Below are 126,764 nucleotides of genomic sequence, written 5' to 3'. Positions count from 1 at the left end.
TTTTTAGAATGCAATTAAATATCAAAGAAAGAAAGGATTCAACATGCACAGATGGAGAAATAAAGAAGTTGATGTAATAATACCAATACAAACAAAACATTAAAACACTATTTTTAAATATTAGACTACAAGGTCATCCATATATATTTTAGTAGATTTCCCTCCCTCTTAGTTCTGGCACATTGCAGGGGTTACACTTTTTGGTTTTATCTACAATACATGTTTCTAAAGAGAGCAGAACATTATTTTTGCCCCTTCTTACTCCAAGGAACTAGAATCTGCTGAATTATTTTTTGGCACATCAAGATTTTTGGCAGTTAAAAATACAGTCCACTGCAGTTTTATTTTTTTTTCTCACCAGACTCCACAGAAGTAACTATTGCAATTCATCCAGCTGAACTCTTCCATTAGCTAATGAACCCACACTTTTTGTAATAGCTTTGGAATCTTTGCTTAGCTAATAAGTAAAATTACCACTGCATACACAGCAAAAGCTTATTGACCCATGTACGCATTTCATTATTAACAGTTGTAATAAAAGAGCATGCTCTTTGTTGCTATGGTGCCTTTTGGCATATTTTTTTGCATGTTTCATTCTGACATTTAATGGAAGTCTAAACTGTGTTTTGGCACATGAGCAAACACCACAATAAGCTCTAAACTGCCGATCAACTGTAAAAGAAATGTCATGCAGTACTGTGATGAGTAAATATTAAAATCATTCTTGCAGATTCTTAATAAAATATACCGACCCTGCAATGGTTGATTCATTAATTCATTTCATCAATATCAAAGTTAAAATGTATTTTAGAATACATGTTTAACTTAAACCGGAATAGAGCTTCTCTTTGCAAAATAGTAAGAGTCGATTCACCATAGATATGGACTGGTTAAGCCTTGCAAAGATTTTCCATAACTAACTTGTATTTAATTTGTTGAAATGCATTACAATACTCAGTAACAACATCACAGTGAACAGAAATGTTAGTAAGAGTTTACATTTTTAGATCAATTCTGTGCACTTAACAGCAAAAATACACAAACCCTAACAACATATTATCTCTTGGCTGTACTTGGTCTGAATGCACATAGTGAATGCACACTTGCTATCACTTTACGTTCAAAGATTTACCTAACACAAAACCTTATTCTAGTATTTGTTCAGACTTCACTTCTGTGATACATAAGATTTAAAACTCCCAAATCATATTCTTAGTGGAATGCAACATTACAGTACTGTTCGCTTCCCTGAAACAAAGTGTAAATTATCACAGTCATCCCTACATGTGCTGGAAGTCCAGCAAATGTTGTATTGCTTGTATGTCAGTCTTAATCTGAGTTAAGCCATACTCACTTCTCTGAAACAATTATTTGCCATGCTAAGGAATCCTGGTCATTTTGCAGTCCATCACAACTAAAGTACATTGCTATACAGAATCACAGGAGAGGTTTTTGCAAAGTGAAATAACTATATTAGAATGTGTCCTAAACTTTACTTCGAACATTTCTGTATAGGACCTTAATCTACACTGACCTGTCAGCTATGTTTAATCAATTTGCTAAACATGGTAATTTGGTATCATTTTCTGGAATGTGATATTGTTATGTATTATTATTATTATTATATATTATTATTATTATTATTATTATTATTATTATTAGTAGTAGTAGTAGTAGTAGTAGTAGTATATTGTGTTATGTACTATATTGTTACGTAATGTAATATTATTTTGTCCATTTTGTTAAATACACTGTAGGTTAAAATTTCCCCTACTCACAAAATCTGTTACAGAACGTTTACAGTTAAAAATCCTCAAATTATTCTGCTCATTAAGAAATCTCTGAAAAAGTTGTCTCACATAATCCTTTTACATTGTAGTCAGGAGTTAAACTGGAATAGAACAGAGATAATTTTAATACATACACAGAATACCTAACTGTACCTGTATTCCCTCAACGATAACGAAGGAATTTTCTCATTTAGGAAAATATTGCTTTCCTTTTGGGTTGAGAGTTACGAAGAAACTGTTAAGGTTTCGTTTTTTGTCTAAAAACCTAAATATATATGACTGGATATTCAATTTACTGTGGGTCAGCTAAATGTCTTTTCCTGCCAGTCATCTTAATTCAAGACAAAACTAAACAAATAAACAAAAACAAAAATCTCTTTCCTTCTCCCCTATGTCAGGGCTTCTCTTGCTTTAAAATAAGTAAAGGGTGCATACGAATAATAAATATCTGGTAGACAAAACCAACTAAAAAGATTATTTGACAGAAATGTGTCTTTAATCCTATTACAAAGGGTGTCTGAGACAGATGACAATACATTTGGTCTAATTGTGCAGAATGAGTTCATCCTTTATAGGTGAAGACAAAAAAATGTTTGAAACGATTCACATAAAAAAGTCTTGGTAAGCTCTTAGACAAAGAGATAAAAATGAAAAATAGCTGAGGACAACAGAAACAATATTGTCACCATCAATAATTCCACAAACCGTGATCATCTCAGCATTTAAATGCAACAGTAAATGTTTAAACTCCTAAGCACATGTATTTCTAAATAGCAGTGTTGAATGCTGTTAGGGAATGAAGCAGCATTTTTTTGTTTGATGTATTTATTGAAAGGAAACAATTTATTTCTTGTTTTTATTTTATGTTGTTTTGTATTGCTATAGAATAATAGTTGTATCTATTAATAGGAAGAATGCACAGTCTTCAAGGAGAGAAGGTCATTTAACATTAGACGAGGCGTTGATCCTTAATTGAACATTGATTTGTAATTGTCAAAGTCATCATTACTGGTCACAACACGGACTTGTCAAATTCACAAAGGAGAGCGACTGCTTGAAGATAAAATTTTGAAACACATTTCAGCACAATCGACTCAACACACAATTATTCAACTAGTTTCTAAATATTGTTCATTCAGACAAGATTCCAATAGGCTGACACTCACTTAAGACAGGAGATGCATTCACCATTGACTGCCATTCTGCAGCAATCAAGGGTGGTAGCAGTAAAAAGTTTGTACACCCCCCTCTCTTTAAACAGTTCAATTAACCAGAATAATTTACAGTTTGCTCTAGGCTGTGTCAGTGTCCAAGAAACTCTGAAAAGTTTGAATTGATAAATAAATAGGGCTTCATGAACAGTATTTAGTAAACTGAATACCCAGATAACAATGCTTCAAATGAAAGATGTGCACCCTTTAATTAAAAACCTGGGTTAGGACTGGAGTACTTACATAAACAAGCAACGAGAACAACACAGCACAAAAACAACAACCGTATAAACACTGACTAGTGCATGCCTACCTGTTAAATAGAAAATAGTGACAGCAAAGTATAAAACCACCTGACCTCAGTTTTACCAGTGTAATATCAAACTACATTTCAAATACTATTTCCAAAACGACAAGAAAAAGTTTGTTTTTTAAATTAGTTTACTAACTTTAATTTGGTACTCATCAAGTTATCATGTTTACTACACTGTACCATTAATAAATCCATGGTATACCATAGTAAACATGCCTTAAATAGTTATAATAATATATCATGGTATTCCCATGGTCCAGCCTAGTAGTAAAGCTCATAGTAGTTAAATCAGCAGCAACCACTGCAACAATTTAGTACAACCATAGTAAAACCATGTTAAAAGTGCAAACATCCAATGAAAAGAATACCAGGGTAAAATACCATAAGGTACATGCAGGCAATTCTTTCAACAGCAGTGGTTTAATTTAATCCATGAAATGATATAGCTCCTGGAGTGATATTCAGCTTTGTTTTTCTTTTCAGGACTAGGCTATTTTATGTCCCCTCCCTTTATTTCATATTTTAATTTCTGGAAACCTTTGCCCCATTGTGAACAATTCTATTTAATTTACACTTACTATTGAAATGAAGGCCACCTAGCCTGGCAAACAATTATTTTAACTAATAGCTCATTGGAGAAAAACACTGCAAGACTTCAGGCCTCTGGAGGTCTATTGGAAGCAACTAAAACCATGAGCCCACTTGTTGCATAATTGCCTTATCCACCAATTCTCCATTTGGTCAAGCCATCTCCATAGCAATATCACTGTCTCGGGGAAAGAATGTTGCAACATGCGCCTCAAGAGTTATTTGAATCAGTGCTTACATAAGAAAACATCTAAAGGATGGATTATGTGAGTCTTCAACAACACTGAATGTATATGGCATGCATAATTTTGTACAGTTTACTAATGTGAAATCAGCTTGGCAGCAACAGTATTTTTAAATGCTGGTTTACAAGGGAAGATTCCTGTGCCCCCTACTGGCAAAAGAACAGTACAAAAGGTAACAGAACTGCGCAGGTGCTTAATTTTGTATTAGAAAAGATAGAAAAACATTGATCTGACTATATAAATTGTAGCAGCTTACAAACAGATTTGTTGTACTCTCATACTTAAATACTGCACAGTTTTCATTGGTTCTGGGTCCTGGTGTCCTTCATTTTTTACTTAGAGATACTTTTTTGGGAGATAAAAGTATTCCTCGTTTGACACAAGTTTAGGAATGTCTGTTGTAAGAGATTTTTCTAAGAAACTTCAGAAGAGTCCACGCAATATATGACATACCATGGTTACAGTGTGATTAATTGATTGATTGATAAATTAATTATTCATACAACAAATACCACTTTACGTGGCCTATTGCAACTGATGTGGCAGAGTTGTTGTTTTGTTAGAGGAAGACTGTTCTGTATGCAGACAGCATGAAATAGCAATAATTGATTATTCAAAACATTTCAAAACATTTGAAACCCTTTGAGTAACCTCTGGATAACATAATAATATGATATTTACGGCACAAAATAACGCTGCTTCAGCCCAAATAAAGTATAATCTGTAATCTAATTCATAATCAATGACAGAAATTTTTGCAGGTGCAGGTCTTTGGTTACACAGAATTACCATAACACAACTCTCAAAATCAGGAGCAGCTCTGTCTTCTGAAAAGTTTATGGGTTCACATACTGTTTTGAAATCTTGTACTGTTGAGAAGAAAATATGTAAATGCGCCAGAAAGCGTAGGTTGTCAGCAGTACTCTGCTGTCTGCATTAGGAACAAAAACTTTTCTTTAACAGTCTGTTTACATTTCATTTTGAGAAATCGTAGAACCACTGAGCATATTTACATACATAATGTATCATAATTATTTTTTCAAATCAATTCTTTATAAATAAAAGGCACATATTAAACATTACCAATAATTTCAGAATAAAACCTAAATTCCCATGCAATATTCATTTAAATAAGAAGCTTGATAATGTGTGGGTTGGGGCGGGGGGAATGCTAACATGTTGACAGAACTCTGCCTTTAGCTCTTAAAAAATTGTAACATAATTACTAATTGTTCACAGGTCAGGTAATAATGACATCCTGAAACTAATGCTTCATGATCAGCTCATTATGTCCTATACCACTAATGCATGGATGATTTGTTATTCCAGACAGGCCCACATGTTCCCTGCGGTACTCCAAATATCATCAATTATCACTAATACGGAACACATCTCCTTTCAAACAAAATGCTTTTACAGCCATCACAATGTATGTTAAAGAACATTGTGCAGTCTTTATTAATCACATATAATTCCAGTCTTTATTTTTTCCACATCAAAATGTCTCAGTTAATAGATTTCAATACACAATAGACTTGATTGTGAAGTACTCCATGGTAGAATAATCTGCAGCAATGGATATATTTTGTTGTTGGAAGTGCAATCTCAGCACTTACTTAAGAGTCTGACATAAAGAATTACTAGCTTTCAAATGTCATTCAATTATTTTACTTTTTTCCTTCCTCTTCTGAAGGCTCATTGGTGGGCTTAGTGTCTAACTACTTTTGTCATAAGAGTGACCACAAAGCATGACTTCCTATTCCCAGTCATGTGACACTGTCACTTCTGCCAGCTTTACAGTACACTGTTGAAAATCAAGCTAAGATGAGAAGTCATAACTTAAGATGAATATCCTATAGAACAATTCAAAACAAAACCAAGCGATGATTTTTATTTTTCAATAGCAATATTTGTAATATTTCTAAAATAATTATAATATTTTAAATATATATTATGTTTTCACTTAGTTTTTAATAATAATATTGAATAATTAAATTAAGCAACCCACACAATACACACTGAAAGATGATGGTAATAATATATAATTATAGCTGGAAATGTATGCATTGTATACATTTTCAAATATGTATTAGTTTATTATTGTTATATATATATATATATATATATATATATATATATATATATATATATATATATATATATATATATATATATATATATCACACAATACCAACCGTTAAATTAAGAGTTAAGTGGGAGTGCTTAATGATCAAGAGGCTCCCCCTAGTGGATAAACACTGAAGGAAGGCCAGTTGTAATTTTGATGGTGTAAGTTTAGTCACTCAGTCAGAATTTGAATGCAATTCTGAACAACAGACAGCCATCTGACTTTTCAGATCTGTTACTGTTTTGTTCCACTACAATTTTAAATGTATCCCAAATGCATCTAAAAGTATGTATATAGTTTGTGATTTAAGTAATAAGAGTTGGTTGAAATAAACACCTGAGGACAATATTGATAAACATATTTTCAGCAATTGATTTGGTATATGTGCAAGCTTTACAGCAGAAGTGCAAGTCACTAAAATATACAATTTTGCTGTGTATCAAAAAATATATAGTTTATACAATTTTCAGGGACGTTTTCACTTTTTCCCACTTATATATATATTTCAAAGCTCAAATTTTCAGCAAATAAATATCTTAACAGTGCCATGCTGATCATTGTTGGTATTTTTTTTTCTTTGTTTTGTTTCTGGGGGATTGTACTGAAGCCTGCATGATTCTAGTTTTCATTTAAGAAAGTATTTTATTTCATTCATTCAGTTGTTTAAGAATTCTCTTTTGCTTTGCTTCCCCAGTGCTTGGCTTCTCAGATTGCAATAAAATTGCAAGCAGAGTAATGACTACAGTAATTTAAGAAATAGGAAGAAAAATGATACAAATTCCACACCTGTAAGTGTAAGTCTTTTTCACAGTAATGTGAAAGTGGTCAATTTTAAATCATTAATCTGAACTCACAGTAGGAGCAAGTATTTTTTCTGGTTGAAAACCCTGTGTGGTGCAATGAATGTAATCAACTCCAGAAGAAGACCTTTTGTTTATTTTTTGTTATGAAGAATCTTAGAGATTTTGATACTCGTCTGAAAATGTAAGGATTGTAATTAGTTATAATGCACTTATTGTAAAATCGATTTTAACGGCTGTGGCAGGCGCTGACACACTCATCCAGGGTGAGCACGTGGCAGAACACGACCGCTCCCCAAAGTCCCCATAGCAAAGACCTCCTATGAGCCCCTGCGCACCAGGAACAGGGAGATGCAGCTGCTGGCACTTCATTCAGCCAGCGGGCAGCTTTACAATGTGATCGTATTTGTTTAACCTTTATTATGCATGTTTTCCATTTATCACATTTTTTATTGTATTTATTTACACAGGGCTTGGGAACCTAGTGGGGTTTTCAATGGGCAACTGTAGTTTTTCGGTTTTAGTTCCTGTGCATTGACTTGTCTTGCAAGCACTTGTCTTGCTTGCCTCCCGCTTGATCGTTCATGTTTTTAAGGTGGTAGCAGCAGTTTATGGAAGACTATCCATGCATAAAGATAAATACGCAGATAAAATAATCAATCAATCAATAAAAGATTAAATAAATAAATGGACATTTATTTATCTATTTATTTATTCATATATTTATTTCAACATGTATTATTTTTTCCCTGCTTTGCTCTTTACATTTCTTTGTGCGCTTTTACATTTCACTGTGACAAAACCACCTCTGTCAATCACAGCTAGTGGGCGGGATCAAGTACTCTATTGGCTAATCCAATACATTGGCTGTATTCGAAACCACATACTACACGTACTACATACCAACATTTCAGTAGTAGTTATATTGGATATATTAATTATGGTAAAAGATGGCTTGCTACATTCACCAAATTATACAGTATACAACCAGAGCTCACTACAGTGAATAATGCATCCCATCATGCTTCACTTACGTTCGGCCGACATTCCATTCACTTTGGAAAATAAATTGCGGACAAATCTACCGACGAGGGAATCTCTCTGGAATTCAAATGTAAGTACATGGTTAATTTTATTGATAATTTGTTAACTGTACTGATGTTTACTAATAAAAAAAAAGTTTTCAACAACATATAGTTGTTTTAATTCTATGAAACAACATGTCTGTCATGTGGGGTCATATTACATACACCATTTAGCCATAACATTATGACCTCCTGCCTAATATTGTGTAGGTCCCCCTTTTGCCGCCAAAACAGCCCTGACCCGTCGAGGCATGGACTCCACTAGACCTCTGAAGCTGTGCTGTGGTATCTGGCACCAAGACGTTAGCAGCAGATCCTTTAAGTCCTGTAAGTTGCGAGGTGGGGCCTCCATGGATCGGACTTGTTTGTCCAGCACATCCCACAGATGCTCGATTGGATTGAGATCTGGGGAATTTGGAGGCCAAGTCAACACCTTGAACTCGTGATTCATCAGACCAGGCCACCTTCTTCCACTGCTCCGTGGTCCAGTTCTGATGCTCACGTGCCCATTGTAGGTGCTTTCGGGAGTGGACAGGGGTCAGCATGGGCACCCTGACTGGTCTGCGGCTACGCAGCCCCATACGCAACAAACTGCGATGCACTGTGTGTTCTGACACCTTTCTATCAGAACCAGCATTCACTTTTTCAGCAATTTGAGCTACAATAGCTTGTCTGTTGGATCGGACCACACGGGCCAGCCTTCACTCCCCACGTGCATCAATGAGCCTTGGCCGCCCATGACCCTGTCACTGGTTCACCGCTTTCCCTTCCTTTCAACCACTTTTGATAGGTACTGACCACTGCAGACCGGGAACACCCCACAAGAGCTGCAGTTTTGGAGATGCTCTGACCCAGTCGTCTAGCCATCACAATGTGGCCCTTGTCAAAGTCGCTCAGATCCTTACACTTGCCCATTTTTCCGGCTTCTAACACATCAACTTTGAGGACAGAATGCTGCCTAATATATCCCACCCAATGACTAACGAGATTATCAGTGTTATTCACTTCACCTGTCAGTGGTCATAATGTTATGGCTGATCGGTGTATATACTACTGCATACTGCATAAGTACATACTGCATGCTATATACTGATTTCCTGACTTGTAAGTAGTTCAGTACACAGTATGAAGATGAAAGATTCAGTGTACTATTATGTCATGTGAACTCACGTCATGGAACGTCAGTCAAACGTGAAGCATGATGGGATGCAGTATTCATTGTAGTGAGCTCTGGTTGTATACTGCATATTTTAGCGAATGCAGCAAGCCATCCGGATACTTTTACCATACTACAAATTAAAATACTACGTCCAATATGCATACTGCATACTAGTGAAATGTTGGAATGTAGTGTAGTATGGTAGTTGGCCTATGCGGTCACAATCATTCATCTTCTACTGTGTACTGTACTACTTGTCAGAAAATCAATATGTAGCATGCGGTATGTAGTAGGGTAGTATGCGATTATGTAGTCGGGGTCAATTGAGTTTGACTAGAAATTTTGAGTTTGAAGAAAAAAAAAGCCAAAACACATGTTGTTTATTCCAATAGACATGCTTCAGTTATTTAATTATTTAATCGTCTAATAAAATTTCTGAATTTAACAGTATTATTTGAAGAGGCCTATTGACACTTTTTTTATTTTATCAATTCGAGTTTCAGACTTTCATTCAATGCTGGATGACTGTTCCCAAAACTGGTTACAAAATGATGCTGGGTCACCTAAAAATTGCGAATAGCAATATTTTTTGATTTTCAAGGAGATAATACCATTACTAATGTATTTAAGGACTGCATAAACTGAGAGGAACCAGAAATAACAAACAAACAAAAAACATAAACAGACATTCAAATTTGACAACTGCTTTTTATTAGTGTTTGGGACAGCTGTATTACAAATAAATGAAAATAATACAATTACCTAACAAAATTGACAGTCGCTAATTTAAATTTCTTTCACTAAATATTTAGATAGCAGAACATTAACCTGAATGTTTTCTTTTTTCTTTTTACTTTGTCATGTTTATATTTCTAGTTGTCAATTCAATCTTGTTTATATTGCCCCTTAAGGAGTTCAAACAGGTTTCTCAAAGCATAATCCTAAATTAGACAAGTCCGAAGCTGGTGTCCACAGTACGTAAACAGGAAAGATGATCCTCCATAAATGACTAGTCAAAATAGTGTCTGGGTAGTTTAATGGTGTTGAAGCATGTGGATGCACCTTCGAGGGGACCTCCCTGTCAAGTAACGTCAGGTCAGCTTTATGAAAAATAACAAACATTTGTACTTTTGCCATTCTTCTGCTTGTTATAATGTGCTATGTATTGTAACATCCTTGAAGTACCGGTCACGGCGAGACTTCAACCCTTGTCTCCCGCGCCACAGTAGGAAACTTTCCACATGACTAAAAAGCTGTATTTCTACTTATATGTAGAACAGTGGTGACATCAAAGATTATTCTTATTCATTAGCCTACATTCACTTTCAATTTGAACCTTAGCTCATGTATCTCTGTACTGGAATATTTTATGAAGTGGTTGCAAATTATGTTTTGAGTAAAGTTGTCCCTTCTCTTAAAAGTTACCAATGAGTTGGATGGTTATAATAAAATTATACATGGTATTACCCATATACTTAATGAAGCCTGTGATATGCCACTGGTGCAAGAAATACAATGCCCATCAGCGTTGCCAGATAACAAATATTATAATATCATACCAAGAGCTCAAAATTATTGTTTTTTTAAGGACAATTATCGTACATCGCCAAACAGGAAGAAACATAAATAGCTAAGTGCTTGGCTGGCAAAAAAAGTATTTTTCTTTCAGCATGCATTTGGCAGTCCCTACTACTAGCCCAGTGAAAGAGCATGCACAGCTTGGTGAGAGTAGCCTACAATGGCCTAATGAAAACAAGTCTATGGAAAATCTGGGATGTCAGCGGCAATAAAGAAATGCAACAAAACAAAACATAAATTTATCACACTTTTTCTGAATTATTCAACATCGATGATGCCACACATTGCAAGTGAGCAGCGAATAATTTAACACTTTACCTCAATTTGTGAATTCAACCTCTGAGTCACTGTCTGCATCAGGTGCTGTTAAGGTTGAAGGGTTATTCCTACACTGATATAGGTTGCTTGAGGTCATGGAGCGCAGCATGGTTTTTATTGGTGTAAATCAGGGGTGCCCAACCCTGTCCCTGGAGAGCCGCAATCCTGCAGGTTTTCCAGGTCTCTCCATATCACCAATCATTGGATACCTTGAACACAGGGACATTTAGCCTAATTAAGACCCACAATTGGTTCAGCAGTTAACGATCTGGATAGAACAAAAACATCTCGGCCCTGTGGCTCTGAAGGATCAAGGTTAGCCACCTAAATAAAACCTGAAAAACTCTCATAGGGGGAATGCCGGTTGCCTAACAAATTCTTCAATCCCTCCAAAGGAGCAACATGTGTATTGGCGCCAAGAGGGTGATTGGTTGATAAAATACACAAAATGTACTTTGACTGGATGTAACAGATCACTTGGGAGGATACCATAGGCTAACTTCAATTCATGTACTCAAGAACATCCATTTCAGCCTAAACAGGTTTCAAATGGCGAAATGATCATACATTTGGGCCTTATTAAAATTAGTGATCGTACATTGTACAGAGAGTGAAATTATCGTAGTAATACAATACGATAAGTGATCTAACGATCCTACATTGGCATCGATTGTGTTCCCTGCAGCAAGGTGGGACAATTTGTTAACAGCCAGTAACATACTTGATACTGCCCACTACCTGTGATAGACAGAGGGGCTTTTGCCAAAGTGAAATATAAAAAGAAATAGAGAACACTCTTCAAAATGTAAAAGCGTACTGAGAAATTTACATAGCAAAGCGGCAAATGGGAAATAAACACATTAATAAATAAATTCTGAAATAGATGTATGTATAAATACATGTATTTATTTCAACATTAATTTTGGTATGGATAGTCCACCATAGCAGTTACACCAATAAACCAGACTGTGTTAAGGTTGATTACAATAACATGCTTCTTAGATTTATGCAAGATTTCCCATTTCATCAATAGTAGGCTAATTGTAAAATTTACCAAAATAAAAAATGGAGGTGTCAATTTCTTGTAACACAATTAAGTATTCTATCGGTAGGTGTTATATTTTAGATTATGTATCACTCAGCTCTGAAGCTTTTCAACATTTCAGTATCCTTTACATAGGCTTTCTCAGGAGAGCATGATTGCAGCCTATATTTATTAGTTGTGCTTTTATTTTTGTTGTTTTATTGTTTTTTAAGCTAAATTTGTTTCAGTAAAATTGTGTTATATGAATTGTGAGAGACATATTTGTTGTTTATATCATTATGGTGTTATTAATTATAATTAAATCTATTCTAATGTATTCATTATTTTCTTGTATTAATATTCTTGCTTTGAGGATTGGGCATTCCCCCTGCTTCCCCAACGCATCAGCATATAGATTGTGATTTTTTTATATACATTCTTACCGATAACTATTTATTACACTTATATGTTTTGTAGCCATCATTCATGCCCCACCAACACACCAACCCACGAGCCACCACTGAGGTCACTTAAGACGTTAAGCAAAAATGTTAACTGCAGTTCTACATTGCAATGTATCATGAACCACATGACTATTGAGGATAACATCTGCTCCTCACTATTGTCAAACACTTGCCCTTCTGACCTATTCTGAAAGTTTTAGGACATGAACAGTACTACTGAACTTCATTTGTTCTATACTTTGAATAATTTGTTTTTTTCAAGAGACTACAGCTAATTAATATTTGCCAGAGCTGAATCACTTTTAAATGCTTTACATTGCTATTTCTAAACTCTCCACAGAATTCCCTGAAGAATCACTGACCACATCAGTTTGCTGCAGGCTTTACAGTGATGAGGGAAAAAATGAAATTAGTTGTCAGTAGCACACTGTTAACACACATCTCCACTGTAGAGTTTTTACTGAAAACTAAACTACTACATACTTTACCTTCAGACTGATGTTAAGTGATAGCTCACTTCAGTGAGTGCGACCAGTCAGGAATTATGACACGATGCAGCAATGAAGAGAATCTTGATAGATTTACGCTTTTAATTTAATGATCTAATGCAGGATATAAAGAATAAAAGATGTCTCTATGCATTAACATTAACTAATTCCTTCAAAATATTCTGCAAGTAATACTTACAAAATGTTTTTGTATTTTATTTCCACCAAGTGGATTTTTTACAGCTTGTCAGAATAGCAATTTAGTCACCCTGGATAAGGGTGTCTGCTAAGAAATCGAGTAATAGTAATAATAACAATAGAAATCCATCCTTTAACCCATTTAAGACAATTTTCTGGTCTTTATGATTATTTTCCTATAATATTAAGAGTAATTGATTAAAAACATGATGGTACTTCCTGTTGTATGCAATTTAATGTGAAGTCATTGTTTGGCTGGAAATACACAAGCAATTTCTAATTATTTTTTCTTGCCATCATGAATTAACAATACAAAAGTGATTGTGTGCCAATAATTATCAGCTTGCATTGTCAACAATTTGTTGATTATCAAGTTAATAGACTAGGCCTACTTTTCTATTTTCAGCAGTTTAGATGATGACAACCAACAGTATGTGGCTGCATGAGTTCAGGCTGATGTTTCAATAGCTGGAGGCATACCGATAGGAAGGAAGTACGGTAGTTGGCAAAAGTAAAAAGCAAATTATACATAGTTTCCAAATCAATCTAGAATGGATACAGTGAGATGTGAGCAATGATTAATACAAATTCCATTTCATGATGTAAGTTGTACTGTACTAGAGCAAGTGATCAAAGTTTTGAAGAGTTCCTTCCTCCAGGTCTCCTCCAGGGTAATTGATAAGGTGAAGAAGTGAAATCAACATGACCATGGAAATCTAAATGATTCAAATTTCAAATAGCTCCACATGGACAGCATAGATAATTTTAGATGGCAGTAAAAATTTACAAAAATATGAGCTACATATGCTTTTTTGTTATTTTTCTTTTATGAAAAATGTATCATATATAATAATGGCTGTAATCAGGATTACATTGCTCTGCATAATTCACTGTTGTTGAACTGTAACAAAAATAAATAATTGAATACATTTTCATATTAACTGATTTAATTAACTCTTATTTCAACTTTAATGTATTTAAAAATGTATGAATTTATTCATTTAACTATTTTTATATTGTCACTTTGCTTTTTACATTTCAATGTGTCTACTTACATTTCTGCTTCTACACTTCTTTTTTGACTTTGCTTTTTACATTTCAAAGTGCATTCAGCATTTCTATAAAATGTCAACGAGTGTTTGCTATTTCTTTCTACATTTCACTCTGATAAAATCCCCCTGTCAATCAAGGCCCACAGGCAATATCGAGCACATCATTGGCTAATAAAAAAGCAGTTGATATTGGTGTTTGGAGATTGGAGTGCTGTAGGTGTTGTTTCTCAATAAACATGTTTTTTATTACTTAATTATTACTTACTTAACACTCTGTAGTCTGTACTGCTCAAAGGCTTTGATTGACACCTAGATTTTTTCACAATGAAATGCACAATGTATAAAGCAATATAAAAATTGTATAATGTGGTTTAGTTTTAGTGAGGCAAGCATCAGCTGCCCAAGGTCCTCCTATATACACCCCTGTGTTAGAGAGTGGTACGTTCAGTTAGCCTGTGAGTTGTACTGGCAGTATAGTCATGACTATAAAATCTGTTAACCTTCACCACCAGACAAATTTGTAGCTACTAAGGAGACTCTCAGACCCACCAATCAGACACAATTTAGGGCATACAAAGGCATGTGTAACGGGGCTCATCGTTACATGAGCACGTTACAGGTGACATAACCTCTCTGTAAAATCTGTACAGCGATAACTCTCCCGCGTCAGAAGGTCTGGTCTTTCGATGTAGCAGGATTAGCACCCTACTGGGTGTAGCTGTTCAGTGTGGATCGCTCGGAAGAGCATCTGTGCGGTGCGGTTCGAATCCCAAGCAGGTAGCTCCAACCTGCACTGGCTACACATGCTAAACTATTATAAATGTTTACCAAATGTGGCTACCATCCTAGAACTACTCTATAACTGACTATGTAAGGCAACTGTGTGAAACTGGAAATAGGAAGAGTACCAAGCCTTTCAGAAGTCTAAAGCATGCCTCCATTCAGAGGAGTTCCTGGTTCATTTTGATGCAGCCAAAGCACTCTATTCTGTGATGCATCTCCTTATGGACTGGGGGACGTTCTGTCCCACAGCTGTGTGAGGTCTCAGAACGACATATAGGCTCTCATATGTAGGATCTATATGTCATGTACCCTGACAACAGTAGAAAGGGGATATTCTCCACTAGAAAAAGAAGGCCTTGCTATTATCCTTTATCTTAAAAAGTTCCACCAGTACCTCTAAGGGCAAACACTTTACTATACTTACAGACCACAAGCCATTACTAGACCTATTTAGTGAAAGTAAAGGCATCCCACACTTGGAGCTTCCCAAATTGGGTTAAAGAAAAAAAAAACGATGCCCTAAGCCATCTCCCCTTGCTAGAAATGTTGGGAACAACAATGCAAAATGGATGTGGATGTGATATTGTTGATGGAACATCTAGATAGAACCCCTATCCAAGTGCAGCACATCACAACTTGGACTCGCTAGGACCCAGTGCTATAAAAAATAATTGTACTCTGGATGGCCCAAAGCTTGTGTAGACACAGACCTGAAACCCTTTGTGGTCAGCAAAAATTAACTGAGAATGGAGGATGGGTGTGTGTTGTGGACCTTGTGATTATATCCCCACAAGGATGAGAGCGGATGGTGGAAGAGCTGCATGGAGCTCATCCAAGAATCTCTTGCATGAAAGTCCTGGCCCACAGTTATGTTTGGTGGCCTAATATGGATAGGGTCCTGGAAGCAGCCGTAAACAAATGCCAATTGTGCCAAGTTTATTTTAATTTTAATTGATGCACATTCAAGTGGATTGAAGCCCACACTATGACCATCAAGAAACTGCGACACATTGCTGATGCGTAGATTGATGGCGGTCCCAGACAATGGCCCCAGTTTTGTAAGGCCAGAGTTAGAAAAATTCTTGAAGAAAAATGGGACCAAGCATGTTAAGACCTCTCCCTATCATCCAGCAGAAATCAAACATTCCAGGAAGGAATTAAGAAAATGACATGGGGTGGAATCTGCAAAACAAATCACATAATTCCTTCTGACATACAGAATAACCCCCAGACTACCACAGGGTCAACTTCAGCTCTGTTATTAATGGGATGACAACATGCACTGCACAGTTCCAGTGGAGATTACTGCTACCAACCCAAGACCAGACCTGATACTATCCAACTCTCTGCACTAACACTGCCTTAGGAGGATGCCGTGGGCAGGCCTATGAAAGGAAGAGGCTGCGGTATGCTGAGCTTGCAGCGGATGCAGAGTAATGAGGCTGGAATCCCAGTGTAGGTAGAGTGTCGTGGATTTGGCAACATCTACCACCGAGTCGCTGTAGGACCTTGGAATCTCCAGCAAAGCCTTACGCCAATCAATTTCAGGGAGAGAAGACTGGGCAGGTGTAGAGAGGGGTGGGTCTGGGATTTCAGAATCCACTTCTGGAGATGTTGTGGGCTCATCAACAAAACATCTGCGAGGGAAGGAGCCCACTTGAAAACCTCATATCTGCTCTTAAACATCCCCATCTCAAGGACATATTTGAGGTTAGTGCTCAAACTATTGGCACAAAAGATTACATCATATGCTATGTGTAGAACTTTCTATCTATATTATATTGATTCCAAATACTCATTGCATAATCAATGTTGCCTGTCCAAAACCAGAATACCAGCACCTACTGCCGTGCAAAGTCCTTCAGTGGTAAAAAATAAAAATGAATAATTAATAATTAATAATGATCATGATTATTGCTTGCCCTGGGTATGACACTTCATATGCAGTTGTACATGAAATATGAGTGTGTTGAAATACCTAAGGGTGATGGTTATTATATTTGTATTGCAGGGTGCAAGATATAACTACTCTTGAAATACATCGGTGGTATCCGTGGCAACGGAGACAGCGTGCTGGGATAGCAAATTTGATGTTTAAACCCAAACACATTTATTAAACACGGCACCAAAAACTGTTCAAACGGAAATAAAATCTAACATAAAAATTGGAAAGGAATCGGAATCAAATGGTAAATAGGCTACTGTATACTGTATAGTATGTATCTTTGATGGCTCGTGTAAATCGGATATTGTTTATTTTCTAAAAGAACACCATTTGTCTCACAAAGGAACAATTGTACAGTAATTATGTTATATGTGTATGCACATACATTTCTTAAATAAAACATACAATACGTCATTAAAAACATGTGTGCATACACTGTTTCGGTATCCAGGATATGTCTTGCGGCCTACATTGTAATGAAAACAGTGGAAGGGCGCAGGCACAAACAGCAGAAGGCCCAATTCGTGACACATTTTCCAAACTACAAAAAGGCAGGGTATTCTGTTAAGATTTTTAAACAGCCAAGATTTTGTAAGTTATTTTATTGACACACTCCTGGGTGCATGCAGTATTTAGGAGAATTCATATTTTAATTTAATCTTAATTATAATATTCAAATAGTCAAAGCTGCTCGCATAACAAATATATATATATATATATATATATATCCTAACATAAAGTGGAATATCTCCTCAAAGAGCTTTCTCAGAAAATAGAGCATGAATCACCAGAGCTTCTATCTCCTCCAGCTCCCCTCTTTCATAAAGCCAGAGAAAGTTTGTACAGTTGAAGAACATGTTTCAAGGTTTGGTTTATAAAATAACATCAGACAGGCAATGCTGACCACTGTTTGAAACAATCTCAGCATTCAAAATGAGAATAACAAGGGTTGTTATTGTGAGCCATGAATGTTACAGCTGTGTGAGGTCAAGTTTCAGATTCTTCACATGGCCTTAATACATGATTTAAGAGACGTTCAGAATCCCTGTTACATATTAAGATATGTGTGAGTTATTTTTGTTAGTTTAAAACCATGTTAAACCATGTTAAATTACTTATTATAGACAATTGTCTACTTCCCCATCAATAAATGGCATTGCCTTAATACTAGTGCTATTCAGAATATTTTTCTCCATCTAAATATTTATAGTAGACTTTACAGGTTGTGGTTATTATGTTTCCAATGTTCTTGTACAAACTGTACAAACTCTACTGCAGCCATCTACTGCGCTTTTTGGGAGACGTTTTCTTTGTACAGGGGGAGAATTCCGGACTCGCACATTTCCTGCTGTAGCATCCAGTTTGTTATGAGTCGGAGGGGGAAAAAATATTACGAAGTCATTAATGAGTAAATTCTCTTATTTGGTTCAGCACATAAACAAAAGTATAACACGGACCTCTGGGTATATTTTTTATGTGATTTGAAATTACAGTAAAATTTGACCTTTAAAGTAGGTTGGGTCTTTTACAATATATATTTTTTTTAGATATGAACATACCATAATAAAATATCAGCCTTTTATTCTAAATGTTCATATTAAATTATTAATTTACATTTTTTAACTGTCCGACACATTAGACTGCTCTACAAACAGAGAAAAACAAACACATATATCACTGCCAAAATGACTATCTAATATGATGCAAAAGTCTGTTTTAGGACTCATGCAATTTAATTTTGAAGAAAAAAACAAATACTTGGTTAACTGATCAAAATGACTTTAGAATATAAACTGCACACAACCGGTGTGGGTACAGAGGCATAACATTAAACAGAGGGAGCAAACACTTTACAGGGTAAAATATAAAATTAAAACCTAATTATAACTCAATGGCCTGAATATATCTTAATCTAATGCTGGTCAGATGCTGGACTGTTAAGATCAAGCTTTCTATAAATTACTTGCAGCAGTTACTTAATTACATTTTCTAAATGGGGAAATAAGACTGAATTTGAGTTAACAGCCCTTATCTTATGCAAGAGTTTCTAGAGCTTGAAATCACACTTCAGACAAACAGGAACATGGTCAGGATGTTTGTTCACTACTGTAAGTATGTAGTAAGTAATAGTGATGGGTTATTAGAAGATGATGAGGATTCAGATTAATAAAGTAAACAAAGTTTTCAATTTACAACAGCCATCTTACAATAATTATAAAATTCTGGAAAAAAGCAATTTTATTGCAATTAGTTAATGAGCTTACAGTCAATTTAACATCAAGAACCCTAGGGTGATACAGCACTAACATCACTTAAATAAACACAATGTCATTTGTCTAATCTAGACTGTAACAGATTCTTGATGGTTTTGCATGTGGAATAATCCAGATGACAGTATTGAAGGCCTAAACATTACATTTCTACATCCAATTATACAAAAAAAAAAATCTTTGTATTTATGTTAATAATCTGATTGAAAACACTGCTTTTTATTAACATATGAAATTACAATTATGCACACCTATTTGTATAATTCATGGGAATTACATATTCACTGTATATTTGGATGTCACATGTAATAACTCCAAAAGTGTAAACTGACTGCTTATCCAAGGACACTGGTGCATCAGCCTGTTTACAAATACCCAACATTAGATGCTACTAATACTATACTCAACATGTATGGAAATAATGCTGCAGTGTGACAGACTTGCACTCATCAGAGTTGCCACAAAGATGCAATAAAATGTTTCTTGCAAAAGGCATGACCCCACATTTACATTGTAGGTGTGCATAGATACGACATCACATCATACATTCATATTTGTACAGAAAGAGCTTAAGACACTCGTCAATATACCATTTTATTTATCTGGTGCACACACAGAAACTAAGGGGATCATACAAAAATGTATTGGATTGGAGAAAGATGATTTGGCATATGACACAGTGTTGATACAACCAGAATGTATCATGTTCCCACAGTGGCGGACAGTTATAAGACTCCAGTGACAAAGGCCACATTCTGTGCACCTAATTTAGGGACTGTCTGGAAAGTACAAAAATGCTAATGATTTAAATTATCCATGGTACCCAGCTAGTATTGGAAGAACATATTCCTTAGACTGCAACCTGACAAGCTGTCTCAAGGATACCACTCTTACCTTTACTGTTACCATTATGCAGCAAAGCATTTTACTTCAGCAACGGCCACACGACGGGATCTCCTGGAAAGGAAGATTTACAGTGTAATATGAATCAATCTCTAAGACTGTTAAAGGCTGAAGAAGGAAACCCAGAAAAGAGTGGGATACTGGAACCGAGACACTATGCCTTGTGGAGGTATTCATTAATACCAATGGTGTGCTGCATATTACAACAACACAAACATATTGGGAGGTGTATTTTCCAGGTACTATCAGGTTGAATCAGGCTGTATGTTTTACTTTTGTAATCAAATGACTTACTAATGTAAAAATCATCAAAACACGCTAACCTCCCCGCAGGCTCAGGAGCAAATATACTCAAAACAGCCATTACATCAATCTTTGAATGCAAGTTTTCAATTAAAAAAACACAATTAGCTCTCAAAACCGAGAAGAAACTGTTCCAGATTTCAGAAGAAAACGGTTACAGGATGGGGAGAAGATGACTGGATACAGTGATCTAGAGAAAAAGTGCATGCAGCGTTTTTCTACACCATGAAATAACAAAGGAAGAAGTAAAGCAAAAGGAATAAAACAAATAAACATGGGTCTGGCAACACCAGGATGACTAAACAGGAGAGGAAACCTGTCAGCACAGCTAGGACTTTGTTTTAATGACAAAATAATCAAAGGTGTGTGTTTCCCTGCACATGCAATGCCTAAGGCTACCCATAGCCAGTTCGCTCTCCTCTCCAGCACTAGTGGCCGGTGGAAGCGCTGCGCCTCGCACGCCAGCCTGCTCAAGTGAACCCGCTTGCCAGTACAAGCCTGCCTGGACCCTGGAGGACCACTGCGGCCCGTCCTGCTCCTCCTGATCATTACCTGCGGATGCCGTCCCCGCACCGTCACCGTCCATCTCTAACCCGCGGCTCCATCGCACCGGCCGCCGGTCCCTCCTCTCGCCGTGCACACACATCTCCATGGCAACCGGGCCGAAACGCACCTGCGCTGCCCGCCGCCCGCCCGACACTGCGCCGACACTGCGCCGACGCGCCGCCGCCGTCCGGAGCGACCTGCGGGGCCAGGCATGCGCACTGCCCCGGATCCCTAAATGGGACAATTCTTTCTCTGACGTCGCCGCTCAGCCGTCTCCACAGAAACTTTTGTCCCGGCAGCCAATCAGATGGCCGGGAACTCGGGGAGAGAGGTTCTGTGCGGAGCGCTCCGTCAGCCCGTGCTGTCAGTCCCGGCTGGAGCCACAGCCAGACCTCATCCAGGATCTGAAGACGGAGGTTAGGAGGGAAGGGACGATCCTGCCGCCGCCGCTGCTGCCGGGCGAGGGGCTGTGAGACCCTGTAGAGGACTGAGCAAATACTGCACGATCACTTCCCTTCAATTGCACAATTGCAGTTCTGCACGGGATTGCTGAAGACTCCGAAAGGCATGGGTATGTCAAGAGAGATCCTGCTACCCCATCATTGAGTAGACGTGCCCAACTGCGAGAGAGAGAGAGAGAGAGAGAGAGAGAGAGAGAGAGAGAGATACTCAGAATAATACTAATAATAAAAAAATGAATGTGTGCCAAAAAAAGCTGACCACTGTATTTTCACTTCTGTAAGACGAACAGAACAGATTGAAGCAGCGGAAAACCGGAGCGGTGGCAGCAGTGACCGCTTTGGGAAGCAGCCAGGTATCATTTCTCACAAAAGGAGGGGGTGCTGCTGTTGGGATCAAATGCATGGACAGAGGAGGCTCGACTGATATAGAAAAGATGCTTCTGCCTTTCTTTCATTTTGGGACACAATCGTTGCTGCACGTCAGATAGAGGGGATGCGTTGACAGAAGTGCTCCATCCAGAACACGGGGCGATACTTTTAAATGTAAAGAGAAATACAGCCCATCGATCTGCTACAGGAGACATGCATTTTGGGGGGGGGGGATTCCATGTACGAAGGCTTAATGGAATACTATACTAAAAATAAATTACATAGCCTTTTCATTTAATTTGGGTTGTGCCATTTTTTTGCTACTTAATACACGAACAGACGCAAGCATACATTGGGAAATTGAGGAAGTGTTTTTGTGTTTTTTTTGGGGGGGTGAGCCATTCATCATCTGAATCGAAAATCTGTTCCTGGGCACAGACCAGAAAGGGCCCGAGTGACTTTTATTATAATTGTTTTAATCCATGATTTCGCTCAGTTCCAGGCCAAAAACAGTACAAACCACCCCATTTTTAAAACGAAGAGCATTGACCTGGCTCCTAATGCATTTTGCACGGAGACTATAGTGGGGAGAGGCACAGTCCTGGACAAAACAGCGCTTGGGAAAAAAGAAAGAAAGAAAAAAAACTAATTCCTCTCGTCTGTTGAATCCGGTCGATGGCAGGTAGAGTCCTGTGTCTGTGTGAAATACAATAGCAACCGCGAAGGAGGCATATAGGGATTTCCTTGGGCACAGGCTGCAGAAAGTGGCATGGTCCTGCGTGTGCAATATTGAAACTGGTCACGTATGTAAGAGGGACTGTAAAAGCAACCGAGAACCGATTGTCTCCCTGGGTGAGATCTAGATGAATTGAACATTAACCAGGGGGTTAGATGCGGGATCACGACATTAACTACCAAGGCAATTAAAAAGCTAAAAAACAATTGGCACCCCTATCCCCCTTTCAGACGGATTGTTTTGTATGATCAATAAGAGGCGAACAGGTCCAAAGTACAATCCAAAAAACCGTGCAAAGGGGAAAACGACGAGTGCCCTGTTTAGGATCATGGAGGGAGATCGGGACATGTACCGCCAGTTTCAGGACTGGTGTCTCAGGACGTATGGGGATTCCGGCAAGACGAAGACGGTGACCCGTAAAAAATACGACCGGATCGTGCAGCTCCTGAACGGGTCCGAGTCCAGCTCCACCGACAATGCAAAGTTTAAATTTTGGGTCAAATCCAAAGGGTTTCAGCTTGGGGTGCCAGATGACATCAGCGGAGCAGAGAAACAAGTGCTCTACGTGCCAGTTAAAACTACGGTCAGTGGGTGAATTATGTTTAATTGTTAATGGCTAATCATAAATACACACATGAATAAATAAAGAATGAATTGCGAAATTAATAGGAAGTGATCCTGGCCCTGGTGCACCCGAAACTAATATGCTGTGTGTGTGTGTAGCCTGGCACATCCTCATTGTTAAAGTCATAGGGATCCCTTTAAAAGCTGCAGTGCCCATTTTATTCCGTGCCACCTTTTTTTTTCGTCACTAAATGCCACAGCACTTAAAACGCATACATGCACACGGTTCATCTCTGTTCCAGTTTTCAGGTAACATCACCGGATCACCAGGTGCCAATGCAATGATTGGTAAATTCAGATGCATCATATTCTCTCTCTCTTTTATTTTTTTATTTTAGGTAATTCAAGTCTGAAGGAAAGGAAGAGCCTACGTTTTGTTGTTTTTGTTTACACGTGTTATATCACGCCTGATAGAGAGAGAGAGAGATGTGATCATTTTATATGTGACCCTTTAGCATTTTTTAGTTCAAATGGAAAAAATAATTGACTATATATTGTGAATGCACAACACTATACAACACTCATCCTTTGTTTGTTTTTCTGCAACTGATACCTAAATATATCACATTGCTGATTATTATTGAAACGATTTCTTCCAAATACTGTGATTAATCGTGCATTGGAGGGGAAAGCCTCATGATGTTTCCCATTTGGCTGTATTGTTCCCAAGCCATTAGCCTTTGTATTCCGATGTCATCATGGCAAATGTGCCATTTTTCGATAATGACAACTTTATTGGAGAGTAAACTACAGTGGTGAATGGAAACCCCTCAAGAAGCAGTAGTGTATCATTTCGTGCACCTTCATAAAGTCATGTCACTGAGATGGGTCACATTGTATGTTACCTCTAGCATTGTCTCAGCACTGATTTTGAGATTATCATTAGTGTACTCTAATAGACAATTATCTATTTTATATTGTAGTAAGTAATTTTACTCAAATTGGGCTATATAGATTTACTTCAGTGGCGTACCAAATGAACTGATGTGTATAATCTGCTTATTTGTGCATTTAGAACCTTTTAAAGTAAACTTGTACAACCATGTGTTGCAAGAACCAATGATTATTAAGGAACCATGCATAAAACTGGTAAAATAGGAGTGTGGCTAATAATGTGTGGTTAAGACCCTTAGCATTATATGTGGCATCTACTTACTAACACATTGCATGGATGAAATTGTTGATTCGCAATTTGGGTCTGAACGGTCATTCTAGCAAACAATCTGTATAAAGACATCATAGAAAGTGCATTTGTTTGGACTCTTATGTGGGAATTGGTCAAGGATAGCACATCTATGCTCAAATGGGACTCACATCTGGTGATGGGCAGGCCGTAGCAGAGTTGTGAGACCCATCTTCCTGTTTCAATGAATGCCACATTCCAACACCATGGACTCTTTGCTCAAATAGCCAGTTGTCTTGACAGATAGAAGCCATTCTGCAGAATCCTGATGTAACATGATGAAATGACAGTTGCTTCACAGCACTGCTAGGTGTGATAACCCAGAAGTCCAAAATTGAAGCATAAACCATTTTGTGTCACAGCTTGCTGATGATTCAGTTTACATTTCCTGTAACTGATGGCACTGCAGCTCTGGTCAACCGTTCTTAGAAAAACAGCTTGTAAGTTGTAAAGTTGGTAGCATAGTTGTCGGACATTACTTTTGATGATTCAATAGCAGAATATCAGTGCCTTGGAGTGTGTGCCAGCTCTAGCTGTGTACCCTGTTTCAAATTCTGCCAGTGCTGTGTGAGGCAGAGCTGTCTGTACTTAGCCTTCTTGTGGCCTTACCTGTTGTTTTGACTAGCAGTTGTGAGACTGGAATCTTGTATTTGTACCATACAGATCTCTGTAATCATAAGCATGCTAAACATTTGATATACATACATATCATCATCATCAGCAGTAGCCTTTTTTGATTCACTGCTGGATGAAGGCCTCCAAGATGTTTCCATATGTCTCAATTAGCCAGTGTCTCTTTTGCAGGTAATGCCAGCTAAGTTTCTTCTTTTATGTTCCAAAGTTTTATGTGGTCTTCTTCTCGGTTTTTAATCTCTTGGGATCCATTATTATTTTATCCATCTTTGATCTTTGATCTGTTCTTGCAATTGTCTTGTTCTTGGTCAAGATACATTTTCTTGATCTGTTCTTGCAAAGTGTCCAGCCCTTTGTCATTTTAGCTTTCACACTCTTTCAATGTCACACACTTTTGTTTGGTCTTGGATCCACTCATTTATTTTGCTGTCTCTTGTTATTCACACACTTCTTTCCATGCTTCTTTGTGTTGTTTCCAGTTTCTGTACCATTTTTACATTTAGTGACCAGCTTTCAGAGCCATTAGTGAGCACTGGTAAGATGCATTGATCAAATACTTTTCTCTTCAAGCAAATGGGTCGATTTCCTTTCAATAGTGTTTATATATGATATTTTTATATATATTGTATGTATAAAGCGAAACAACAATAGACCCATATCCAAGCCTATTAAAACAACATTGGTTGTCCCAGTCTGAACATTATATTATTTTTTTAATTGGTAACTCGTTACTCCGGCTCTAGATGTGTTTTCCTGTTGTCTTAGACAATCAAATGTACAGGCATGTTGATTTTAATAATTTAATCATCTTCCTCCCCTCAGGGAACAACTGTAAGTTAAATGATTGCCCTTGTCATCTCACATCGTAATTGTAATATCTTTAGGCTTATTAAAATAAATAGAGTGCATATATAAATACATTGATAAATCAGATGTTTAATGGAGGAATTTGATATGGAATGAAACATCTACCATTTGGATGGAAAATAATTCAACATGATTTGAGGGGTATTTCTGAAGGGGATCTCTGGGATTAAAAAAGGGTATATTTAGACAGATGTATACACCTTTCCACAGTACAGAGTTCATTTATTTAGAAACACCATTTCAATAAATAAATCAGCTGTCTCCCAACAACGTGTATTAACTATTAACCATAGATAAGTTACCTTCCCTTTAGGTTGAGTGTAGAGCATGTCACGTCAGGCAAAGTTAACATACATATATGCATACAAATACACATCATTTCAAGCAAAGCTAATGTATGACCTCTACAGTGTGGGTAAAGAAGAACTTCATTTTGTCTTGCCCAAACCATCCATGTCTGAGACAAGATCTTCTTTTGATGGGGCTGTAATCCGTGTCTGCTGGTAATTAGCTCTCACTGTTGCACTGAAAGACCAGGAAGGGGGGCAAACTCATACTGAGGCTAATTAGATACCTGATTCTGAACGAGGACGGGACAGACAAAATACAAGTTGCTTACATATTCGCAAATATTGATCGTTATGGAAAGAACGGTGCAACCATACATAAAATATTGAAAACTATTATTTTGTCAGAAAAACACACAAAGCCCGTGGACTACAATATTTTGAATAGGACAGTAACTACTGCCTTCACTCATTTAGATGCTTTTATTACTCAATTAAAGTTAACAATTAAAATGTCAATTTTGTAACTACAGTAGTAACCTATCAATCTGAGTAGAATGCTTTAAGGTTCTAGAATTCTTTGTTAGCCGTCGAACACCGTCTTCATAAGATTTGAAGTCTGATGTGATAAGCTGTAGGCAGATAACAGTAAATTCATTCATTTCACCTCTACCAAACACGTGTATTTAAATTCCAATAGGTTCATTCTTATGGAAGCAGATGCCAGAGACAGGGAGGCAGCATATATTGTCCATTCGGAATTTCCAGGTCATTTGACATCCGCCAAATCAAACGAGCTCTCCGGAAACAGTAGCCTAATCACTTTAATGACTGAAATGATTAATCACTTTAATGAGAAGTCTAAGGATGTAAAACCATAATAATAATAATAATAATAATAATAATAATAATAATAATAATAATAATAATAAGTATTATACATCTGCGTTGCAACATTATTCCATATACAATTACATATTTTGGTTAAAAATTTGTATTTTTAATGGATATATGGTGTCACAGTGCATCACCCATGCAAATACTCAAGTGAGTATAAATGTAGCCTCAGAATAATTTTAACTAATGACTTAGTACAAACTTACTTCTGCATTCCAGCTGGAACCGGATACAATATAGAACTCACACGTGTGTAAGTTGACCGAAAATATGTTTCCTCTTTCAGATAGTATTGATTAACTTAATATAAGATCAAGTGTTTTGTGTGTAATTAATTCAATAATTAATTAATAAGTCTGCATTTGCTTCTTAGGGAACAACAACAACAAAAGCTTTATATAAGTAAATAATTTAAACTTACTAGTGCTGTCATGCTACTACTACTCTATTCATAGTTATTATGTAATAACATTATTTCGAGTAAAATATACATTTTTAAAAACAATTAACTTAATGCTTGATATAACATTTCCTTATTGCTATGATTCAAAGGAGCTATCCCATTATAGGGCTAGATATGGTAAACAATTATTTAATTAATGCGATTAATTCTTTTTAAGCAGAGGTTGGATGCATTTTTGTTTTTGTAATAATCATTTGAGTGGTGAAGACTTGTTTTTTTATTTAGATATAGATCTTTAATTGTTTTTGTTATTCAAAATATAATACAAAACATACCATTGAAATAGGTAATTGGGAATTGGGGAAAAGTAATATATATATATATATATATTACTTTTCCCCAATAGATGAGGTATAGATGAGATATTTACTATCAGCTAATTGTACTTAAAACTTGTTTTGAATATAGGATATTAAACAGTTAAACATTCAAATTTCATTTTTTTGTTTTAATCAAAGTTTATATTTTATAAAAAAATATTTTCATATATTGTATAAAAAATATTTTTTTTAGTTTTGAGTTTCATAACATAAAGGTCAAGGCCACCTATAAAACCTTCTCTGGTTTAGGCATTGCAGTTTGTCTGTTTAATGATATGAGGTTAACTAGAAGATTTGTTTGCTAGTCTTTGGAGATCACCAGGGTTCTCAAAATAGCCTATGAACGTTCCTCTTCCTCTCCTTGCCCTTACCCATGAGGAAGGTGCTTTGCCATCGTTTCCTTGGCTATGGCAGACCTTTGTGCATTATTCTAGTGCAGATTTTCCAGTTTGTCTTGGAGTCTGGCCTGACAGTTCAGCTGCTCTCCTAAGCACTGCTGATCTAACTCGGTGGCACCTTGGGGGACAGGACTACGTCACATGCTCTGCTGAGTCCCTCTCCCCTGAGGCTAGGAGGGTGCATTTGCCTTTCTTTTTTGTAGGCTTTTTGTTTCCTTCTTTCCAGTCTCATAAAATCTGTGTTGCTTCATCAAATATTTTTTATTTTTTTCTCTTCCACATTCTGTTTCTATGGTTCTATAAATATGTTTCTGTTTTAACCACCTGTGAATCTCTGATACTTTCTGGAGCACATTGTGTAAGTCTGAGACAGCAGAATTGGCCTCTTATTTGGTTTTTATTTTCAGAGATGTAAGATTCAGATTGCAATATACGGTTGGCAACATGTGTATTTCTTTGTTGTAATTAATTGTCTTAAAGAATAACGAATAGACTGGAAGAATAAGGGGACAAATGTCCTGGAACAAAATCTGTTACCTGGTATCTCCAGAGTCCAGTAAATTAAGTCTAAAGATACAGCGCTGGGAAGTGTAAGTGACAGACCAGGCCATGCCGTAGGCTTGTGCTCTCATTCTGGATGGGACCGGCGCTTGCTCCGGAGCAGGGGCTGGGAATTCTTTCCGGGTTGCCATGGAGACAGTCTATTATACCTGCCTGCAGTCTGCTGTTCCAAACCAGCAGCTTCACAAGGGAAGGGAAACACCAAAGAGGATTAGCTGTTAACATAGTCATTACAGCCTGTGTGGTAACGCAGCATACTGTATATTTGAAATACTGTAATTATTCTACAGCTATTACACTTTGCTTTCACGAAACTAGGCTGATAAAGATTACCAGAGTATCAAGGCATATCAAGTCACAAAACCAATCAAGCTCCATTTATTGTATATTTTTTAAATCCAGTGAATTGCCCTTTCTGATAAATATTGAACCAATATTTCAATACTGTACCCAAGATACGCTTCCATCATTACATATGGACAAAATACCTATTTTGAAACTATTTCAATAGAGATTTATAGGACGTTTTCAAGATGAAATTAGGTAATATGGAAAATGCCTTTCCCTTGTGGGTTTTTGAACTAATTATGAAAGAACAACAGGTTGTGGGACGTGTACGTGAATTAAGAAGGCAATACTGGCTGTCCTTCTTGATTTTATTAAATTTTTCTTAACCCCTTGGTTAGCTATTGTAATTCCTGTGAAAATGGAAGAGGGAAAAGCTTAACTCCAGCTTGAGCTATGTTGCACACACCAAAACATAATATAAACCATAAATAGAGGAATCAAAGATCTTCTTATCAGCTTGCCACACACCCACTGCCAGGGCTTCCCCACCAGTCCTACCCCAAAACACTCTCCCCTCGGGCAGCACCCTACATGTTTACCACTCAGGTCATTCATGAAACAGTGACACCATAAACCATGCATGCTAAACTAGGAACTTAAAATATACCCTTTTTTTTGGGCTGTCCAAACACAATCACCAGTCAGTCTCAGAACAGGATTTCAGTCAAGGCTCTAAGCTAAGGCAGTCTGAGTACAAGTCCACAGAGCTAATGCGCTTCAATATAATGTATACACAGAGTATTGCTACTATTGCTTGTACTGTTAAGTCATTTATTATTAGTTTGAATTTTGAGCATTGGGAACACATAATTGCACCTTAAACTTGGCTGTACTAAGCCCTTTGTTATTTTTTCTTTTTGTTATTTGCATTTTTAGAAAGGTTGTGTTCTTATTGTACTTATGGTACTGCAGACAGAAACAGATGATCAGTAAAACAAATCTAGAGAGGTCTTGTGAAGGCTGAGGTATGAGGTACAGTATATGGGAAGGCTGAAAAAACAAAATGTGCTTATTTTGTAACAACTAACAGATTAATATAAAGGCTTCTCTTGAACATAACATCTGATGGTAATACTAGTGTATTTCATAGTCAAGTATAGGAAATATTTTTAATTGTTAGAGATATAAATATAGACTTGTGACTATATAATCATTGGAAAGGACCAAACAGTTTCATATGATTAAAACAGGCTCAAGAAACATATAACATGCACATGTAATATTCACCCCCCCCACACATGCAGCTCCTTATACTTAAAGTAAGTTTTAAAGATCTGTTTTTTCCTTTTTGCAAATTATTGTCTTTGTACAATTTTAAATTGGTTTTCTCATTTGTCTCTGCATAATGGCATCTCATAATGATCAGATTTTCACTTGAGAGCAATCTGAGTTTCCTTTTTTGAGTTTGGAAAAAAAAAAGGGAAACTATATAGATTGTTTCCTGTTTTAACTTCTTCAGAGCACATAGGCTTTCTTAAGACATTTTTGTATTTATATATTGTGGAAGCTAATTGGTCAGACAGTTAATGTTAAGTGCTTTTTAGGAGGAGATTCCTGGTTCAAGTCCCAGCTCTGCTCCTAAATACATGTTACCCTGTTACTGAATCTCCTTTTGTGTAGTCCTAGAAAGATTTGCATCAACAGATGTTGTTGCACAGTTTATACTACCTCTGGATAAAAGCTTTTGCAGAAAGACTAATTAAATAATTACAACTGGAGTGAAGAAATTAATTTGCTATAAATATAACAACATTAAGGATATAATTCTTATTTATGTATTGTCTGTTGTCAATAACACACTGGAAACGTGATGACATATCAATAGGAATTCATAGAAATCCTTTAGAATGTTCTATAGCATCTGTTTCATACTCTTTGGTTGCTTTGGCCTTACACTTTATCAAAATATGAAGTTCACATTGTCTCATCTTAATATCTACCCTTGAACAGTGAAAAACAAGTATCTATGTTTTACTTGCCAAATGACCTTGCTGGACTATATTATGATCTTTCGAAGGCCGAAATGGTTTTGAAATTCATGAGGTGGCCATGAGACTGTTTGACTTAAGAACTATACGTTTGTCCTGGAATTAATTCTTCAAATGTGTTTAATTGTGGAACGCTTTTTACATCCTGCTAGTTTTGTTCTCTCAATTTCTTAATTGAAATAATAATTGGCCCAATCAGATCTTATTAATAATTTGATACAATTGGAGACATCAGTTTAAATACAAAAATATACAAGGCACCCACATTTTCCTTTGTTTGAAAGTTAAATAAAACAAACTATTAGTTCATTTAAGGTTTCCGTTAATAATTGAGGACGTTGGGTTCCCACTCCCAGGACCAGGATTGGGAACCACTGCTCTGCACTGCTTCCTCCCCAGATACCTAACTGTGAATGAGTGCATTTTGCGCTCTGCTATGCGCAGCTCGGATAGAGAGACTGAACACATGGTGACTCTTTGCTGGTTGTTCCTAGATGCTCTCCAGCGATCTTAATTTCCCCGCGTTATACATTTCGGACATGACAATAAGACACACATTGTTTCAATGTTCATTAATTTAAAAACAATGTAATTGATTTAATTTCTTGGTCTTGCGTTTTGTGTTTGGATTTTGCATTGTGACTTCTTGCTGCCCTATTTTTCTCTCTCTTTCTATGTTGTGTAATTATATTAGTCATAATTTTAGTCAAAATGTTTTAGGCCTATTAAAATGTATTTAATTAACTTAACTATTTTAATTAATTGTTCAAATTAATATGTTGATCCATTACTGATCCATTGATTTAGTCACATTTTAGAAAACTGAATCTTGGAAATATTACTTCCATAAATGCATTGTAATTAACTTTCAAGAGGTGTTTTTTGTCAAATTTTCCATGTGACACCAGAACAATGTACAGCAAGTGACACCATACTTGTTTTCTTACGTTACTTCATTATACTTTTTCTCAGTGGCAATATTTGACTGCTTTTGTTTGACCATCCAGTGGTGTCTGCAACTTTGTCTTACAGGCAGATCATGAGACCTGGCATTCCCGCTTTCATTTTTGTTTGCCCTGTGGATAATTGTTCTGCATTAACTGTCCTTTTAAATAAATGCCGACTTCGAGATGCTGTCATGGATATTCAGCTGCCTGTCTCTATTTCCAGTCAAATTCTTACCTTGAAATTAGAACACTATAATAAGCTAATAAGAAACCAGTATGGTTTTTTATAGATTACTTATTCTGTAAAGCATAGGTGTTGATAACAGTGTGCAAAATCAGATCAGAATACACTGTAGAGTTCAATTGTGTTACTTAATTCAACAATAAGTAGCAACACTTTTTCATGAAGAGTTACATATATATATGATTCAATGCTGACTCAACAATCTCTACAGCTTCAGATGCTGTGGAGCTTCTCAACAGAAGAGATGGCAGTGTCCACAAGTATAATCAAAGTGTGCTACAAAAATGATGAATGAGAATTTAAAGTAGACAGTCAGACTCTAGCAGGAAAACATTAAAGATTAAAACACAGGCAAAATAACAGCAATGCGTTTATCAAACAGAGCAAACTATAACAAATTAGCTAGCATATATTAAATCCTGCAAGTTAATAGAGGTCTGTAAAATATTGTACACATAAACTAGAAGGTTAATACACCATGTATAATTTAAGAGTGTATTATTAATTTGTAATATTGTGTAGACTGCATATGCATCCATCTTCAGTTCAGCGAAGTGTAGCTAAATACCTAGAACAGTTTATTATTATTATTATTATTATTATTATTATTATTATTATTATTATTATTATATCTTTTTACTCAATACTGTAAAATACTATTGAGTTTAGATATGCATTCCTAGAGTCAGTGTTGAATGAATGTTATCTTGCTGCTACTCCTCATTGAATTAAGGTACACAATCGCAATGTGTGTCTCATATTCAACACAGAACTGTGAGATAGAGCTATTATTATTTATATATTTATAATAATAGTAATATGCTATTCATATAACTATTAATATACATATAATACTATTTTATTGGTATAAGTATTTTACATTTCAAAAATAAAAACATTCATACAAATTTTAATACTCATGATTATTTTTTTTTTATCAATTCTTAAAATCACTTACATTTTTTAAAATCTTAGTGATTAATATAAACATATAAACTCAAATGAACATGTGCTTAAACAAAACAATAAAACAAACGTGATTAAAGCAAAAAATGCTTCCAACAAAAGAGTGAAATACATTGAAAATAACTGAAAATGCACCAGACAAATCAAAAAACAATTAAAATGATAAAAATAAAAAACAAACTAAAACGGTCCAATGCATTTAAAATTAAATTCAAACGGTCAATGTATTTGACAAAAAAATAGAACAAAACTAACCAAAAAAACCCAAACAACTAGTGCTTTAAAAACAACTAAATCTTTAAAAACAGTTAAAATTCATTTTTAAAAGTCATTGTTTTAAAAAACAATAATTCATAAAATAGTTAAAAGATCTTGGACTCGGGCTCCAGCAGGGGGAGATATCCGTCCCCGGAGGTGGGTCCCATCATGGGATCCTGAGCTCCCCCAGATCTTGTATCTGCCAGTTCTTAAAGGCTTCCTCCTTGCCCCTCTGATGGACCTCCAGATTGACATAGTCCCTTATAAGTACCATGCCCCTCCGCGTGATGACAATTGGGTCCAGCTCCTGCTTATTGAATAGACAGATGTTCCGTCCCTCCCACAGGGCCTGTTTCACTGCGCAGACGATACGCCACCAGCACCTCAGGGTGGAAGATGTCAATCCCCTGGCTGGACCATATAAGATCTGCCCTGCGGTCGCCCGCACAGGAACGGCAAACCTGTGGAGGAACGGAGAAAACAGGAGCCAGACCCTGTAGGCGGAGGGGCAATCCCTAAAGATATGAGCCTCCGTCTCCTTCCCCAGGCAACCCTTGTAGGGGCAGATGTCATAAGGGGCTAGGCCCCTTCTGTGCATGAACACTCGGGTGGGGAGACACCAACTCACAGCCATCCAGGAGACATCTTTCTGCGTATTTGTGAGGCAAACGTGCGTAGCATTAGCCCAAATAAACCGGCAGGTTTCGGGAGGGAAATCTATCCGGCTGGTCTCCTGGGTAGATCTCATCTGGCTACAGATGGTCTTATAATCCCAGGAGGCCAGAACGACTTTATGGAGGCCTACTTCGAGCGCAAAGGCTCGGAGCGCCCTGTAGAACGGCGGGGGATCCCACGAGTTCGGCCTGGTGTTATCCATGGCGCAGAGGCCGAATGGATGTTCTTGACCACGTAGGCTAGCCCCTGCACCTTTATCAGCCGCACAACGTCCGGGACCCCCCTGCCTCCATCCAGGGTACCCTTCAGCATTTGCACTCTTTTCAGCCTCTCCATTTTGCTCCCCCAGACAAACCGAAATATAATTCTGGTCACTAGTTTTGCGACGACCTTGTCTGGGGGGAAGATCATTCCTACGTAGAGAAGTATCGGGAAGAGGATGGCCTTTACGACCAGCACCTTACCGGCCATCGTCAAGGTCCTTGTGCTCCAGCCGTGGATCTTTCTTTGGACTTTAGATAAAGCTTCCTCCCAGCTCCGGGTGCCCGTGTTGGTCCCGTCGATCGTGATCCCCAGAACCTTGATGAACGGCTTCACAGGGAACACGGTCGGCGGGCCCCTCTGTAGAGGTAGACCTCGCTCTTGGCCCTATTGACAGCGGCCCCCGTCGCCCTGCAGAAGCCGTCCAGCAGTTCCTCAACCCTGGCCACAGACGGCGCGTCCGTGCAGACCACGGCCACGTCGTCCACATAGGCCAGGGCTTTCAGTTGCTCTCCGCCGGAATATACATATAAGTCCACAGTCCGAGTTCAGGGTCAAATTCAATAACAAAAGTTCTTTACCAGTTATTCCACACACTCCACACACACCTGCTTTTATGGAGGAGCCGGCCAGTCAGGGGTGTCATGCAAATCAGATGCCAAATCAGACCCTGCATGAGTCATTCTCACAGGGCATCTGGGAGATGTCTTTTGCCCAGCCCAGCACTGTGCCACAATATATAAAGAAGAGCAAACAAATCAGCTTTGAAGAAAGTTAATGTCTATGAATCACTTGAAACATCAATGCATCACTTTTCTCAATGACAAAATTCAGAAAATTCCTTTGCAATTGATAGTATTGTAATATGTAAAACAGCGCATCATAAACAAGTGTGAACCATTAGACGTGTATCAATGTCTGACATCATTCCATTTCACAAGGATCATGGTGTAATAAGCAAACCATGTTCCAGAGACGAACCACCTTCTGACTTCATTTCAACTCCCCCTCCTAAAGCCCTGCACAGGCCTCAAATCTAGGCCCCATTACACAGCCTATCCTACTGTTGCAGCCATTAAAATAGCTCAGTTTTATTTTTAATGGTAAAGTATTTATATTTATTTTTGTTTCTTTATTAAGTTAATTTAGAAAAATGTTTGGAGCATTTTATGTTTCTTGTTTTTTAAAGTGACGACCAAGCGGCCAGCGGCCGACAGTGAGTTGATCACGTTTGATCAATTTAGCCTCTCAAATCAACACTTGACTTGCCTACAATACAATCCATAGATATAAAACACTTCAAGCATATCACACAATGTTAGTTTAAATGTTTATTATCACCACCACAGTAAAAAGGCATTTTTGACGAGCTGACCAGGCTGCTCTGCTGCTCGCAATGGCGTGAGGAAAAACGAACGAACACATCAAATAAAACATGCAGGTTATCTTACCTGACCTCAAAAATCAAGGCGTCACCACAGAACATGGCCATTCTTATGTCCAATAGTTTCCAACAGTTAGACTAATGACAATAAAGTCCAATCAAACGAAAAACAAGACAGCCTCCTAGTCTTAACATGGCTACAGCCAGAATAACAGTCTCTTACAGAGCATTGTGGAGAACAAGCACAGCGTCCACAGTGGAGGTTTCAGTCAGTCGTGTTTCTTCTGTCCTCGTCCAGCTGCGCTGAAAACACACTGCTGCTGCTGCCGCTGGCGGGGACACTAACACCGTGCGAGCTGGTCTGCGCAGGCGCGGTAGCATGCTCTCCTTGGGAAACCTGTGTGCGTGTGTGTGCGTGAGCAGACTGTCATGCATGTCAGTGTTATAAAACGTCTTTATATATTTGTTTTACCATCATCAACTTCTCATAGTTTCTTTTAATTAATTAATGTCTAAAATATAAAAAGGAGGTGGAGCTTAAAACAGGCCCGATGTCCGCGTGTGAACTATGACGTGAAAATTGGCCCGAAGCCCCCCGGCCCGAGGGGTGTCAATAAGCCGGGCCCGTCGGGCTTGGTCTGAAATGCAGGGCTCAACTCCCCCCTCCCCACTGCTTCCTTTCTTTCTTTTTTTTTTACTCTTTTCAGCTTTGTACTACTGTTTGCACAACCCTAATCAGTGTTAACCCTAATCTTACTCTTCGCTGTGTCTGTCCCACTATCACTTTCACTATTATCTCTCTTTAACCTTTTCTCAGCAATCAGCTTCACTTATAATTATCACTGCCCACAACATGGCCCCTGATCCCTGCAGCAGGCACCCCATCCCTGTTTGTGCTGGCATTCCTCATGGTACAGTGCCCGCACATGCTCAGGTCCTGGCATACTTAGTGGCCTCAGCCGAACCTCTGCAGGACACCTGCCACCGCTTGTGGCCCCAGCATTGGGCATCCTGCCCCCAGGCCAGCTGTCATGCAACCTGACAAGCCTCTGATCTCCAAGCTCATTCTAACCTGTTTCCTTCCACCCCCTATCCACTGCAAAGACTTGTCTCCCTTCTCCAGATCTAAGGACAGTTCCATGGTGGGTTTTTTTCATCTGTTCCACAGGGGCTAAACAAGTCTGCAATAATTTTAACTTCTTTGACTGCTTTCAATCCTCTTTATCCACATCTTTCTCGCCTCACTTAATAATCATATTTTCAGAGAAATTTACCTTGATCACAGGAAAAAAAAAAAGGGAAAGCAGGCCCAACAGGGTATCCAGGAAAACCAAAAACAACTCAAGTTTTACTAGGCATTGCTTCACACATGGAAATGCCATTCAAGATGCGCCTTTATAGAAAATAGTGATCACACATTTATACATCAAAGAGACCCAAATTCACAGGTTGTTGTAATTGTTCCAACCCTGAAAGTTTAGCTCCTGTAGGTATGAAAGAGTGAGCATCTGTGACAAGTATGATGGTAAAGGTCAACCTAAATCACCACTATTCAATTAACTGAGTAGACATGAAAACACTTTTCCTGCTGAGTCATCAATGATATGTTTTCATGAAAAAGTGAGAATGAAAAGCTCTTGACATCATACTACACTTCTAATGCAGCTAAACAACACTGCCTAGTAAACAAGCACTGTATACAGTTCAACAGCACCCCAGGCATTGCATTGTAGAGCCCACTATAAAACTACTTGGTATAGTGACTCAATACTTTAATCAATGAACATTAAATAGAGAGTTCAAATAAATTAATTACATTTAAAATATGCAAAACTGAGATTTTGAGAGTGACAATTTGCATTTTCCTTTGCTTCAAATAATAAAGGTTCCTGTTATTTCACTTGTTTCCCTGCCTGCACATTTAGTTGTGTCACACAAACTATGTAGTTAATTAAGAAACATTCAATTAACTGAAATCAGTCAAGACATACCAACTGAAAACATATATACTTTTCCCCAAAAATATTATTTTGAAATATAATTTGTACAAATAACAGTTTTATATACCTGGCATTATAAAAGTGATTTTAAACATGGTTAATATGCAGATTCCTCTGAAAATCCCTCTTGTGACTGTGTTGACATAAAATGAAGTGGCATCTCTAACCTCCATTTGAAAAGTATGGATTAATATTGTTTGCTTAATTCACTACAGTTTTTGTTTGTTTGTTTTTGATGGGGGGGCATACATTAATACATCTGTATTTCTTAAATTCACAGGATGGTGTCGGAATAGATGAGAAAGTATCCTTAAGACAAGTTGCTGTGGTTGAGGATTTCTTTGATATTATTTACTCCATGCACGTAGAAAATGGAACGAATGGGGAAAAGACACGGAAGCACGCCGGACAAAAGAGAACCTATAAGGCGGTAAGTTAAAACCTTCAAACCTTTACAAGACAACCCTTTGTCTTTACTTACCAAACATAACTTTACAGGCCGCATGCTTAATTAGTAAGACATTCCCCTAGCAGGAAAACCATTTATATTTCTTGCTATGTCTGTAAGAAGGTAATGATTTTTACATCCTCCAGGAAACATCCTCATGAAAATCTTTAAAGTACAGAACAAACATATACCTCACTCCTGTGACAATTACATTGGGGGGGGGGGTCATGTAAGAGCCAGATATTATTCATTCACACATGTATAGTTTGTAATTCAAACTGTGTTGACTTTTGCGGCATTACATTAGTCAGAAGGCTTTTAAACTAAGCATCATTAATGCCATATGGTTATTTTGTATTATTAATTCACTGGAAAAAGTCAAGTTTTCTATGTATCCTCACCTTCATTGGGACATTACGACTGCTTCTGGCATAATTTATAAGTCATGTTTTGTGAACATTTTAGTTTGTAGTATATAGAATATATGTTAGTTTGTTCAATCTCTATTTGAAATCACAATACTATGGAGCTGCATCTCCACCTCTGGATAGGGAAACTGTATCAGAAATGGCACAACCCTGAAAGCTGTTCATTGTGAAACCAACTGTAAGACACCATGCTGTGGCTTCAGGAGGAATAATCAGAGTAACATCGGCATAATAGAGGAGGGTAGATGAATACTGAGACACTGGGCCTGGAGGTAAAAGGAATTGACAGATCTGTGTTATCAATAGAATGGCCTCCTCAGACTCTCAAACTCATCATCACTAATGTATGGGATCAACATCACAGAGAGATACAGAACCTTTAGAAAATATCTCAGGTGACCCTTGGTGTGTTCCCCGGAATATATATATTTAAAAAAAAACTTGATATCTTACTTGGATGTTGTGTATCAGACTCAGTACCAACTCCCACAATGGAAATATTAATATCCTTGTTTTTCAATTTAAAATGACAACAACAACAATAACAATAATATATATATTATACATTATACATACATTATCCTGAGAACAACTAAATTAAACTGTTATTATATCAATTGTCTGTTTTGATGTTATAGATTGACTGTTTATGTAATTTACTTATATAGCATTGAGTTCAACACACCTTCTCTGCAAAACAATACAAACAAGCAAAAAAAAATATATATATACACTCCCTCTTGTCACTCAGGTCATGGCATTTCCCAAATATTCTGAGCATAAGTGTAAGATGATTAATACATATAGACATGCTTATTTTCATTCATATCCTACATTTTCTGTGATATAATTTCATTTAAAGTTTGTTGGAAAAGTGGTCTTAATACCTTTCAGTACAGCTGGCATGTTACACAATGGAAGGATGAAAGTAATAACCAAATACACATATGGCACCTACATCACGCCAAATCTGTTGATGAGGTCACTTGTGATGCATAATTTTTTCAGAGTATGACTGGTATGGACTGGAGGCTCTCTGGAGGGATGAATACTATCCAGGGGATAACTGAGAATCTTACTGGACCAAGTGAACCTAGGAATGCTCCATTTACAACCCAGTGCTAATGCTTTCCACCAGAATGACAAAACTACCATCTCACTTGGCCACCAGTCACCAGACTTCACTATACTTGTGCATGTGTGGGCTGTTTTGAAATTTGCTGTGCAGAACTGTAGCTCTCTACCACCAACCTCCTACAGTACTTAAAGAAATTAGGGAAATCCTACAGTACTTAAAGAAATGAGGGAAATTATTTATAGGCTGCTAACTCAAATATTCCAAATGACACTTAAAACAGGGGATGTGCCAACTGACTGGAAGACAGCAAATGTAATACCAATCCACAAGAAAGAGGACAAAACTGAGCCAGGAAATTACAGACCGATCAGTCTCACCTGCATCACTGATTAGACAGAAAATAGAGGAGCATTTTAATGAAAACCATATTCTTGGAGACAGTCAACATGGGTTTAGATGAGGCAGATCAAGTCTTACTAATTTATTAGAGTTCTTTGAACATGCAACTGCAGCTGAAGATCATGTGAAAGCATATGATATGATATACTTAGATTTTCAGAAAGCTTTTGATAAGGTTCCACACCAAAGACAGATCCTCAAATTGGAAGCTGTAGGCATTCAGGGTAATGTAAGTAAATGGATTATGAACTGGTTGATGTATAGGAAACAGAGGGTGTCGATTAGAGGAGTCACTTCTAACTGGAGTGAGGTTGTTAGTGGAGTTCCACAGGGATCAGTATTAGGGCCTTTGCTTTTTCTAATCTATATTAATGATCTGGACTCTGGGATAGTTAGCAAACTTGTCAAATTTGCAGATGATACTAAAATAGGTGGCTCAGCAGTTACAATCTCGGCATATTCAAAAGGACTTAGATAACATTCAGTTGTGGGCCGACACCTGGCAGATGAAATTCAATGTGGACAAGTACAAGGTAATACATGCAGGTAACAGAAATGTCCACTATAATTACACTGTGGGAGGAATAGAACTAGATGAAGTAACGCATGAGAAAGACCTAGGAGTCTATGTGGACTCCTCACTTTCTCCATCCAAACAATGTGGGGAAGCAATAAAAATGGCAAACCGAATGTTAGGGTATATTGTCAAAAGTGTAGAATTGAGAACAGGGGCAGTAATGTTAAGACTGTACAATGCACTAGTTAGAGCTCATCTGGATACTGTGGACAGTTCTGGGCTCCACACTTCAAGAAAGATATCGCTGCTCTAGAGGCAGTTCAGAGGAGAGCAACCAGACTTATTCCAGGTCTGAAGGGAATGTCCTACTGAGAGACTGAGGGACTGAACCTTTTCACCCTGGAACAGAGGAGACTACGTGGGGACTTGACTCAAGTCTTCAAAATCATGAAAAGCATCAACCACATCAAACCAGAGGAGCTTTTCCAGACCAGCAGGGACACACGCACCTTGGGACACAAATGGAAATTGGGCTTCAAGGCATTCAAGACAGAAAACAGGAGACACTTCTTCACACAGAGAGTCGTCACAATCTGGAACAAACTCCCCAGCGATGTGGTTGAAGCTGAACATTTGGGAAGATTTAAAAACAGACTGGATAGGATCCTTGGATCACTTCGTTATTAATGGACACTAAACGAGCACAATGGATCAAATGGCCTCCTCTCGTTTGTAAACTTTCTTATGTTCTAACCCTCAGACTGATGGAGGGTGAACTGCTGGAAGATTGTGATGCAATGGACTTGTCTACTTGTCTATGGAATTTGTTCTAATTGTTTAAATTGTCATTACTGAGTAGTCACCCGACAGGAGGATAATGAGTTTGAGCTTCTTGTTCCAAAAATGTGAGCAAACAGTCTTAACATCCCAACCTGTCCCAGCTGTGTCTTTTGGTAACTTCCGGACTTGTTATTTAATTAATTTGACTTTGATTTGAAGTGGTATACATTGTCTTTTGAAAGGCACCTTGTGTCATTTTTTTCTTTTCGTTGTAAATGTGTGCCTTATACACAATATTACATTGGGTTTATGTTTATTTTGTCCAAGTGGACCCACAACTTTTCTGAATGAATTTGCAATAGAAATATTTCTGAAAAGTAAAAAAAGCCTTTGAAATAGCATGTTTGTTTATTTTTTTTTCTCTAAAGTTTATTATTACACTGTTTGGCAATTGAAAGGGCTATCCTGTCAGGCTTTAATTAGATTACACTCTCAGGACAGGCTATGATCTTTGCCAGCTTTCATACAGAATAGAGTTTGTGGTATTGAAAAACAAAACAAAAAAAAACTACTTGGTTTATGTGTTACTCTAGAGTGAGAATCTATTTACTATCCTAAATGTTTGGCATGATGTTTTTGTGCACTCTTTCCTGGGGACAGAAGCACCCAGATTTGTCATTTAATTTAGATTTCAGAGACCTATGCCTTCTTGCCACGAGAAGCAGTGACGCGATTTCTAATGAGCTGCTCTGAATGCCAGAAGAGAATGCATTTAAATCCAGATGGGGGAGATCATAAAGGTAAATAAAGATTCTATTAGCATTCCTTTTTTTTTTTTTACTCAACACATACTTTTTTCTTTACTTCATTGTTTTGCTTACACCAATATAACTGATTAATTTAGGAATTGATTTCAGTCAGTTTAGAAAGTATTTCATATCAATTACAAATTGACTTATAATTTTGTTTTGGTGTTTTTAATGCCTGTTAATATAGGTTAAATTAAATTACATTAATGAAGAAAAATATCCTAACACTATACATGTACTTATACATTCAATAATGGAATGGCACTAGATGTTTTGTAAAGTAAATGATATGGTATACATATGTTAAGCACATTATTTTAAATAAACATACATTTTAGATTTTTCTATAGGGAAACAATGCTTTGATCATTAAATATATAACTTTTTAATATTTCCTTTAAATTATGGTTTTAGTTGTATTAATTATATATTCAACTTATTTACAGAAAAGGTTTGAGTACATATACCTAACTGTACCAATGCCTGAACTATGCCTATACCTAGCTAATGTCAAAAGCAAATTACAGCCTAGACATAATCTAGGCAACCTAGGCAGATAAGAACACGCAAATAAATAAGAGATACAACAAAAAACAAATAATGTCATACACGACCTATTTGAAACCATTAGATTCACAGACTTGGCTTTAAAATATGATTATGAAATTTGAAAAAATATATCTGAAGATTGTATAAATTGCGAAGCATTACAGTTAATTTTGTGTCCTCTTTGCTGTTTCAGAAAATGGAAAACCACCTACTTTGGTGACCAGTATCATTGATTACAACATGCCAATTACGATGGCCTACATGAAACATATGAAGCTCCAGCTATTGAACTCCCATAACGATGAGGTAAAATAGCTCAACTGTTCTTAACAGGGATGTACACTGTACTGCTGTATGTGTTTTTGCATTTTGGATTCTTTAAAGAGCACCCCTTGAATGTATTGTTTTACAAAACCTGTAAAATTTGGTGTCTGTATTCAAGAGTTTGTATAAATTAGTAATTTGCATGCACAAGGAAGTATATTTTAATCTGAAAAGACTCACAAACTGTTTTACTGTAATCTTTCACGTATTTATTTATCTCCCATGTATACAGTAAGACAGTATTTAATTAACTAGTAGAATATATTTATCAGATTCATTTGTGCACAATCTTTTAGTTTTAATGGTTAACATTGCCAGATATGTGAACAGTGCTAATGTAGATATCTATTTTCCCAATAGAAATTTTATTCAGCACAAGGGAAAGGAAAGTATTAGAGTTGTGCTCCACATCAGCTGTTGGCTGGTCATGGCTGTGAACCTCACATTATACATATTGTGTGTTATAGGAAGACAGCTCTTTGGACAGTGACGAATTCGACATGAGTGACTCTACAAGGATGTCAGCGGTGAATTCTGACCTGAGCTCTAATCTTGAAGAGAGGATGAACAGTCCGCAGAATATCCACGGTCAGCAAGATGGTGAGTTTACCTTCTCCAACATAATTGACAGGCCTCTGATCTTTCTGTGTTTTACAGATATAAACACAACAGATTCAGCATTATGTTATTATGAAACAGCTAGCTTAATGAGAGCTATATTCTGTTAATATGAAATAATGTTCCTCAGGAATATACAATGGGCTGTTAGCTAAATTTGTGATTTCCAAATTCATAAGTTCAGCTGATCAGACTGTATTCAGTGCAAGGAATGGGTTACCAGGCAACCCATTTAAGTCTTACATTAGGAAGGTTGTTTTCAAAATGGTCATTCTTACCTCAGCACCATTATTTTGGTAACTAACTTTGGCAATGATTATGAAACCATACCCACAGGTGTAGCCCAATGTTTTGTAGTAAACAGTTGTGTTTTACTCATACGTACAGGTAACAGGTTCTTTATGATGAGTCTTAATAATCTACAGTATAAGTACAACACAAGACAGAGACAAATTTGAGTGTTACAGTTAGTTAAGAACAAATATCATAATACTTATAAGAAAGGTTCAAAGTAAGAAAAAGCCAGATATCATGAAGTCACAAATACAGGGCAAAGGCCTTTCCGAAGAGTTCCAAAGGAAGATTTATGAGAATTAAGTGAGAATATGAGACATATGTGGAGGAGTATCCCCCAAGTGTAATTCTCTTGGCAACAGAAGTAATCAGGATGCTATAATTAGTAGAAAATGGAGTCCAGCAGAACCAAGAAGCAACCTTCACCAGAATTATGGGTGGATAGGTTGGGAGATGGGTGTTAACTATGGATTGAAACCTGTATGGAGGGAAGTGTTTCCGAGGTGAGGACATTTCTTTTTGTTCTATCTGGGAACTGGTTAAGCCGTACAAAGGGGATCTAGTAAGAAGACCATTTGCAATCAGTCCAGACCAGAAATTAAATATTCACAATGGGACTGCATTTAGAGAAGTATATGGCTCTGTAGGTATTTACTGTAGAGACTAACATTGGTTGTCAGTTTCAGAACTTTTCAGTAAATTGTCCCGTCGTGATGTTTGGTTTGGAACCCAGCCTTAAGCAATCAGTTGAAGAGAGGTCATGTATATCTGTGCTTTGATATCTTCTGATCATTTAAATATACTATTGGTAACAGATGGACATCCAGGAATAATTATCCATGAACAAACAATTAGGGTTGTCAGCCAATGCAGAAACAATGTTGCTAGAGCACAGAGAGGGTCTACACAGAGGAGGACAAATTGCATGATGAAGTAGAACAGATGAGACAGGTTGTCTTTTAGCAAGATATGATGCAAGGGAAGAGGCATAAAGAGGTTAATATTCAGGTAAAAGAACAGAAGGTCAGTAGGACACATGATTCACACTCTGTAAATGACTGCTTGATGGGAGCTTTACCGAAGCATAGGCTGGTATGGGGATCTTCTTTTCGAAGATTTCTTGTATATGATAACAAAATTATAAGATAGTTCTCCTGAGGAAAGGCTGCCTACAAATGGATACAATATATACATTAAAAAAGGGGAGATGTACTCACATCTAGAAATACAAAAACATCTGAGAATGCAGCAGGTTTTTGACAGTTAACACCAACCTAGAATTAAGTAAATTAGTGATGTCTAAAAAGCTATGAAGCACTGGCAAAAAATACAATTAGGGAGTATATGCTGCCTGAACCTACATAAATGGCATTTCCTCAGTGATATTAATGTAAGAGATTGCCTAATTTTAATTAATGATAGTGGTAGAATAAAACATGACTGGCTGAGTTGTGAGAATATTGCCAGATATGTCCTTTTTTCTGTTTGCTTGTCTGTCTGTCTGAAGAGGAGCTGATGCCGATTAGGTCTTGTACTGACATCCATTCTTGAGGAAGGCGGAATACGACATGGCTGATATTCAGTTTTTCTTCACTCTTTCATGCATCATTTGTGTAGTTGTTTACAGTCACATTTTATTAAGCTCTATAGTCGGTTGCAGCTGTTCCATACGACAGCAAATGAGCCATGTGCTCAAGCTTTCCTAATTCACCTTATGACGACATCTGAGAAATGGGTCTTCTTGTAAACACCAAGCACAGTGGGCCAGCCCTTAGATAATGAGCTAGATTACTGCTCTTAAAGTGTTCTTACTGTTATCATTACAAAATGAGTTGAATTGCACTGTAATCGTCCCCTGGGATACCCAGACAAAGGAAGCAGTTAATTTACAAAAATGGTATGTATGTATGTACATATGTACTTATGTATGTATGTATGTATGTATGTATGTATGTATGCAAAATTTGCAAAAGGGAATAAAAAAGGATTTTAGGAAACTACCATTATTCTAGAGCTGTACTTCCTTCTGTTTGTATTTATTCTATTTATTTTTAAAAACATGCAAGTTTAAAGTTTACTTCAGATACTGTCAGAAACAGACCAATCCAGGCCTGGGGAGTCCTCATTATAGTTTTCTAAGCATTTACTCTTATTCATAATTTCTCTGTTGAATGCTTTTGGTCAATAAGAGCTATGTGAAAATAGTTAAAGAAAAAGTGCAGTGATTATTTTATCAAGACCAGAACCATATATTTATATTCTTATTATACCCTGTTAATTGCCTTATGAAGGAAGCGTATGTAAGTGAAAGACTGTTAATTATTCAAAACTAATTAAATCTGCCAGTAATTTCATAAAGTGAATAAATGAAGTTGGATCTCCAAGTATTTAGTCTCCTATTTGGTATTTTTTTTTTATTATTATATTTTATCACCAGTAAGTGATATTTTAAACGGTGGCAGTATGATTTTGAACACCTTGTTTCAGACCTTCAGTAGGGTACAGGTCTTATTTTTCTAAATACACTACCGAATTATATTATATACAACAATGTGTACATGTTTTTAAACTAGGTGTAAGAACTCACCATGATGTAAGTTATTTTCCCAAAAACGCTTAATAACCTGTGGGGCAATGGCAATGTAATAAATTCGCTATTTTGATCTGAAGGCATATGTGCATATGTGGCTGTGTGGATACATGACTGTAACAGTAAAATTAAAAGATGAGAATTAAGATTAAATAAAAAGATGAGATTCAGCTCTGTAGATGTATATTTAATGACTTATACATATTTCAACGAAAATAATGGTCTTGAAACCCCAAATAGACATAAATAGTAGAAGGTAAGCAGAGTTGGTTTTGGTCAAGAATTGCCCCCTCCTCAGCTAAGTTGAGTGAGTCAAGGAGCATCTGAAACGGTTATGATTTTAGGTTTAGAAAGTGTGAGATTAGGGTTGTCCTCCTCCCACACTTAAAATGTGATGAAAGGATGCTTCATATATTATTGACCATAGACCACCTTGCCCTGGACACCTTTGAACATCTCCAGTCTCTTGGAAAAACTCACAAAGTCTCTGCATCAGCTGTCTGACACCCGTTTCACCTGGCACAGATTTTTTTTAAATTACCTCCTTTTCATACCAATTGCTCTCTACTTTGTAGCATTTTGTAGCCTTCTTAATTCTGACATACAACATCACAACATGTTGTCATTGCCATGGATCATTATAATTAAGGCATAATTTCCTCAATGTCACATTTGCTTGCATATATATATATATATATATATATATATATATATATATATATAATGCTGTATAGTATGTAGCAAGTTTAAATGTGTTTAAGCAAGTTAAAACATTTATTCAAAATCTCATCTGTTTTTCTTCCCACATTCCCAACTTTGTGTCTGCTCTCCATTGCCAGACGTCTCATTTGTTAGGTGTCCATTATAAGGTTTTGTAATGGTTTCCTTATTAAAACTGTTTCGTCTGACATGGTGAGATTTTACATGGAATTGAAAACAGCAGCAGGTTGATTGTGGGTTGGGCACTGATCAGTCTGGGCCATTCAAGCAATCTGTCTTTAGTCGCTTTTTTGTTGTTTTCCTTTCCATTTGTCTTGTCACCTCATCAAATCTGATGAGTTTAGTGTTTACTCCATTATGTGAAGAATGTATAGATCTTGCCATTTCCTTTCCTTTGAAGGATAATTATGTATACATGAGTCTTAGGTAACTTATGCCTCGTTTACACTAGCGTACCCATACTGTGAGGGTTCCAGGCAACACCACTAACCACTAAACAGCACTAACAAATGCCAGAGCCAAGCCGGAACCAAACCGTGAAACTCTGGCCTTGTAACATATCTGAATCTGGCTCCGCGCTGAAGGGGGCTGTGGGCAGGGTTTCGGGGACTCAATTCATGTTTACTAAGGCTTGGCTCTCAAGTTTTAAATGCATTTATTTTGTACTATGGTATTATGATATTTGTTTTAATTTCGCAGTTCCTATATAAACAGTTTGAAAAGAGTGAGCATGATACCAAAAATATATATATATTGATACCATGATTTTCAACTGTGTTAGGTTAAAAAAGGATGCAAATAAACACAACCAGAACATCATGATCTGCCACTGGAATTGCCATTTTCACTGTCTTTTGCTGTCACATACATAATGCATCATTGACTTGCTACTCAGCACGTTCATTATCTGTGACGTCATTCGCTCGGCTCACCTTTGTATAGTGTAAATGCGAGCCCAATGTGCCGAACCATACCAGGTAGGCACAGTGCCGCCCCAGCACAGCTTGCCATACCATAGACCCTAACCACCAGGCAACTAGTGGCTGCTATGCTTCAGATTTGAATGTAGTTCTATTGTCTCAGTTCAGCTTCTGATATCTGTCTGCAGACTGTTGACCAAGTATCAAGAGTAACTGAGGAAAAAATATATTACAATTTTCTTTTACATTTTAATGAGGAAGCACATCAGTTACTTTTCATGAAAAAAAATCTGGATGCAAACTATGTACCTAAAATCATTTTCAATCAGTAAGGTGGTCACATTTTTAAATAATACTTGATTATAATACATCTTTGGAAGCTATAATTTAAAAAATAACAAAGATATCAAATGAAACACACAATAGTGAATTGTCATTTGTTTATCATAACACATTAAAAAAGGAAATTGATGTTCTTACAATGGCTATGACATTTAAAAACAATATTTGAGTGAATGGTCTCAATTATATTCTTTCATTATTCCCTGTCCATATTTCATTTAGCTTAAGAACACTAACCATTTTATATGTTAATAGAAGAGAAATAAGCGACTGCCCGTGATGAGTGTTTATGGCAGTGTATTTTTGCTCGTGTGGCCCTACTGCATCAACTCACATGGGTTGCAAAGGATGACACCTGTTCTAGAGCATCCATTTATTTCGGAAGGTGCCCTAGGATTTCATGATGCCTTGCAGGGGTACTGTCTTCTTGTTCCCTTTTAGACTAATCAAAATGCAATATACACATAATAAAAACGTACAGTACACTTATTCTATTTAGATGTCCCTGTGCCTTTTGAGCCTAAGGCTGTTCTAATGTCCCAGCTGTTTGTACCATCATGTTTAAAAAAAAAAAAAAAAGCATTGGGAAGGAGCTCTAATTCACTAATTCACACTGCATGAGTTTCTGTCTGTTTGTTTATTGTGCACTTGCCTTTTCTCAGAAATCTGTAAATAGCTGTTTAGCTGTATTAGTATAGTGTGGTTGTTCTTGTATTTTCACAGTAGTCACGGCTCACTACTGCCTATCCCATAATCCTTTGCAATCTCTCTTTTCCTTACAATGGAGTAAAAGGGTCAATGTAACATTCACTGCAGTGACAACGTGTCAGTTTCTTCTAATGACAGACTGAAGGTTTGTTGTAGTGATGCGCGCATAGCCACGGATGTGATTGGAAATAAAAGCAGTACCTCTGTTCAGCTGCCAATTGATTTTAGTGATTACCTTTAATGAGCAACACACAATATTCAATGGTTTACCCTTTGCACTTTGTGTGGAACAATCAATATACAATCCATGGGTTTTAAAACAGCACTCTTAATGTGGAGCCCATTGGTAACTCTTTCTTAATATCATAAAATCACATTCAATGAACCATAGGTCTTTCCCTGTTTTTATTTTAGTTTTGAATATGACTGAAAATCTCAGTGATTGATCAACTATATCAAATCAAATCAAATAAAAAAAGCTTTATTGTCCATTTAGTAGAACATCAATGGACATGTGTCTAAAGCTTACATAACTCAGTACACCTGACAATGTACATACATACAACAGTATATACACAAGCACTATAGATAAATAATAAATATATAACTAAACCCAATTATCTGTAATATCATAACAGCAGCAACTCACACACAATCATACACACACTTATCAGAACCATCAAAATAAATTAATATTACATCTTACTATGTGCCTTATCCTTGATATCTTAAGTATCCAATTTAAATGGCTTATTAATGGCGTAACTATAAAAAGGTTCCACATGCTTAGGAAAAACAGTTTCTTTACTAATACGTGTTTGTCAGTTAGAAACTATAGGAAAGTTCAAAAGGTACATGACCTGCTTAGTAGTCACAAAAGTAGACACAACTTGGAATTTGAATACTAAAAATGCATCACAAAAATGATAAGAATAAGATCTATCTTTTAAAGATTTGTAGGCAGTATTTACATTATTTTCTAACTGTATGTAAGTATACATTTACTTTAATAGTGACGTTTAAAATTTTAATGTCTGGGCCAATTTGATATTTTCAATATACTTTTGAAATATCAATGAAATGCTGTTTTTCCATCAGTTTTCTACAAATCCATTTTGAAAATGAATTTATTGAAAGACATGTACATTTTCTCAAACGTGCAGCCAGAGAAATTTAATAAGAGGTAATTGCAATAAAACAGCAGCTAGAGTGACTTGATTGTCTGTGTCTAATTTATTTTCCATAACAGCCTACAGCTCCCTCGGCAGCCTCTTGGACTGGGGGCTGTGGATTTGATTCCTGGGTGAGGTTGACGCTGGCTGCCTGCCTGTCAAGAGAGTATTAATCCCAATTGGATAGAGAAAGAAATCGCCATGGAGACTAGAGCTAGGCACTTGGTCCCATAGATCCCGCTGCCGGGCAGAACAGCATCATAAGCCCATGGCAAATCACTATTCAAAATTCAGCTAAGCCCCATGGCAGGGATTGAGAACTGGTCCAGTACAAAACTCATTCTGAGCATTAACAGCATCCGATGAATTAAGGTAATATAATGCCTGTGATCGAACTTGTAGGGTCCTCTCCAATTCCCTCAGATAAGCAAGCCCCAAAGATAAACATCATTACACCCAAAGGATTGTGAGAGGGGTCTTTAATTCTTTGCCAAGGAACCACACAGTTAATCCAAAGTTGTCCTGGAATATAGCTATCAAGGGTTTCACTCCTAGGTCATATCTGAACGAGCTTTGTACAGAACTGGAGGCTTATTCTGTCGGGAAGTTGTTCGTGTGTAAATTGTCATTTACAGCCGAAGAAAAAAAAAATCTGAAGTGCTGAAGCAAAGTGTAAGAATGTTTAGGGACTAAAGGCTTTGCAATTGCTCTTTATGGAGAGATGGAGAGAGAAAGAGAGAAAGCGAGAGAGGCGGGGGGATGGGGGTGGAGGGGTGGGCAGTAGAAATGTTGCCGTTTCACTAAATCAGAATACAAGCAGCCTCATTAGCCATTACTGTGATCTTGAACCTCATTCTTTACCAGCAACATCCCTCTGGCAAAATACAACACTCTTGCCCATCTGTAAACTTGTCGGAGAATTTAATCATAGAGGAAGGAGCCCATCACCCTGGAGGAAGGCCGAGTACATGCTTCACTGTCGTTTCCGCGGCTCATCTCTGTAGTGCCTCTGCCAGAATGTTCTCTGTTTCCATAGCAACCCCATCCCTGCTTCATATAGGGAAGATTAGCTCTTACTGTGCAAGGGGGAGAATTTAAGGGAAGTCAGGCTAATCCCTGGGTGCTCTGCGAGAGAAAGGTTGGACCTCGCCTGAGGGATGCTGTAGCAGCAGTGATAGAATTGGCCTGCCACAGACATTGGTATTTAAGTTGAAGAGCGGAATTCACAATAAGTGTCAGCTCCTCCAGACTGGAATATGGAATGAGATCTTCTTCTTCATCTTCATCTTCATCTTCTTCTTCATCCTCCTCTTCAGAGAGTCACATAATTCTGTCTAATCTGAGCTCTTACAGGACACTTCTAGTGGCTGACAGTATTAAATCTGTAGAATGTTTTTTCTATACGTTTTACAAGTATCTTATAATTATATATCTTCACTGCATCCTCTTTGTGAACTTCTGTAATACCTGTAGCGTGAATCATAAGCAGAAACACGGTGCATTTATCTAAAAATGGTTCAAAAAGTATGCGGATCTTGCTGCTAGGATATCAACATTTTTGGATTTAGTTTATTGTTTTAAGTTCACTAAAATGTTACATCATTCTTTTCAGGATACTAATTTAGGAGTCATTGGTTTAAGCAGAGCAAACCTAATATTGGAGAACGCTTTATGATTGTGGGCACACAGTGCTTTTCTAATTAAGCCTGAGGTTCCCCCAAATACTAACATCTCCTCTACTGTGCGAATACCGAGGGTTCAGTCACTTCATGATTTTCACAGAAAACAGCAGGGTTCTTGCAAGGTAGCTGATATCAAGGCCTCCCTCAGATCTGAGATATGTGCTTATCATATTTCACGACAATTTTAATAATTTATATTTAAAAAAAAAAAAAAAAATCTTTGTTCTTAATCAAGCCATTAGAGAGTTACTGTCATTGTCGGTAATTGCTATTATTGGATGGTGATGGTGATGGTGTTTTCATAATCTAATAACTATTAAACAGAAATAATAATTTAATTTATAAAGTAATTGGATCAAATGTCAAAAAACACATAAGGTTTGCAAATTGTATCAGTACTGCAGGATGGTTCATTCCCTCAAGGTGGTGATTTCAGTTTTGTTCACTTTTTTTACATTCAGATTGATAATGTGCATAACGTTTATTTAGGTCTGTATTTCTTTTCTTGAATTCCCATGTTTATGTCGACTATTTCCATTTAATTAAAAAGAGACAGACTTTCGTGGCAAGCTAGGGATTAAGGAGCCTGAATGTCGGTGTAAAATATATTTACACTGACCTGTGATATGACCCCTGTTTTCCTTCAAAATACAAAATAAATCACTACAATTTCAAGCAGTAAACTATAAGTTTAAGTATTAAATCAGTTCTTTATGTCGCTTTATTCCATAATGATTTGTCCTTTCTGAATGAAGCAGAGTGAATGGTTTCCCCATAGTTATGTAGCACCTTTTTCATTGACCCAGTTGTCAATCCCTGGCTCAGCTTGTTTTCTCACATTATGCAATAATTCTTGCCCTGCAGTATGCATCTTTTACTTTCCCCAGTTGGAGATTCAGAGCAAAGTAATAAACAAAGATTTGTCAAGGACTTTTGTGCCAAATAGTAATTTACACAGTTTCTTAGTGAAACAGAATCTGATCTTGCAATCATTTAGTTTTGTTTCACTTTATGTTTTGTTGTGAAAGAAGATGCCCTTGCCCTGGGGAAGTGAGTGGTCTCTCTGGAGGATGGAGTGTGCTTGATTGATCGTGTCAGATTCTACAAGCTCAAACCACTCAGTGTAGTAAATACTGCTGTATTAGCTGTACGTTCTGACACTCTCAGTGATGTTCCTCTGGATATCTAGGTTCAGTATTAATATAGCGAGACTAAAGGACACCCCTGCAACTCGAAAGTCATGGCTCTTTAACTTTAATGGTGAATCTGTAAGCGAACATTTTTGTAGCAGTAGCTAAATAACATTTCCCCTTTGTATAGAATCCATTTATAGTGCCTTGTTTATTCGTAATTAGTAACACAGCACTGAAAGAAAAAGATGTTTTAGACTAAATGAAAGTGCTGTACATTTTAATTTCTGTGGTTGACTCACTTGAAGTAATCTGATGTTAAATTAAAACTGTTCACTTCTAAAGTATTTAACTTTTTTTTATCAAGTCTCCCACTGAGACGTTCACTTTGGCTTATTGTAAGGCAAGTTCAGTGATGTTTCTTTAAGTAGCAATATTGCGGTGTATTTTTAGCCCGAATATTATGGAACAGCATGTTATACACTTCTCTAAAAACTACCCAGCATACCGGGGGAAAGATATTATGGATGAAAACTCACACTAAAGTTTCAGATTAATCCAAAGCCTTGAAAAAAGGCTTGTTTGTCTATTTACACAAATTTGTCTCACAGTGCCATCACCAATATGTGTAACCGTCATATTATAGTTTTATCATAGGAGGCTACTACACTGGGATTGCAAGCTTCTATAGAAACACTTTGTCTAGGAAAATGTATAGGCTTGAATGGCCTGTTGTTGACATATTCTGTTCCTTTTGTTATTCCTATATTGGTACGGACTAAAAAATGATTAGTAAACATAATGGTGAAGGTTAAAAAAAAGGATGAATGAGATGTGGTGAAGGTTAAAATCAAATCTCTTTTTTTACACAGACGACTCGGCAGCAGACAGCATAAATGGCAACGAAACGGTAGCCTACAACCCTTCTATACCAAGAGCGAACCCATGTAGAGAGACAGCCGAGACCAACAGCAACAGCAAAGCCGTTTCAGAGCAGCAGGAGCAGCCTCTGAACCTCAGCGACTGCCCCCTCATGGCCGAGTGCCGCACGGAGAACCACACTGCCAATGGAAGGAGCAAGTTCAAGGGCCTGATGCTGCAAGACCTGAAAACAGAGCCCAGGGAGAATGGGAGCAAGGTAAGCAAGCATGCAAACAGCAGGCCTTGCTCTGACTGTTACATTACTGATACACTGCTTCAGGCTGTTTCAATCAAACCTTCTCCACAGGAGATCAAGTGGTCGCCTACTCAGACACTATCACTTACAGCACTTTTATTAAGCAAACAGTCAGGTGGTTTGTAACATATCTGGCCAAAGCAAGCTATATGCACATGTTCAGAACACCATTCTATGAAATACTTACTTACACCATTCTACCAAATACTTACTTACATATTACCTATTTAAGCCCTTACTCCAATAAACTGTACAGACAACAGACAGTCGGGGACGAATCCACAACAGAAACACTAGAAAATAACCTGTGATCACATAACAGCTTGAAAGAGAAGCAGGCTGGAACAAATATTATATACGTGGAATAATATGAGACATTCCTATGTGATGCAGGTGTTTATACATTTATATTGTGCTTGACCATAGCACAGGAGTTTGCATGATTTTTTTAACACATTTCAATAGAATCGATTTACATGTCAAAAGGAAGGTCCTAGCTTTACAACTCATCTGACAGACAGCGTTTCTTAAAGTACAGTGCCCACCTTAACAAAGCTGTATTCCCTGTATTGGTGGATTTGCAGGAGGGAGAGTCCCACCTAGTGGTCCTCTAACACCACCTACTTGATTTAATGGAAAATCTTATTAAACCTAGTACAAACCAAAGGCCTTGAAAAAATCATTTTGAAGTGGGATATGGCACCGTTTTAATTTAGCCTAACACATTGAAAATAATCTATTTATCCCTTTTACATTTTCGGCATTTAAATTGGCAGTACATTTGCAGCAATATCAAAACAATTGACAAAAGCGATAACAAGAAAAAACTTATCTCTGGCTGAAATTTGTGTTAACTCCAAATTGAGAGATACTCCTGAATTATTAAGTACTGTACAAAACAGGGTCTGGCATGTGTATACTCTCTTTCTCAAAAGGCTTCCCCTTTAAATTGTGGGTGAACAGACTAGTTTGCAAATGTCCTAATACCTTTCATTTGGTCAGTTGGTTTGTCTACACAGGTCTCAGTGTATCCTGGTACAATCTCCGGGATTTGCCTAAACATTGTTTGGAATGAGATCCTTTGTATTGCCGGGTTTCTAACACAGAGTGCTTAATTTACCACGATTTTTGTAATGTTGTTTGAGATCAGGTGATACTGAGAAATTGATAGAAATCTAACAGAACGAATGTCCAAGATTTTACTCCACTACAAATATATATTTTTTAACTTTAAATAAATGTTCTAAAACAATGCTTATGTGAAAAATGAATGAACAAGAATATAATTAGTTTTATAAACAAAAATGAAAATGGCCTGTGTCTGTTTTTGTTTTAGTTTTTTTAGATATTTCTGGACAAATGTATGAACCTTTAAAATATAAAAATCTGACTTTTTAAAAGCAGTGGTTCTATTGTTTATTAAAAACTAGAACAATACAACATGGGACTGGTTTGTTGACCAACTATTTATAAAGACATGATTGTCCATAAATAAACATTGATGGAAGAAATAATCCTAGCATGGAGGACATCTCTGTGGGGATAAGAACTGACAGCTGCAGATAATTGCTGCTCAAATTGTCTTTCAGTAGTTTCATGCAGATGTCTATCTTTGATGGACAAATTAGAAAAGTGAATTAAATAACAATCAGGAGAATTATTAATAATGTGTTCTGTAACTACACATTATGGCCAAACAATACTATGTAGCACATGTAATTTTATTTTAGTTGTCTTGAAAACACTGTGATATTTTACAGCTATAAATCACATGTATATATATTCTTCATAAAGAAAGGTTAAGATTTGACCATTGGGCAACATTATGATCTGTAGGTCTGGAGTTATACTAGTATAGTCTTAAAGGAAAAGTCCCACTAGTTCTAATGTCAAGATTGTATGAGTCTTCTGCTACACAGTATACATAACATAACGAGACTATCATATAAGACATTTTTAAAAATGTAAATTGTAAAACTTAACAAATAATGGTGGATATGAAACTTAAGCATGTATGCTCTTTTAGTTGTTTCAGATGGGTCCTATCATAACTTCTTGGATAGAGGAAAAACTACAGACTCACCAAATTTGTCTTCTGGCTACTATTATAAAGTAAAATGTGTTTTAGCACCATGGTCTTCCTCCTTGCTAGTAATTATAGTTTCTGTTAACAACATTAAGTGTATGTGGTCACGGCCGTGGAAAACAGTGCAAACGGCATTATTCCTTTCTACTTTTCAAAAACAGTGGAGTTTGAACTGCACTGGAGATTGTGTGCTAAAAGCAAAAAACTAAAAAAAAATGCAATCTGGAGCGATGCTTTGATTGCAGTGCATTCCAACATTATCACTTGATCATGCCACTCGCCTACGCTGGTTTGTATGAATTGGCTTATGCACAATAATGTATGTTACAATGTGTATGTGTGTTCACCAGTAATGCATTTATTATTATTTATTTACTTATTTATTTTTATGTAGAGTGGTGTAATCACCTCAGGCTGGAGTGTTGGGACAGCATTTATTATAAATGACCCTTGTTATTGCAAAAGACAAAACAAACTACTTTGTGCAGATTGTACTGGAATAAGCATGTTACTATTTACCTGGCAAACACATACCTGCACATTAGCCAATTCATACGCACCAGCGTAGGTGAGTGTCCTAATCAGATTATGTAAATGCTGGAATGCACCGCAATCAAAGTGATTGCTCCAGAGTGCTGTTTTTTGTTTTTTGTTTGTTTGTTTTTTCATTTTTTGTTTATTGCAGACAATCTCCCTTGCATATTAATCTTCTATGTCTTCAGAAACTAGAAAGCAATAATGACGTCTTCACTGTTTTCCCAGTAGCCGTAGGAAACTGGGAACTAGAATTACTATCAAGGAGTAAGACCATGATGCAAAACCACAGTTGACTAGCTGCTGTGGGGAAGACAAATCTGGTGATTCCTATAGATTTTTAAACTATCCAGGATGTTATGACAACACATCTGAAAGAACTGAGAGAGTGTACATGCTGACATTTGACATCCACCATCATTTGGTATGATTTAACTTGTTTCTAAGTTGCTTATATGATGGACTTGATCTGGAAGAGTGGTATGCATCTTACTTATAAGCTGTAACAACATATAAGCATGCATAAAACCATGATTTTAGAACTTTTTTTTAGGGACTTTTCCTTGAACTTTCTGGAATTAGTATGTATGTTTGGAGAGTTGAATGCAGTATAATTTACATAGTCTTATATAATATGTAACTGAAATATTAAACAGTTTGAACATGTTTATGATAAATTCACTTTTAAAAACACATGCACTCATATTAAAAATGTCATAGTAACTTTTTTTGAAATCTTTGGATTTAGAACTTCATGTAGTAATTGCAAAATAAACCAATCAATGTGTAAGCAATACATGTCTCTAGCAACTGTGTGTGATTCCAGTCTGACATTAGACACGCCCATTGTATGAATGACAGCTAACTTGTTGAAAGTGACTACATCAGATAAATGTAACGTACAAGTTTAAAAGCTCAACAGTACAATGAAAAGCAAGATACAAATGTGTTGCTTCAGATGGTGAAAAAACAAAAATTTACTGATGTACACTCACCTAAAGGATTATTAGGAACACCTGTTCAATTTCTCATTAATGCAATTATCTAACCAACCAATCACATGGCAGTTGCTTCAATGCATTTAGGGGTGTGGTCCTGGTCAAGACAATCTCCTGAACTCCAAACTGAATGTCTGAATGGGAAAGAAAGGTGATTTAAGCAATTTTGAGCGTGGCATGGTTGTTGGTGCCAGACGGGCCGGTCTGAGTATTTCACAATCTGCTCAGTTACTGGGATTTTCACGCACAACCATTTCTAGGGTTTACAAAGAATGGTGTGAAAAGGGAAAAACATCCAGTATGCGGCAGTCCTGTGGGCAAAAATGCCTTGTTGATGCTAGAGGTCAGAGGAGAATGGGCCGACTGATTCAAGCTGATAGAAGAGCAACTTTGACTGAAATAACCACTCGTTACAACCGAGGTACGCAGCAAAGCATTTGTGAAGCCACAACACGTACAACCTTGAGGCAGATGGGCTACAACAGCAGAAGACCCCACCGGGTACCACTCATCTCCACTACGAATAGGAAAAAGAGGCTACAATTTGCACAAGCTCACCAAAACTGGACAGTTGAAGACTGGAAAAATGTTGCCTGGTCTGATGAGTCTCGATTTCTGTTGAGACATTCAGATGGTAGAGTCAGAATTTGGCGTAAACAGAATGAGAACATGGATCCATCATGCCTTGTTACCACTGTGCAGGCTGGTGGTGGTGGTGTAATGGTGTGGGGGATGTTTTCTTGGCACACTTTAGGCCCCTTAGTGCCAATTGGGCAACGTTTAAATGCCAAGGCCTACCTGAGCATTGTTTCTGACCATGTCCATCCCTTTATGACCACCATGTACCCATCCTCTGATGGCTACTTCCAGCAGGATAATGCACCATGTCACAAAGGTCGAATCATTTCAAACTGGTTTCTTGAACATGACAATGAGTTCACTGTACTAAACTGGCCCCCACAGTCACCATATCTCAACCCAATAGAGCATCTTTGGGATGTGGTGGAACGGGAGCTTCGTGCCCTGGATGTGCATCCCACAAATCTCCATCAACTGCAAGATGCTATCCTATCAATATGGGCCAACATCAATGCCATGTAGAATTAAGGCAGTTCTGAAGGCGAAAGGGGGTCAAACACAGTATTAGTATGGTGTTCCTAATAATCCTTTAGGTGAGTGTATAATGCTACATTGTTGGAACTCTGTTATTTGATCTTGATTACCTTTGAAAGTAGTAGTCTAATCAGTTAAATCAACAGAGATTCCCAATTAACACACACATGTTCCCCTTCAGGATATAACCAAAATAACACAATTCTGTGAGGATATACATGCATTACATTGATTACAGCTTTTTATTTTATGAAGACTGTATGCTCACTATGTGGGATATTTGACATAAAGAAACTTGCGAAGGGTTGAGGTACTTACCTGGTAATTGGCCTGGTGTGTTTGGCTAATTATCAAGGCAATTGGAAGTGACATACTACATTCCTCTACTGTTTTATACTGGTAACCCTCCTCTACCAATAAACTGGAAGTCTTGTGAGTCAAACTCATTCTCAAAAGACAACATGTTAATACCAGCCAAGTCCCATATGTAATCATAACTCACAAAATAAACTCCAGAGACACCAGAGACTAATTTAGAAAGGGAACTCTACCTGCAATTACACACAGGAGTCCAATTGTGAATCATTAGTGTTTTTGACTTCTATTGCACAATCAAACTAGTCACACAAATATCATTACCTATGGTGGTGATATTTTTGTCCTGCAAATTGCATTGGTAGGGGGAGCCTACTGATAGTTTAAATAAGTGAATAATGTAATAGCAAAATTCAAATACTGCTTTATTGACATTGTGTTTAGAGTACATGACATTGGCTATCTTGCTTTTTCATCATATGTAAAAGCATGAACATTAAAATTAAAAAAAATACAGTTTAATAAGGAAATGGTATAAATCAATTTTAATGATGGAAAAAATGTTTCTTGAACATAAATATTGTGGATTGTAATTTGCTTTGGTTAATGCATATTATTTTATTCTGGATATTTATGTCACTTACAACACAAAGAACTGGGATAACACGTATTAAAGCAAATGATACAAATCCCACATTATTTTCACAGCAGGATTATTATACCTCAAAATAAGAACTAGTATATAGCGCAGGCATTGATTTTCAGTGCATTTATCCCCAATATACTCGTTCTCAAGTTGTCGGGGGTCTTTGAGAGCAGAAGAAATCGAATCATGTTTAAGGCATGTCAATGAGAGCTCTGTGAGCATTGGTTTGCCTACTTTTGATCCCTGCTTGTTCCGAACAGATTTGCCTCCCCCGTATCAACATTTTTGAATCTTAACTGCTGGCTTTGAATTCATTTGTATTGGATAATGTAGGAAAAGATTGCCATACACAGAGAGGCGCAATCCAGAGCATGATAAATCTGTAAAGAAACACAAACCTCAGGCTTTCGAAGGACATTATACAACCAGAGCTACGCAGCGATGGGAATGGAAAGGTCAGTTTGCTGCCGAGGCGCTCACCTCAGGGGGCTGGCCAGTGCCCGGCGTTACCTCAGCCTGCCATTGATTACCCTCCTCTTCACAAACTGCATCTTTCCAGAGGCCTGTAACAAGGCAGGCCGAGCGAACTGTGGAAATTTCCATGCACAAGTGCCAATGGTTTTTGAGCTTTCAAAGGAGCTTGAAAGGCAAAGGGGGTTCAAAGACATATTTTTAGAAGGGAGAAATGCCAGTGGTTTTAGTGACCGCTCCCTGAGAGGAGAGAAAAAGGACAGTTAAGACCTCAGGTTATGAAATTATAGGTAACACAGTGTATGTCTTTGATAAGCAAACTTTTTATACCATGACAGCGTAAAGAGATTCCCTCCACAAATGGATTAGAACCAGCAGTTTTCATTCTTCAATCATGAATGCCGCTAATGCCATAAGCAGCCACTCTGTGTTTGAAGGGTGATTTGAATTTTTAATTGGTTTTGATTTTATTGTGTGTTTAAATGGAAGGCTGTGCGATTGTGTGAGCATGAAAGAGCGCTCAGACCTGGTGTGGTTATCCCAATTTTTCAGATTAGCCTTTACCTTGGTTTGCCAAGTGGACCAACGATTTGCCCTAGAATTTTTAATGGATGGAAAAATGTTTTAATTTACTTTAATGTCTATTGACTGGATCATTATTTAATTTTGACTTTATGTTGATCAGGGAATATATCAGAAAATTGTGAACAGATTGGAAGACAAAGAAGATAAAAGCATGATTGCCAAAAAGGGGCAACATAAGAAATCACAAACTGATTTTGAAAATGTATGTAACCATCATCATGTATATTTTTTCTAATATGTAGAAACTGGATATATTATACATTTTCTATAAAGGGATTTATTAAATAACTCAAATGAGATTTTAGAAATTACTTTTGCAACCAACTTCCTATTGTACCGAGAACCACACTGTAATTATGCATTTTGATTTAATTCGATGCATTGTTCTTCATCAGTACTTACTTTTGTATTCTTGATTACGTTAAGTTAAGGATATCTGAACTATATGCTACATCATGTAATTCCTTTGGATAAAGATTGTGAAACAACTGTGATTCAGCACCACTCACAGAAGCAGCCCAGCTCAGTAATCATGCTATTGTTAACACCATTGTATTGAAGTCACTAAAAACATTATAGCTATTTGGGCAAGTGATGTATACTGAACTACACAAGATACCAATGAAGATAAAATGTAAATGCATTTTTAATCAGCAAAGAAAATAGTTGAACTGCAAATTAAAGATATGATACTTAAAGATACATAAGGTAGAAGGATGAATCCTCTGGCAAAATAAAAGCCAGCAATACAATTTGAGTTAAATCTATTATATCTATATGTATAATCTATTTGGTCTGGGCCACGAAAATAAACATGCCTGAAGTTCCAGAAGTTTGTATGCAGACAATCATTTAAGATCTCGTTTTCCTCAGCACAGTAACAATGATAAAATTAAGAGATTAAAAACAATGAAATTATTGTACACTGATTGTATAACTGTAATGGGCCCATTGGTGCTCATTTAAAAAGCCAGTGAAATAGAAAATAGAAAGATATTTGCCTCACCACCACCAGAAAAGGCCAGCAGTTAGATTACACATTTCTAATCCAGATTCATTTTCGTATTTTAAAAATAAAAACCTGTCATTTTAAGCCACTGATCTAAAGGACCTGCTGAGAAAAACATGCAATGTAGTCAGATAGTTAGCAATTTGCAATTGGGCAAGCTATGATTACATCTGCAGGTGGACTGGCCTTATCTTTAGAAATCTGTCACATCTCTTATAAAATACTTTAGCCCTTTCCTTTTTCCGGAACAGTAAAGTAGGATTTGTGCTATAAGAATACAGACAGACTCATAACAGGAACAATCACTTGTCTTATATAGCAATATATATACTGTATATGTTTTCATTTCCATGTATGTAGCTCATACAGATTATTGTATTTAGTGAATGCAGTTCACTAAATGCACAAATATTTTTGACCAGCTTTTGGGTCATCAGTTGTGTAGGGGAGTGATGTTTTCAAGGACAGGAAGCCAGAGGAGGGTGGTTCCTCTTAAAATGGTGGTATTCAACTGCGTGTCAACAAGATGTGTGTGAAGACCTTTGCCAGACAGGGGCACAGTACACTGCTGCTGAGTATGGTAGCGTAGGAGCTAAAGTCCGATTGTTATGGCTACAGCTCCCTTAATTGATCCAGCAAGCTACATTGCATCTTCTTTAGACTGTTGTTGAAAGCAGAAGCCAACGTGTATGAGAGATGGCCCGTGTTGACTGTTGCAGAAAATTGTCCAGGACTAGGCACTATGCAGGTTGAGGGTGGCCATCAAGGGGCATGAACCAGCACTGGTTGAGTGAGTTACTCTGAACTCATCTGGCTGAGTACAATGTTCCTTGTTGCTTGGGGTCATGTATCAGATAGAGATTATTTCTTGAGGCCCAGTGTACAGGCAACTCACCATCGCTGTCTCTTGACGGGTCTCCCCAGTCTGTGTGGTGGCTGTTGAAGTCTCTCACATAGGTGGCTGGGTGATGGCGTGTTGGCAGGACTTGGTGTTCCCAGTTAGCACTTCGAGGCTTATATGTATTTACTACATGGAAGCTGCTGACCTGTGCTGTCACAGAATATGGTTAATTATGCAGTGGCTGTTGGACCAGACACAGGTGGCATGGCCAGTCTTTTTGTGATGGGAGTCACACAGCAGGTCAGAGCCTTTGATGTGACAGTGGCAAACGTCCTCAGATCCAGTATAGGTGTCTTGCAGCAGATAATGTTGATGAAGATACAGGGTGGCAAGAACTCAGATGAGTTTCCTCTTGACGGCTGTCAGGCCCTCAACGTTGAGTGTCAGGATTCGGAGAGCAGGTCCCATTGCTAGAAAGCCAGTGACCAGAGTACAGATAAAAATGTATTACGATGCACTTCTCACCGGTTTGCATTAGACCTTCGAGTGAGTGTGACATTATTAGCTGTTTCTTGTGTTGTGATCTGCACTGGAGAGCTTGACAGTATGGATAATTAAAATACAAATAATTTTAGAATACTTAATGGAGTCATTTATACAATCGGAATTTTCCTGTCATTTAATTTCTGACTTACTGCATGGACTCTGATGTGTGTTATGAGAGGTTCTCTGTGAGACTATCATTTATCATTGCAATTAATTATTATAATGGAAACTACACTAATACTTAAAAGCTTATTTTCAGCAAGGTAAAGGCAATCCAAGTCTTTGACATGCATTGGGAAAGCTTATTGATGCACCATTGATACTCTTCACTGGATATTTTTTTCTCATTCAGCATTGAAAACTACTTTCTGACACCATATTATTATTATTATTATTATTATTATTATTGTAACATCCAGACATGAAAAAACATGACACATCAGGTGAAAGACACTTATAACAGCATATTTAAAAAGGACAACATAAATTAAGAGGTAAATGCAGATGATAAAAAATGCTGCTTCAAGAAAATTTAGCTTTCCCTTTTCCCTTTTAGCTTTTTATTGAGAAAAACATTTGGTTGCATTAGAGCAGTTTACAAGTAGGCCTTAGGAATTAATATGATGCTTTGACATAGCAACCCAACAAAATAACTGGAAAAAGTTAAGATTTACCATACATGAAGCCATATTTTTTAAAATATATTTAAGCTCCTTATCCTTCAGGTTTTCTCATTTTTGTTTCTTAAATTATTGAAATGCTGTATTTAAAAACAGTATACAGTCATTATTTATCTTGTATACTTGTTTAGTTAAATGTACCATCACTTTAATCTTGGTCCACAATGTTTTTTTGTTGTTGTTTTTTTAATCTAGGTGAAATATGGTTTTCAAATGTAGGTTTCCTTCTCCTTTAAGGTATTTAAGTAATCTTATTAGAAATGGGCGGTTAGCTGATTTTACAAATGAAACACAAATTCATGTTTCTATGGTAACAGATGGTACTTAGCACTATGTATTACAACCAATTTGCTTCTGGACATTACTTCAAGATTTATATGTTTAATTGGAAGCTTTGATCAGTGAATGTTCTTAGAATTGTGGTCCCTCCAATGTTTTTAAATAATAATAATAATAATAATAATAATAATAATAATAATAATAATAACAATAATAATAATAATAGTATTTATTTTTTAGGAAATTAGCTATTTATGTTGTCCAGCCAAAAATTCTATGTCAAGCCTGCATCCACAATGATTTTGTACTGTGTACAGTATATAGAAATGCACAGCAGTGGAAGAATTTGTATTGATTAATGTATCTATAATATCCGACCAAAAGCACACAAAAATTTAGTTTACATTTAGAAAAACAAAACACCTCATTCTGATTTGGAAATGTAACAAAACAATGTACTTTTTAATATGCTGTGATACAAATGTTGCAAATGTGGTTGTTTTATTTCAGGGGGAATGTATTCATTCTTGGTAATCAGGCATACAGTAAACTTAATGCATGTATTTATTTTACTGTAATTTGTTAATTAATTAGACAGTCAGTTAATTATGATTTGTTTCCAGATTTCTTAATTTGTTGTTGTTGACAATTCGGTTATACGTGTGTTATTATCAGTGGATACCATTTATAACCATGTAGTTATTAGTAATTAACTCTTGAAAGATACTATTAAAAAATAAGAAAGAATAAATTGCGTATTATCATTGTTCTATGAATAATATGTTTTAATTTTAATTGAAGATAAAGTTTGTACTGATGTACCCTCTTAGTAACAGTGAATACATGTCAATAATTGCCCCTTAAAATAAGCATACATATTTGTAATAATATGTTTAAATATCATACATAACACCATGGTATACATTATTTAAATATAAGAATTATATAAGTCTATTTAGCAAACAGGAAACTAACAATAGAATCTAACAAGAAGTGTCTGCATACTATGGTTCCAAACCAGGAGGGCATTGTTTCATATAAGAAGTGTCCTGAGATTAATATTGTATCCCAGATTTAGAATACTTGGTACCTTTTTAAACAGGCACTTTTTTGATTATACACCAAACATACACACACACTGAAACAGATAAGTAGTCTTGATTTTAGGCATGCCATTGAAAATTAGGTAGAGCTGCTTCAATTAGTTTTTGCCCTGAGCAGATGTGATGTGAAAAGATTAGGGACAATAATTTTAGGATAGGGGAGATGTAAATTTCCCCATGGGGAGACTCTGTATGACTAGAGAGCAGGCAGTGAGAATTCAGTATCACTAAATCATCGTTGTACTACACTTTCTTCAGTGTCAGTATCCTGATTGAAGAGAAATTGTAAAACATATTTGTATTTGTGTATTTTATTGTAAAGAAATAAGAGTGCAGTAGAAACTTAAATTAAAATGCCTGTGTTTAGTAGAAGAGACTAATATGTTTAGGCTTTTCTGCATATAAGAGTAATATTTATTTCAGACACCACTAAACTGATTTTGAGTCTGGTATCAAGTAATTGTAGGAACATGTTGCAAAGCAATTATATTTTATGGATCACCTCATATAATTTGACAGCTTTAACAGATGTTGTTGGTTTTAGAAATGTAAAACTAATTACAGTTAATTTAAATACAAAATGAACTGAACACAGCTTTTGTATACTGATAGAACAAAGGGCTGTGCGTCTGCTTTTAGAAAATCACCGTTTCAGCGGTTTGAACACATTTTGGAAATGGTTGGTTAAGTTTAATTTTCTTGGTACATCATTGGGTGTCATTAATGGAAAGGTTAGTGAAGTTTTTCTTTTATTGTTTTTTTTGGTCAAGGAAATGTCATTTCTGAAGAAAACAGGAATGGAATAGTGAATTTGATATAGTAGATACACTGAATTGCTACATGCATAATTTCTGTAAATGGTGATTTGAAAGAACTATAGAAAGTCACTAGTTTATCATAAAGGCAGTAAAACAGAAATAGGATAACAAATATATTTCTCTGGATTATTTACATAAATTAATCATACCTCGTCTTAATTTAATGAACTGTCAGGAATTATGCAATAGCAATTAGCTTACTTTTTACACATGGAGTATTTTGTCACTCTGAATGAACATAATAGTTAACAAATGTTAAAACCAAACTCCCAAATATTTTTCTTAGTTATTTTCTTTCTTGTAGTTTTGATATATATTTACATTTACTTATCATTTAATCTATCATCATATGGATGTGTCCAGTTTATAAAATGTATAATCCAATACGATATTTTCTTACACTTATATTTTTAAATGTGGTTAATATTTTATTCAGAAAACAAATATACATACAAAATATATAAAACGGCACTATAATGCAATAAACTATTTCATGTGCTCCTAACATAATGCAATCAAAACCCTTTTTCTAACTCACTATTTAAAGTATGTTCTTTAAGAGCAATATTCATTTGACCTTTTTGTTTCAGATTTGTTCTGTATTTCATACAATTGATAATAAGGTTTAATCAAAAGGAACTAGAATTAATTGACAAATTACTTGATGACAGTTTGATATCATAAAATAAAAAAACTGAAGGTCATTTTGCTAACGTGAATTATAGACCAGGGGGCATTGTTTTAATGAAGAGAAATGTTACCTGAATCATGCTGGAGAGTTTTGAAGTGCGGTTGGACTGGCTCTAACTGCGCTCTGTGTCTTGCAGTCCCCGGCGCACAGCTACTCCAGCTACGATTCAGGAAAGAACGAGAGTGTGGGCGGCGGAGTGGAGGACCTGTCCCTCAGTCGTGCTGATGAAGATGATGATGATCACGATGACCAGGAAGACTGTGAGAAGGCCATGGAGGCTGAAGGAGTGGAGGCTGAGAGACTCAAGGCCTTCAATGTAAGTCAAGTTAGGTGGTCACTAGCTCCACTGGTTCCATCCAAAAAAAACAAAAAATAAACATGCTATGATTGTGCTGTCGTATAGAGTTTGATATTTTAGCACTGAATGAAAGCAAAACTTCGACCCACCAGCCAGTCGCAGATTATAAGCACAGCACAGTTTTTTTTTGTTTGCCAAAGGCTTCTTGATTCTGCTGAATGGAGTCCTGACCTTAAGTACCAGGATTATCATTTCCAACTGGCAGGTGCATTCAAGTTATCATTGATGCCAAGCTTCATTACGTGGTACTTGGTGCAGTCGTACTACTTTAATATAGAGGTTTAAATGCAGTGCTGTTGTAGTACAGTTTCCAACACTAGACTTCTCTTTCTGCAGTCATTTAGAATAAGAGCATATTAGATTACATTCAATTATGTTTATGTATTATTTTAGAAAAAATTGTCATCATATGTACTGTATATCTCAAATGTGTATAATTATTCCCTTTATACTATTATCTAAACAAAGGTAATATTTTATTTAATGCATCGAAATATTACATTATTACTAAATATTTACCTCAGCCTAAACGTTTACATTGTAAATTGTAGGGCAAAGCTATTAAATAATGTACTTTTCCTGTAAAGCTACATTCAGTATGTCTTTTGTCTCATTGCTGTGTTTGTAGTGTCCATATGTGAGAGATACCCCTTGGCATGTAATGATTTCAAATTCATATCAACAGAAGGGGGATCATAAGAATCCATCACTCCAACTGTGTTCAGATGTGTTTCGTTTTGCCAGAATTTGTAGGTTCCCTTTACTTATGCAACAAGTGTACACAATACATTGCATTCGTGGTGGAAGAGAACATAATAAGCTGCTCAAATTAGAAGAGGTCTATTCTAAATACAGTTCATTGGTTGGTACATCTATATTTTGTTAGCAGATTTTGATCATTAATGTCATATAGATAACATCCAGTTGTTTCACATATTATGGCAGTAGTACTAATCTCACAGATTGACCCTGTTTCATTAAGTAGCATTAATTGGCAATATTATTTTTATTTTTATTTGTTTTCAAAAGAGTAAGCTTTTTATCACACAGAAGATGATTTGCTGGAAATACACCTATCTGCTACTTCTACTACTATTTCAGGTGTCTGCTTTCATTGGTATGCCTCTACAGTACTTCTTTAGAGACTTCCTTACGTTGGCTTGAATACAGTGATATTGACGTTCTCCGGCTCATAGCATCACATAGTAGTTACTTCCAATGACCGCCAAAGCTAAATAAATTATGTAGAAAATAAATGTAAAAAACTCCAAAGTAATCCATAATCTTTCAGACTGTCTACCAGTAGGAAGGATAATAGCTCAACTGTAGTGAGGGTCAAGGACTTTGTAAGTGAATAGCTTAGTTAATGTGTGCTATTCTCTTTTCTAAAACAAATCCTCGAAAATAAGAACTTCTGAACCACTTGGTATTGTTTAGTATTAGTATTATTATTCTGATAGTATTATTTTTAAAAGCTTGATAGGGCAGAACAATGTTTTCCTATTACATATTGTCTCTAACATTCTGAATCTATAAGTTAAGGCTTAAACATGATTACATCAATTTGTATCATGTCATTCATACAGAAATGGAATGGAAGAAAATGTAAATGCATAACATATGTAGGAATCCCTTTGTCTGTCAGCCATATGTAAAAAAACAATATAACACTATGTATAATTTTATTTGAACAAATCCACATTGTAAAAACATGTCATGCATGAAAAACATATTCATGTACTTACCTCTACATATTAAGGAGTTATGTAGATGTTGACACAGACTACTTATTATCCAATTAATCATCAATTGTCATTATAAATAATTGACTTTGCAAACCAAGAAGATGCTGTAATTAGCAAGCTAATTGTTGTCATAAAAGGTGAGACAATGATTATACAAGGGTGAAGTTATGAAGTTAGAATATAAAGTTAGAAAGCTATACAGAGAAGGAAATGTACACAAAGATTGTAACAATATTTGGTATTTGTCGAAGTACAGAAAGATCAGTTAATGAAAAGCACAATCAAACAGATACCACTGGGAACCTTCCCAGATCTGAGACACAAGGAGAAATGTGTGCAAAAAATAGGAAGATTAGTTCTCTGACCTGAGAAATCCACAAAACACTTAGACCAATGGCCAGAGACTTACACAATGATTTGGCACAATCTGGAACATCAGCTCATATTAAAAACTACAAGGAACAATGAACAGTCAAGATGCAAGATGAACAGTCAAGACGTAAGCCAAGATGCAAGCCCTTTGTCATGAAAAGTTGCAAAACTACATGCAAACAGTTTCCCCAGGGTTCTGAGGAGTCACAAACTAAATGGTCACCAAAGCAAGGACCAGAGCTCCTATGTAGATAAAAAAGCATGTCCAGCATGGTGGTAGTTGACCATCTTTAATTCTTCATGGCCTAAAAATCTTTGTGTAACTGATGGAATCGTCACTGCTGCAATATATCCTGATATACCTTGGTGATACCTGATGGTAGTTTGGACATCCATTGGAGCACACATCCATGCCAACAGAGGAAGGGCTGTGGAAGAAAAGGATCAAAGTATCCAACTATACATTATAGTGATATGAATCCTATTATAATGTTATGTGTATACTTGAAGGATGCTATAGCTGCCAAGAAACTAACCACACCGAGTGTACTAAAAATTGCTTGCATCCAAACATTTTGACAAATTTCACAGGACAGATAATGACATCCAAGGTCATCCAAAGCAACTAGACAAAACTGTATATTATAACAGAAACCAAAGGAGGGCACTCTACTAATGGAGTGTCTGCAAATACTTTTGTACATACATGGTATCAGTATTTGCAATAAAGTTTTGTTAAAGAAATACAACATATAGTATATGATAATGTTTTGTTTTATATTTGAAGCTATTTTATTTGGTAATTCTACACCTTAACTGTTGTAAATAAGATTCCCTAATCCAATGAGCACATTCTCAGATCATTTCTTACAGAAAAAGTCTTCAAAACCCATGAGCTTTTCTAAGGACATTTGTTCTGTGTTCTTTTTAAGTTCTAAATTCTGCTAACACTAAAAGACAAGCAGATGCATAATTTAACAAACAGCTACACATGTCTATTGAAACACATTTCAAGCCCTTTAAGGTGGTTAGCTAGTGTCTGTTTTCTTACATAATAGACAGGATTGCAGAATCAAGGAGGGAAACAATATTCACTTAGCAATAGTGGAGTAGATGAGAGCAGCCCTCCAATTCCTTCTCCTCTGTCTTCCTCTTGCCAACAGATGTTTGTCAGGCTGTTTGTAGATGAGAACTTGGACCGCATGGTCCCAATATCTAAGCAGCCCAAAGAAAAGATCCAGGCTATCATTGACTCATGTAGGCGACAGTTCCCTGAGTATCAGGAACGTGCCCGGAAACGTATTCGCACTTACCTGAAGTCCTGCAGGAGGATGAAAAGGAATGGTTTTGACGCGGTGAGTCCCACAAACCCAGACCCAGCCTGCATCAAAACCCTGCCATGCACAAATACCCTTCCTTTAATGTATTTATTTATTTATTTATGTTGTTGTTTAATTATTGATTTTTAAAATCTTTTCCCAATGTTTTTTTTTCTAATCTATATCCTTCCATTCATACCATTCCCCCTACCATTGGAATGAACAAGAAAAGGTTACAACCCACTGCCTTCTGATGCATGCTGTATCAAATACTCACAAGCTTAAACTACCTTGTATGCTTTGTGGTAGAAACACAATTTCAGGCTGTGTTTCTCTTCTGTTTGACGGCTCAGTGACAGCATTCAGCATGGAAAGAACAAAAAACAACAAGGAGCAATATATGATTTTATATAAGGAACTGTCTTTTTATATTTAATATAACTGACTTTTTCACTTTGCATTGTAGGGGTTGGGACTCTTATTAATAGTAGATAGTTTTAGCAAACCCCTAAATTAATCTGCCTTCTACTTTAGACTGTAAGAACTTTCTTGAAAGTATAACTTATTTAAATAGAAAGTGTACAAGACATCAAATTAAACTCTCTTATATTACCTATCTGTGTTTAAAATATTTATTCTAAGTACACCAGTACTGGGTATTTAAAACAACCTTATATTATTTATTGATTGATTTCCAATTTGACATAATCACCACAAACAAAGAGAACAGGAACTTGTATAGGTTATGCTGACTTGTTCATGCTATTTACTTGAAGCATTACATTGTGTGAGCAATGAAAATTAGTCTATATTATTTAGAATGTCAAGTGCATCATAACAAGTATATCTGTCCATCTCCCTAGCCTGTTAAGTGTGACAGGGGCCAGACTGAATCAATAATTCGACCCACCTACTAATAGCAAACTACAAACCTGTACTTCATAGTGGTTACATTTATAATTAGAAGAAAGTTGCATCTGACTAAAAATGAAGCCACTACTGAACATTTTTGTAGATTTTGTATTAGTGGATGGGTCAAATTTAACTAATTTAGACTTATTGTTATGCTTACATTTTGCAAAAATCTGTGGATATTGGAAGTATAATTACAATTTGATTAGTCAAATGACATTGCTGTTAACCACCCCCCCAGGCATACATGGGATCTAAATTAAGATTATTTTCTTCTTCTCATATGGGGCAGTTCTAATTATTGTGGATTTCTTTACCCAATTTGTAGTGAACTGAACTAACTGCACATATACATGTTAAGTGTCTGTGACATGGCAACACAGTAATAATAATAATCTATTTTTGCTACCAACCCTGGCAGCACGTTCTCCAGCAGCATGTGGTATTTTTGAACAGCATTCTTTGACATCTAAACAAACATTTAGGCAGTTATAAAAGGGCCCGTATGTTTAAGCAAGGAATTTTAAATAGGGTTCGTATGGCTCCGCAGTCAGTCAGATTTCACCCTTGACACGAGATGTGGTTTTTGAAAGAATGCATGGATATTTGGACATATGGATGAATAGACACCCACCCACAATCAGCCTTGGAAAATCTCCTCCAGCTTCTCAGCCTCACTGAGCTGCCTCAGTAATAGGCCACTTGGGTCATTCTTTAGCTATCTGTGATTTCTGAGCGGCTCCGTCTACCTCTTTCAATCAGCATCGTGAGCGAGGTGTAATTAAACGAGTGAGGGTGAGGCTGTTTCCATTTAATTCTAATGAAATATCCGCTTGCTAAAATAAATTGATTTGAAAGTAATCAGGGCCCAGTGTGATATATATTGTGACATTCTGCGACCCATAGTGGGGCCACTACTCTGTCACTTAAAAAAAAAACTCTTCCCGCACTGATAAAACCCAGTCTAACATGCCCTGTGGTGGAAGGATAGGAAGAATGTGTACACCCCTAGTTTAATGAGAATAAAATCCACTGGGCCAAGCACATGAAATATGCCTCAGGCTTGCTACTGTCAGTTATTTGCCATTTGTAATCCTGGTAACACTTCTAATAGAGTAACAGAGCGGTTTTACCCTCAAGGCAACAGGGAAGGCTGTTTCTCTAAGGAGCTCCTGTTGATTTTGCAGTGCATTTTAAATAATATTCTTTGGGATACTACACATTTCAAAATTGTCTGGAGACTTTGGACTATGACCACAACCACACATCAATATTGTAAACAGTCGCTTAACGCTGGATACAATTATAGCTGTAACCTATTCTGTGTCTTCTTTCTTTCTTTTAACTTCTTCTCAGTATAAAGTGTTAGGTCCCCATTTGGTCCTACTTAAATCAGATAAGTATACATGCTCTGTACGGTGAACGTTTAAATCTCAGGATATAATACCTAGGCAGAGAAATCACAGTCCCTGTTTTCACTTTTGAAATGTTTTTTTGTCCAGTGTAGCTTTTACAAAGTTCAAAGAACAGCATCACTGTTAAATCAGTGCTCAGAGCTCAGATCAATGAGGGGAGGTTAGAATAAGTTATTCTGTTTGACTTGAATCTAAACTTTGACTCATAAACTTTGATATCATAAAAGTAGCGTTGCTAACAGGGCCAGACAAAACAAGTGGAACACATAGTCATGTATAGACACATGGCAAATTCTTTCACACAGTATATCAGCAAATGTGGTAATAATGATGGAGGATTTGTTGTTAAAATAAATGTGTTAATGCAACCCCTGTAAAAGCCAATGCTTTTTTTTTTTTTTTTTTAGTATGACACTTTTCATTAAAGTAATTATATTCTGCATACATAGTCAGTAGATTGATAGATATTTGGCAGATATGGTATTTTAGTGGCATTCAAGACAACATATTATAGATGTCTCAACTGCTTTAGACAGAGATCTGCAATAAACAGATGAAGGTGACCTCAGCTCTTGCTGATCTTGTACCCGAGACCTCTTACATAGAAATGTTTAGCAATCCACATTTACACAGAACATCTGCAGGCTTTTGCTCTCTTATGCAGGTGTCAGTATTTTAGACATACAGCTAAAACTGACCACAGAACTCCGAATTCAAATTTATGATCACATGATTGATGTAATGTATCCTATTTATAGTCAGCACAATATGTTTGTCAAGTTTCCTAAATGGATTTTGGAAGCAGTAACTGCCCTTCCAAGTGAGCTTTAGCTTTCCATTGTTATAGTCTGTCTCAGAGTAAATACACCCGATGGCTGCATTCACGGGATCCACAGGGACAAAACCACACAGCCATCTGGTTGCTAAGAAGAGCTTTAAAACCTCACTTCCTTTATGTCTATTAATTGCTAATAATTAGCCTTTCCGTGTAAAGGCAGAGGAGGAGTATCCCTGCCTTCTCTAGAGACTGAGGATCTGGACATCACAGCTGCCACAGAAGCACTGTCTCAAATGGCATCCATTTTATTGTGGCTTAGAAAAGGATAATTCTACAGCCACGTTGAAGGTGACAGGGGTTCGACTGTCTTTAGCTTCTTTGACAAACTGATGTACTAAAGAATAAAGAATGAAGCTGTATGGACAGCCTGACAGCACTCATTTTAAATGTTTCCCAGGGATTATGTCATTTATTTTATGTAAATGTTTTATTTATTTATTTATTTATTTATTTATTTATTTATTTTTAATAGTTTTACAGTACATTTGATTATGTTATTTATTTTATTTTCCTGTGCATATTTAGTAGCTCTTACGTTGTATGTTATCTGGGGACAGATACTCTAACAATTACTTTTTTGTCTTCATATTCTGAACTGATGCTAGTGTTACTAAAATAATATTCTACCCGATGTTTCATGGAATGCCCTGCTTATTATTGCAAAAATATACAAATTTAATGAAAATAAAACTGTAGGTGGATATTTTACATTTTCTTTTTACATAACCAAATATTTCTAATGATCATACCGCCATAATTTCACACATCTATATAATGAGATCACCTTAAATTCATTCACATTTAAATATTTTCCTCATTTTTGGCAAGCTGTATTCAAAGCAGCATGTTTGTAAAATGTGAATCTTGCATACTCTGTGAAAAAGCCTAAAATAAATCAGCAGTCAAAAAGCTTCACTCTGCCACATTATATTTCTGTTAGATGCACTGTTATTACTTTATAAAAACTTGCTATGTCATATTTTAGCAGACAAGATGCAATGTATAGCTGTGTTTCTAAGGTGGTCTGACCATCCTTTAGTCTCCCACTCTTTTATACCCTCAGTATTATGGGGGGGGGGGTTGATTAAACAAGAAAACAAAGCAAAGCATTTCACTGCATGTTCAGTTTATTGTGTGCATGACAATGTAAACAGAAAACAAAAACAAAATGGAAAATGCTGCAAGACACACAAAATACTCTTTAGAAATGAACCACTTCCAATTATTTCTGTTGTTGTTGTTGTTTTTTCTCTTGTAGTCCCGGCCTATTCCTTCACACCTTACTTCAGCAGCAGCAGAGAACATTTTGGCCTCGGCCTGTGAGAGTGAAAGCAGGAATGCCGCTAAGAGGATGCGCCTGGACAGACCACAGGTACTATCCATTAATGCTTACACCACAATAACTTCCAGTAATTGAAAAAATTGGTTAAAATATTTTCTCAAGGTTGACTTTCAATGCCGTTATATCTGCTTTTCAGCAGTCTAAGAGGTCATGAATAACATTTTGATTAGAAAAAATGTCATTCAGTAAAGGAATTCTATCCAAAGCTATAGTGAAACAAGTCAAAAAGTATGTGTGTATGTGTGTGTGCGTGTGTGTGTGTGTATATTTTTCACAGTACCATGAAAAAGTGTTTACCCCAGTCTGATTTTTAGCAGGGAGCCTGAGAGAAAAAAAAAAAAAAAAAGTTTGGTGCTTCTTTCATTTGTTTGTTGTGAAAAGTAATCAGACATGCAATCTTCAGGTGTGAAAAAGTTATTGCCCCTCCCATTTAACACAGCCCAATTAAAGGGATAATAACGGTCATCTGTTCCAGTACTTTGTTTAAAAATCAGGCTTTGGGCCAGGTCTGTAAATATATATATATATATATATATATATATATATATATATATATATATATATATATATATATATATATTCCCAATATAAATCTGAAAAACTGGGGTCCTTACTGTCAGAGTGAAGTTGTCAGGACACAAGTTCTAGAGGCACATCATGCCTCAAGCAAAAGAAACTCCAGAAGCAAGGCAGACACCACTGCTCACTAAGAGGAACATGAATGCTCATCTCAAGTTTGCCAAAAAGCAGCTGAACGATTTCAAGAGTTTTGGTACAATGTTCAATGGACAGGTGAGTCAAAAGTGTATCTTTTTGTCCGACATGGGCCCTGTTATGTCTGGAGAAAACTAAACACTGCATTTCACAGTAAGAACCTCATACCAACAGTAAAGCATGGTGGTAGAGGTGTCATGCTTTGGGGAGGCTTTGCTGCATCAGGACCTGGGTGCTTTGCCATCATTGAACGAACCATGAATTCTGCTCTGGATCAGAGAACTCTACAGGAGAATGTCAGTCCATCCATTCGTGAGCTGAATCTGAAGCAGCTGGGTCATTCATCAAAACAATTATCCCAAACACACGCAAGTCTACTTAAGAATGGTTGAAGAACAAGAAATGTTTTGGAATTAGCTAGTCAAAGTCCAGACATAAACCCCATCGAGATGTGGCAGGACCTGAAATGAGCAGTTCATTCTCGAAAAAGGTCACTGAGTAGAAGCAGTTCTGCATGGAGGAGTAGTCCAAAATTCCTCCACTGCGCTGTGAGAGACTGACCACTAACTACAGGCAGAGTTTGGTTGGAGTTAATGCTGCTCAAGGTGACGTAACCAGTTATTGAGTCTAAGGAGGCCATTACTTTTTCACAAGGGGGTTATTGGGTATTCCACAACACTCTTTGAAAAATAAGTATGAAAAATTGTATTAGTTCACTCAATGTCCCTTTTATCTAATATTAGGCTTTGGTTGAAGATCTGATAACATTCAGTGTCAAAGATATGCAAAAATGCAAAAATTCAGACAGGGTGCAGATATTTTTTCATGGTACTGTATAAATATCACATCAGCAGCAGCAGCCTGTATCAATCAACTGCTGGATGAAGCCCTTGCCAAGATATTTCCCCTTGTTTTGATGTACAGCGTCTCTTTTCCAGGTGACACCAGCAAATGATCTTGTCATCTTTCATGGTTGTCTTCTGGGTCTTTTTTCATCTCTTGGGATCCACTCTATAGCTTCCTTTGTCCATCTTTGGTCTGTTCTTCATGCGACATGTCCGGCCCATTGCCATTTTAACATATTCACTCTTTCAATGATGTCAAATCCTTTTGGGTGTTTTCTGATCCATACATTGTTCTGTCTCTTCTTGTTATTCCAAGCATGCATCTTTGTGTTGTTTCCAGTTTCTGTGCATTTAGTGACCTTGTTTCAGAGTAATAAGTGAGCACTGGTAGTATGTTTTCATCATATATTTTTCTCTTAAGAAGTATGATTTTTAATTATATTTTGTTAACTGTAATGATCTACCATTTGTTTTTGTTTTTTTGTGAGACAGGCTTAAGATTATCAAAATATTTAGGTCTTCATTATTTATTACAATGTACACAAAGCACAAAGTTCCAGCAACGAACAAGTGGAAATCTGAAATAGTTTCCTTTGCAGGAGTAGGCAACTATGCAAATTAATTCCCAAAATACAATGCTTCTCTGAGCTAGCATAGACACCTGTTAGGCAAATAATATGACCAGTGTTGTCCTGTTACAGCAAAACTTGAAGTTTGTCTTTTATGATGCGAATCTGTTCTCAGCCTTTCCATTCACGTAGCTACAGTATATTAAATATTTCTAAAAGAATACAAAATGTGAGTTCAATAGATGTATTTTTTATTGGCTTCTGCTGTAATTCCCTCAGATCTTTTTCTTATTTTAGTGTTACAAACTGTCAGATCCTTTATGATTTGTGGGGTGCCTGAGTAGCAAACTGCAGACAGTGCTGTCATATTCAAAGTTATACGTTCCCAATTGTAACTATATTAAATGTAGATTTATTATATATTTTTTTTATGGGGAACCTTAGTGTTTCAGATTTTCCTTATAGCAAGGTTATGTAATATGTTAGGAAGTAGCCTCATGTGCAAAGTAATGTGTGGATGAATATATATATTAGGACAGGTATTACCATACATAGATCTGTAAATTCCATGAATGGGTATTAAGGAGTGCACTCTTAGTTGAACTGAGAGAAAGCTGCTGACACAGATTAGTTGCTATTTGAAGAATGAGTAGGATAATTACTCTGATGTGATACCTTGGAAAAAAAGACTGTTTAACAAATTATAGGATAAAGGAAAAAGTAGAATTCAATGTCTTGGGATTTTCAAAGAATCATTTAAGTTTATTATTTAGAAGAAGCTGAACTAAAATACCCAGAGCACAGGACAACCAGAACACATGAGAGATCTGTACTCCAAATATTCACATTACTTTTTTTTTGCTGTGTCACTTTAAATAAATAATGCATTGATCTGAAAAGTAGTGCAGTTATCATCATTTCTCTAAAATAATTTCCCTGAGTGATAGGTACAGGTTGTAGCTAACAGTAGTAGCAGCATGGAGAGTACAAGAAGATGTAGCCATTATTCGGAAATGGGCAGAAACCTGTCAAATGAAATTTCATACTACATGCAGGAAGCAGAAATGTTGATTATAAATATCAAATGGGTGGGCATTGCACTTACAGAAGGAGATTTAGATTTAGTTTGATTTGTCATTGCCTTTTTCTAGGCAATGTTTTATAACGAAAAAGGGAGATTTTCTTCCTTTTGGATTAATAGTGTAAAGTGTAGAATTCAAGAGCCATAATGTTAAAATAATGGAATACACTAGTAAGCACTCCTTTAGAATATTGATTTAGAAAATGTGGAAAACAGGCAGAATTCAGAGAAGTGTAATTTGTGTTCCCAAAGGAACATGTGTATGTGCAGTCAGACTCAGCTATAATTCAAACAGCTCTCTGCAAGTGCCCAACATGCACAAACCCAAATGAGCACAATCATACTAAACCTAAACGTAGGTTACTATTTTGCAACATCGAATTCATCCACCAAAAACAATAGCTATCCATCCTGCGAAAGGCAGTGGCTAAACATAATGCTTAAATGGACAGGAAAGTGGGAAAGTAAAATGAAACACCTATGGACCAATCCACGGCTGGGATTTTGGACCTTTAAAAGTGAGCAAAAAGCAATAAAAAAGAAACGGAAATCACAGAGACCCCAGATCTTTAATTCCCCTCATACACATCACCTATAGTCTTATTGGTGTAATAAGAATGCGTACGTACACAATAATAGTAAAACTTGCCTTGCCTTTGCAAAAAATGTGTGGCTGTTTTATTTTTGTTGATGTTGATGTTGTGCATGTCCGAATGTGATTTTTGTCTATGTTATCCATATGTACACATGCAAAAATATTACAATTATGAAATATGATTATACAGTACAAATGCTGTTTGCCAAAATTAACAAAGCGTTGATATTTTAAAGCTGTCCTAACTTCTAGAAAACATTCATCCTCTATTTATGTCCTGCTGTCTAAAAATATGTATAGGCTACAAGCATGTATTTTATTGTTGGGAGCTGTAGGCTATGTTGTGTGTGATCATTCGGAGTACCAGAAATACGTTCACGTCACCTTTTCATGGCATGATAACTTTTAATTGGTTTAGCCTGTAACTCTAGGTGTGTTTTAGAACTGCAGAAAGGAGGCCAGTCTTGACACAAACAATTGTGTACTAAGTACTAAGAAAAGCAATTGAAGCTTTTCTTTGTGAGAGATGGCTGCAATGAAATTATTTGATCGATTTGTTACTAAAGACCCAGCAAGGAAGATGGGCCAAATAGTCCCTCTCATTTGTAAACTTTTTTTATGTAATTATGTTCTTTGGAAGCACAGATTCTGTCTATCGAATATCTGTTCGCCAGACAAACTGTGTGTTCAAAGGATTCAAAGGATTTAATTTTTGTTTTATAATTTAGTTTATATCACGGGGCTTCATGTACACTGATTCTTTCACATAGAATATGGCAGCATAACCCGTGGTTAGCTTTAAATATTTTTTTACAAAGACTACAATCCATCATTAGGGGAGAGCAGAGGCACATCAAGGTTGTTCATATAGATTATGATTGGAGTTTGAATAGAAAGTTATAAAATAATTGAGGATCTGCATGAAGGAAAGCTGCTGAGTGTGTGAGAGAAGTTTAGACTAAACACCAGCAATGGAAAACGTGAAACAGAAACACAATTTCCTAGACAACAAGGTGATTATATTTGTTTTAATATTTTAAGCCCTTTCATGGGCCTGATGTCACTCTCCATTTGTGTATCCTTTAATTTTTCTAATTATAATCATAGTAACCTTATATTATATATATATATATATATATATATATATATATATATATATATATATATATATATATATATTAATCTAGGAATTATTGCCTGAATAATCTTAAAAACAAATTGAATTGTTATCTGATGTTAAAGGACTACATTCTTATTATTTTAGCCAGCAAAATCTCATTGTGTTTTCTTAAATAAGGTTACACAAAACGATGGTAGAAGTTTGATATGTAACAATGTGTAGTTTGATGGAAAAAGTTATGTAGACAACAAGACAAATGATTGCATTGTATATTTTCATAATTTATATATGAGTAAGGAGAACCTGTTATGCTCTTCTTGAAATGCTGTTTAAACTACACAATAAATAAAAACCAACAGAGATCACATTTTAGGAACATATATGATTTGCCTGAGCGGATATGTCACCTGTGAAGTGCTTAAATCACATTCTTTCAAAGTTCGTTTAAACTTAAACAACTGCATAATTTATTATTATTTGGAATATGCAAATCTTTCACAGGTTTTATCTTGCAAAGATCAGGCACATCAAAGTTAACGAGTCGCCTTTCAACTAACTTCCCTCTACTATACAACCTTGTTCATGGAGAATTATACCAAGTAAAATGTAAATTGCAGCTTGAAGAATCCCAGGATACAAAAAATGATGAAATACCCTGAAAGACTTCAGGATCACACTCCTGTTGTCAAAGAAAATGAACCGCTCTTGTTAATTTCACTACATCTGCTTTTAGCTATTTAGAGTACAGAGGTAAAAGGCTATTAGGTCACTGACAAAGCAATTACATCCCAGACACATATGTTGGGAGCTGACCTGACACTTGCCTCTGGATAGTTGTCATAGCAGCGGCCTCAATAGAGGAGTCTTGATGTTTATAACTTCCACAGATAGAGAATTATGCTTTTATGCTCTGGCCTACTGTTTTTTTCTGCTTTAAAGTAAAAAAAAAAAAAAGAGAAAGGCCAGCCAGTCAGTTCTCAGTGCCTGCTAGTGTAGTGCAGAGCTCATTTAGAAAGCCTGGCTTTTAACCTGACTTAAACCTCTAAGCCTTTGTTAATGATCTACTGCCACCCCATTTGCACAGTTTCTCTCAGCAGGTGGTTACCAGGTAACACAAGGCTGCTTCAGCGGGGCATTTGGCAAATAGAAATCTGGTGACTGAAGAAAAGGAAATCTGTTGTTCAAAAAGCACCTGCTTCCATTGCAAAGATAGAATAGAGTTTATGTATACTGCAGGACATCATGCAAATCATTTGAATGACTACTCTTAACTACGCACTCTGCCCCAGAAACACAAAGCACTTAATGGACATATTTAACCCAGTACAGATGAAACACACAACCAATTTCGGATGAATTTGTAGAACTGTTATTTCACAGGGCTCTATGCATTTCGTCGCATATTATACAGTGAGGGATAAAAGTATTTGATCCCCTGCTGATTTTGTACGTTTGCTCACTGACAAAGAAATGATCAGTCTGTAATTTTAATGGTAGGTGTATTTTATCAGTGAGAGACAGAATAACAACAAAAAAATCCAGAAAAACGCATTTCAAAAAAGTTATAAATTGATTTGCATGTTAATGAGGGAAATAAGTATTTGACCCCTTCGACTTAGTACTTGGTGGCAAAACCCTTGTTGGCAATCACAGAGGTCAGACGTTTCTTGTAGTTGGCCACCAGGTTTGCACACATCTCAGGAGGGATTTTGTCCCACTCCTCTTTGCAGATCCTCTCCAAGTCATTAAGGTTTCGAGGCTGACGTTTGGCAACTCGAACCTTCAGCTCCCTCCACAGATTTTCTATGGGATTAAGGTCTGGAGACTGGCTAGGCCACTTCAGGACCTTAATGGGCTTCTTCTTGATCCACTCCTTTGTTGCCTTGGCTGTGTGTTTTGGGTCATTGTCATGCTGGAATACCCATCCATGACCCATTTTCAATGCCCTGGCTGAGGGAAGGAGGTTCTCACCCAAGATTTGACGATACATGGCCCCGTCCATCGTCCCTTTGATGCGGTGCAGTTGTCCTGTCCCCTTAGCAGAAAAACACCCCCAAAGCATAATGTTTCCACCTCCATGTTTGACGGTGGGGATGGTGTTTTTGGGGTCATTCCTCCTCCTCCAAACACGGTGAGTTGAGTTGATGCCAAAGAGCTCGATTTTGGTCTCATCTGACCACAACACTTTCACACAGTTCTCCTCTGAATCATTCAGATGTTCATTGGCAAACTTCAGACGGGCCTGTACATGTGCTTTCTTGAGCAGGGGGACCTTGCGGGAGCTGCAGGATTTCAGTCCTTCACGGCGTAGTGTGTTACCAATTGTTTTCAGGGTGACTATGGTCCCAGCTGCCTTGAGATCATTAACAAGATCCTCCCGTGTAGTTCTGGGCTGATTCCTCACCGTTCTCATGATCATTGAAGCTCCATGAGGTGGGATCTTGCATGGAGCCCCAGACCGAGGGAGACTGACAGTTATTTTGTGTTTCTTCCATTTGCGAATAATCGCACCAACTGTTGTCACCTTCTCACCAAGCTGCTTGGCGATGGTCTTGTAGCCAATTCCAGCCTTGTGTAGGTCTACAATCTTGTCCCTGACATCCTTGGACAGCTCTTTGGTCTTGGCCATGGTGGAGAGTTTGGAATCTGATTGATTGATTGCTTCTGTAGACAGGTGTCTTTTATACAGGTAACGAGCTGAGATTAGGAGCACTCCCTTTAAGAGAGTGCTCCTAATCTCAGCTTGTTACCTGTATAAAAGACACCTGGGAGCCAGAAATCTTGCTGATTGATAGGGGATCAAATACTTATTTCCCTCATTAACATGCAAATCAATTTATAACTTTTTTGAAATGCGTTTTTCTGGATTTTTTTGTTGTTATTCTGTCTCTCACTGTTAAAATACACCTACCATTAAAATTATAGACTGATCATTTCTTTGTCAGTGGGCAAACGTACAAAATCAGCAGGGGATCAAATACTTTTTTCCCTCACTGTATGTTAGCCCTTTGATTGTAAACAATGCATCAATGTTAGTTTAATAGTTGACCTGTATAAACATGAGATTGTCACACATCTATTTAAGGATATTCCATTTTCATATTCTCAAATACATTTGATAAGAGCAGTAACTGAAGTATTGTTGTGTTTTTGAATACATACATATCTACCAAGTACAGAATCTGAGTTGGAAAAATACAGATACAACCTCAGGACAGAGTAGCTGATTATATATGAGTAAGGTGTGTCTAAATAAAGATATACTGTATATGTCGATTAAACTGTACTCCAAATGTAATTGTTCCCGCACAGCATGAATTATTATCGTTTGTCTCCTATTAATTATGAAATGTGTAAATTACCTTCAGTGTATACCCAAAAGGTAACGTAATGTTTATTGGATTAAGCATGGGACAAAGAACCAGTCTTTGCATTAAGTCAGTGTCCATCTGAACAGATAGTTATAAAAGAACAGATAGCTGACTTTACAGAGTGGATTTAATAGCTCGGTGTTATATATGAAGGGCTTCCCCCAGTGAATAAGAGTACATGTAAAATCCAGACACTTGCATTCTGTGAATATAGGTTACAAAATCATACGCAGTTCAACCCCTCTTTTGCCAAGGTTATTATATTAAGATTGTACCTAAATAAAATTGATACCTTTATCTTTTGTTTGTTTGTTTGATTAACATTTGTTTCATTACATCAAATAGCAGGTATGAGCATACAGCTTCAATATATTCATATTCAAGTAGCCTAGAGTTGCTCATTATGAGTTTACATTATGTAATATATTAATTCCTTGTTTGATATAATATCTTAATCATATATGGAGGGCTTTGAGTTTCTCTGCCAACGCCTACACTGCCAACTAAAGCTCACCATCTGATCAACTGAAGGAACCAAGGCAACAATTTAGTTTCACAAGTTAGAAAAGTGTTATCAATGATCAGTGTGGACCTGTTCTGTCCTGTGTGCTGCACCAAGCCAAATAGTCTGAAAGAAAAAATATAATTAAAAAAAGGATTTCTTAAAGTATGGTGTTTATTCACTTTACTTCAGTACTGGTATAAAATCTTTGATTTTATTTAGTACTAAGAGCAGGTCTTGCTCTTAAATGTTCTGCAAAGTGTTCTGGTTTTAGTATTCTCATCAACATAAAAATATATAGAATGTATGCTCATCATGTCTGCTTAGTTTTCAAAGGGGGTGTTTTTTTTTTTTACTGGATATGAATGTTATTTTTTTATTTTAAAACTTCTTGTCTAAAGAATCAAATAAAAGACAGACACCTTTATTCCATAGGCATAGTATATAAGGTGTCACAGATAAACATGGATTCCTGAATATACCCCTCCATGAATCCAACATCGCCAATGACTGTTAGCCATACACTCTATATGGTACATCAAAAAGCATTGAAAAAATCTTCAGTATACATATATACTTTTGTATTGCATTGTGACTCTGGCTAATGCTGTGCTCATCTGTATTAGCAGAGTTCTTACATATGTCTTTGACAACCAGTAAAATGATACACCATCCACAGTGCCATGTCTGTGAGACATAAGGCTCATTGATACTGACATCCACAATTCAAAATGCCCCCCCAGACAAACTGTCAGGGGATGTCAGAGAATAACAATAACACAAAATCACTACTGCATCATGAATGTGCTGCGTAAGCTTTAACATTATTAATGTGGTGTTTGTGGTATTAGGAATACAAATCTGTGCAAGATTTATGTTGCAATAAGGCAGGAGATGAGGATATTAAGCTACCCTAATTTACACTTATGCACATTTTGGCTGGGAAAGATTAATACATTATTATTAATTGCAGATCAAAACATCTAATAATTGATAACAACTTTTTGTTTGAATAATATTTTTTCTTCTACCTAAAACCCACCATCAAATAATATGTGAATAAGTAAGTTTAAGAAATGTACTGCTTGGAAATGGCAACAGTATATAATACAGAAAAATACATTTAAACGTTTTAACTAAGCAATTATAGACCCATTCTGTGTAGATTATGAAAGAAATAACAACTACCTGGCTTAATTTATTCTTTAATATGCACATGCTCAGGAGATCTAATTTAATTAGAATTTTCTTTGCAGTATATTTAAAACAAAGTAAAGTTGTTATTTTTGAAAGTTCATTGAAATGCAAAGGTTTAAAGAATACATGCAAATGTGAATCTTTGAAACAGATTCCTACAGCAGTTAAAGCTAATTTGTTGAACTGCAGTATTTAAGGATATTCGATAAATATCTTAAATTTAACATAATTAAACACTATCTATAATTAGCATTTTTTACAATCTGAAAGCCAAATTCAGTGACTAAATATAACTTTGTCAACTTATGTTGTTTGTTTGTTTTTCTGGAATAACACATATATGGGTGAATTTCCGTGAACTAATTAAATATAATTAAAAAACTATATAAATAGATAGATGATACAATAGTAGAATAACTGAAATAGATGAAAGTATGTATTTGTAAATCTATTTAAAAACAAAAGAATGTTGCCAAGCATAAAAACTCTACTGTAAATTTATATTGTTCTAATTGAAAATAAAATATGATGTTAGAAAAGGAAGGGGACTTTACACCAAGGATCTGCCTGTTCTGCCTGTAATGTTTAGTTCTCAGATGGGACACTATAAATTGCTGATAGTGGGCTTGGATCCAGGGGAACTGCAGTGCTTGAAACAGAGTGGTTCAACTGAAAGACCAGCAATCGGCAAGCTTAGGGCAAGACCAGAACATGTGAGCCAAGTCAGCGATGGAGATTTTACATCTGTCACAAGTCCCATCCAGCCCAGGGTAGAATATGGCAGAGTGAATTTAGCAGCCAAACAGTCAAAACTAGTAACACTGTTATTGTCATAATTCACCAACTCCTTAGGGACTGCCCTTGTCGGACTCATTTCCCAGCAATAACGGATAACTCCTGACTTTGTTCTAAATTCATGCAGGGTTTGTTTCTGAACTAACTTCATATAATTTGACCCACAAAACCGTATTTTAGAAGAAGAAAAACAACAACTTTGTGGCAACATAAATTATGAATAGCGTTTTAATGTCTTGGCATTTATCTGAAGTACACGTTCAGCTTTTGACAATGTGTATACAAAAGCACAAAAACGACACGACAGGGCATTGCTAAAAGCTTGTTTTGCAGATGTAATGTCAGGTTTATTAAGGTTAATAGTATTTTTGACATTGTTGGTTAAGTGATGAATTGTTGTTGAAAAACTTAAATTGTGGAAACCTGTTTAAATACATAAGTGGTTTTATAAATGTATCTCACCACTTGGCAAGGATGTATAATTTTGCATTACTAATGCATTGTTTTAATTTGTATTTGATTGTTTTAGCATAATAAAAGTCCCTCTGCTGAAGATGAGCTGAAAGTGTACAAAGATGTAAAACAATTAAACTATACAGACATACAACCACCCCTCCTCCCCACACAAACACACACACACACACACACACACACACATATATATGTATTGTACTATCTCACATTTGAATATTGTAACATGTTAACATGTTAAAATTGTATTTCATTGATCAGATTATATTAATTTGGCAGTATATATATATAAAGTGTTTTGCTTGTCTTATCTTTTTTATGGTCTCATTAAACAGTAAACATGTTTTCCGATTTTCCCACATTTCCATATTTGTACTCCCATTGCCTATAGATGGGGAATAAAAACCTTTCACTGCAAGTCATAGAAAGTATTTGCTGAATGACAAAGATTACAATAGGGTCTAGTATTTAGCAGACCATGGGAATAATTTGAGGCAGCAATGAATTGAGTGTGTTGACTATAAATGGCTTAGTAACTTTATTTTTCAAGTAATCACTTGCAAATGACATATACATTTCCTGCCAGTACCCAGTACCTCAATGCAATGCATTAATACTCACTAGGGTGAGAACACCATTGTTCTTGCTGCTGTTAGGCCAGAGCACTGTTTACTGCCTTGGGCATTATAAACAACAGTGTTTATTAGCTGTATATTACTGTTCACAAGTTTCAGAGTTTTGTAAGAATATTTCCTGTTCTAGGCATTTGATATTCAATCTTGAAGGCTTCAGACCTGTTTACTGGCAGAAACAGACAGTGTATGAGGATGCACGCTCCGACCCTCTGATTCTAGAGTTCATTAGGCCAAATGGATGCGTGCCCTGGCTCCAGTGCTGCGCCTGAGCGTTTCCAAGGCTGCTCATTAGGCAGCCATTTTTGAAGCTCTGCTGGTTGAGAGGCTGCATGGAGTGTTCATTAACTGATAGCTGGTGTTGTGGGCTATGTGGTCCTACTGGTGGAGGGCAAATTTGCATGAGGCTCCATCATTTTCATAAATTTGCATACATTTCATGCCTGAGGATAAGCCACTGCCTCTATTCACAACAGCCGATGTAAAAGATTACAAGGTGCAACCACATACATCCAAAAAGGGCCAGATGCCTTTCCTGGTCTATTTTAAGCTTCCAGTGTGTGTTTTGGTCACAATCATCATTTTAGTTTTATCATATTATTTATGTGTTGCTCTAGTGGCGTCATGCTGCTATTGCTAGGTTTTTATGAAAATGTAACAGACAAAAGGGCATATTTTGCTCCTGATATCATGAACCAATTATAGCACATAGACTATGTTCTGATAATATTTTCGTACTTAAATTTAGAAATGAAATGCAAGTTATTGATCAAATAGAAATACTAATATTATTATTATTTATTTCTTAGCAGACGCCCTTATCCAGGGCCACAATAATAATATATATGCACACACTAAATAACAAGTAGCGACCTGTTATTATAAGATGCTTTTGGTGATTTATATTTCATATCATGTGTTTCAGACATAATCTAGCCTCAAATCTTAAGCTGTGTAAAAATGTTCTTTAAACCTTGTTTTTGTAAAATAGTTTTAAAAAGACTGCTCTCCCTATCCTGCTTTCTACCATATTTCTCCCAAAAGTATTAATATAGTCAGATGCTTTAAATAAAATCTTAGGAAACATAAACCAACTAATCACCAAATGACATCACATCCTCCAGCTGGTTAGAGCTAGATTAGTTTATCACAGGCCAAATGTATGGAGTAACTGATTAAGTCAAGATTATGTTGTGGATTAGTAGTAGTGGACTTTCTGTTTTGCACCTGCCAACACTGAACTGTGGGGTTAACCCAAGTGTGAATAATCTTCCCCAAAAATACTTGGTAGGAAAGGGCATGTACGTGGTGTTATTAAGAACATTTCCGACCTACAGACTGAGCGTAGTCTTAAATTCCACATGTTCATCAACTTGACTGTGACTAAGACTAAAAGGTAGCAAATGTAGGCTAATTGAACACCGTTATCTAGGATGAGACGAGGTCACTGATGTTAACAGCAGATGAGAACAGCATCAAATGCAATTGAGTGCAGAAGGAGATTGTCTGATAGGAACTTGCTTCAGTGGTTTCGTGAGAGGGGTTGCTTAGAAAATACTGTGTGAAAAAGATGGATCCTGCTTGGAAAGGGGAGTTTGGATCTTTCAGCTGAAATTAATGACGAGAATATAGATTATATATGTTTTATTAAAAAAAAAAAAAAAAAAAAAAAAAAGCCTAACAGAAGAATATTAAGGACTCCTAATGCTTGCGTAGAGAATGGATATGAGCTGGAGCCACTCTAGACCCGGCATACTAGATTATGTAATGGAGCGCCGCTTTCACTGAACTCGGTTATACCAACAAAGCAAATCTTGGCACTGGCTGCCTGTTGCAACGACTGCAAGGCTAACAAAAGCCACACGTTCTTTCGCAATGCTGTTTTGTTCTCTCTCCTATGAAGTGCGATTCTACAATTTAATCAATGACTGAATTGTACTTGTTTTTTTTGTTTTTTTTCACAGGATGAAGCTGTTTCAACCGACAAACAATATAAACAAGAACAGGCCCAGGTCACTTTCACTGCTTCAGCTGTTCCAACTGCACAGGAGGTGTTGTACATCAATGGTAATGGAACCTACAGTTGCCATAGTTACGGCGGGTTAGGGGGAGGACTGCTGAACCTCACTGAAGCTGCTAGCAGTGGTGAGTTCAATCCTAGCATCACGCGGAACCTGCCAGCCTCGGCTGAACTTTACCCTCTTAGGTTGCAGGGCTTTAGTAACCTTAAGCTTCAGGGAAAATACATATTTCTAGTAAATGTCGTTTTTAGCGGCGTCTGAATTGTATGTTAAAAAAAGAGCTTGCCTTGCCTTTACAGTTTTCCTTCCCTTTATATTGTACTGCTCATTTTCAACTTCTGTTTAAATTATAATCAGCACAATCTGTGGAATCGCAATGGGCAGATCGTTTAATAGTCAAGTCAGTGACAGACAGCATAATTGAATGAAATTACTCGAGCCCTTGTGAATGGTGTAAATTAGGGCCCATGAAAGAAAAACTAATAATGAAGTCTTTAGTGTTGTGTGGAGGTGGGGATACGTTTGTTACAGATACAATCTAAACGTATTTGAAACACTGCAGTCCGATGTTTGGTTAAGCAATACTTTACCCTTTAATTGTTCTAATATGACCATCATATCATAGAAGTATCATTAAAGTATCTGAATCCATCATGGATAAACACCTTCAATTCAAAGAAGCTCAGCAGTACAGGATGGTAATTTAAGTAAAACAAATAATATAACATGATAGGGTTATAATGGATACAGACCTGTTCACCAAAGAGACAAGACAATAGATCTATTCTTAAAATAACTTCTGACAGTCACAGCATCTCCCCTTAATCTTGTGCTTGTTATATTGATCTCTTACTTGTTAACGAACCACAACATAATTTCTACTACTACAGATAATAATACTAATATTGTGATTATTATAACTTTTATCTTATTGATATAGCATATTTTGCACTTTCCAAAGTGTTTTGCACAAGTTTTAACATGCAGGAAGGATAGGGAATATGGCCAGAGGCATATCCAGTCTTGTAGGGTGACAGAACAGTTCCAGTTACAGAAAAGGTCCCCTGTGATCACCTTTCTCAACATATGAGCTGTAAAATCAACATAATGTTGATTTACGTATGCATCCCATTCAGATTGGTACTTAATTTAAACAAACACAAATACATTAAAATGTTCTGATTGTCAGTTGATTATGTTTTTTCTCACAAACTAATGTCATGATTCTATATCTGCTCTAATTGTACAGAAACAAACAATGTTTTACACGTGCTTCAATACCAGAATCTAAAAGTGGATTAGCAAAAAAAACAAAATCTTATTTTAGAATGCAAAATTATAGTTATTTGAGTTGTATTATATTTTTGGAAGAACCATTAGTTAATATACTCCTGCTTCCTGCAAAATAAAATAAAACTATTAACAATTCAATCCAGTATTACAGAGCCATATGGATGGGTGAATGTCTATTTCTCAATAAATATAACATATTATATTCTATACCCCTGTATCCACAGACAGAAAATATATTGAGACACAACCCAGTTTATTTCCTGGTGAAAATTGTTTCTTCGAGCAAGAAATGTATGAATTTAAATATGTCCCAGGTCATTTGTTTTTCACTTCTACTGTATGTTTGTCTGTTTTAGTTTAATGTGAGCATAAACTAAAATTGTAACCTAAAAAGGCATATTAAATAGGAAATCATGATATAGCTGATAATATTATTGTCACTAGGACAATATTATTATTATTATTATTATTATTATTATTATTATTATTATTATTGATAATAATAATAATCAAATGCAACAGTTTGGATTTTATAAATCAGTTATCTACAAAAGCCAATAGCCAATCATCCCTCTTTACTCTTTAAAACATCTTATTCATTTTGAAATTCAAAAATACTGTTTAATACCATAACACAACCAAAACACAAAAATATGAAACACAAATGTACATATGTTCTCCAATTACCAATACCAGAAGTTCCATTCCATTATAGGTATTTATTTTACAAATAATTAGTTAATTATGTAATTTAATTAATGATCAATAGATAAATAGTTTAAAGCGGATTAGATCCTCCAATGGACTTTCCCGTAGCATGGAGACCCTCCTTTATTTATTTTATTTATTTAATTTATGTTTTAATTAGTATTAAAGTTTGTTTTATTTATTCTGGAGAAAAACAAATAATACGAGAATGTGTGAATCAAAGGTATTCAATTTGAATTTTAAATTCCAAAAGAAGAAAAACAGGAGGTGCAGTTCAGCTTACTTAGCCTGTTTTGTGAAGTGGGGTTCGAATTTTGATTTATCAGAACAAGGCACTAATAGAAGCCAATTGCTTCGAGAGCCGATTCACTATCCAGCTACAGTCTGCCAAGTCATGCATGACTCTTTAGGTAGCTTAATACAGCTTAGTATACATGTACAAAATTGGATTTTCTTTTCCTATTCTGTCCCAGTAAGGACTACCCTTTTCCCATGAATATAAATGGATTGGAATTTGAACTGAGCAATATTGTTTGTGCTGGTTGGACTCCAAGATATGCAGTGTAGGGAGTGGGGAGATGGTTCCTATAATGTGTGGGTCATTACCAAGTTTTACCCATCCAGTGAGCAAGATGTACATACCATTAGTCCCCTGGCAGGCAGATTCTTCTACTTTAGAATAGACAAAGGCCAGAAACAGAGTTATAATGAGACTCAGAACTGCAGTTAATGATCATACACTGAAGTACACTGAAATCTCACTGTTTTTTATTAGAGCAAAAGGTCCCAAAAAATACACACAAAAAAAACAGAAACATCACACATCAAATTGCTCATTAAAACAGGACAAAAATACATTATTTATTACTATTAAAGGACCTACTGCATTAAATGCAATTAAATTAAGATGACATTACTGATACATGGTAACAGCATGTATGAGTGGTATGATACTGCCCTCAGACATCTGTACAACTGTGAGATAATGACTGATAGGTGCAATGACTGGATTTGAGTTAATTTGAAAACATCCTCCTTTTAAAATGATTAGTTCTTTCAAAAGAGTTAAATGAAGGATCACTGCTCTAAATCAAAAATTCATTTTTAATAAAGTTATATTTTATACTGAATGTATCCCTTTTTTAATTTACTGAAGCATAAGCCTTCATTGCTGCTGCAGGGCAGACTGAAAAATGTGCATATTGCAACAGAGCGTACATAACATATATACATATATATGAGATGATGCACATTGCACTTTCTCTGCAAAGGACACAGAAAAGCTGGCTCCCACAGACGTACAAGTGTATATTCTTTATATTTATATCATGCTTTTTAAACCCCTATTATCACCAGTTTTAACTTGCCAATTTCCTGTTTCACAATTTTAACTAAACAAATCCAAAAACAAAATAAAATATATAAGAGGAATGGAAGCAAAGAAGGATCTCTTTGCTGAAGGCCCCAGTTTTATTGAAACCAGAGCCTCTATGAATGTGATCAACAGACACTGGCAAGTTGTTGAACCCATGGGAACAGAATCCCTCTTTAAAGTGTTCTGATTGGTCACACTTGGTGACTGGATCTCCAGTAGACTCGGAAGCAACACAATGCTCTGTGTGTGTGTTTGTGTGTTTGTGTGTGTGTGTGTGTGTGTGTGTGTGTGTGTGGGTGTGTGTGTGTGTGCGTGTGCGTGTGTGTGTGTGTGTGTGTGTGTGGGTGTGCACGTCTGTGTTGTGTGTGAGAGAGAGAGCATTAATACTGCATGTCAAAGTTACAGACATAAGCAAATCAGTGCTTAGTTAAGGCAATGACATTTGAATATTTATAAATCATTCACATTTCCATTTCAGAGTACATATTTTAGTAACAAGTCATATTCTTGTTTTGTAAGTTTGGGTATTTAATATATATTGTTTCTATGTCTGTTACAAGTCCTTTAAATGTGTAAAGCCTCAGGATAAATTTCCTGTACTTAACTTCAATATACTCCTCAGTCCTATTCCATTAATGTGTAACTGAAACATAGATTGGACTTTAATTATACCCAGTTGAACTGCTTTCATTGCTGTCTCACTATCTTCTTTCTACATCTGTTAGTGCTTTTCACTTGGTTAAATGGGGTTTATGGTCATTCAGTGTTTTTATACTTTCTTTAATACATTTCATAAACACACAGAGCGATAAAACAATATAAAACAACATGTACACCTGTAACCGCAGATGACTAAATCTTGTTTTATTCTTCTTGAGCAACTTCAAATTGTTGTGAAAGTGTATTCCAACTTTCAAATATTCTGCCATGCCAGTTTCCATGATTTGTATTACTTCGTAGCTGAAGTGCCTGATCTGCTGTAATATTTAATGTTTTTGCTTTAAATTAATTACGAAATTTGTATAGAAATAGACATTTGTTGCTTTGTGTATGATTTTAATATGCTGAATGTATTTGTATTATATAAAGTATAACGCACCCTCAGCTAGTAGCAGTACAACTCTTACTTCACTAGCAAGGTTGTTTCACCTTGTCAGGGTTGGCACATTAGGGAATGCGTGGTGTTTCGATCTGTGAAATCAGTTCTTGAAATTTTGTATTTGCTCTCTGATATTCTTGAAGTTGTCTGATAAACTGAAAAATGTAACAATACACACATAATGCTGTTATTTAGTTGAATCTAAACCTCTTAATTGGTTTGTTCCATTATCCCAAGAAAGCATTCCCCTCAAACAGTGGACAGAATGTTTTCAGTACATGGTGTGAGAGGTCACGTGACTCCTTGTTCAGTGAGAAAGCTCAAGTACCAGATGAACTGCTGAAGTGCTTTTCCACTCACAGCAGCCCTAGTAATGGAGCATCATATACATAATATGCACACAGACGTCAAATAAAAAGTCAGGAATTTATAGCACTGAACCAATGCAGCTGGTGTATTAAAATTCAATTCAATTTCTGTTTTAACATTATACTTTAACATTACTGTATACATTTAACCAAAAATAAGCTATGAATCTGAAATATAGGCAAGGATGCTAATACTGCAGGTGCCAATTACCAGCCACCGTTATCTGCTCTGTCATTGGTCAGTGCTAAAGTGGTAAACTTTGTTTTGGTGAGTCGTGAATAGTTTAGTTTCTAGTATATCTGGTCAGGTTTGGTAGCTGTATTGTACTGTATTGGATTTTATAGTAATGATCAACAATTTTATAGTGATCAATACAAAGGGCTATCATAACATAATCTGTTCACAGGATCTTTAGAATCTGTTTATTTTTCAGGAGCTTTACTGACCTATGTTCACCAGTGCAGTCTAAGCATGTCCAGCTCAGCAGACTTGGAGATTGAAGTAAAACATGACATATCAAATACAGCAATTTTTTGAACATATTACGGAAACTGGGATGTTGGAATGTTTCTATTCCAGGGCAACTTGAAAAATCTGTATTTCAGAAACCTTTCCATTTGAATGATTGTGATTGATGTCACTGAAGCCATTTATACATGTCTATCATGCATACGTTTAATCAGGGTTGGCACTGGTAATCAAGAGTTTGGGGCATTTCCATTTATTCCACAGGAAATGTAAATCCCTGTGTCATTCAGACTGACCTTATAGACAAGGATGCTGTGCATGTTTATGGGGCACTGGCAATAACTGATTTATAATCAGGAGCTACAGAAAAGCCAATTTAACCCTTTTAGGTGTTCCCATAACCTTTGATGTTAAGATTTTGTTGATTGTTTTCATAAGAAATTCAATCCAAAACACTGATTTACACAGGACACGATATGAAAATAAAAGAAAAGAAATACATGTTCAAATTCATAGTGTGGGGAAACGTCACTTGGACTATTATTATTATTGTTATTAATAATAATAATGAAAGGCTACTAAAGTAGTAATGTGGCAGCTAATAATAACACATCATAAAGGGAATAGGGCTGTAAATCTGTATACATTTTAAATGGTAAAATTCAGCTGCAGCCCATTATTTCACCTTTGTTTTCCTCACGACTCAAATACCAGAATACGTCACTCTATCATAGTGTTTATATATACTCCAGATGGTAGTGCTTTGCTTTTTTTCTGCAAGCTATGGCTTAAATAATGAGTCTCAATGCAAGCATTGCTAATAAGAGAGCTCACTTTATCTTGATTCAAATAGAGATATTTTAAGACATCTGTGAGGTACTATGTTCTTGGCTTTACTTTCCTAAGTTTTAAAATGATCCATCACAGATAACTAATATTAGTTAATGGTTAATAATAATCATAATAATCATAATAATAAAATGCCGTATAAGTAATTCCCCTTTTAAACTTAGAACCTTCCAGTAATATTGAAAGGAACATTGAGTTTGGCACTTTTTAGGTCAGAAAATAATTCAATTTAAATATGCTACCTTCCAGCCTTTCATCATGTGCTGGGAAATTTAGAAAGTGTACCACAGAATTATAATACAATAAATGCACAATTAAATTACATAACCAGATTTTTTAGAAAACTCAACAAAACTTGAATTAAATTCCAGGTTGTTTATATTGTGAATTATTTAGTTGTGTGTAAAGTTATATATTTCTAGATGACATAGGCGGTATGCGTTCCCATTTGGCTGCTTCTGTTGTAGAATGCAAAACAGCTTTAAAGGGAAAAGCAGACGTGGTAAAGAACCAATAAAACCGTGGGCTGTAAAATGTCAAGAAAAAATTAGCTAAATTGGGTTTATGGTCATCTGAAAAATAAGAGAATAAGAGAGGGTGAGAAATCACAATCAGTTTTAATTTTTGTTCAAAAAATCAAAAAATATGCATGGAGACCGTTTTGTGATATTTTGTGCTGATCTTATTCAGTACTGTTTATTTTTCCACTATTGTTCAAGACAAAGAGACCCCTGTCAGACACCTATTTTAAAAGTTATAGAATGAACTTGATGCGCCATCCTGATTAACACCCTGTTCACATTTCATAGTTCTGCTGTAACTCAACCCACCTGCACACCTGCTAGCAGGCCTGTTTACATTTGAATCTTTTTTCTGTTTGTTTTGTTCTCCCTGTATATCTTTTCCTGGCTTTTGGAATCAGGTTATGATAACCCTGTTATGTTTCTAGGGATAATACACAGTGTATATCTACTGGCTAGATTTTTTGATGGATGTCCTTTTTCTTGCAAAATAATACAACTTAGGGTCTTTTCACACCTATCATTTGGAGATATATGTGAATCCTCTGACAGTGATGTAATCACGCCAGGATGTGGATCAAACCAAATGGACTGAGACCACTAGGAAGGAGTTGTCTCGGTTAGTTTGAATGTGAACTCGGAAGTTTGCAACATTGTTCCACCAATCCTTCCGCAATGTCAAAGCAAATTCCAGTCCACTTGAAAAATAACCACTCCCCAGCGAACTAAACTGTGGAAGTGACGTACTGAAATACAAAGGAATTGCCCAGGTCTGTCGCTTCATTGACGTCCTACAAACTATTACCTGAGAGTGCAGTACATGTCTTCACTGAAATAGTCTATGCAAAAATATCTTGTTATGTGCTGTTTCTTCTGCAGTTGTACAATAAATATAGCAAATAAAAAAAGGTAGAGTAAGACCACAGCATGTCAAATATTCTCAATGTATTATTATTATTATTATTATTATTATTATTATTATTATTATTATTATTATTATAAACCAATATAATTCTGGTCTGAAAGAAGATGCAAGTGGACTACACAAACTAAGTAAATTTCATAGAAATTAAAGTTCGTTAAATTTCCTGGTTTGAAACAAACCTAAAAAAAAAGTTAATTTGCAAATAAACCACAATTTGAATTATGTGCAAGTGAACTAGGTGTGAAAGAGCCCTTGCATTCACATATGAGTTTATTTCACTCTCTAAGTAGTGTACATTCATAACTGCTACATAGATAGCTAATTAAATTCTTAACATTACAGATAGACTTTTCTTATTGCTTGTTCTCTTGGCCTTGGCATAATGAGGTTGTTAGGCCGACATGTCCATCCCTTTATGAAAGTCTGCTGTTATATTTGCATTATGTCCAAACTAATCATTTATTCATATATCAAAATTCAATATTCATATATTTTGAAATAGTAAGAAACATTCTTTAAATTGTTTCTAAATATGCCAGAAGTAATACCAGAAATGGATACCGTATAGGTATTACATTTAAAACATGAATGTTATCTCTATGTTATTTACAGATTTATCTTAAAATGGAAAATATTTATCTTAAATTAATGTCCAAATGTCTTCAAATTAATCAGTTATACAATAGTTTAAAATCAACTCAACTAAATTATCATTCAGAGATGTTTTTCCTCGTTTAACAAATATGATTGAAAGATAAATTAATTTTAACATACAAATTACTTCATTCTCAAATCTCAAGATTAAAATTTGCTTTATTTATATCAGAAATTATTTACGTGCTACTTTTATAAACACAGCGTACAACTATAAATATTATTCCACAGTTAACATTTTCCTGTAAAATATTTTGAGCTACTGTAAAATGTTGTAATCGTGTTTACTGTGATTCTTCTAGTACAACACTGTGAAACCAGATTTTTGTATGTTGTTGTTTTCATCATGCACACTTTCCTGACCTCCCCTCTTCTTCATAGCAAGGGTTGTGCCCAGCATATCACTTTTTTAGACATTTTGTAGCCCTTTTCCCTGGAGCATTAGAGTTTGGCACAACTTTGGCTGGCTGGGATTTGAACCTACAATCTTCCACATTAGTAATGGCACCCTCATACCCACTGAGACATTAGAAGACCCTATGTTACCAGGGAAGATACAAACATGTATTTTGTGATTGTGTGATTCTTGCATACCATGAACTAGACACTGGGTGATTTACAGTTACATACCATAATAATACAGTAATATACAGGCAAACTTTTTTACAGTGCACATTTACAGCAAGGTTACTTTCTTAATGTTTTAATCTTCATACCCAACTGACATTTTCTTAGGTCCTTCATTGCAGCAGCCCAAGGCTTGAACAGTACAAATCTGTGTGATATCTGTCTTACATAAACAAACCTGTTTTTAATTTAAATTCTCTGTAGTTCAGTAACAGTAACATATATATTTTTTTAATTAATCAATTAAAAGCAAGGTGTATTGTACAGAATACACATAGCTCATTTATTTATTTAACTCTTAACAAGAATATTTAGATTTATTTTCTGTGTGAGTATCAAGTGGAACCCCAATCATCATTGTTAATTACTCTCAATTTGCTTTGCATGGCATGTAGGTTTGAAGTTTATTTTTAAGGTGTAGGTTTTAGGCTGAGCTGCTCAGCTGTGCGTGGTATTGTTGCTGGCACTGTAATAGCTCTTTCCCCCTCGTAAAGCTGGTATTGAAGAGGCGAGCAGGACTGGCCAGACTCGGCACCAACACTGCTTCACCAACTGTCCACAGTCAGGCCAACTCAAGTGTGAAGGCCTAAGTGTGACCATGCAGAAGCATTGCTATTGCAGTGCAGACTCTTTATGGACTTCTGACAAACTGATGTCTGACATTATGATCTCCTGTTTCAGTTTAGGTTTGCAGCATTATAGAGTGCTTCAGTCATTTACAGTTATAATGAGAAGGAATTTGTAATCAGAGTTCAATTAAAAAAATATATTTGTGAAAAATATAAAACTGCATGATTGCAGAAATATATTATATTATATTATATTATAAACACAATCCTGTACCTTTAAGATTCCCAAAACCTTTAGAGGAAGTGGTTACATGCATAACTGGGATGGGTGAGATTGGTGTTCTGGTACCAGTAAATGTTCTCAATCCATCCAGTATTATAATTATGATTGTAGTTGCAATAGTGGTAGTATTTTACACTGCAAACACATAGTGCTTATCTTTCATTTTTGTTAGTAAAACTAAGAACAGACAACAAGAAATGTCTTCTGCTTACTCTGGCCTCTCTCAGCCAAGGGCCAGATCCAAGTCCCTGGGAAGGTCACAGCTTCTTGGTGTATTTGTGGTACACAGTGCAAAATGCCAAGTGTGAGAGTGTATCTGGGAGTGTCTGGGGACATTCACTGCATGAGGCAAACACTGCATGGCCTCCACTACTACAGACACAAATACGTGTGTGGTTGTGTGCTCTGTTTCTTTTTATTGCTTTACAAACTGATTATATAATATATTTCAAAAAATACGGTACCCAGTCATTTGTGAGTATGAAGAGCAATTGCTTACTTTCCTATCTTTTCTCTTTACTCCTGCAGCACTAGTAGTGACTTTATTAGTTTACATTGTAGCTCATTTGCTGTGTTAATGTTTGTTTTGGTTTGAAGGCTCAGTTTACAACAGACTGGAACGTGCCGGTGTGGTAGTACTTGCAAGAATTATTTGCTCTTCATTGAGGATTAGTTCTTGTCACCCTAAAGCAAGAAAATCAAGTTTCTGTCCTGCGTGTCTACTTACAATGCACCAGGTTTTAAATACTACAGTTTGTCAAACATGTACAGAGGAAAAATTTAACAAATTTGAAAACTAACCCATTGATAACATATCCAAATATCAGGAAGGCCTTTGGTTTGCAAATAGATTTTTGTTTGCCCAAAACAATGCACAGCTTTTGTCACTTATCTATGCATTTACATACATGTACAGACACTTGTGTTCTTTGTAATAAGCAGTAGGACTTTTAATTATTATTCAATTCATGGCCACATTAACAATTCAATTATTTCAAAATTCAAAATTCTCAATTAGACAAAATGTCGATTGTCAGTGTTTTTATGGAGCAATAGATCTCTGTGATACGTAGTCTGCTTGCTTGGCGCTGGCACAGAGAAACAGGTAGGAGATCCCTACATGCAGCAGTGTCAATCTATGAAATTAAATCATTAATATCTTGTACGTACGCAGTATTTATTTCTACCATTGAAACTGGTGCATGGAAAAAAAGGCAGTGTGTAGAGAATGAATCTGTAAAATGAAACAAGAAGCAAGGCAGAACTGCAGGCAATTAACTATGTGCAATGCAAATGACACAACTGTCTAATTAACAGACTGTATGGTTGAATTAGAAGATGGGTTGGTGGGGGGGCACTGGGGTGCTGACCTCAAACAATCATGTTGTGATTGCTTTTGAAAATCTCTACCTTAGAATATAAAAAGGGATCTAAAATACACAGTGAATAATATCCCAGCTCACCAGACAGTAAGAGCTGGAATCCATAGAACAGATGCACATTTTTTTCTGCATCTTAGAACTAATGGGTACATAGACCCTAACTTAATTGTCATTATTTCGTCCTTTCAAGATTAAAATAAAAGATAAAAAGGTTGCAGTCCTCAGAAAGATTAGAAGAAAGCCTCCTCAGTATTTTAAAGCAGATAATTTAGTAACCATTTGCATACTGTCACATACTGCTTTCTTTAAATTAGCTCGTGGACACAGTTTGAATTTGTCAATTACTCTGATTCTAAATTCAATTTGTTTCTTTTTTCTCCTTTCCAGGACCTACTGATCTCAGCATGAAGAGACAATTAGCGCCAAGTTCAGGCTCCTCCGGCAGCTCGGGTTCACGGCCGCAGCTCAACTCCACTGAAATCAATGCAGTCAGGCAACTTATTGCAGGCTACCGAGAGTCTGCTGCCTTCCTCCTGCGCTCAGCAGACGAACTGGAAAGCCTCATCTTACAGCAGAACTGACCTCTGAGAGCCTCACACCTGAGCAGAGAGGGTTTACTTTGAATTTGTTTTCATTATGCATTTTCTTCTTGCCACCCTTGGGTTGCACTTTCTATTTTTTTCCTTGCCTTTTTTCTTATTCATTTTTTGTGTGATTGTAAACCCCTTTGTTTGACTGCCATAGCAAAACCATGCTACACTTTACCCCCAAAGGCAGTCTCACACCACGGGCTGTTTTGAGACACTAAACTCTGGTACATTGTCAGGTACAGTTTAGCTGTTTTTGGTTTTCTAATTTCAGCCAAATGGGACCCACACAATAAGTGATGCAAATGATTTCCCTCATGTATTTTGTGAGGGAGGGGGTAAGAGTTTAAAAGAAAATGTGAAATGATAAGGTCTGATATGCACGTGCAATATTATTGAAGGGTGCTACTGACTGTTTTCTTAAACATACCTTTTATAATACAGTGTTTAATTGCGTTATTGTATAGTAGTGATAATGTGGGACCAACTTTGTGAAAATCAATTGTTTACTTAACCCTGTAGGGACCATTGATTTCTGGTATAGTAGCCATTGTACCACCCTGTGACTTTTGACTTGTTTTTCTTTTAATGTCTTCAAAACTCTTTAAAAAATTACTACTAGGTTACAAATATCTGGAGGACACAGAAAGCCTTTCCAATTACATTACTTGTACTTTTAATGAGAAAAATTACCTTGCACACATACCGGATTCTGCGTGAGTGATTGCCCCTTCCAACCTTGAAATATTACAATGCAAGTGGATATATTTATACATATATATTTATATATATGTATATATATATATGTATGTATGTATGTATGTATGTATATATGTGTGTGTGTGTGCATGTGTGTGTGTGTGTGTGTGCGTGTGGTTGTATTGTGTAATGAGTGGTGAACTTTGTGTCCAGTGGGTCTAAAACATTACACAGATAACCTAACATTCAGATGCACCAGTGTTATGCGTTGAACAGTTTTCCTCTGCTTTAGATGTTAGTGTATTATTTGGTGTTATGTTTCACACTGGACACTCCATTTCCAAATTGTGTAGATTTTTTCTTTTTCAACAGTGTTTTCCCTTTGGACATTATCACCACAGTCCAATGTTTTGATATGTTAACTGTTAGCATTCGATTTGGCTGACTGCACTAGTCTGTATGTTTGTGAACGCTGCTGTACCTTTACATTTTAAGCATGCCGTAATTGTTAATGCATCTATTTGTGTTCTGGTAAAGATTCTATAGTGTACCTGTAATGTCACAGTTGTCTGAGTCAAGGCACCTCCACCCTACGTTTGACTTATTGGCAGCCATATGCTGTCGGGGCATTGATTCGGCAGAATCCGGTAGCTTAAAACAATCTACAAAAACAACAACAAAGTGCCCAGTCTGTTTCAAGAACGTTTCTTTAGGCATTTCTACAAAATCCAATTCCTAAACAATCTATTATTTTGGATGTATCTATTAACTGATCCGCCGGCATTTTCTGTAAAGGAACGACCCATTTTTCACAGTTTTCCAATATGTTCAGGAGGTGTGTGATGAATTGGAACTTCATTAATGAAAAAAAGAGAGAAAAATCAAGAAACTATTTGGAAAGGTTCTTCCAAAAGAGAGAACACCAGTGTAAGAATGAATGGTTCAAGGCGAATAGTTGTTTCTATATTTTTACAATCTACCATTAATTACATTGATCAGAAGATCCAAAATATTTGAAAGAAACACAATACAGGTATGATTCATGAACACTGTAAACGTGGCTGATCCTCAGAGAGGCAGGATCTCCTCTCAAGCAGGGAAGATGCATACCCTATGGACAACAGGTGCAATGTTGTGTCTGTGTTGTAAATGATGTAATGGGAAGCCTTGTGAGTAATGAGTGAGAGGGAATATGATTCTTATCATCACTGTACTGAAAGTGTGTCCGTCGATTGAATAGTCCCTAAGAAGATAGAAAAATACCCCTTTCCCTCCTGATCACTGCAGTAATACAGCACTATACAGCTATACACACTCCTGTGAAGGCTTTGTGTAAGACATATCAAAGTGAAGCCATGTTCTCTTTTTTTCTACAGGTATAGTACATGAGCTTGCTCTGTGATTGCTGCTGCTTTGTTTTGAAATTATTATATATATATTTTTTTTCTTTTATTAATTTTGGCATTTGTTCTGTTTTTCCTGTGGGATGTAAAATATTGAATGTTGCAAGGTTGCAATTGACAATCTGAAATCTTTGCACTCTTCTGTATATTTTTCAATTACAAACTGCAATGAATTGAGGCTGTTTAATGCTTCTTAAGTAATTTATATATAGTTTCCATGCTAAATTCGGTACAAACCTGTTGCAACTGGATGCAGTTCTCACAGTTTTTGTAGATGTACTTTATGGGCTGTAACATATTTTTATACTGTTGAGTATATACATATTATTGATGTTTGTTTTGAGTTCGGTAGAAAGATTTATATGTTGTGAAAGTATTTTTGTTCAGCTTTTGTGATGAAAAATTGACCTTTAGAAAACTTAATTTTTACAGTGATGTTGCTTAACAGATTGTTTCTACGTGCATATGAAATTTGCCTTATTACATGTTAAATCCTATTTAATTTGTTTTGGTAAAAAAAGAATAAGAAAAAGAAAAAAAAATAAGATGGCAGTTGATCTAAATATAAATATTGCTGTTCCTGTTTAACAATATCTGACTATGATTGTGACCAAGTAATGTGCACTTTCTATTGTAATTGTGGACACATTCATGCATTTTCTAGTGTTTCTTACGTTTGTTGCTTAAAGTAAACTAAATGAGGACCTTTGTGATACTGTTGGTGATTATGTGAATAGTAAAATGAGATACATGTGGTTGAATTTTCAATAAATATTTTCAAAAGCTTCTCTTTTGCATACAGGTAATGCATATACACTCGATGTGATTTGCAGAATATAGTCAATACTATATTATTTTCTTGGATGTGTATGTGGGTTCTGGTTCATTTAGCTAAGCTCCCATATAAGGTAATCACTCATTAAACAAGATCTCTTTCACTATCCTTAAAGGCAACGCCTAGAGGGCTAAACGTCTGTTCATTTATTAAAACACAAAGGAGACGCTCATTTGCTTTTTATTTTCCCAATGAAGGACTCGGCAAATTAGAACGGTTCACCTGGGCTGTCATGTGACTATATTAACAAGGGCTTCAGTGGTGGATATAATTTCTTACACATGTGGTGTGTGTCTCAAAGGAAGAGGTAATGGAAATATCCTTCTACATTACGATTCAGGCCAGTCTGGGATACAGAAGCTACTGGCTGAAGAATGAATGCTAACAGCACCTCCTGCCATATTGGACACTTGGTTGAAAACAAACATAAACCACAAATAGTCGTGCAAATCACCAAAATACACAACGGACAAGATAGAAAAATATTAATGAGAATAAAGAATAACTATATAGGGGCCCTAAGATGACTCAACTAGTAAAGGCCTCCAGGTGAAGCCCAATTGTCCAAACAAGCCTTGGTGGAATATGGGCGATGACATAACTGACTTTGATCAGGACTCCCCACAGGGGGCAGTTGGCTGAGCACTCTCAGGGCTGGATGTGCTTAATGTTTTCTTGGCTTGCTGTATAATAACAACTGTGGCTTAGCAGGCCCCGGTCAGCCCACGGGGCCATCAGTGAAAGACAGATCTGTCCACCCTCCAGAGATGTGGCTCTGAAATGTGTGAAAAGAGACAGAATTCTTAAAAGCACACATTTCAGAGAATGCCTACATTTGTTTTAGTTTAAGACTCCAGATTGTTTATAATAATTGTGAAAATATATATATAGGTCTATATATAGTGAATATATATTCACATGTGCAGAATCCTGACATAGGCACAAGACAACAACAATGTATTGAGCTGAAGAGTTACAAAAACTAAAATCTGAATTACAATTCTAAATTCAGTTACTTTATTCGACACACAGCTGGTTGGAACAAATACTTTGGTCTCTCGAAGCTCGTCTCTCTGTAGTGTCATCACCCCGAGGAAAGGAACTCATTTAGCATCGCAAACTCGATCATTCCTGGAGATGGCAGTACGATGCAGATGTGTGTAGGCTCAAACTTTCTGTACAAAGAGAAAGGAGATAGTAAGTGATGTGCTTCGTATTTTGTTTCATTTTTCCTGTGGGCGAAGCTGCCAGCCTGCTCTTATAGTCAAATAGGCAAAGTTTGGCTGTTGTGTTCCTAGTCACTGTCTTCAACAATGTTAAACTAAGAATAACATTTTCATTTCCTGGCAGAAGAAAAACAAACATTTTAAAGCACAGGATAGAACTTAAATTGCTACATTTCAATCGTGAATGACTGAGTTGTTTACAGCAGAATAAGAATGCTCCATATTTCTTTCAACTATACATCCACAAGCCACAATTTGCTATAACATCCTATGATTTTGCTCTCCTGCAAAGCCAGGTTGGTAAGATAAATAAACACTTAGCCTCCTCTACTGTTTCCTGCAGCTGCGGACACAACACATGTTGTAAGGAATTAAAAGCCAAATGCAGTGGAGTCTTTTGTCTTTTCTGATAATGATCAGAGGACACACCTTGGCGCCATCACCATCTTGAACAGAACTCTGTTTAAATGACACATTTGTAGAATATAAAGCCAAGATGTTACCAGTGATAAGAAAAATAATTATATTCTTGAAATCCTCCGCTACTTGTTCAGTTAGACATGAACAATATATGAACCATCACTCTTTAAAAAATAGAAGTGCATTTATCTTTTATATCTCACAGCTTTCCTAATTTCAACCGATCGATTTTGAGGAGAATGTTGTGTAGCAAAAGCTTGGCTTGTTGAATATCAACTGGCCTTCATTTTAGAAATGAAATCTGAATTCTTAGATCTTACGTAACCCAGCTGAATGGGGCCTTTCCAAAGATTTATGAGCATAGAAGTGCCAAGTAATAAAGCTAACCTCCAAAATGTTTACTTGCTAGTTAACAAGTGCTCATGTTTGTAACAAATAAAAAGCTATTTAAATTCATTGCTTGCAATTAGCTACTGAAGGTAATCTTTTTATTTAGGTTGAAAGAAAGACATAACTATGGAAACGAGGCTTGAATCAAGGTATTGTGTTATTTATAATTATAGTAAGTATCTATTTGTGTGTGCATGTATGTATGTGTGTGTGTGTGTGTATGTCTGTGTGCATAGCTAAGGCTATAATTCTGTATTTACAGTGTGGACATTTAAACTGCATTGTGAAAACAGCTGGTGTCACTGAAAGCATATGTATAATTATCTCATCCAGAACTGACTGTTTTGTTATTACTTTTATGATGCTCAGGCATTAACAACATCTCAATAGTGAATATACATTTAAAAAGACTGAAATGTACCATTTTGCAGGTTGGGTTTTTCTTGGGTTCATCAGCATTAATAGTGCTAGTCCCAATATGTTCTTTCATAACCGTTTCACAAATGATGGCACTTTTTCACTTGAATTAGTTTATTATTAACTTTGTTCATATAGCATGGTATTATATACTGTTGCTTTTTTATTCTTTGCACTTCTGTTTAAATTGTTCCTTGTTTTATTTTGTTCACTGTTAAATTAAGGGCACTTTGATGAATTTGAGTTATATACTCATGTGCGTGTCTGTTCCCTTACTCACAATACATATTTGTGATTGATAAGATTCACCTGTTTTCCCTGGACAGCAGTTCACTCAGTTTCCTCTCGGCTCTCAGAAAGAAAATATCTATGTGCTACTGACAGAAGTTGACTTGGAAACTGATAGTGATAAGATTCTGCCAGGGAACAGTATAGTATCATATCTTCATATTAAATAGAACTTCAGAATATATAATATAGGTCCATGTGACACAAAGCAAATTCAAAAATAAAAATATACAGTGGTGCGTAATCCCAAAAATCTATATGAGAAAAAGGATCGCACCCAATGTGTATTTAAAGCTCTCTGGTAAAAGATCTCAGGTTGATATAATTAAATTGGGTCATAATAGGAATCCGTGTTGAGGTGAGAATATTGAACTGTTTTTAAAGCAGGAAGCACATTGGATATATCATCTGGATACAGTGTCTTCTGGTGGTCATTTATATTTCAATTACTTGGGATTTCTTCTTTATTTCTATTTCATTTGCGTGACCGATTTTGTCTATGGAGTCTATTGGTGTGGTGTGCTCATTCACACTTGTAACTGCTGGTGGGATATACATATACTCTTTTGTTTTGTTTATACTTATTTGGGAGAAAATAGCTGACAGACAGTAAGAGGCGAGAGGGGATGTGGGGGTTTGAAGAGGGAAAAGACAGGACGATCTCGGCATCATCTGCATAGAAATGGTAGGAGAATCCATGAAATGTGATGAGGGGGCCACCAATGAGGGATCAATCCAACTAAATCATGGTTCTTTTATAAATATGTGTGGTGATGTGCCATGTGGGGTTACATTTTCCAAAACTGTTGTGTGACGAAAAGTGAAACAGTTAGCTTATTACTTTATCATGTATTCAGAAAAAGTATAATTAATACACATATGAATAATATAAAAGATAGCTCACTTTGTAATATATTCAGTCACGGGGAACAAAGTACATAACATATGTCATAGTAACAGCATTTTGCATTATCCACCAAAGGACTTTTTTATTGTAAAAAAAAAAAACATTCTAAGCTGTATTTGTTGAAAATCAAGGATCCAGCTAAGATAATTATGCATTGATTTTTTTTGGTAGCATTTGCTCTTGATGGAAGATGTGCATAATCACAATTTTTAACTCGTGGAAGTTGGCTTTGGTGGGTCCAGTTTGCAAGGAAATCAAGCCTCATGATACACCAGTCCCATTTAATTCTCAAAGCCAAACGCTGTCAACAGTGCTTATGCAGAACAAGGCTCAGTGTATCTCCATGTATCCATTCTCCATTTGCACAACTGCCCCCATGAGACACACACATGGAACTCCAATTATTACCAGTCAAGCTTGTCTCAATGGCTTACTGGGTGAAATGCCAAACAAATACTTTATATTGTTTAATGCAAGGCTAGGAGAAGCAATGCATTCTAGTTAATTTGTTCATTATAAACTTGTTTCAGATTCCTTTACAGAAACATTTAAGCTTTCTTTCAGATACTGACTTAGATACCTGTGAAACTCGAATATTTTAACTTAGATTGAAATGGCTCTATAAAATAGGACTTGTTTATAAATTAAATAATCCTGAGTGTTTCCAAATGCTTCACTTTGATTCAATTTTCTATAATACTCAGCCACTACCCCTAATACATGTAATTAAATGTACAGGGGATGCAGGATGCCAGCAAAACACATGGACTGTAGAGTTTTTCCAGGGTAGGGGAGGTTTTATCAATGCTTGTATATTGCAAACTTGGCAAGTGCTTTTAGTTTCTCTATAGCACAGAGAAAAACAAACAATAGCTTTGCACCTTTCAACATATGCACATATCTTTTTAAATCAATTGATTTATACCTTGAAGTATAAATTTCCAACAGTACTTAAAGAAATGAAGGAAATTATTTATAGGCCACTAACTAAAATATTCCAAATGACACTTAGAACAGGGGATGTGCCAACTGACTGGAAGACGACAAATGTCAAACCAATCCACAAGAAAGAGGACAAAACTGAGCCAGGAAATTACAGACCGATCAGTCTCACCTGCATTACTTGTAAAATGTTGGAAAAAGTTATTAGACTGAAAATAGAGGAGCATCTTAATGAAAACCATAGTCTTGGAGATAGTCAACATGGGTTTAGACCAGGCAGATCATGTCTTACTAATTTAGGTTCCACACCAAAGACTGATCCTCAAATTGGAAGCTGTAGGCATTCAGGGTAATGTAAGTAGATGGATTATGAACTGGTTGATGTATAGGAAACAGAGGGTGTCGATTAGAGGAGTTGCTTCTAACTGGAGTGAGGTTGTTAGTGGAGTTCCACAGGGATCAGTACTAGGGCCTGTGCTCTTTCAAAATCTATATTAATGATCTGGACTCTGGGATAGTTAGCAAACTTGTCAAATTTGCAGGTGATTCTAAAATAGGTGGCTCAGCAGATACAATCTCGGCAGCACAGGCTATTCAGAGGGACTTAGATAATATTCAGTTGTGGGCCGACACCTGGCAGATGAAATTCAATGTGGACAAGTGCAATGTAATACATGCAGGTAACAAAAATGTCCACTATAATTACACTATGGGAGGAATAGAACTAGATGAAGTAACGCATGAGAAAGACCTAGGAGTCTATGTGGACTCCTCACTTTCTCCATCCAAACAATGTGGGGAAGCAATAAAAATGTCAAACCGAATGTTAGGGTATATTGTCAAAAGTGTAGAATTGAGAACAGGGGCAGTAATGTTAATACTGTACAATGCACTAGTTAGAGCTCATCTGGATACTGTGGACAGTTCTGGGCTCCACACTTCAAGAAAGATATCGCTGCTCTAGAGGCAGTTCAGAGGAGAGCAACCAGACTTATTCCAGGTCTGAAGGGAATGTCCTACTGAGAGACTGAGGGAACTGAACCTTTTCACCCTGGAACAGAGGAGACTAAGTGGGGACTTGACTCAAGTCTTCAAAATCATGAAAAGCATCAACCACATCAAACCAGAGGAGCTTTTCCAGATCAGCAGGGACACACGCACCTGGGGACACAAATGGAAATTGGGCTTCAAGGCATTCAAGACAGAAAACAGGAGACACTTCTTCACACAGAGAGTCGTCACAATCTGGAACAAACTCCCCAGCAATGTGGTTGAAGCTGAAAATTTGGGAACATTTAAAAATAGACTGGATAGTATCCTTGGATCACTTAGTTATTAATGGACACCAAACGAGCACGATTGGTCCAATGGCCTCCTCTCATTTGTAAACTTTCTTATGAAGTATACCTATACACTTTAAATACATGCACCACACATATATCAAAACATATTTAATTTGAATGAATATAATGAATTTATTTTAGTTGAAGGTGTCAATCGCCATCACTGCATGTTACAAAGACGACATGAGGTCATATATCCTATGACAGCATCCTGATGAGCAGCCAATCAGAAGGCGATGTATCTATCTATGTGAGATCCACCAATGAGGAACGTACCACGAAGGCCCAGACTGTGGCCCATAGCTGGAAGTAAGCCAATCAGCGTTCGTATTATTTCTCCTTAAAATGCAGTGCCCAAACTGAATTTGCTGCTCTGCCTGCTCTCCAGCTCCAGCTCTTGTGTTTAACGTATTCCTCAAGCTAGCGTTCTAAAGCAGTGCATTTAGTTTTCAGTTTTATGTACTTGCTTTTATATGAAATCCTTGCTTTCACATTTATCTCTATTGATCTCTCATTAAGATATTTAACTATACGCATGTTTTGTGATTCGATAAACAGGAATTATAAAATGCCCTTGTTAATACTTTGATCATTTATGATTGATCCTAGCTTTAGAATTAATCTCCCTGGATATGTTCAGTTTATTTTACTTGAAAGAATGGAGTTTATTTATTTATGTAGTCATTAACAATTTTTACATTTTACATTTACACACAGAACAAAAACAATTTAACTGCATGTGTCTGGTTTCTTTGAGATTCTGTAGGAATCTACCAATTAAAAAATTTCACTAAATGTAAACTGTTATGCTTAAAAGTATACCTTTCTAGGTACATTAACTGTGCAATATACCAGACCACACTGAGATGCAATCCTTAACAAGTTGTGGTTAAAAAAGGCATTTGTGAAACAGCTACCACATTCACATCCTGTGGTTTGTTTGTTTCCAGTGAACATGCTAGTGTACCGAGCACTGAAAAAAGGGCCTGTGTGACCCCTATTGACGAACGACTTTTGACTTCTCTAAACCTTTGGTGGCTAACTACATTAACCTGAATCAGGACAATCTGAAAAGGAATGTATTTGGCAGTGTTCTCTGAAGTGTTCCTGAGGCTAAAATAACACATTTTCCAGCTCTGTCTCTTAAGGAGAACAGTGGACTGCTGTTCAAATTGCAGTGCCAACAGGGAATGACTCACATCTCCGGCAACAAATGTGCCTCATTCCCTAGAGGCTGTTATTACAGAGACCTAGTACAACATGCCAGACCAAGGAAAGCTTTACCAATGCACCCAGACACTTCATTATCTATCTATTCCTAATCCATGATAGGGAATTATTATCTCATCCAAATGGTTGAACCCCAAACCTGGAATATGCATTACTGTTTGCAATGCTGTGTCTATTAGTATTGTGTACAGCCATTCAAATAACCAGAGACACGTATATATGAAACACATCCATAGAGAAGATACTCTATCTAATGATTTCACAAATTATAAGGTGGCACAGAACTGCATATATAGAGTGCTACTTAGCTACAGTTTAAGTTAGCGATTCAACTTTGCATGCAATTAATGAGCAATATGCAATCAAATTTGGTGTACTGCTAAACAATTATTGCTGTGCGGTTGTGTTCCATGTTAAGAAATAGCTTAAGGAATAAAATAGCTCATGCAAAACCACATTTTAGAATATAAAATAGTATTATTCATTTTAATTAAATGTTAAATTCAGCTTCAAATGCCGAATTCTGTGATTTCAGCCATCGGCTCTAGCCCCTGGACAACAGACTGCTTCCATCAATTCAGATATTTAGAATTTAGAAATTGCAATTTATTCTTTGATACAAGTCTTAGTCTTAAGTCTTAGGACTTAGTCTAAAAAAAGTTTGATGTACAGTGCATTTTTTCCACAAATAACTAATCAATGTATTTTCATAGTGGTAGTTGCTATAAATGTAGGCATTGTGCATAGTGCAAAACTACTCAAAATCCATAATTAAATGTAAGACCACTTATGTAATCTATTTATTAAATGTCCTTGAGGATGAATATGTGTAGGGATGACTAGAAGGCCCTGAGACAGATGATCAGTGAACTCACTTCCCCTGTAGTATTGAACAGAATCATGATGTATCTTCTCACGAACATAGGGGACAGAAAAATATACATGTGAAGAAAAAGGGAGGACACTGAAATGTGACACTTGAAGACAAACTTTTAGGATATCAATGGCGTAAATCTTTGAGAAATGGATTATGATGTTTTTCTACAACTTGTTTCCCAAATGGATGTCATAATCAGTTAAATATTGTACTAAGATTTGCCATAGGCATGAATACATTATGGGCAACTAGACACATATCTGAGAAAAAAGATAAGTGGAATTACCTGCTAGTAATGTAATTTCTGAAAATATAATTTCTTAGCAGATAAATTGCTGCCCAATATTTACATTAAAGTCCCTTAGATGGGTTTGCCACGGCTCCTCTATCTCATGCACAATAGTGATTTCTGAGCTTTCTGTGTCCGTAGTAGATGGTGCAGCAGTGATTTGAGAACTGTGTTTTTGAACAGTTTAAAAAAGCATATGAAATTATGGCAAAGATAGGGAGTTTGAGAACATGTGTTTGCTTAGTACTTTAATATTTAATAAACATTGTTTGAATTTATACAGCACTTTTGGACATGCTTTATATTTCTAATGTGCAGAGCGGAGTCTTACCAGAAGAATACCTGTAGGGATCCAGAGCCACTGGAAAACCTTGAGTGTCTGGGGAAACACCAGAGGTTCAACAACCCTGCGTGAAAAATAAATATATAAGAGAAACACAAACCATGTAAATATAATTTAACCAGCAAACACACACATTTTAGTGGTTAAATGAAAGGAAAAATACAAATATTCACAGAGGTCAGTGTTTTGAAGCTTCCCGCTCTTTCAAACATTTAGATCTCCAAAACAATCATTTATTTTGTGCTGAACATCTCAACCAACTTTATCCTAAAGGTTGTTGATATAGTCGAGGCAGGGTTTGTGCTGTTTTTTTTTTTTCATTTTCCATTTTCCAGTCGTGCAACATTGTGCTTTTGAGAAATGTTGAGAAAAACACAGTCTATACATATTTAAATGAGAATATATACATATATACACATATACATACATATACATATACATATGTATATACATATTCAATAGTTTATTGTGAGGCACTTTTTATTCTTATGAATTTAATAGTGGTTGTAGCACCTATTTCTGTCAGCACATAAAATGCACTATTTGCCTTTCATAAACCCCTCCATCTACCCTGCTTATTAATAACCTTCTTCATAAAGTAACTTTCTTGACAATATCTAAATCCTGTGTTTGCTGCCGCTTCTATATTTTATTTGCAGTGTATATTGAGTATTACCTCATTCAAGCAAGATAACTGTGGTACAGAGTGTGCTGGTAAACCATGACACAGGCTGTCTGTGTGAAAAGCAAAAAGCATGGAAAAGCAAAGCACATGCATTTGATGAGCACAAGGAACTTGCAGAATTACCAAAGTACTGAAAATGTACAGTGGGAAGCAATAATTGAAACTAAAGGAAAGAGTAGACAAGGAATGCTGGAGCTTATTTATTGCCATGTTTCCTTGGTGTTACTGACTCAAGTTTACAAAATGTGGAAGGAGATGAGTAATTGCCTGAGGTCTGCGAGGGGAGGCTGGCAGGTGCTCGCTCTGCGCTCAGGCCTGCTGACTCGAGGAGGTGGCGGCTCATAGGATGAAGAGCACCTGGCAATCTCGTCCTTAGCAACACAGCCTTTAATTGCTCCAGAGCAGCAGCTGCCAACCTTGTTAAATAAACAACAGGTTCTGCACCTGTTCTGGTGAAACCTGACCCCTCGTGTCTAGCCAATCAGGTAAGGGACAGGTACAATCTGCCGCCATTGCCCCCTAGCAGAGAGCAGCCTTAGGGATTAGCATTCATCTGTTAACTATGGCCATTATAAATGAGATGGTGAAGATTAAAGGCACACCAATTAGTTTTCCTCCTCAGAAGAGGTCACTACTACATTGTATGGGTACTAATACTTCACTGCATCTATTTTTATGTGAAAAGGAGGCAAAGGCTGTGTGAGTGATACAATGTTTTATTTTATTATTTTAACACTTTTAAATAAATAATGATTCGAGTTGCCAAAAGGAAGACAAATCTGGATGTTTTGTACTTTTTCCACTATCCAAGAAGTAATGACAGAATACATCCTGAAACTCTGAAAGAGCATTTAAGTGATTTAACCATAATATTATGAACTGAGCTGGTTTTCCTTTAAGGTAAAGGGCTTAAGAAAAACAGGCAAACACAGAAGCGATAACACTGTGGCTTCATGGTGTTTTACTGGTGCAAAAATAGCAGAAATTGCAAACACATAAGGTACACAATATAAAGAATCATGTTCTGTTGTGCAATGCCATACAACATCCACAAGAGGACAACTTGTGTGTGGAGGATTTGTGTGATAATCACCTAACAAACAGCCTAAATCACTGACATCAGAAGAAAACACAACTTTCTAGTGCCCTAAAATGTTATGGCATGATCAATCAGTATAAATATGCTCTAGGAGATTAATTGGACCAAATTAACATACACAAATGGCGCTACACTGCTTAGATTGTGTGACAGAATGCCTGGACAGGTGCGATTGCTAACTGGGTGCAGTCTGATGAGAAAACACACATTGTCCAAAACATAGTCGACAAAGCTACACTTCAAGTCCAGAATGCCTACAGTCCAGCTATAGCACCAGTTGACCCTGCAGCTTTCCAAGAAGACACAGGGAGATTTTAGTGTTTGGTGAACTGAGGATTACCCATCCATTTTCAGCTCATCCACCTTCTGGCGATGATTGCAACATTTTGAGACTAGTTATATCCAGTGTATAGGTGATGTATTGGGTGAAAGCTTTTACTGGATGCACTAAGTTGGAGCCTAGTTCTGTTTGTAAACTTCCAGGCAGAACAAAATTAAAACCTTCAGTGAGTTACTCACAAAAGAGATATTGGAAATGTCATTTTTCCCCCCCAATCCATGTGTACACGCAGATACCTCTGTCCGAGCTCCAGTTGTATTTGTGATTACTTTCCTGGCTTTACATTTTTAATATTATTAAAATATGATGTAGGAAGCACACCAGTTAAATAGATGTACGCTGGAAATTCTGATTATTGTATTTCAGTAATTTTTACTTTAATGGTAGAATAATAGCTATATTCTTTGTGGTTAAGTGTGAGCCATAATGTAGAAATGCTCAGCATGGTGCTTACAGTGTACAGACGGTGTTGGTGGTGGTTAGTCATGTGACGAGGAGGAGGTCGGTGATTGTAGGTGGGGAGGCAAGTATGAATAATACATTTATAAATTACTTTAACAAAGTTACATTAACATCTGACACAATACTTGACACGTCAACAGACCTACTATAAATTCATCTTTAATTTGCAGCATCTCACATGAGTGGTTTTTAAACTCTTACCAATACCATGTTATTAACGTATCTGCACTTACACTGTGTCAATACTTGAATGATTTCTTAGCAGAAGAATCTTTTAACCACTACACACACTCCAGAAGAGTCCTTCTCTCAGCCCAGCTCTCTGCTTAATATGTTATCTTCATTCAATTTGACAGACAATCTTCTAGTCAGGAAATTAATTTACTTGACTAAATATTTCTGAATGGATTAAAACCTTCTAAATATAGGACCAATACATTTTTCACTCATATATTATTATTATTATTATTATTATTATTATTATTATTATTATTATTATTATTATTATTATTATTATTATTACATTGGAATTTAAGTTTTACCTTTGTTCCATGATCATGAAAAGCAGAAGTAAATCAGTTCTCATTATGAGGATAATTAATACAAACAAAGCAATGTTTTTTTTAACATTAACTCAGTTGAATATGAAGTTCTGTATGTTGAACTACAGCATCTACTTATCCTTCATTATTGACAGAATAGTACGAAACCTGAATTTATATATATAGCTGAGATAGCTGAGTTACTGAAATTAAAAACAAAATAATGTTCTATACACACACATGACTCTGGCACCCCTGCATGTATTGAATGATGTTCCTTGTGTGTAAACATCTTTTATAAAGAAAACAAGGAATTAATCCCCTTTATCTGTTGAATTCTCATAAGTGAAAAGCCTGAAAAACACAATTATTCTATGTATTCTTAAATGTTTCTTAAATGTACAATATGGCAATGCCTCATAAGGCAGATAGAAGTGAAAAGAAAATGATTCTCATCCCTTTCCTTTTACTTTTAAGAATTCATGCTGTGACACAACCTTAAACTTCCAGGTTTCCAGCTGAAAAGCTGTCACTTGCTTTATTTTAAATAAACTAATAAGTTACCACATTAATTGTCCACCTTTTTAATTGCGTTACCAACTGTAAATGTGCTTAACGCTGATTGTTTAGACCTTTACACTATATCATGTATGAGAGAATTAGACTGATGTTGTACTTAAGTATAGCTATAACAATGCTGTTATATGTATGTCATTACTACAGAATGAAAACAGAAGCAAGTGCAGAATGAGGAAAGGCTATTCTGTCCTGGTACATGGCTATATGGTCCTGGCTATATGGTACAAAGGTAAGCGGTAAATTGCCAGAGGGAAAAAAAACAGTTTAGGTTATCTTTCAAGTCGGAAGCACTGCCCAAGGGGAAGGGGTTTCTGCGCACTTCCATAGGAACCCGATCGAAACGTCACTCTATCAAAGCTGCCATTGACCCCTGCGCTCGTCACTCAGAACAGGTCCCTTCCCACTTCCTGTTCTATAAAACATGACGTCAGTGCAGGTTCGTCCTCTTTTGCCATTTTGCTGGACCCAAGAACATGAGCTCTCTATGTCTTGTCTTTGCACTAGACTGTATTATTATTGCTTGTTGTTATTCACTGTTTTCTGGTTGGTTGGCTTCACGGCTGTGTTGTTCGCCACCATCTTACTAGTGTCAGTCTCTATTTGTTTATGTATTAGTTATTTGATAGCTGATCCATTTATGTTCCTTCCCAGCACCGGGGCTTCGCTTGCACACACCTTGCCCACCTGGAGTGGTGAGGTCCTCTGCTCAGTCTGTCTGGGCACCTACAAGCGGGTGCAAATTGGTTGTAACTTCCACTTCTGGTTCCACTACGGCGTGCCTGGAGCCCTGGCCTCCCACTGGGCACCACCGCAATCGCCACCGTGCCCGGCAATCTCCCACTCCAGTGAGTGAAGGTAGGGGCTCGGGGAGAGGCGGAGGTCCAGAGCCCATCTCCTCCTCCAGACATGCAGCTTTGGAGACAGCTGTGCCTCCCACGGCTGTTTCTCTGACTGCGTCTGCTCCCTCCGCGGCAGCCGCTCCCCCTCGCCTGACAAGCCCGCGGTACAGAATCTGCGCTCTGCTGGCCTTGCAGGCAGCACATGCAACACAACAGGTGTTGCCCCCCCGACACCATGACCCTCTACCGCCGGCCGGTTCACACCTCGCTGCTGGAGTCTGAGGGGAATCTGTCTGCGCCATCCCCAGATGAGGGCAGTAGACAGGCCACCTGGGAGGAGGACCGCCTGTCTCTGGGTCCGCACACGGACTCGGGGCTTGAGGCAGAGCTCATGGAGGAGAAGCTGGTCTTACCCACCCCTCCTACTCTGTTGAGCGAGGACATCCCTCCTGCTCTTGCGGGACATGAGTTCTGGGTGGTGATTCAGAGGGCCGTGGAGTGTCTCCAGCTCCCCTGGCCCTCTGATCCTGCCCCACCACGCTCCAGGTTTGAGAGAGGTCAGCGTTGGCAGTCTGCGGAGCCACGTGACCTGGCCTGCCTCAACAGGTAGTGTCGCATCGCAGAGATGCGGCTTGGAAGGGTGTATGAGGCAGGAGCCCAAGCAGCTTGCCCTGTATTTGGCACAGCTGGCTGAGCCCTCGGAACATGACGATGCATCACCAACCCTTCCCCCTATCTCGGAGATAGCGGCGGTGGCTGACCAGCGGGTGACAGTGATGCACCAAGGGGCAAGGGCGACTGGGCGATCCCTGGCAGCCATTGTGGCAGTGCGCCACCGGCTCTGGCTGTCCCAGGCACAACGGGTTCCTGAGGTAGACAGGACCTGCCTCATGGACGTCCCTATCTTGCCGGGCTTCACTTTTGGCCCCTCTGTGGAGGAGATGCTCTTGCGCACCCTCCAAGATAGACAGCAGTCCCTGCAGCTGGCCCAGGTTTACCCTGTTGCACCCCAGGCCCAGCAGCACAGGCAGCCTGTGGCAGCTCGCCGATGGGGAGGCCCCCCGATCGCGACTCCCAGGCTCCAGCCCAGGCCACAGCCCTGCCCTCCTGCCGACCTCTGCCAGCGTCTCTCTGGCAGGCAGGCACTCCCCAGGTTCACCCTGACCCCCGGCACCCTATGGCAGCTAGCGGTAGGAGGAGGCCTGGCCCAACCCCACCTCCCCCAGCACCTGAACCGCGACCCTGAGGCATTCCAGTCTCTGGCCCACCCTTACACCCCCCAGCAACTCTCAAATTGGCAACTCCGCACCCAAGACTCTTAGGTGCTCCAAATTATATCAGTTGGCTACTCCCTACAGTTTCAAACACGTTCACCCCCCTTCCGAGGCAGGGTGTGGATGAGATTGAGGGACCGCCGCTCTCCTGGAGAAGCAAGCAATCCGCAAAGTGAGCCCTCCAGGGAAGCACAAGGGATTCTATTCCCCATACTCCTGATTTCCTCTCCAAGTCTGCCCCTGTTAAGTGCATCCTGATGGAGCTATTGAACTATGACTTCCAGTTGAGCACCCATGCGTTGCTCCTGGACTTGCCGACAGCCTGTTGATGTGTTCCCAGGGTCTGTCATGCGGTCTACATGCAGTTGCCTTACAAGGCTGCCTTGTATATAGTTTGTTCATTATTGCATTGTGTTGCGGTGGTGCAGGTGTGTGGCTTGTACCCCGCTATGTATATATAACGTGTAAACAGCAAGACTGTGGCTCCACTCTAGCCTGTGTAGAATGGAGCTCACTGCCACTGATCTCTGCTGATGGCGCTCAAGTTGTTCATCTCGCTGTGTACATAGGTCCTTGTCCAGCAGGTCTATGGCCCGCTCTGGCTGTGTGCCATAGAGCAAGAGACCGCTGCTGCTGTCCTTGTTGCGCTGTGTACATAGTTCATTTGTCAGCACAGTAGAGCTAATGTTGCCCTGCATTAGCTGGTCTAATCCTGTGTTCCGTGGGTGGCACATGAGTCTCATTCAGACAGTCACAGTTTACTCAGTTTTGATCGGATTTCTTTGTAAATAGGCTTGTTTTGTTCAGAACAAAATTTATTTATATATATTTTAATGTTCTATCAAACACAGAGAAGGTAAGATCCAATTCTGTAAAATTGTTGTGTATTAGTACACTGTGAACAGAGTTTTCCATCTTGACATTTTGAGCTCTCTACGGGTGTGTGTTGCTTCCACCAAAACGTGGATGGTCTTGTTTTGATCAGTAGACTGACTGGTTCCAGAATATGTCATAGTTGTCAATATTTTCTGAGATTTTGTATTCCTACTCAAATCAAGTAACCCCCCGTCCCCCCATTTCAGAATGCGGAGGAGGGGCGTAATTGCGGGGGGCAGGGATTAAAACCACATTTTTCCCATCAGAGAATGCTTCACATCATTATGGGATACCAAACACTTGGCAAACACAACAGTGAAGATTACACATGGGATGAAAGAGAAGTAAATGGATTTGGTGACCTTTTAAGGGTTCCAGAGGGGTTTGCCAGCTTAAAGTGTTACATTGTTAAACAAAACGATTAAATTATTTATTTTTTTATCTCTAATTGTTTATTTGTTCTATGCTTTAATTTCAGAGTACATTGAGACATTAAATTGTGTAAACTTCAATAAAAACTGTTAAAATGTTGATGTTCTAAAACTCTATAGTGCATGTTGATGGGAGTTTAAATCTACCTGTAATGACTTTGAAACATATATAGCCATTCCCCTGTACCCAATATTTTCATTCATAAGTAATTTGTTGAAACTCCCAAGGGAACAATATTCGACAGAGTTGAAGCCTCCATATTGATGAGTAAATTAAGACCTGTGTTTTAAATTTAGTTTGGTAACTGTATGGACAAATAAAGTATGCATATTACTATATTATCAAAACTCTAAAGTACATTATACTGAATACAATTAAAGTCGACAATAGTTCTGATCAAATTAAGTCATATGTTTCCAGTTTTGGAGCTGCTAATCTACTTCTCTGAGTGCATAAGTATGTGATGGGAAAATCTGTGGATTCTGTACTTTATATAAAATTAGTGTGTTCAATATATTTAACACAGAATCTAATAAACAAAAGAGTGGCCCTCCAACTCAAGTGGGTCATCATAACTGGTTTTGAAGGCTTACACTGCTTAATACTCTAGTACAAGGATTCCATTAAATGAGAAAATAATAAGGATTTAAATTATAATTAAAACTTAATTAAGGCAAGCAATTTAAAATAGTTTTTTGAAATGTGCAGTTTTAATACTCCTTCCACAATTATTTAATTTTATATCTTCACTAAAAGAAAATGAAAAGCGGTCAGGTAGTATATCAACCTGTATACTTTACATTGCAACACACTATATATTGAGTTTCTGTCTTGGACAAACAGCCCTGGGAAATGAGAAAATAGATGTGATATATCATATGCTACCAGGGAAAAGATGGCAAAATAAATTATTAAAAGTGGAAAGAATAGTCTCTCAATGTTGCCTTAAACATAAAATATGGTCATGTACACCTAAAGCCCCTAGTTCTGTCACTGGACACTGGCTGTACATTCCCACACTCCCCGACCTCCTGTCCCTCATTGTCATGTCTCATTCCCACCCTGACCACTGACCACCTGACTGCACCTTCTTAAAAAAAAACATAATTTCACTGGCCTGTGGACTCACTCCGTATGATTAATTTCTCTGATTTACAAACCTATAAACTGCCTGTTTAGTGACACTGCGTACATCAGAAGATCAGATCACAAGCAGCACTGTGTAAATCAGACAATGCAGGCTAAAACAAGAAATGACAAGTTCGAAGAGGACATATTTGCATATTTATTAATCATTCACATTTGCACTCCACAACACAATATTAAAGACAACTGACACATGATTAAAAACACATATGGAAACATAATTTTGGCAAGGTAGCCATTACACATTTTGTTCTGAAAGAGTTGCTCAAGCAAGAAAGGAAAGGAATGTATCCTACAATTGAATTACTCCTCTGGTTAGGGTAAAAATGTTTGGTGAAAATACCTTCTTTAGCTTTGGGGATCTCAATAATCTCTTTCACTGATATGACATCTTCTATGGCTTCCAAAACATTTCTGTACAGTTCAACAATAGTGAGGCCCAGGAACTGGCAAACTAAACATTTCTATTGAAATAAATTACAGGAAATCATTCCAACCATACTTTATTCACATAACTAACTAGCTGAACCTTCTGTTGGAGATTGCTGACATAATTAATAATTAGTTGGAACAAGGATTTGAAATGAAGTAGAATGAAAGTATCAAGGTTGTCTGCTCCTATTCAATGAATTAATAATTCCCACCACTCCACAATGCCAGACCAAGGAACAGTCTGAAAGGGAATGGCTGCATTAAACAGAAAACTGCTCACATTAGTGGGACATTTTGTCAGGTATTGCATTATTACCTTCTTAGATGTTTTAGTCCTGCACTTTTACTTTAGAATGCAACCTGTATTGGTTAACACTGAAACAATACCTTAAGCTAGAGAGAAGGTCAAGCTTTAGGAGAATGTCAAATGAATCTGTAAATGTGCAATAGTCTTTCAGTCTAGTCAACATCATTCTCTCAACACGTTTAAATATGCTATACATTATGTCCAATCCTAAGGTTCTTCATAGCAGAGCATTTTTCTTAAGCCGGACTTTCATTTAAATAATAATTTAAAAAAACAGCACATGAACTAATCTTATGTATTTATCCTGACACTGACAGGCTTAAGAAAAGTAAATAAAAGAAATGCAGCTGTGCTTAACTGTACAATCCCATCTTGTATATGCAGATCAGAATAGCACTTTTACAGTCGCCTTGGTAACATATCCATGGCAACAAAAGTGCAATGTCGAACCTTGGAATCTAACGGACTGCTCCGATCTCTGGTGGGGTAATGTGTGCGAAACGCCAAGAGTAGCCTCACAGGGACCAATCAGTCCACATGAATTAGGTAACAAGGAGACTTGGTGTGGATTTGGATAGAACTCAGTCAAAATGCTGATGTAAATTTATATTACATTTTGTTCCTTATTCAGCGCAGACAAAATCATTGAAAAACACGGAGTCTCTGAAGATCCAGTTTATTAATATATATATAACCCTAACCCTGTCTTTAAATATAATTATTAATCAAAAGAATACACAAAAAATATCAACAAAAACTTTTGCTTATGGACCCCAGAGACTTGTAACCAAAAAGTAAAGAGGTTTAATACTACTTATACACAGATACATATTGGTCCTCTTTCTTCCCTACTAACAGAGTATTTTAAGTCAATATACCTGGTTTGAAGTAATGGTGCAAGATTGAGACTAATGTCTAGTTATCTTTCAAGTTGGAATCACGGCCCAAGGGGGAGGGGTTTCTGCGCACTTCCGTAGGAACCCGATCGAAAGCGTCACTCTATCAAAGCTGCCATTGACCCCTGCGCTCGTCACTCAGAACAGGTCCCTTCCCACATCATGTTCTATAAAACGTGACGTCAGCACAGGTTCGTCCTCTTATCCTCTTTTGTGAGCTCTCTGTGTCTGTGCTTTGCTTTTTCTTCCGTGTGCATGTATGTGTTACAGATCCCCTGGCCTTCTGACCCCAACCCCCCATGCTCCAGGTTCGAGAGGGAGCACCGGATGCAGCAGCCCACAAGGGCCCTCCCGCTACTGCTAGACCTCCTGGAATGAAGAGAGCCACCTGGGACCGTCCAGCAACGGCCCCCGCCCGAACCCATGGTGCCTGGTGGACTTCACACCATCACCACAATGGTCTCCTTAACCCCGCTGTCTGCGGAGTCAAGTGGCTTGGCCTGTCCCGACAGTCAATGTCGCATGACGGAGACCCTGCTCCAGAGGGACTATGAGGCTGGAGGCCAAGCGGCTTGCCTGCGTAACACTGAAAGCCTGCTGGCCTTTTACCTTGCCCAGCTGGCTGAGGCCCTGGACCCAGTCACTGCATCACAGGCCCTGCCCCCTATCAGAGATAGCGGTGGTGACCGTCCTGCTGGGCAATGTGATGCGTCACGACGCAAGGGCAACTGGACGTTCCTTGGCGCCGCCAACTCTGGCTGTCACAGGCAAGACGGGTGCCTGTCAGGGACAGGACCTGCCTCTTAGATGCACCCATATCGCTGGGCTTTACTTTCAGACCCTCCATGGAGGAAATGCTGACACGCACTCCCCAGGAGAGTGAACAGTCCCTGCAGCGAGCCGGGGTCTACCCGGTTACACTCTCGGCCCAGCCTCTCAGGCAGCCTTCAGGAGCTAAATGTCTCCCAACCTTGGCTCCCAGGCAGCAGCCCAGGCAGCAGTCCCGCCCCCCTGACGATCTTTGAACCGGCAGGCAGGGTCCGCCCATGGCAGCCCGGCGCCAGGCCTTATGTCCTGGCCCAGGAGGTCCGGCATGGCATGCATCAGGAGGATGGCTGGTGGACCTCCGCCCCCTTCCCCTCCTGCGCTTCGGCCCTGTGACATTCCAGCGGTCTCTGGCCCACCTGTACACCTCCCAGCAACTCCAAACTATAACAGCTGGCTACTCCCTGTAGTTTCAGTCCCATCCACCCCCCTTCTGAGGCATGGTGTGGATGCGAGTGAGGGACCTGTTGCAGTGTGTGGCACTTCACATAGAAATCGCTGCTCTCCTGAGTGTGACTGCGGTCCTTGCTCCTGGGCAGCCCAGGTTGACCCCAAGGGGCCTCTGTGGCTCCCATCTAGAGTTGTGTTGCTGAGGCCCCTAGCGGTCACCTCGGGGCAGGCTCCCTTATCAGCTCGATGCCTCCTCCCTTGTGATGATTTAGTTATACAGTAACCCCTGTTACACTGTCCAAGGGTTGCAAGGTCACGCGGGAGTCCTGGCTCCCGGCAAAAGAGGACGAACCTGCACAGACATCATGTTTTATGGAACAGGAAGTGGGACGGGACCCGTTCCGAGTGACGTGCGCAGGGGCCAATGGCAGCTTTGATAGAGTGACGTTTCGTTCAGGTTCCTAGATAAATGAAACTATTTTAAATAAAAGATCATTGAGTCCCCCCTATTTGATTTCCAAATAAATTAAAAAAAATTTAAATGAATACATCTATTTGTGTTTCATAGATGATACTGAAAACATCTTAATCGTGAAACAATCCTTTTCTTATCAATATCACAGCTCTCTACATCCCCCCCTGCATCTTCAACTGTCATAATGGCTACATTAGAACACAGAAAATGTTGTTAAACAAGTTATATTTTCATGCACACAATAAACTGACATTTAGATCTGCAACAAATGATTGATAAATACCTAGCAAGGTAAGACAACATTATAATGATTCTTTTTTCATTTTACATCAAACACTCAATACAATTGTTATATAGCAAAACAATGCAGAAACAGTGGCCCAGATGTTAGGTGTCAGCTACTTAGTTTTAAATGGCAAGTTTAGCTCTAACATTGTGGCGTTTAGTTTCTCTTTATTTATTTTTTTAAAGGGGTTAGGGGAGCCAGATCTATGGACATCTGAAGAAAGATATTGAAGTTTTGGTTTATTTAGATTTTGGTTATTCAGTGCAGACACAATATATTAAATGTCAACATGTGAACACCAACATTTTGTAAAAATGTATTTGTCATCCATTTACCATTGCACTGTAAATGGGTTTACTTTTGCACACCAGCAATGTATAACACAGCAACAATAAACAAAAACTATTTAGGTGCTTTTGACAGAAGACAACATGTGTATACTTTTCTTGCAAATAAACAGAACAGTACTAAATTGTAATACTGTTTTTGTCTTTAATATTAGATGATTACAGATTTCGTGAAATGGTATAAATGTGATATTTCGGTGGAAATACAGTGCAACATGCTGTGAAAATACACATACAGCTAGCAATATTTTAACACCATTTGACAAAGCTGGGAGTATAAGAATATTGTTCAGAACATGGTGTTAAAAACATTCAGTCGCACAGAAAGCATGTCGGGTACTGTCTGAACTAGAACAGTAAATCCGTACCAGAATGCAGAGACCAGTTTCTCTGTAATAGAAAGTGCACTAGAGGAGGAATCGCACAATATTCCTCTGTCCATTTACACAAAGCACTGCAGCAATCATCACTTTTGGTAAGGAGGGGTTATTTTTTTATTGATTTTACCGTGTTCTCACTGGGGATGCCATTGCATTCTTGTTTAATTGCACAGTATAATTTATGAAGTTACAAATCATCAGATATGAACCACCACTTTTCAGTGCGATACTTAGTAATTTTTTATGCACTTAAAAACTTGTGAATTAAAACATATGTTTGAAGGCTTTGTTAGTGTATTTATACATAAGTAATTATTGTCCTCCCACAGAAACAAATCTGAGAAACGCCTACACATCAGTGTTTCTGTATGGAAGCTGAAGCATTAGAAGTTAAACTTCATCCTGTCATATAGATGTGTTTTCTGGATGCAGTCCACTATGGCCACTGGGGGATGCTCTGCTATTTCAGATATCATCTTTTGACTTAGTAAGCAAGCTGATATGCTTGGTCATTTTAAAATGAGCACAATTACTCACACATCTCTTTTGCTAAGCATTAGAAAATTATCATACATTTATACAAATTAAGTCTAGTGGAAATGACTACAAATCTAAACATGTACAAATAAATATAAAGTGCAGGCTTGATGACAAATCTAATTTCTTTTCAGAAACAAAATAATGCAAATGACGCACAAAGCCACACTGTTTAATTTACTTGTTTTATTCTTATACATTAAGATCAGACTTTTTTCTTAACACAAATGTAAAATACAGCACCACTGAAGACATTATCCCTGAATTCTAATACAACACTAATTCTCTTCAGTTATGCCTGCAATGCACTTTTAATAACAAATCAAGGATAATGCAGTTTAAACAATTAAAACCTTTTGCAACTAGCAGATGGCTCCTGTTCTGACTTTTACATTTGTGTTTCTTGTGCCACTGGATGGAGCTTTTCTTCTTTGGTAGTATCTGAAGAAGTATTTCACGATGAATACTGGCGAATGGGTCTTACTTGAAATGGTTCCCCATTAAGATTCACGTTTCCTCAAACTGTTAAGCATAGGTTCATTTCACATCAATTACACTAATACATTTGATGTCAGCTGTAATTTTAAGAGCGCTTCTCTGAAAAAGGCATACAATGGCAAAA

The 126,764-nt window shown here is 37.0% G+C and overlaps 2 protein-coding genes across 4 annotated transcripts in view; one reads left to right on the top strand and one right to left on the bottom strand.

Moving 5' to 3' along the window:
• Positions 1 to 21,413: 21,413 nt before the first annotated feature.
• On the top strand, positions 21,414 to 104,272 carry LOC136765816 (nucleolar protein 4). 3 transcript variants are annotated; one of them, XM_066719617.1, is made up of 12 exons: positions 21,422 to 21,762; positions 21,935 to 23,340; positions 38,342 to 38,491; positions 42,400 to 42,511; positions 43,263 to 43,375; positions 43,861 to 43,993; positions 54,442 to 54,707; positions 67,598 to 67,777; positions 71,100 to 71,291; positions 75,679 to 75,792; positions 89,619 to 89,799; positions 101,185 to 104,272. In XM_066719617.1, exons 2-12 carry the CDS (start codon positions 23,002 to 23,004, stop codon positions 101,376 to 101,378), a joined length of 1,974 nt encoding a protein of 657 aa, XP_066575714.1. In that variant the 5' UTR covers positions 21,422 to 21,762; positions 21,935 to 23,001; the 3' UTR covers positions 101,379 to 104,272. The 3 variants fall into 3 exon arrangements, with proteins under 3 accessions (XP_066575716.1, XP_066575714.1, XP_066575715.1); XM_066719618.1 differs by having other exon boundaries at positions 21,422 to 23,340; positions 89,619 to 89,721; XM_066719619.1 differs by lacking the exon at positions 71,100 to 71,291 and having other exon boundaries at positions 21,414 to 23,340.
• Positions 104,273 to 126,308: 22,036 nt separating this feature from the next.
• LOC136765800 (putative Polycomb group protein ASXL3) overlaps positions 126,309 to 126,764 on the bottom strand; it is a 70,358-nt gene continuing 69,902 nt past the window's right edge. The window contains exon 12 of the mRNA XM_066719616.1: positions 126,309 to 126,764. This exon is cut by the window's right edge and continues 4,750 nt beyond it. The gene's annotated coding sequence lies outside the window, so the exon portion shown is untranslated.

This window comes from Amia ocellicauda, chromosome 2 (genome assembly GCF_036373705.1).
Source record: "Amia ocellicauda isolate fAmiCal2 chromosome 2, fAmiCal2.hap1, whole genome shotgun sequence".
Classification (NCBI taxonomy): domain Eukaryota; kingdom Metazoa; phylum Chordata; class Actinopteri; order Amiiformes; family Amiidae; genus Amia; species Amia ocellicauda.
Note: the sequence above shows the minus strand (reverse complement) of the source record. Positions and strands in the feature narration are given on the sequence as shown.

Coding starts and splice junctions, on each gene's coding strand:
- LOC136765816 (XM_066719617.1), top strand. CDS start 23,002: ATGATCAATAAGAGGCGAACAGGTCCAAAGTACAATCCAAAAAACCGT. Junction 67,778..71,099: donor AGAGACTCAAGGCCTTCAAT/GTAAGTCAAGTT, acceptor TCTTGCCAACAG/ATGTTTGTCAGGCTGTTTGT. Junction 75,793..89,618: donor TGCGCCTGGACAGACCACAG/GTACTATCCATT, acceptor TTTTTTTCACAG/GATGAAGCTGTTTCAACCGA.